Source organism: Sus scrofa, chromosome 10, assembly GCF_054392235.1.
Source record: "Sus scrofa isolate SSC_HxYL_T2T_F1_AM1 chromosome 10, Sscrofa_HxYL_maternal_Yorkshire_Landrace_v2.0, whole genome shotgun sequence".
NCBI lineage: Eukaryota > Metazoa > Chordata > Mammalia > Artiodactyla > Suidae > Sus > Sus scrofa.
This window is the reverse complement of record NC_139392.1, coordinates 93,691,515-93,802,832: the sequence shown is the minus strand read 5'-3', so window position 1 is coordinate 93,802,832 and position 111,318 is coordinate 93,691,515. Positions and strand designations below refer to the sequence as shown.

The following is a 111,318-nucleotide window of genomic DNA, read 5'->3' as shown; positions in this document are numbered from 1 at the left end:
CTTCCTGGGTCAAGCAAGTATGACAGATATTTAGGAAAGGATCCCAATTACTGCAGGTTCAGATGTATGAGGCATCTTCATTCAACAAAGTAGAAAAAACAAAGATACAGTAAAAAGTTGTAGCTGGAAGTTCCTTTTTGTTACTATGTCATTTTTAAATAGCTTTGTTTTAATAAGAGAATTTGAGGAATCTGGAGGCGTCAAGTGAGTCAAAATGACCCAGTTCCTTTGAGGTTTAGGAAAAATGGTGACACTCTGGCTTTCCTGTCCTTTCTGCGCAACTGTGAATATTCCCTCTCTTCACTGTGACTAAAATAGCTGAAGCTTCTCGTGAACTCAGCTCCAAAAGGCCTCGTCATGATTCAGCATCTTCTTAAAGAGGTTGTTCGGAGGACACGGAATCATCATTAATTCATATCTCTTGAACGTAAAATTGCCTTCATTGGAGCCAGAGAAACACTCAGGCCTGAGTCCTGATGGTTTGCAAAATAACGAAGTGTATTTATACAACCCGACATCCCTCCGTTAGGTCTCTTCCCTCTAAAGTCCAGATCCTTTAAGGGGATGTCACAAGGATGGTTTCTATTCCCTGGCGCCAGGCAACGTCAACTCAGGGCACCTAGAGCAACTCACTGAAGGGGAACTTGAAAACAAAAAGCAGTAAATCCCTCCTGGCATTCAATAGACCAGGCGCCGTAGAGAGAGTCAGTGGACTCACAACTTGTCGGGAACTGGTGATCACCTTTGATCTGTGTCACTCAGCCACAGCCCTTGCTGGTCCCACCTAGTTCTCAGACCCCAGGACCCCGAGACCTCTATTTCTCCACCCAAGGATGTTCTTGTTTGTTACAGCTGCACCTACCACATAGGGACGTTCCCAGGCCAGGGGGCGAATCAGAGCTGCAGCTGCTGTCCCACACCACAGCCACAGTCACGTGGGATCCGAGCCACATCTGTGATCTATGCCCCAGCTTGTGGCCACGCCAGATCCTTAATCCACGGATCGAGGTCAGGGATCGAACCCACATCCTCGTGGACACTAGTCGGGTTCTTAACCCGCTGAGCCACAATGGGAATGCCACCTCCCAAGGTTTTTATTCCATAATTTAGTCCCTGCCTCTAAACTTGGTCCAAGTCCAGTCTGTATGCAGAGTTGACTTATGCTAAACTGTGCTCCCTGACATGTCCTGGAAGATTGGGGAGGTGGGTTATAGGAATGACGCCTCTCTGATCGGAGCGGTATCTTCCGTTCCCCTTGGAGCGCTGGTTTTCTTCTTTCTGCCGTGACAAGGGTGGAGCTCTAAGCTCATTTTCACCAGGGAACCATTCTCCTCCTAGAAGAGGGACTGAGAATTCTTTGTTTGTGTTGCACTGTGACACGTCCTAAGGGGTAACTCTAGACGCACACCCCACACACACACATCAGGATTTCTCAAGTACAGTACTGCTTATTCAAGCTCAATGTCATGGGGGTTAAACACGATGATAAAACATCTGAGACCTGTTGACTATATGAACGTGGTGGCTGATCAGATGTACAATGAGAACAATTCACAAGAGGACTGTGGAACGTTACTGCTCGGATGCTATAAAGGAGAGTTTCAACCTATACCACGATGGATAACTTTTTTTTTTTTTTTTAAAGGACACTGCCATCTGTGCTGGGAAGCAGTCGCTTCTGAGGAAGGGCGCTATTGCAGCAAATTTGACATTTAAGATTCAAAGGAAAATATTGTGGTTCTGCATGTGCAAGGGATGGTGCCACGCATTTATTATAATCAATCCATGGCTGTGTGAGTTATTTCCCACTCAGGGAAACAATTTTGTGTGGATATATTATCTCATAAACACTTAAGCCATAATGAGCCATTTCATTCTCAAAGCAAATCTGCTGGTGCCTAAGATGCAGTTACATAGCTTCAGTCTTCATCGCTTCTGCTGGAATTTAACAGAATACCCATATTTGCACATCACGCAGAAGGCTCTGCTCACGTCCTTCTAGTCTAATTTGCACAGATTTCCCTTGTGAAGGAAGAAGTGCTTTCTGGAGAAGCATTTTAAAATGCAGGTTCTGGGGAGGTCCTGCTGTGGATTGACTTTGCCCCAGCTGTGGCGGAGGTCACAGCTGTGGCCTGGGTTCGATCCCTGGCCTGGGACCCTCCATATGCAATGGGCGTGGCCAAAAAATGGAGTAAAATGTAGGTTTCATTATTACTCAGGGATGGTGGGGTCAGCAGGTCAGGGTGGACTGCCATTGGCAACAGGAGGGGCTCACACACCACCCGGGTCCGAGGGGGCACCAGGGTCAGCGGGGAGCTAGGGAGGGGGCAGTGTGAGGGCAGAGCCCCTGTGGAAGGGCTGGTAGAGTTAGGAGTGGCCCCTTGGAATAATTTCAGTGAGTTCTGGACAGAAGGGGCCAGTTGTCAGGTGCCTGGCCCTGCTGAGGTGGGGTGGGGGCGAGGGGAGTGGCGGGGCCCACAAGAGCTGGGTGAAGGGGAGGTCTGAGGGTGGGCTCCGAGCTGGTTGCTTTGCATACAGAAGGTGCTCCCACAAAGCCCTAGGAATCAGCTACCCTGGTGGGGGGATCAGGTCTTCCAGGTGCCTAGGCAATAAAATGTGGGTCCTGAGAGCCCCGCTTTCTAAGCATCTAAATAAAATGATGCACTGAGGCTGCTCAGGCCAGCGTCTTGTGCACAGTGTGTGCTCGGTAAACCGTGGCTCCATTTATATCACGATAATGGGGTTAAAATCCCGGGGAGAGTGCCTGTGTGTTTTTAGCTGGGGTCTGGTCGTTCTGTCCTGTGATAAGCAGATTAGCCAACGAGGAGAGGGCACGATGAGGGTTAATGCACTGTCCCCAAGTCAGAGTGGTGGAATCCCCAACTGCACCGTTAGAACCCAGAAAGAGGAGGAGAGCAAAGCGGCAGACATGTGGCCACGAGCCCAGCGTTTCACACGCGACCTTGTCCCACAGCTTGGTTACTGGTGCTAACCCCCAAAGAGCTCCAAGAACCGAAACGAAACAGAAAGAGTGACAGCTGGCCCCGGGGCCCAGCAATGCATCTGGTGGCCTCTAGGTCAGGGCGCCTTTTCTGGGTTGTATAGAGAAGCAGAAGCAGTCCGTTTCAGGGGAAGGCAACCCGCCCATACATGAAGTCCAGAGAACTCTCCTTCTTTCTCGGGACTGTGCACCCACGGCACTTGTCCCTCTTTGTCACCACTTCCTAACAGCCCTTTCGAATGTGAAGGCAGACAGAGCCATTCGCAAATACTGAGCTCAGAGGCACTTCTCCAAGCCTTGGTGTCCTAAGTAAGAAAAGAATAAATTCTGCATTGGCTACTGCTGATGTCAAGTCCATGCTGTGTCTGAGGAAGCACTGGATGCTGACGGGAGAAAGGCCACGCTGTCGAGTGGGGACCCAATAACCCCTGGGCATGTGGGAAGCTTTCAAGTCTACTCTTTGGGGCAGTATTCACGCTCTCCTTTTTTTTTATTAAGGTATCACTGGCGCACAGCTCTAAGGTGTTTGCCTTCTGGGTGTCTAATGGACGGCCTGGCGACTGTAGTTAACACCTCACTTGCCCTTGAAATTTGCAGAGTGGAAACCAAGTTCATCTCATCGTCTCATCAAGAAACCTGTAAGGCTGCCTAAAGGGCTGTTTCTGTCTCCCTGCCGTGACTCTGGGGCCATCGTGTGGCCAGGAGAAAAAGCACCTGCGCCAGAGGCTGGGCGTGCCTGGTGGGGGAGGAAGAGACTAAGGATAGAAAGGAGGGTGGGTCTAGAGCTTGGGGGGGCTGCCGCCCGAGCTCCAATCACGTCCTCCTCCATCACGTACAGGCATGAAATCACCTGGAGGGTGAAGACCCTGTGTCTCTAACAGGCCCGAGGGATGTGGGTCCCAGAGGCAGAGGCCCCCCTGGGAGAGGCCAGGCAGTAAAGAGACATTTGCCAAGGCTCCTTTTCATTATCCTGAGCTACTCGGGGAGAATAACCTGGTGTCACATGACAGCTCTCCCTCTCTCTCCCTCTCCCTCGCTCCCCCTCTCTCCCTCCCTCTCTCCCCCTCTCTCCCTCCCTCTCTCTCCCTCTCCCTCGCTCCCTCTCTCTCCCTCCCTCTCTCCCCCTCTCTCCCTCCCTCTCTCTCCCTCCCTCTCTCCCCCTCTCTCCCTCCCTCTCTCTCCCTCCCTCTCTCTCCCTCTCTCTCTCTCTCTGTTCCTCTCTCTCGCTCTCTCTCTCCCTCCCTCCCTCCCTGTCTCTCCTTCCCTCTCTCTCCCTCTTTCTCTCTCCCTCTCTCTCTCTCTCTGTTCCTCTCTCTCTCTCTCCCTGTTCCTCTCCCTCCCTCTCCCTCTCCCTCTCTCCCTCCCTCTCTCTCTCCCTCTCCCTCTCCCTCCCCCCCCCTCACACACACACACACACACACACACACACACACACACACACACACACACACTTTCTCCCGCTGCAGTGGGAAGCTTTGGCGCGGCTTGGGTCTCTGTGTTCCAGCAGGAGCTGGGTCAGGAGGCGGAAGCCTGCCCCCTCCCCAAAAACGAGCGAACCCGTGTGCTGGGTCTGGATTTCCCTTTCTCAATATTCCAGCCATGGAAACGCTGATGAAACCTTGTTTACTTGCAACTGCTTTTCAGATCTGTGTCAGTTTCCTGAACTCCAGCTTGAGCCAGGGAACAGAGCGAAGGTGGCAGGCAGGCACGAGGCTGCACGTCCGACCATCAAGCGGGAAACAGGGCGCAGCGCTGTCACCCAGGCACCGCGGGGAGGCGGGGCAGGGCAGGCGCGCAGCGCGTGGAGCCTGGTTGAGGAAAGGGCCATCTCCCCTGTGGACACCGATGCCTGGTCGTCCTGCCTTTTGTGCTGCTGAGCATGGGGCCTGGTCCCAGCCTTGGAGGAGTAACAGGAAGACACTGAGCAGGAAGGAGGGAGGCGGATGGGGACGGAGAAACAGAACAGATGCGCCTTGTCCCAGAGCAGGGCAGGACTTTGCACGGTTTTTGCTTTTTTTTTTTTTTTTTTTTAACTGCTTTCCTGAAATATCCTTCGCAAACCATTTTTTACACCATGTATTTCACCAGGAAAGGAATCTTATTTGTCCCCCATGCCTCTGGAATAAGTTGCACAAAACAGCAGCTGCTCTCACGCAGCAGGATGCTGTCACACAGGCTCTAGCCTCTTCCTTTGCATTAAAGGAATCACTCCAATCTCCACCCCCGAGCTGATTCCACCCAAGACACGGGGGTTCCTACCCCGGCAGGGGCGAGCCAGCCCCTCCCGGCTGCCTGGAAAGATGCCCGAGTGTCCAGCCTTGTGACCACGGGACTGCAGCCCGGCGCTGGCATCCGCCCAGGCCGTCCCCAGACACGTTCCAGGGGTCCAGGGCTGGGCTCACAGCTCCAGGCTGGGCCATACAAGGAAGCCCTTGCCGCCAGGATGGCCACGGTCACTACCCCATGGGGTCGGAGGGCTGGGGATGATGGGATGGACACAGCCACGCTGCCCCCCCACACCATTGGGCTCTGGTATGGGTTTTGATGGAAAGCCACCGGCCCTCACCAAGCGACCCTTCCTGCTCTTCTCCCCAGAAAGGAGGGAAGTGAACCCCAGGGTCTGGAGGGAGGCCTGGTGGTGCATTTATTTCAGCCCCTCACCCCCACCCTGCACTGAAGACCTGGCAGCCCAGGTCTGTCCTGGCCCCCAGGACAGCCAGCAGGGGCATGGGGACAGCTCCGGTCTCATGGAGAAGCCTGACTCTCAGCGCCCAGCATGAGGACAGTCCCTCCTGGTTGCAGGCCCCAGCTGGCAGCTCCTGCAGTCCAAACTCCTAGCATCCTGGCAGCCTGCACCTGCCCAGCTGCTGGCCACTTCCCCCACCTGCTGTCCCTCTACCTGCTCTCCCCCCATTTGCTCTCCCCCCCACCTGCTGTCCTCACACCTGTTCCTACACCTGAGCTCTTCCCCACCTGCTGTCCCCCACCTGCTGTCCCCGCACCTGTTACCACACCTGAGCTCTTCCCCACCTGCTCTTCCCCAACCTGCTCTCACTCCACCTGCGGGCCCCCGCCTGCGCCCAGCCTCCCATCCAGGTCTCCAACACCCCACAGCCACTGCCCAGCAGAGCACCCACACAAAGCCCTGCTTTCTTCCCACTCACATCCCTCTTTCTTGAGACCTCCATCTAGAACATTCCCAGCCCTTACCTCTCCCCTAGTCGCAGGTCTCATCACCACTCCTGGAGGCAAGCTGTAAGCCCCTAAGGACTCAGCTGGACCCTCAAAGGCATCATGGTCATTCTCCAGAGCTGCAGACCCAGGGCTGGCCCAGTCACAGCTGGCAGAGACTGGGCAACTAAGATACAACAGGTGAGTAGGAGGTCGAGGAAGCCAAGGCTCAGGAAAGGGGTGAAGGCTTGAAGAACAGCCCTGAGCCTTGTAAACATGCTGGCGTGTGGCTGAGAGCCTGGAGTTCACCGGACAGAACACCCACTGAGAGCTCCCCGCTTCACCTCCTGAAAGCAGGGGACACAAAGGGAGCTGGCTTAATCTCCTGGGGGGATGTGTGTGTGCGTGTGTGTGTCCGCACACACATATATAGTCATGCGGAGAACAAGCACAGGCCAGGGAATGTTTGCCTCGGAGCAGCAGTCTAGAATGGGCCATCTCCAGGGAAGTCTTCCAGAAACATGTTTCATGGAAGAAAATCTTTGGACCTATTTGCTAATAAAATTTGGAGTCATTCCTGGAATGTCACCAAGATATAGCTAACAAGATATGAAAACAAGTTCCAATCATAGGGCCTCATTTTCCAAATGGAGAGTAAAGAACAGAACAAGAATAGCCTGAGGGCGGCCCGGTCTCGGAGAAGAGCTGCAGCACCAGCTGATGAGCCTCTCTGCAGGATGCTCCAGGACAATTGATCTGAGCAAGAGTTTCCTCTCTCCCCCCCGCCCCCCGCTCCTTCTACCATTTAACACCTTAGGGAGTTCCCACTGTGGTTTGTTGGGTTAAGAACCCGACTAGTATCCACGAGGATGTGGGTTCAATCCCTGGCCTTGCTCAGTAGGTTGGGATCCAGAGGAGTTGCCATGAGCTGTGGGGAGTCGCAGAAAGGGCTCAGATCCTGCGTTGCTGTGGCTGTGGTGTAGGCTGGCTGCCGCAGCTCCAATTTGACCCTAGCCTGGAACATCCATATGCCTCAGGTGTGGCCCTAAAAAGCAAAAAACAAACAAACAATGACAACAACGAAACCCACTTTGGTACAAAACTCCCTCCAGAGGTTTCTAATTCTTCTGCCCACCTGGGAAAGTCCACTCTGCTTGTAGGAGATCCTGCTGTATTATTTCTATGACTCCAAACCACTAGGAGTTAAGCAAAAGTCTGCAAAACCCATTAACCAAAAAGCAAGACTTTATAGAGAATCTTAGCATTTCCCCTTTTTAAAAATTTTTTTAATTTTACTTTCTGGGCTCCAGGTGCCAGAAAGCTCACAGCCCAGCTTGTCGCTGAAGGTGGATGCCATGCCAACTGTACGCATGGGTCTGTATTTTACTCCCTCACCTAAGCTTTCCACTGGCATCTGACTCACCTTACTGCAGGTCCTTTTGTTTTATTTTGTTTTGTTTTATCTTTTTTGGTTGCCTGACTTTAAAAAAAAAAAAATCTAGTAATAAGTTTAAAAAGAAGGTTCCTGAACCCTCCACTGAGGGCAGAATCTTGGAGCTGGAGAGGACAACCAGCAGCCAAGCAGCCCAAGACGGGCACCACCCATGCCAGAACGCGGTGGCCAGAGGGGGACAAAGGTTTCTATGTGCAGCTCCAGCGGCGAGAGCCTGGGAAGCAAATGCGTTCCAGCCAGAGGCCAAGGTCAGGTGAGGCGAGGACCAGACGGGCTCCTTCCTGCCGCCTGGGGACTGGGTCTGGGGCCCAGTTGGGGGCTGAGAGCTGAGGCCCATCAGACTGCCCCTCCTCTGTCAGAGACCCTGACCCACAGGGCAGGATGGGCCCTGCCGCCCTCCCCCTTTGCATCCATCCTCAAGGACCCAGCCCCGGGACCTACTGGGGTGGAAGCTGCTATTTAGAACGTGGGTCCTTAACCACACGTCCTCAATCCCCCTGTAGCTAGAGAACCAGCTTCCCGTCTCTAGGGGCTACAGTTACCTTGTCTCCTGAATCAGTCATCTTCCTTGCTAGTAGCAACGCTCCTTCAGGTTGTCTCCTGCCCTTGGGCTGGGTCTAAACTCCATGGCCACAGGTGTTCTGAGCAAATCAGAACTTGGCAGGGCGAGGTGCATGCTGGAGCCGCTGCAAGGCCTCTGAATCCGTAACTCCCACTCAGAATATGCCAAACACCACGGAACAGCCTGCATGGACTAAGCAGGGGTTCCCAAATGTTCTTTTTTTATGGTTTGGATTTTTTTAAAATTAGAACACAGTTGATTTACAGCGTTGTGTCAATTTCTGCTCTACAGCATCGTGACCCAGTCCTACGTATATGTATATATACCTTCTTTTTCTCACACTATCTCCCATCATGTTTTAACCCAAGAGCCGGAATACAGTTCCCTGAGCTGTACAGCAGGACCTCATTGCTTATCCATTCTGAATGTAATACTTTGCATCTACCAACCCCAAACTCCCAGTCCATCCCACTCCCTACTCCCTCCACCTTGGCAACCCCAAATCTGCCCTCCATGTCTGTGAGTCTGTTTCTGTTTTGTAAATAGGTTCATTTGTGCCATGTTTTAGATTCCACATAGAAGTGATATCATGTGGTATCTGTCTTTCTCTTAGGAGAATCTCTAGTTGCATCCATGTTGCTGCCAATGGCATTATTTTGTTCTTTTTTATGGCCGAGTAGTATTCCACTGTATATATGTGCCACATCTTCTTAATCCATTCATCTGTTCGTGGACATTTAAGCCCTTTCTTCCAGAATCTTTGGGATGCAGGACACAGGAGGCACCAGGGTAACCACAGTTTTTTAAAGAACAAACTTTTGGAGGCAAGGAGAAATCTTAGGACTGATGCTTATTATTTGGCATTTTACCTGCCGCAAAGCAAGACTCTATGCTAAGGTTCTCACGGAAACTGTGATGGGGGGACCCCAACACTTTCTAATGAGCAAGAACTGATAAACAGAAATCAGTTTTCCTCACATAACTCGTGTTCCTGCAAAATCACAACCCAAAACTCCAACCCGTCGGAGGGTTTGGGAGGAGGTATTAGAAAGTAACACCATATAGTTTAGAAAAACGGATCGACAAGAAACAGAGCCGAGAACTTGTTTTCAAAAGCTGTTTTATTTGCTAGTTGTTTGGACAGACCGTTGGTGACATTCGGAGAGACGTTCCAGAGAAGCTGTTGCGGAGGAGGCCAACTTCAGGGAGCCTGAGGGAGGGAAGAGTCGGGGAGTGGGGGTGCCGGGAGGTGGCAGCTTTAACCATTGCTGGTGGTTAACAGCAAGAGGGCCGGTAGCTTGAGCGAGGAGCAGAGTTAAGGAGTGCGAAGGTTTTGCTTTCTGTCTGTCTGTGTGTCTCTCTCTCTGTTTCTCTCTCTTTCCCTCTGTTTCCATCTCTCAGTCTGTTTCTCTGTCTGTCTCTCCCTCTGTCTCTCTGTCCCTCTGTCCCTGTGTCTGTGTGTTTCTGTCTCTCCGTCTGTCTCTGTCTCTCCTCCCATCTCTCAGCTCTGCTTGTATTTGTACAGCCTCTCTCCACCTGATACCCCGGCGACCCCCCAAACAGTCCTTCCCACGGGTTCTGGCAGCAGGGCCCGGGGTGTGGGGCCTGGAGGGCCAGCCTGCATCCTCTTCCCCTCGGGGAGTTGGACAGAGGAAAGGAGCGAGTCCGTAGGGACCTGGCGGGTCAAGTGCATGGAACACGGCTCCTGGGACTGGCTGCCCGCTGGGAGCCAAGGGAGGGGCAGGGACGTGGACCGCAGGGCAGGAGGGACTCAGAACACCTCATGTGACAAAATGACATGATCAGCCCTGTCTGCTGCAGAGTGCCTTAGAGGGGCAGAAATCGGCCCTAAATGAGTGGCCTATCCTGGTAAAAAGGCTTTATAGGCAAAAGACGAGTCTGTCCCCGAGGAGGTTCAAAGGACCACAGCATCCGGGACGAGGCAGCAGGGCCCGGAAGTGCCGCTTTACACAGCATCCTCGGAGGAAGAGGACCAAGCCTCAGACCAAGACCGTGGGACCCAAGACTTGGCCTGGGTTCCTGGTGCACTAGCTGGACGTAGGCTCTAAAATACGAGGGGGTCCCAACGGTGGGAAGCCACGGAAGCCACTGAGGAGGACTCAGCTTCCTGCCCCTTGGGCCTGTGACCAGGTGCCTCCCTCTGCCCTCAGCTGTGGCCTGGCCAGTTGCCAGGCTCACAGGCCCCCTAACTGCGCTCTGCACGCAGGGGTCGCGTGTGTACACGTGACTGGAGGGAGAGGTCCATGGCTTATATCAGCATCTCACAAATTTACACCCCTAAACGTTCAGAGCTCCTGCTGCCGGCTGGCACGTGCCCCTGGCACACGCCTGGTCCATGGGTGTTCGTCTGCAAAGTGAAACGCGTTACTGTTATAGCTTTCATCTCGGATATTCTAGCGTGTTGGCCCTTGAAAGCTGGCCATGAACCACCCCAATTCCGGTAAGGAAGCAAGGGAGCTCTAAGAACCTGTCATTACAAATTCAAACGTGTCAAAGTCAACAGAGAACCCAGGCCTCAGTGTAGACAACATGCAAATTAGCAGGCAGATCTAGTATTTCACAACTAAAACGCAGAGTGACCAGGTTAATCGGACCGTACATCCCGGGCAGGGTCTCCAAGAGGCAGAGCCAGTGGGCTACCCAGAGAGAGGTGGGGAGGGAGCCAGGGGGCACCAGGGGCCCTTCCTGGGCCCTGGGCGGCGGGGTGAGCGCCCGCGTGGGGGAGGGAACCTGCTTTACTCAGTGACTGACTCAAATGTTAATCTCATTGGAAACATCCTCACAGACACATCCAGAGACTGGGTTTTGCCAACTATCTGGGCACCCGTGATCCAGCCAAGTTGACGCATAACATTACCCATCACGTGGCAACACCGCTAAAACCATCCTGGTTTCTTTTCCTGACGGGGAAATTCCCAGAGACCTTCTTTCAGCAGCGGAGCCGTCTCCCCTTCCCTCTTTCTCCGAAGCAACCGAGCAATTGCTGGGGAAGCTCCTCAGAGAGGGGAGGTCTGCTTCTCCCACCTTCTCAACGCGTCCGCCCTCCTTCCGCTGAAGGTGCAGGAAGAAGAGGAGGGTCCCGTTACTCGGCTTCCACGCACACACCGAGAAGGAAGCGGTTTTTCTGTGAGAGGCTCTGGTTCGCATGGCTGACCACATTTCCTGGAGGGATTAAACCCTTAAGGACCACGTGCTTCGCAGAAACCAGGAGACTGTCTTTCCTTCCGTGTTTCCCAGGCCAGATGTGGGCTCTAGGTGGTTCAGGACAACACGACTCCGTGTCAAGGTCTTGGAGAGCATCCACTATTTTCTACCTCGTGCAGAGTCTAGCTGTTAGACAGAGAGCAGGATCACTTTAAAATGTGGACCAGGACACTGACCACAACTGGTGGGGGTGGGGAGCATGCATTGAAGGCAGCGTTTCCTTGTTTAGCAAGTGCTTTCATTTACTCGTGGACTTTGCAAAGTCTAGGGAAGGAGGAGCGGGGAGGCACCAGGAAAAGGGCAGATGGTTACAGAGCTGTGGTTGCAGATTAGCTCAAAGTCAGCTCAGGGGTGCGGGTGGAAGGAACCCGCCAAAGCTGAGGCATCAGAGGTAAAGGCTTCATCCCGCAGGGGGACAGAGGCCTCTCCAGTGAACCCCCCCAGCAGTGGGGCGTGTACAGAGCACACCCTCCCCTGCTGCACCTTCAGATGAGACTTCAGACCCCGGCTGGTTGCAGCCTCTGAGGCCCAGAGCAGAGAACCCAGCAAAGCCTGCCTGCAGCCCCGGCCCCTGGAATACTATTCCTGTGATGTAAGCGGGTGTGGGTATAAACCATCAAAGCTTGGCGTAATTTTTTAGGCAGCAAGAGAGAACTAGCACGTGGCATGGTCTGCTGGACATAAAGCTGGATGCTCGACAGGCGTGAATTCTCCCTCCTGGATCACCAAATTCTCTTCTAAGGCCAAAGTTTAAAAACCAAAAACACAGTACCTCCAGTCAAAGGGTTACTAAAACACATGTGCTGCAAGAGAAAAAGGGTGCAGCAGCTACGTATTTTCACAGTGGCCGTAGCCAGCTCTACTTTGTACCCTGCGAGACTGAGCAATGGGCCAAAGCTTAGGACCGTAGCCAGAATGAGGAATTCCTGTCTGAAACACAAGCCTGCTTAAGAGACCTAAGCTTTGCCAAACAGACATAACCTTTGGGGTCTGACAAGGCTGAACTTTCCTGTGTTTAGTGAACTGCAGTATTTTATTCCCAAAATGATACTTGTTTGTTGGAGGAAAACACAGCTATAAGAAGCAGAAGAAATTAAAATGTCCAGATTTATTTACATCTTTATGCACGTGCACACACACAGACACACACCCCTGCCTCCTCACTTATGAAGATATCCTGAATATATTTTCATGTAATGTACAGCTTATCTTCAAACCCTAACAGCAATAGAAAACAATGTGTATATTTGTATCATAATTTATTTAGCCCCATTGTTTGGATACTGAGCTTGTATCTATTGTTTTCTGCAGTACACACCATTTGCTGTCATGTGGCCAACCCTCTAAATTACAAAAACTCAGTTTTATAAGAAGGTAAAGGCCTTTTGGCTAAATTAAAATTCGGTGTGGAGCAACTTTTCAAAGGGTAGAATGCTCTAGAAAAGGATGGATGATTCTAGAGCACAAATCCTGGGTCGGGGTGCCCTGGGCAGAGCCTGGCTCCCGTCCCGCACTGGAGGAGTGAAGGGCACCCATGGGCCACCTTCAGATGTCCACTATCTGCGCAGCATCACTCACTCAGCTGAACTCATTAGCGCAGGCGCTCTCAGATTCTGCAGCCGTCAGAATGCGCTGGGACTTATTAAAAATGCTATTTCCTGACAGCATCTCTGAAACTGGACTTCGGCGGTACTGGTGGGGGGGCAGGGGGTAAGGCCAGGAGATTCGGATGACCGCAGGCGTTTAGAAGTTTCTCCATCCCTTCCGGCCCAGGGCAGAGATCAGACCTCTGGCCTTGTCCACAGCAGCAATTTGTTTCTCTTTTGCAATTCACTGCTGATGCTCAGACAGCGGAGCAGGAGGATAAGGCAAGCGCCCAGGGCAAGGACGCACTCCCCAGCCTCTCTCCAGGGCTGCCCGGTAGTAAACAGCTGTGCGTGCGCCTCTGCCTCAGGCTGCTCCAGGTGACAGGAGAGCCTTCATTTAACCTCTTTTCCCTTTGTGTCCGCTCGGTGCACGTTCGTGGTGCCTCTAGTAAGTGATACCGCCCCCCACCGGAATGGCTGATGGGGTCCTTTAAGAAACTCTTCCCTCCGTACCCCAAGCTCAATGCTCTGGGCAAGACTGCGCGCCCAGGCGCATCGGTCCGCGCGACCGCGGCGGGGAGCTGGCCCCTGTTAATTTCCCTGAAATGTCTGTCCCCGTTCATCCATCACCGGGCACATTGGACGTGAACGTCAGGGAGTTCCCAGTGCAGCTGCGGGAGCGTCTGGCTGGCCACGCAGGACACTGCGGTTTCCTTCGCAGGCGCTTGGGTCTTATCGCCCGGCCAAGACTTTCCTGCCCGTCTCCTGCCCCTTCCATTCCCAGCGTCAGGGTGTCCCCGGGGTCCCCGCGCGTCCTCTACGGCCCCGTCCCTTCTCCTCGTGTGCCAGGCCCCCTGTGGGGACCGAACCAGCGCTTCGTCACCGCCCGCCAGCGACGCCCACGGTCGCTCCGCGCCTGGAGGCTGGCGCGCGTCCTTCCTCCCCGACCTCAGACAGGAGGAAAAGCCGGGGCGCCCGCGGCTCCGAGCGCTGCCCCCGGAAGGAATCTAGCGGGAACCGGGGGTGCCGCTGTCACGACGGTTCGGTTCCCCCCCAGCCGCCGCGGGCCCCGCGCCCAGACCTGCCGCTGCCCGACCCGCGACGCCCCCACCGCGGCGGCGACCCCGCCCACCTGGAGTGCCCGGCCGCCGCCGCTGTCCCCCCACCTGCCGCGCTCCGCCCGGCTGAGGCCCCCCCACCTTCGGGGCCAGATCTCGGGCGGCGCTCCCCCCGCCCGCACCGGCGAGGCTCCGCCCACCTGCGGGAGCTCCCCACCCACCTGTGGTGCGCTCGCGTCCCCGGCCGGGCTTCCGGCCCGTCAAGCTCCTCCCACCTGCGAGGCGCTCCGCCCCCCCCGCCCCCCAGGCCTGCCGCGCTCCCCCGGGAGGTGCTCCCCGGAGCCCGGCTCGCGCCCGCCGAGCTCCCCGCCAGCCGGCGCCCCCGGCCCCGCCCCCCGTCCGCCCCCGCGCCCCCGCGCCCCCGCCCGCCCGTGGCTGCCCATTGGCGCGCGCCGCGCGGGCGGGGCCGGCGGTTCCAGAGGCGGCGGCGCGGGCGGGGCGCAGTGGCTGCTGAGCACCCGCCCGGCGCCGTCTCCGGCCTGCTCGCCATGGCCCACCACGACGACTCCCAGAACCCCAAGGGTTCCTTCCGAAAGTTCCTGGAGCACCTCTCCGGGGCCGGCAAAGCCATCGGCGTGCTGACCAGCGGCGGGGATGCCCAAGGTGCGCGACCGCCCGCGTGGCCCCGGGCGGGCGGCGAGTGGAGGGGACCGGGGAGCAGGGGTGGGAAAGGGGACCGGGGACAAAGGCTGAGGTTCCCGGGAAAAGCGAGGGGCAGTCAGGGAGAAACGAGGAAGAGAGGTGATCGACCAGGGGGAGAGAAGCCCCGCGCGCAGAAACCGCAGGGGTACCTTCCTGGAGCGGAAGCGGGCGCGGGCCCGGCAGCCTCAGGAGTCACTGCGGAGCCAGGGCAGGGAGGCATGTGGCAGTAGGATCCCTCGCCGGGAAAATCAGTTTTCCACCTCTACGCTTATTTTTAAAATTGCGGCTGGCGGTGGGGTCTCCGGGACCGTGCTCGAGGTCATTTCTCATCCGAGTGGTAGGATGAAGCCGGACGCCCCTCCAAAGCGTGGCGACGGCGCGACCACGTCCGAAGCCGCGGTTCCCATCCCAACTTCGTCGCCCACCCCCAATGTCGTGGAAATAACAGATCAGACCCCGTGGCGCGTCTGCAGCCTCGCAACCCCTGAGCGGCGCTGGCGGGGTCTAGGTTGCAGTCGGCGGGAAGCGGCTGGGGCGCACCGGGGTCCCCGCCTGAAGATGCCCTGGGGGCGGCACGGCCTTGCGTTTCCGCTGGGAGATTTTAAAAATGGTTTTCCGGCGCTCTAACCTCCTGTCCCCTTCCGGCTCGTCACCAAACCAAAAACTGAAATGGGTCACTAGGCCCTTCCCCCCTACCCCCCCCCCCTCCGCGCCCCAGCCTCCTCTGGATGGGAAGGACCAGGAAGCGGGGACTCCCAAGCGTCACAGCACCGGGAGTGCGGACTGCAGCTGCCGCCCTCCGCCCCCGAGGGTGGTAGCTGATTTCGAGAAGGGGACCCATGCTCCCGGGCCCGAGGCCTTACGAACAGAATATTTGGATTTAAAGCGGGGATGACACAGCCGCGCCACGGCCCCTTGCGCTGGGCGCACGTGGGGGCGCAGGGGTTCCCAGAAGGCTGGGGTTTCCTGATCCTGGTCCATCCCTGGGTGGGGCGAGCCAGCCTCTAGAAAGTAGCGCCGTGCTGCCCAGGCGCTGCCCCGGCGGGTGCATGCTTAGAGCCTGAAGGATCACAGGCCGGGGACGCCTCCTGAGCCCGGTTTTGGTTTTTATTTTACCCTCTTCCTCCTGTCCCGGATGAGCTGAAAGGCCCTGATGCCTCATCTTCCCCAGCTTCCAGGCCACGCTCCATGGAGGGATGCTTAAGTGATTGGTCCGGCGCCCTCGCCGGCCGCCCACCCTGCCCCGACCTTCCCTTCGCCCTTGAGTGGGGGCGGGGCCGGGCGGGTGCGGCAGGTGGGGCGCTGTGGCTGCAGCTCCGCCCGCCGCGGGCGCGTACGTGATGCCCGGCCCGTCACTGCCCGTGCGTCCTGCGCCCTCAGCTCTGGGCACCCCACCTGGGGCCGTGCGCTCCTTGGAACGTGGGTCCCCCGCGCGTGGGTCTGTTGGAAGCCCCTCCGTGTGCTATCGAAGGTGGCTTTCGCAGCATCAGTCGCCGCCCCCTGCCCCACAAGCCCGCCTTTGCGTCAGAACGAAGCTGGGCTGTTCTGATTTGGTCTTCTATTTGTTGTTCTAGTAAGGTGCCCCCGGTAAAAACAATGGAGAGAAAATGCTGTGACATAGCAAAGGCTGGAATTGGGGGAATAGCAAAGTGAAATAGATGACATCTCCAGCATTGCTTAAATGAACACCCCAAGACATGCCAGTGGGTGGCCTCGCTGTCAAGGGGCCTCAGAGGCAGGTGTGCTGGGAGGTTCGTCTTGCCCAAATTAGGAAGCATCTTGATGGACTCTTACCTCAGACTTGGAAACAGAATAAAACGTTGGCACAGAAAGAGGAACTGGTCTCTTAATCCTCCTGGCTTCAAGGTCAGAGTTTCAAGGTTATGTTAGACCTAAGGTACTACTGTCTGTTGGGAGGGAAAAAATGGGTCATTCTTTTGAGTCCTTGTCCAAAAGTTTGCTCAACTACCTGGTAGCTGGTGCTCAGGCAATTGAGATTGTGATGCAACAGGCAGAATCAGCCTTCTTGCTGTGATGCAGGCTTTGCCACTTGTGAGCAGTTATGAATAAGAGAGGCAGTGAGCCCACACCTCTTCTCGTCAGTGGAGAAGGGTCCTGGGAGACTGAACTATCCAAGAATGTGGCTTGGTCAGGGTCCTGTCAGGTTAACAGGAGATGGCACCACCCATGATGCCCTGGTCTGAGCTGGCGCATCTGGGCGGCCCCTGGCGAGCCCACCCTGGCCGGTCTGCTGGGCATTTTCCCTCTGGCAGAGCCGAGGCTGCTGTCTCCGTTTCTTCTTGGGCTTCATGCCGAGCGCCACCTCCCGTTTTGATCCTGTCTGGGACCTGATTGAATGTTTGGAGGCGTTTCTTTCCGAGAAGCGGCCCTTGGGATATGCTCCAGGGGTGGCTCTGGGCAGCTGCAGACTCCCGGACCCTCTCACTGTTTTACCATTTTATCTTTTACCCTTTTATCTTGATTCTAAGTAATATCGGTGCTTGATTTTCCCTTGGCAAGGAGAGTTTGGCTTACAGCTGAAGACCAAGGAGGATTATCACATGTTTTCATTTCAGGGTAGTTTTCTAATCAGATGCACAATTGTGGAAAATTCCACGTGGAGATGGCCAGAGCTGCCAATGGCCGGGGACACTCCTAAGTTCTAGGAGCTTTATGGGCCTTATCTCCAGGCCTCATTACATCGCTCCAGGACCCACAGGACTGCAGGTCTTGGTTTTGGAGGTGGGGAGAAGGACTCACAGAGAGAGAAGTAACCTCATTTAGACGACAGAGCTCCTAGGTGGGGCTTGGCTGGATGTAACCCAAGTTCTATGAGTCTCAACCCGAATGTTCCCCACTAATCCCCGCCCTTAAAGGGCTCTTCTCAGGTGAGGCTGTAACATCTAATTCCTACTCAAAAGGGAGCAAAGGCCAATTGGCTCGAAACTCTGCAGATGGTTTTTAAGCAGCTTTAAGAACAATGTGTTTGAGAGCATCAGCATGGCTAAGTCGATGTACCGCCCGCTGCTGAAGTGACAAAGTGCTTGTTTTCCGATTTATATTATTTTACATTATATGCTTATGGAATTATGATTATCCCCCCCAAATGAAAATCCCTCGGCTATATTCCTGACTGCCCCAGCCCTGGCCATTAAGGAAGGCAATTTCTAAGTCTAATTTTTTTTTTTCATTCTTTGGGTGACTTCCATTGTCACCAGGAATGTCTACAAATTTACACTGATTTTTACTTTAACCTAAAATAAGTTCCAGGTCGATGGACAGACTTCCTGTGACGAGGTTCCCACAGCCAAGCAAGAGTGTGTCACATATCAAAAGTGACTCATTGTCTCAGACACAAATTGAGGGCTTCGGGAGGGCCCGGTGCTGCCAAGCAGGCAGAGAAACGGCCCCAGAGGGTGGACTGAACAGGGAAGCTGTCCCTTTTGGCCCTTGGTAAAGTCAGCGTGAAGACAGTATTTACAGAACACTCACGCAGATGGGGTCTGGCTAAGCCTGTCCATTCATAGGAAGAGTCACTAGTGGCTCGGTGACCGTTTGCTCAGCAGAGGCCCTAACGCTTCCACCTGTGACTCACCCATTTCACACATGGGCAAGTGAGCTTTGAGCTGAACTGACTCCTGAGTTATAAGAGGTCGGCCTGGGCCACGTGGCCACCCAGCCGTGCGTTTCTGGCACCCAGCACAGTACGTGGCACTCAGCGGGTGCCCACAGGTTTGATGGTCTCCCCCCTGGAATCTCCCTGAGTGAGGACCACTTTCTTCTGCAGAATGGCAGGTGACAAAGAGATGATTGACCAAGCAATGTCTTCTTTGCTCATTAAGTCATTTTGGCGAATTAAGCCCTCACAAATCAAAAGCACTCTTTTAGGGAGTTCCTGTTGTGGCTCAGTGGGTTAAGAACGCAACAAATATCCGTGAGGATTCAGGTTCAATCCCTGACCTTGGTCAGTCGGTTAAGGATTCAGCATTGCTGCAAGCTGCATAGGTCGCAGACGCAGCTCAGATCCAGCATTGCTGATTCCACCCCTAGCCTGCAGTCTTCCATATGACACAGGTGCAGCCCTAAAAAAAAAAAAAGAGAGAGAGGAAAAAAAGAGGACTCTTTTATCTGCAGAGTCATATCTGGAAACAACACATGTCTGAAGATCAGAACTTAAAAACCATGATTCAAGGTACAGAGTTCCCATCATGGCTCAGCGGAAATGAATCTGATTAGTATCCATGAAGTTGCAAGTTTGATCCTTGGCCTCGTTCAGTGGGTTAAGGAGCTGATATTGCCATGAGCTGTGGTGTAGGTCACAGATGTGGCTCAGATCGGGCATCTCTTTGGCTGTGGTGTAGGTCAGTGGCTATGGCTCCAATTTGACCCCTAGCCTAGGAGTCTCCATATGCTGCAGGTACAGCCCTAAAAAAAACAAAAAAAAATTATTTAAAAAAGAAAGAAACTCGAGGTACTAGTCAACCCAGGTCGATGTAGGGGTTCCTCTCTGAACTTTTTGAGTGCTGCATCCAGGCCCTGCTGGCTTGTGTGGTCCTTGCATGCCCACCCAAGCCCTGCCCTCACACAGCCCAGTAAGGTGGGAACGGTGGGCATCTCACTTCACGCGCCCTGGGCCCTTACTGTCTGGCTCTGTGCATGTTTGTCTGTGAAGGGCTCTTTCTCACCGACAGTGTAATCATTATTTTAGCAAAAATTACTGGGTCTCAGAGGCGGCCCCTTAGACTGCTGGTGTTAACCCCATGAGTACCGTGGGAAATCCACGCAGTTGCCCTTTTCTAACGCAGACACCCTGGGTGACACATTTAAGTGGCCCTTGGAACCTAGACATCTTGTCATCTTTCCACAAAAGCAGGTTTTTCCCTGTAGTTCCAGAAAACGGAAAGCTTTGATACAGGATGCCTTTCACCCCGGAGAACTGGGGCTATTTGAACACCATCTGATGCGCTGCTGGAAGCGGTTACACTGGAAGGGTGGAGAGAGGGTGGCCTCATGTTAAAGGCAAACACAGGACACAGAATTGTACACCTGCTGCGAATGTGGTGATGCTGGGAAGGTGTGTTTGGTTAGAGAACAGATGGCTGAATGTTAGGAAAATAGCTGAGTCGCTTTCGAGGTATTCTCTCGATGAGCTCCGGGTGCTGTTTTATTTGTGAGAAAGCGGCTGCCAGGGCCTTCCTCCCACCCTCTCCCACTGCCAGCCCTGCCTGTTCGGGGCTCAGCTTTTGTGCTTCAGGATGAGAAGCAGCAAGGCTTGCGGCGGCGGCGCAGCAGTGACCTGAGCAGGAAGGGGCTTCCTGAAGGGGAGGCCTGCCCTCTAGTCTGGTGGGAGGGGAATTGTAGGTTTGCAGAAAGAGGTGGAAGCACCCAGCCCCCTCTCCTTCCCTCCCCTCCCCCTCCAGCCCCCTCCCGCCCCTCCCTCTCCTCTCCTCCCCTCCCCCTCTCCCCCAGCCACTCAGGCCCAGGGAGGCCCTGCTGCCCCCAGGGCTCTCGGCTTCCTTCTTTGTCCTGGGTGCAGACAGCCACAGGGGTCTGGCTGAGATGCAGGTTCTGGTTCCCTGGGTCCAGGGAAGGCCTGGTCGGCTGGATCCAGCAGGTGGTTCAGGCCATCTGATGTTTCCTATGATGGGATTCTGACCTTGACAAGGATTCTGATCCGGGAGATTGATGAGTGGGGGCCCTCGTGCAACGGCCTGAGTAGGTGTTCCTCTGAGTAGCAGGAGTGGAAGGGCAGCCAGGGGACAGAGGACCTCGTGCAGCTCTGGTGGAATATTCTCATTTCCCTTATCATTTAGTCATCCCACAGGCTGGGGACGCCTCCCCAGGTGCCCTAGGCTGGCGGTGGAGCCCCTTCTCCCAGGGGCCTGGGGGGTGAACATGTGCATTCGGTGCTGAGAAGGAAGCTGGACCTTTGGGCAGGAAGCCAGGATCCACGGACAGCCCCACCACGGGGGTGGGGGGCGGGAGGGGGCAGGGAGAGGGGCAGCAGGAAGCAGATGGGAGGCAGGTGTGGGGCCAGCAGGTGGGAGAAAGAGGGCAGGGCCAGTGGGGGTGAGGAGGACCACAGGGAGGACTTGGGATTACCCTCATGGGACCTGGAAGCCCCCTGGGGTCCAGCTGCCTCTGGTGAGGGAGGTTTTGGGGAGAGGGGAGGGGAGGGGACCCTCGTGTCCCCAGGACCAGCACTGGGCCGAGGGTGGCGGCTTGAGGGGTGGAGTAAGCACCCAGTGGGCCCCGTGGTGGGTTAGGGTTGGGCTGGGAGTAAGGGGTTCAGCTGCAGGTGGGAGCTGGACCTCTCGGCAGGAAGGCAGGCAGAGCGAGGGCCCAGGTGGAAGCAGGCAGGTGGGTAGAAGGATGCTCTTGAGGGCGGTGCTTATACCAGGGGTTTTGTGGACACCAAGGGAAACCTTTGCAGGAAAGTAGCCACTTTGGGATCTGGAATGAAACATTCATCACTTCCCGCTGGCGAGTGTGGCAAGACGTACACACTTTGCGGGTGTTGGGAACAGATTCAGGGCCCAGGGCTCCAGCAGAAACGCGGCCCCTTATACATGTGGCTTTAAACCCAGCACCACATTTAGAAATGCAACAGAAACAGGAAATGAGTTTTCAGCTTCTGTTTTATTCAGTCCAATTTTCAGTCCATCATCAGTACAAAAGGTTATTAATAAGATATTTCACATGTTTTCCATCCCGAGCCCTTGAATCCAGCGTGCATCTCACCCAGTGCGTGTTGGCATGGTTGGTGGCAGTGCCGGTGGCGGGGGTCTGGAGGGAGGGGTGTGCGATGCGGTCGGGGCCAGAGGGGCTGACCTGGTTGTTCATGTTGAAGTCTGGTGGCACGCAGGGGACTGCTGGCAGTGGTCTGGTGTTTGCCATGGACGTCGGGATGCAGCACGTGGCAGGCATGCTCCCACCGTGGCCCTGCCTGGAGTCCCTTCCCAGAGGTCCCCGTGTCCACCTGGCCAGGGTCCATCACCATCTCCCAGCCTCTCTCCAGGGGGCTGCCCCAGCCCCCCTGCCACCCCCATTCTCCCCCTTAGTCCTTGTCACCTCCGCCTCCCGGTGTGATGTGAGGGTTTGTCCTGTGTTGTTTACTGGCTGTGACAAGCCCCACCGGTGCCACCATCTTCCCATCTCATCATATGTCGCCCAGCACTGCGCGAAGAGGGAAGACACCCCGTGCATGTGTCCTGACGGCGGGGCGGCTGAATGAATGAATGACTGAAGCCCCCACGGGTCTATGCCCCGTGGTCCACAGCCGCTAAGGCAAGCTCGGTGATGGATGCTGCAGACTGCTGAGAAGCTTGTGAAGTGGTTCCCAGGGGAAGCAGGGTTGTGACATCTTCTCCCAGGGAATTTCCCTCCCACACCTGAATTATTAAACTGCAAGCTTCCTGGAGAACAGCAGCAGCAAGAATAAGACAAGGTGTGTTTTAAGTTTGCTTTCTGACATGTGCCAGCATCCTTGCTTTGGTACAAAGAGGAGAACACCAAGCGGGCGGGGAGAAACCGATAGGAGGTCTGGGCAACCAGACCTGACTTTTCAAAAGGGAATTTAAATGTTGAAATTACTAAAGAGTGATTATGAGCCTTGAGAAAAATGCAGGGGAAATGACCCAACACGCTCAGAAACGGCTGCGGAAAGAGGTTTATTATACGCTTCAGACCACAGAGGAAATAAAACCCCAATTATTTTATTAGAACCAACACACTCCTTGTTTTTTGCAAATTACTCGATGTTTGATTTTTATCAGAACAGCATCTCGGGGTGCTGGCGCACTGCCTCACGGAGCCCAAGGAAGAAATTACCTCCCTGACTGTTTGTGTTTCATGCAAGATGCCGCAGTGAGAAGCTAGTTGAGACCAGGGTGCAGCGAGAAAACAACAGTCTTCTCTTTCTATTACCCTAAGTTTTGCACCTAAGTTTCTCACATTTACCACTTGGCTGCTCCCTAGTTTTTTCAAGATTTGTTTATTTTTGGTTCTCCTTACAAGTCTGAACGTTCCCTGAGGACCCAGGGTTTTTCTTGCAAAAACCCTGGTTACTTTCCAAAGATTAGGATTCTTACTTATAGCAGGGTGAGAGTTTCCTGTGGAAATAACTGCAAAAGTTGTTTGAACTCCCCAGGCTGGCTGCTGAAACAAAACCAAAAGCTAGAGGAAGGACTCTGAATGTTTACTAAAAACAGCAGCTAGAGTGCCCTGCACCCCCCGGGAGGGCACCCTGCCCAGGACAGCGCCCAGCGGAACCCTCATCCCCGCCCTGCTCACCCGGGAGGCCGCCAGACCCCAGATCCAGAGGACCCGTGTCAGGACCCAGTCCGGATGTCAAAGAGTGAAAGAAAATCTGCTTTTCCTGCTGTCCTTGCTCTCTGTCCTCTGGACCCACCACGGGCCAGCCCTCAGTGGAGGGCTGACCCTCCCCAAATGATTAAACAGGAACTGGTGCCAGCAGGCATTTTTTTCTCAGTTTCCTCCAGGGAATTAGGAAGACTTTCAATTAAAAGGGGGAGTAGGGTTTCCACTCCAGCTTCTCGTTTTACTAGTTTCCTCCCCTTGGCTGTTAATTTGCCCACTAAGAGCCTGACTCCCTTGGGCTTCCTGGGAGCTGCAGCCTGATGCTCAGGTGCTCGGCCGGTTATCACTGGGCTGTGGGCGGATCACCTTCCCTCGGCCAATCAGAAGGCGGCAGCTCTGAGATGCGGAGGCAAGGCGGGCAGGTGTAGCAAGACACCCACGCCAACTGAAGTTGATAAAAGCAGCTCCATGCTGAGGCTCGCAGACGCGCGAGGCTTCATTCCCCGGGAAGGGGGCAGGAATGCTGTGCTCCCTGACCCGGGGCCCCCAAGACTCCCCTCCCTGCCAAGGGGTCTGATGCCGGCTGAGAGGGGAAGGGCACCCCAGGGGGCAGGCCGCTTTCCCACGTGAGTCTGGGTCAACAGCACGGGGCAGGGGAGGAATTCAGGATGCGGGGCTGCTGTGAAAGTGGCCAGGCCTTGTGGGCAGAGCTCACCCAGGCTTGTTTTCACCCCACGGCGTGTCCCCTGGGGTCACCTCTGGATTAGGCTCTGCTTGTCACAGTTTCTTTCCTTCGGTCATTTCCTTTCCCACTTGCACTTTCTAAAATCCTCCAGTGCGTGTTCTGTATTCACGTCTCTACGGAAGACGCCAGGAATACGGTCTTCAGACGTGGAGGGGTTGGAAAACCCCAGCCGGGAGCCGGCATTAACCTGCCTGCCGCCTCCCCAAAGCATCAGTGGGGCTCCAGCGTTTGGTGCTCATTCTCTTGATTACGGGGGCACGGAGTAGTTCAAGCATCACAGGGTCTGTGGGAAGGGGCTGGAGGAGCTGTGTTTATTCACTGGGTTAAGGCCTCAGGCCCAGGCCACAGGGCACACCTCAGTATGAGCAGGAGGGTGGGCGGGAGAAGGAAGCTCAGAAACTCCTGGAAGCTTTCCTGGAGGGGCCAAGCCCTGTCCTGGAGGTCAAGAGAGGGCAGCTCAGGGTCGCGGAGGCAGTTCTGGGGATGCTGCAGGTGGAGCTGTGTAGACTGGGCCTCCAGGTGGGACCAAGCAGGTAGGAAGAGCCCCCCTGGCTGGGTGGAGGTCTCACCTCAAGGGTTGGGTTTTACAGGCCCTGGGGAATTGGGGGAGAAACATGGGCATTTCTGAGTTTGGGAGATGAGTGTTAGCTGTTGCCAACACAGAGCACGTCTCAGAAAGTGTGACGCTGGGATAGGGACAGTGTGGCTGCAGGGTGTTTGTGTCATCGCCAAGGGGTGGCATGGGACAAGACATGGCATCTCCAACTTCATCTTTAGTGGTTTTTTACCCTTGCTTTTCAGAGTTTTAGATGTAGAGCAAAACTAAGGGTAAAGTACTGAGATTTACCTTCTACCCTGTGCCCCCCTCCACGTGCAAACCCTTGCTCACCATCAAAGTCCTCACCATCAGCATTCCCCACCACCAGCATCCCACCATCAGCATCCCCACCATCAGCATCCCTACCGTCAACATTCCCACCAGGTGGTGCATTGGTTACAGTTGATGCACCTGCACCGACATAGCATCATCACCCAGAGTCTGCAGTTAACACCGGGTTCACTCTTGGTGTCTCATGTTCTGTGAGGTTGGAAAATCCTCTGTGCTCTGCCTGTTCATCCCCCTCCTGCTCCCCCTCCAGCACTCCCTGGCAACCATATTGTTTTTTTAGGGCTGCACCTGCAGCATATGGAGGTTCCCAGGCTAGGGGGAGAATGAGAGCTACAGCTGCTGGCCTACACCACAGCCAAAACCTGTGTTCTCATGGATACTAGTCAGATTCATGATGGGAACTCCCGATTGTTCTTCGGGTTTTTTGTTTTTTGTCTTTTTGCTATTTCTTTGGGCCGCTCCCGCGGCATATGGAGGTTCCCAGGCTAGGGGTCGAATTGGAGCTGTAGCCCCCAGCCTATGCCAGAGCCACAGCAACGCGGGATCCGAACCACGTCTGCAACCTACACCACAGCTCACGGCAATGCTGGATCCTTAACCCACTGAGCAATGGCAGGGACCAAACCCGCAACCTCATGGTTCCTAGTCGGATTCGTTAACCACTGTGTCACAATGGGAACTCCCCAATTGTTTTTTTAGATATGTCCATAGTTTTGCCTTTTTCAGAATCTGTAATATTTTTTAAACAAGAAGAACGTAGTTATAAATTCCTTTTATATAATAACAGAGGAGAAAAAGCTACTTTAATCCTTTCAGCCATAGAGTGAATAATGTTAGAGGGAGACAGGATTCAGGGGAAATTTGAGAGAAAAATATCAGTTTTGTGGGCGGGGGCTGTCAGGGGTATCAGGGGTATCGGCTTGTGCAACACAGAAAAATTGTGCTGCTCTGAGGGAGGACACGGGACAAGGAGGAGATGAGGGTAAATGATTTGCTGCATTTTGAAATACTGAGTTTCAGGATATATGAGACAGCCACCAATGAACCAAAAGGTCACTCAAGTCTTTCATGCAAGAAACTAGGTTTGAACATGAAGTAGTGAGACTAAAATACATAATGTCTGCATGTACGTAGACGTTTGCTATGCATTTAACATGAATTTATTTCCAGCTTTTTCAGCTCCATGAACATGGTAGCCTTTCACAACTGTAGCCTTTCAGAGGCAGCAACCTTATTCTCTGGCTCCTCCTAGTTTGAAAATTTGTAACCATCTTCTGAGAGGGTTTGCCATACAAATAGATACAAATTGAGCTTCTTTGTCTGTTGAGTGTCTTTCTGGGCCCCACAGTGCCTTCATTTGTTTCTTAGTTACCAAAAGTACCTCTTACTTTGTGGTCCGCCTTCTCTAAGATCTCTGACATTTGTTCCTGAAAGTTAAATGTACGCAGGAGGTGGATGGGAGCTATTGTGGGTCCAGGAGCAGCTAGGTACCCAGGTGCGGCCTATTCTGGTGCTCAGGGCTGCATCCTCTTCAAGAGGGATGGGGTTCCCTTTTCGCTACTCTCCAGATAGCCTCACCCATCAGCTGAGACGATGGTACAGGGTTTTGCAGGTGTGAAATCCAGACCTGTTCACATAGGTCCAAGCTGCGGTTCCATTGCACAGATGGCTGCCCCAAAGGAGGGCTTCAGTGGCAAAGCCAGTTGGGGTGCAGCCGATTTATAAAAGTATATATTGCACTTTTAATTTTCTCTAAGGCCCTCTGAGGAAACGTGGGAAGTGGCCTAGATTTACCTTGATTAGGTAGTATTTATAGTATATTGGCTTGATTTGACTTTTCTTTTAATAAAATTGCATGACTTGTTTTGTGCTTAAGGCCACTGTCGAAATTTTTCTTTTCCACCGGTAGTGGGTAATAATTTTTCATCTCCTCTGCAGACCAGTGGGCTTCTCAGCACTGCTTTCTTTGAATTTGGCTGCCTGTAAACAAACCTCTCTCCTCTCTGTTGTTTTGAAATTGAATGGAATCCTGTACAAATTCAGCCCAAGGGGAGGTGGCTCGTATGCCAAGTGTGTTTGCGGGGATGTTCTGAACGCACAGCACTGAATGGGGATTTCTGTCTGCAAGACGGGGCCTCAGGACGCGGGTCTCTGCCACATACTTGTTTCTCTTCCTCCCGGCACTGGTCCCCGGGGTGAGTGTCCTGACTTTTCACCTGAGGAGCCTTCTGCGAGGGGACACGTTTCCCCCACTGTCACAGATAGCAGTGCCAGCCTCGCCCAGTCTGGTCAGTAACTCCTGCCCCTCTCTCTTTGCAGGGATGAACGCTGCTGTCCGAGCCGTCGTCCGCATGGGCATATACGTGGGGGCCAAGGTGTACTTTATCTACGAGGTCAGTGTCACCCCCTCCTGCTTTCTCTGACTCTCAGGAACCCATGCCTCCTCCTCCTCCTTGGGGGGCGGTGGGGGGAGTCACACCTGCCTGGGGCTGCTGACCACAGGTGGAAGGTGGCCAGTGATGGTACACTCAGGCGGCCTGCAGGGAAGCCCAGCTTTCATGGGGGCCTCACGGGCGGGGGGCGGGGGGGGGTTACTCTCCCTGGTCTAGAGGCACATCTGTGAGGTTTGTGTGAAGGAGCATTTTGCTGTCCACCTGGTGTTCCTCTAGGATTAATGACCTCAAGCTGGTATTATTTCCGTGTAGCTCTCGTTCCTTATAGAAGTGATAGAGTCACTAAAAAGGCAGGATGAGTTTCAGTAAACATGAAAAACCAGGAAAAGTGGCCGCTTTTAGCTTTTCATCATTAATGTAAAACCCAGACCACCTGCCCTGCATCTGTTTATGCCTTAATTTCAAAATGAAGCATCTGAAATCAGACACCAGGGAGAAGGCCCATCATCTCCCGCTTTTGAGACCCTCGCAGCTCAGGACTTAGCTGTGTTTAGAGGGAAGGCAACCCTAAAGCTTCGACCACATGGTCTATTTTCAAAATCTAGTAGGAAAACAAACAAACAAACAAAACCTTATATTTAGTTTTTAGGGAAAAACCCTTATCTTTAGTTTTTAAGTTTGTAAAACATAACAAAGCTTTAAAAAATGGAAATAAGACCATAGGTTTTGTGGGGGTTTTTTGTTTGTTTGTTTTAGTTGCTTCATTCTTCCAAGATCACTGCCAACATTTCATTCTGATTCCTGCCGGTACTACATACATTAAAAGACTGAAAGAAAGTATGTTAACATTACAGCAAATGTGTTTTGTTGACTAAGATTTTTAGCCACCACTGAGTTAGGACAATTTTCTGTGTGTCGCATACATTCTATGACTATCGCTTAAATATCTGGGTAAAATTCCATCGAATTGATGTCTCACTCACCTGACTCTGTACCTGCTTGATCCCTGCACTCTCGCATCACTGGAAATATTTAGTTCACCACCCATTTTTCAACTATCCTAACACAGCAGGCTCGAGACGAATATTTGAAGCCGTTCTGTGCATTGTGTCCTTACGGTGAGCCCAGGATACGCACCCATGGAGTTAAAATGGATGGTTCTTGTAACGGGTCTGTGGTCTCGCCAAAGGGACCTCTTTGTTCCATCCCACGCTGGGCACAAGGTGGCCCCAGACCCCGCCAGTTCTGCGTGTGGCCTCACCTCCCAAGAACCCACTTGGGCTCCCATGTCTGTTTACTAAGTCATTTTCTCCACTTGTGAAGATGCTGCTCAGTTGTTGCTCTTTGGTCTGAATGACCATTTGTTCGCTGGAAAGATGCTTTTTCCTGGGCTTAGGTTTGCCTTTGAAAACGGTGGTTCTATGGGTTGGGGGTTCGTATTTACCTGATTTGGGCCAATGTTAGCGTGGTGGGTTTCATCAAAGTCTCTCCAGAGCTGTAGTTTTGTTATTCTCTATTCGGGTGTGTTTAGGGTCAAATGGCCCTCGTGACTGTCCTGAGCCTCGCCTGGTGACCGATGGCCCCACCATGGACGTGGCGTGAGCATGTGGCCGCCGTGCTGCGCTTGCCAACCTGGCTTCTCCCCCTTCAAGCTGATTTTTCCTGGTGCTGCTGCTGTGCACGCTTTCCTCTGCCGCCTTCTTTTATTGTACCTTGGGGAGGGGGTTGCTCTGCCCTAGAACTTGAGAGAAGATGCCACCACCTGATATCTTTTCCCAATGAGAGAGAGAGAGTGGTGTTAAAAGTTGTCTGGGGGTCCCCCGCCCCATCCTGGTATCAAGCGTCTCTGTTACAAGTAACAAAATGTTTCACATTCTGGTCAGGCTTTTCTGTTACAAGTAACAAAATGTTTCTGTCTCTGAAGACCAGTTTCCTTCTGCTTCCAGTTTCCAGCGTGTTCCCTAGGAAACCTTTGATCTCCTGGCACACTGCCCTTCTTGTCACCTCCCTGGTGGCAGTGCAGGTCCGTCCCTACAGTGAGTCACCTGATCTTCAAGATGACCCTGAGTCGGGAGGGAAGGAAGGCGGTTCAGTTATTTCATGGAAGAAACGGACCAGCCGTGGGCAATTCACTTTCTCTTTGTCACTTCTTGTCACCAGCGGGGCTGGGACGAGAGCTCAAACCCTATCAGAGCAGCGGAGGGGGCGTGTTTCACCTCCGGACGTTGCCGCCTCGGAGACCTCTTCTGCCACCCCGTTACCAGGGGGCTAGAGGGCCTTGGCATGGCAGGGAGGCGTGTGCGCGATGCTCTGCTTAAACCAAGGGCGCAGTCTGAGTCTGTGGTGATTGTCGCTGGTGGGAAGGGGTGGGGGAGGGGCTGGCGTGCCTGTAGGCTCTGGGGGTCTTAGAACCGGCGGAGTAACTGGTCACCTTTAAGGCGTCCTCCTCAGATTGAAGGGTTCTCCTGTGTGGTTCTGCTTGTTTATTGGCACTGCGACCCGCGGGCGTCTGTCTGTATTCTGGAGATGCTTTGACTCATCCGACCTCTACCTCAGACTTCGCACATTTAAAAGCGAAGGAGGTGGCTGCATCGCATAAGCCCATCACTGGGGCTTCCTTTGAAGAATGTTCAGGGTCTCTTTGGTGGCATCTCAACATAGAAGAGCTAAGTTTATACCTGCCTGGTTATCAGCCAGGAAAGGGCACAGGCCCACTTTCCTCATAGGTGATGGGGGTCTCAGTCCTGGTGTTCTGGGGCCAAGGCACTCACGTCCCCCTGGGTGGGAGTGGGGACAGTTGCCCAAGGGAGCCCCTCTGCCCGCCCTCCTGTGTGGCAACAGACCCACCCCTGCAGGGGCACCAGGGGCACCAGGGGTTTCTGCACCTCCTCCATCAGGCAGATGCTGAAGGACCTGGTGTGGGTCAGCGCAGGCGCAATCTCACGTTCACGGTCACTGCTCTATGGGCCTCTTGGGGCATCCAACAGAGCACAGCTTCTGTGGGTCGGCACTGGGGGTGACCAGATCTTTGGAGTTCTTACGTTCTGGAGGGAAATAGAAACATCCTGGAGGCGGCCGCATCTGAATCCACATGGCCTGATGGAGGTGGCACACTGCTCCCCCGACACCCCTCCTCCACCCCAGGGAGGGCAGCTTAGTGACGCAAAGGTGCTCCTCGGTGCCAGCCTCACCTTGGGGCTCGCTGGAAGTGCGGCTCTCAGCCGGCCTGGGCGGGGGCTGGGCACTGGTGCTGATCAGGGCAGGCAGAGCGCAGCCATGCCTTCGCTGCAGGTGTGACTCCACTGGGTCTGGTTCCAAAATCCAAACATCCCGAAAATCTGCCAGTGTGTCCCCAGCTCATTTGGGCACAGTCCTCAGTAAGGCTGCATGTAACCCTTCATCACCACTTTGCGTGACCATCCCCGGGAGGGGATGAGGTCTGTTCACTCTGCTGCCAGTGGCAGGTGACACGGAATGTCCACCCAGCTCCCTAAAACCCCAGCCTCCAGGATCCTGGCACATCTCTCCTCTGAGGGTCTGGGAACGACTGTGGACCCACATTCGTAGCTGAGTGACTCTAGGCATCAACACCTTAACCTTCCAGCCTCTCTGCGCCCTCATCCGTCCCGTGAAAACCCTCTCCACCCTTCCTGCCCTTGGGAAAACTGCGCACCAGGCGAGGGGGCCGTGAGGCCGTGCGGGCCTTTGACTTTGCTGCTTGTTGCCAGGGTTCAAGGGACCCGCTTCCCTGTGGCTGTTTCCGGACTATGCATGGCCACACGTGCCTGTCTGCTGCCCACATCATGTCCTGATGGACTCGGCTTCCTTCCTTGCTGCAGTGCTGTAGGCATCTGCAGCCACCAGATTGTCCCATCGGGAGCCAGGACTACTCCCGAGCCCATAGCAATGACAGCCAGAAATGTCCCCAGACATCAGCAGAGGTCTCCTCATTGGGGACAACCATCCTACACCCACTGGGGCAGAAATTTAGAAGATGTTTGGTTTTATTTTATTTTATTTTTTTTGTCTTTTTTTTTTTTTTGCCATTTCTTGGGCCACTCTTGCGGCATATGGAGGTTCCCAGGCTAGGGGTCTAATCGGAGCCGTAGCCACCAGCCTACACCAGAGCCATAGCAACTCGGGATCCGAGCCGCGTCTGCGACCTACACCACAGCTCACGGCAACGCCGGATCTTTAACCCACTGAGCAAGGGCGGGGATCGAACCCGCAGCCTCATGGTTCCTAGTCGGATTCGTTAACCACTGCGCCACCACGGGAACTCCTGGTTTTATTTTTTAAAGCATCATTCAGCGATTTATCCAACAGTTTGTCTCTGTCTAGTTTCTAAGTTCACCTAGAGCTTTTGAGGTTACCAACACTCCGAAACAGTGGAGCAGGTCCATAGCCATCCTTTAAATGGAGCATTTGGGGTTTTTTTCTTGAGCGGAAAGCATGCAGGAAGTGCCCTGGCTGGAAAACACTAGCATTTCTGCTGGGGTTTGGGCTGGCAGTGTGATCTGTCCAACTGCCACGGGCCTGCTGCAGATCTGGGGCGAGTCCAGCCATGGTGTGGGCCCAGCCCTTGGGCGCCGTCCCGGGAGGGATGGGCCCGGGTGTGGAGGAGCCATTCTCCCCCCCAGTGAGCCATGGCTTTTTCCTTTGCAGATAGTGTTTCTCCTTAGAAACGTACAAGTGCCCCCAGCTCCTTGGAGACGGTGGGGGTGAGTCTTTCATTTGCCTTTCGCCACAGACTCTGCTCAGGGTGGACCATCAGGTTTGGTGGATCAGAAGCAGGATGGGGAGAGTCCTGAAGTGACCGGCTGCTGTCAGCAGGGCCGCAGAGATGGCCTCGCTGTGTTTAGTTTAATATACAGGTTCAAAATCCTATTAGCTGCAAGGTTTCCTGCAAATTAAAAAAAAAAAAAAAAAAGTTGTTATTCTTATTACAGCTCTTTAACTGACCAACTTAAAAGTTTTCCTCCTTAAATGAACTTGGGCCCAGCCTCTGTAGATGGCAGGGCTCGGCTGGCCGTTGTCTTCCGCACACTGAAGAGAATCTGAGAGCACAGCCCATCAGATTCAGCAGCTAATCTTTTTATTATTAAAAACACCGCATTTAAATGGGTGAGAGGGAGTTCCTGCTGTGGCACAGTGGCTTAAGGATCCAGTGCTGCTGCAGCCGAAGCGTAGGTGGCAGCTGTGGCTCGGATTCAATCCCTGGCCCTGGAACTTCCATATGCTGTGGGTATGGCCAGAAAAAGGGAGAGAGAGAGAGAAAATAAAAATCAGTGGGTCGGAGGTGTCAGGACTTCTGTAAAAGAACAGGAGCCTCAGAACAAGATCGGGAACTATTTTTTGGTCCAGGGAGAGGCTTTCTCGCCAGAGCCCCGGGTCCCTTTTGGACCCATCTAGAGTCCGGGCTGCACTTGGGTGAGGCCCTGACACCCCAGCCTGATGTCTAGCAGTGATGCATGAGCTCTAGGTATCAGTTAATAGACTGGCATCCTGTTTCCCTTCCTTGCAGAAGCCCCCTATTCACCGTGAAGCGTGTCATTTTTCTTCGTGGACATGGTGACCTGCCTGCTGCTTTCACAGGTTTTCACATGAGAGATAGCGTGTTGTGACCCAACAGCAATGAAACCCCACTCTCCCAGTGAGGGCAGCGGCTGTCCAGCCCAGAAGCCAAGGCTGGCCTGAGTGGTGGATTCGAGCTGGAGGGAGGGGAGAGGCAGGTGCTTTGCTGGGTGCTCTGCGGTCCTGGGCCGTGTGGGTGGGAGGGCTGGTGAGGCCACTGCCGCGCACCGAGAGCTGGTTAGAATGCCGACCTTGGAGGCATCTGGCTTTGTCACCCCCGCCTCTCCCCCGCAACACCCCCCCACCTTGTCCCCCACACTTTCTTGAAGAACAAGGAGGTGACCAGAATGGTGTTGTCACCTCTTCATGAGGTTTGACACATCCACCTGCATTTTAACTTCCTCAAAGACAAAGCTCCTTAGCACAGAGTGCCCGACTGAACAGCGATGCTGGAGGGTACAGGCGGGCACGTCACCGTGGCTGAGAGGGAGCATTACTGCCTGGCCCTTCGGCTGGTGTGCCTCTAACTGTGTTGGTCGAGGTCCCTAAGTTAATGAAGGCAGGTGACTGCAGGGGGAGACCTAGCTTCTCCGTGGAGGGCTGGCTCATGCACACCTGCAATAATGAACAATTACAGCCATGGGCACCTCTTTTATTTTGTGCCTGCTCCGTGCCAGGTCCAAGCTAAATCCTTCCTGTGTGGCCTGGCTTGAACCCCATGCCATCAGCGTCATGCCCATGGCCTTAGACCACGGACTCCCAGTCATCATTTTAGCGATCGAACTGCAAAAATAATCATCTCCTCCCTGCCTCTGCCTCACCCACAGATATCACCGGGGAGTTAAGTTAAGTAAGTCACGGTGAGATAAGAGGCCTGGCTCATGTGACTGGCTTTGTCCTGCTGTGACTTTTCAGTTTACAACTACCAGGAACTGTGTATTTTGAGCTTTGGCTTAAAGAAATCTAATAACCCCCGAGGGCTAAATAAATCACGTCGCTTTTGAGTGGGTTTGCAAAAGTACAAAGTGCAGGCTGCACAGTGACGCGTCTCAGAATTTCGGAGTTGGCCAAGGCTCGCCAGGGGCAAATCCAAAGGCATTGTCCCCAAAGCCATGAAATCCATGAGCAGGGGTGACGGTGGGTTCCCTGGATTGGAGGGGTCCCCATGTTTAGAAGACGGAGGGGCCAAGCAGGCTCTGGGGCTCTGGAAAGACGTATACCATGAAGATCTGGGGGCTGAAGAACCCATGATTCCTCAGCCTTGGAAGCCATTGACATGGCGCGCCCTCGCCCAGCAGCCTCTGCTGCGCCCACACCTGGGTCTGCACGGTGATGCTTACGAAGCCTTGAGCAGTTCAGAGCCGACACCTCTCTGTGTGCTGGCTCTTAAATACACAAAAAGCTTCATTTACTGAGGAGTTAACTTGGACATTCTTCATCCCATAGGCAACAAAAAAAGTATTTCCTCGGAAGCAGGACAACCCTGGAGAAGTCTCTAAATGCTGCTGATGACACACTTCCGAAGTATTTTCTAGAAATTGATATCTTTTTTAGCAGATTATCCACTCTGGTCCTTGGACCGCTTGCCATTCAGAGCTGTTGATGGAAGGATCTGGGAAATCAGATGTGGGAGAAGCATCACCAAGTTGAGAAGACATGTGACTCATCAACTTCTCTTTTCCAAAAGACAAGCCTAGAGTGAATGGCACAGAAGCACCTTGCCTCATTTTGGTGCAGGAACTGGCCTTAAAGCTTCCGTGTAAAAAATCAACAAACTCAGGGGCTTATTTGCAGAAAGGGCTAGAGGTGGACTGGGAGTGCTTCTCTGTAAAAGTAATCCGAAAAATGAAAGCAAAGTTGTCATCAGGCAGAGTTACCCTTCCAGAAACTTTCTTTTCACACTCGTCTTTCTCTTCATCCATATGTAATTATTGCAAATATGTCTTTTTTAAGTTTTAAGGTACAATCAATATACTAAGAACTGAACATTTAAATAGGTACAATTTGAGTCTGAACATATGCAAACCCTGGTGACACCATCATCACAACCAAAGAAATTATATGTATGTAGAATCTCTTTAGTGTATATATAGAATCTCCAACACCTCCCAGAAAAAATGAAAATAAGATAAATTAGGAATTAATTTTTTTGGTCTTTTTTTTTTTTTGCCATTTCTTGGGCTGCTTCCATGGCATACGGAGGTTCCCAGGCTAGGGGTCGAATCGGAGCTGTAGCTGCCAGCCTACGCCAGAGCCACAGCAACGCGGGATCCGAGCCTCATCTGCAACCTACACCACAGCTCACGGCAACACCGGATCCTTCACCCACTGAGCAAGAGCAGGGATCGAACCCACAACCTCATGGTTCCTAGTCGGATTTGTTGACCACTGCACCATGATGGGAACTCCCTAGAAATCAATTTTAAAGTTTGCTATAGCACAAGACTGAAATTTCAAGACTACTTTCCCTGTGGTTCTTTAATTTTAAGCAATGCATGTGAGATTTCTTATAAGAAAGAGCAGTCTGCAGGTGAACCAGCTCTTCCCTTCTTAGAACAGATTTAGCAGATGCCTTAAAACCACTCCTACATGTGGCGGTGTCTCCTATGTTATCAGCTAGGGACTGTGCTTACTTTGCTCAAAACAATCCTAAACAGATGAGGGTGCTTTCGGGGGCTCCGGGGTGATCTTAGATGTGACCACTGCTGGAGCTGACGCCATCAGCTGAGTGTTGCCACGGTTCATCTTATGAACCGGGACCAATGTGACAATGCTACTTTGGGTCACAAACTAAGCATGGCTTCAATGGTTTTATGATTTGTTTTTCTTGGGTGAGTCACAGAACTGGCTCTGGAGGCAGGTTCTGAAAGAGAATTCTAGAGACTGTTTTGGGCTCAGGCTACCCTAGAATAAGTATGCAACCTTGTAAGGGGCTTACCTCGAAAAGGCTCACCTGAAATTCCCCATCACAGTACGTTTGCGTCCGACTCGTCTTCCTCACTTAGCAGCATCTTCTGTGTTAGCCGAAGACAGTTTGAATCGGTGGTTGGTAATTATTCCTCAGATGTTCTATGGCCAGAGCGAGTTTGCAAATTAAAGACTGAGTCATTTCCTCTGACCCAGCCCATGTGCGCAGCCCAGATGCCCTGAGCACAACACTGGCTAAACCGCCCCTTTCCCCCTTAGTCACTTTCTTTGTTGTATGTTTCTAGGTGACACAAAGAAACCACGTGATTTCTGGAGAACATTTAACTTCTCAAAATAAGTGTTATGGTTTGCAGAGCAGTTTTCCATGTTCTGGCTCCAGGAGCAGTGGGCTTGGCAAATGTTTTGATTAAATCCGTGTTTAGGTTCTCAGAGATAAGGGGGGGGTGGTGAGGACGTGTTTCTCTTCCCAGTATGGTGCGTACTGAGCAGCAGATCGTCTGTGGGGTTTGGCTGGGGAGCAGGGGGCACGGGAACGGGTTGCCTGAGGCTGAGACAGCCCCACGGCAGCCTCTGACCCTCCAGCTGTCCCGTGTCACCCTTGTAAGCAGTGCAGGGGCAGTTGCAGGGGCAGTGACTCTCTTTACCCAGCTGTTGCGTGTGCAGAGTCGTCCCCAGTGGCTGTTGCCATGGGGCTCTACACAATTTTAGCAGAAATTTGTCCCAGCCTCGGGTCAGCCCAGGGGTCCGTCCTGCTCTGTCTAGGACAGTCTGGGTTTGTGCGGCTGCTCTGGCCTAATTACAGTCCTGTTCACACTCACTCCCAGCAGTGCTGGGGTCTGGATGACCGAACACCACCCCTCCCCTCGGGGTCCACGGCGGCACAGTGGGCAGGGTCGGAAACCCGGCCCGGGGCCCGCTCACCTGCTCACTCCCAGGCTCCATGGAAGGGAGTGTCCACAGCCTGCGGTTTGTGGAGCAGGGCCCCGAGCAGGCCCTGCTGTGCTGCCCTCCAGGGCGAGGGTGCTTCTCAGCAGGGCCCTGGGCGTCTTGAGAGAGAGGTCACTGAGGGCGACCCTAAAGCTGGACTCTTTCTCGCTTCTGTAATCTGTCACCTGTCACTTATTCATCATCTGTCTCACCTGTCATCCATCACCTGCCCACCGTCCATCCAGATGCCTGTCTGTTGTCTGTCCATCTGTGTTCAACATCCTGTTGAAGTAAGCTCCCTGGGGTCACTTGGCAGAGGAGAGGCCTGGTTGTGCCTTTGCTCCTGGGCAGCAGGGGGTCTGCGGGGTCGGCCCCCATCTACGCAGCTCACATACCAGGACGCGACTCGAATAGCCCCTGTGATAAGCGCTCCCTGCCAGAGGGGGGCCTGGGTCCCATCTCAGCCCAGCTTGTCACCCCTCTCCTCCACAGTGACAACCACACCAGGCTCTATAAATGGAAGAGGCTAAGGATGCACAGCCTCTGCCACTTTCAGGAGGAAGGGGATGGGGACACAAAGATAAAAGGGGCCTCAAAGGTGGAGGTGAAGTGTGTGTGTGGTGGGAAACCCACTGCTTCTGCATGAGGGCAGAGCCCAGCCTGTTCTGAGGCCGAGGAAAGCACTTGTCACGTGAGCGACACAGGCCATCACGTAATCCAGGTATCTGGGTGTGGATATAAGTACTGACATAAGATTACACCCAGTGTATCATAACAATGTGTGATTTAACAGTTCTGCTACATAGCATGTAATATATATCAATACATACATACGTGCATTGCGTATCATCTGGTGTTATCTATGTGACAACCAGGAAAAGAGAAAAGCATGGAGTCGAGCCAAACAGGGAGAAGCTGAGACAGGAGCATTTTCTACTATGCATACAAGTTTATGGTATGTGCGTATTACATATAAAATATACAAATATGGGTAAGTCTGATGTTAGGTTATATGTAATTATAGTGTTTCACATGTTAGCACATAATGTGTTAGATATCACACATAGTGTACGTTACATTTTGATGGACATCTCACACTTATGAGTGTACAAATCCATGCCCATGTCTGCACTGTTGATTAATTTCTGCACAAGCCTCCAGAGTCAGTGAGCTGTTTCATTTTTTTAAATCTGCATTCCTTTTATCCTTTCTTCTTGACCTTCTTGCAGCTCGGAGCAGGAATCCGCGAAGACGATCTATTATGATCAACTTCCCCAGGCTGCTAATGCCTGTTCCCTCTTAGGGGCAGATGCCCTGGAAAGTGAGCTGCGTAGATAGAGCTGCACATGCACCTCGCTCTCATTCCTGATCTGGTACAATCTGCGGGGCAGTCGAGATGCATCTGGCGTTGAAAATCGTTGTCTTTGGTCTTCTAGGCGTCGCTGTGCAGGTTCACCCAGGGACCCTCTGTGTCCCTGAACTGTCACCAATGGGGAGGTGAGGCAGGTGGTGATTGGGGTGACATCCAGCTGTGCTTTGGGCCCTTTCGCGTGTGTGGAGAGTCGCCTGGATCACCCGGCAGGTGGGGGACCTCACGGGCTGCTTTCTGGGGTGCAGTGCAATGGACACCACTGTCCTCAGTGAGTTTGCACTGAAATCCCGACGGTGTTGGGGTCCCTTTTCAATCGCTCAGGATCTGGGGGACAACAGGCAAGCCGTCTTACTCCCTCGAGGACTCTGGCTGAGTCTGGGTGGAAATTCCCATGCCCGGAGAATGAGTGGGAGGCTCCCCTGTCCCCCACTCTGACAGAGCAGAGGTGTTGCGCTGTGTCTTCTAACCCTCAGGCTCTCAGGAACCCAGATTCCTTGTCATCGGCGTCTCCACTTCCCATCACTTACAGACCACGTGAGGGCTCCACCGAGTCGTAACAAGCTGTCCTTCTCTCCGCCAGGGTTACCAGGGCATGGTGGATGGCGGCAGCAACATCGTCGAGGCGGACTGGGAGAGCGTGTCCAGTATCCTGCAAGTGGTAGGTGCCAGTTTGTTTCTCCAAGTAACTGCAGCCTGAGACCTTCTGTGCTTATGCTCAGTACTAGTTCAAACAGACTAAAGCACTCCCTGGTATCCCTCTCACCTTGCATGAAACTTTCTTACTTTGCCACTGAATTCAGTTTTTACAAAGCCTTACCCCATGCACACTGCGAAGTGACCCCTCAATAAAAAGTGACACGGGATGGCGAGTGGTACGTGTCGGGGATTTGGTATTTTTCAGAGCAGGTTAGCTCTGGCGCAGCTTTGATTCATCAGTGCCTTGTGTTTGGTGATGAATCTCCTTGCCTGTTGGGTTTGGGAGGTCATTTGGCATCCGTGCAACAAAGCCTAGGAGGATCCTGACTGGCTGCCTCGAGGGAGTCATTTGGGAACAGGGCATCTTTGTCCTGCCCTGACCCGGGCGGGGCTGGTCTCCTTGGGGCATGAACTGATGAGGTCATGACCGCTTCAGGCGAAACACTTGCTTACTTGGCATTTAAAAGAAACCCGCCTGAATATTTTATGCCTAATAAATTCCTGGAACCATGTAGCTTAGCGAGGGCTCCAAACCAGTTGAGAAATAGAGATTAAGTAGAAAGAAGGGACTTCGTGGAAACCTCTTTACTTACAGTTTGAATTTTTGAAACATACCTATTATTCTGTGACTCGGGTTGAGTGTTTTTTTAACTGAAGGAAACCAAATTGGTCCATTCCCTCTGAAGGTGCTAGGCAATGGAAGAAGGTACGAAAAAATGTGGTATGGACTCATACATGGAATATTATTCGGCCATAAAAAAGAAAATCCTGCAATGTAGGTCAACACTGGGGACAAGCCCAACACAGAAAGACAAACGCCGCAGGATCTTCCCGAGCTGCGGAATTTAACAAGCCAGACTCACAGACATGGAGGAGAATGGTGGTTCCCACCGTGTCATCTAATGTGAGGGTCTCTATAAGGGGGGCTGCAGCAATGGGAGCTGCTGGTCAAAGAACACAAGCTTCCAGCCACAAGATGAGGAAAGGTTTGGGCCTCACACACAGCGTGGTGACGCCGTTAGCTATTCTGTGGACTTGAAAGTGGCCAAGAGAGTCAGTCTTCAGTGTTCTCACCACACACGCACACCCAAAAGGTAACCGTGTGAGGGGCCAGAGGAGCTAACTTGACTGTGGTGTGCCTTCCGCCGTGTGTACCGGCGTGAAGTCACCGTGTTACACACCTTAGAAACATCCTCATTGTATATTTCGCTGCATTACCTACTGGAAAGTGGCTAAGAGAGTAGATCTTGAAAGTTCTCACCACAGACAGGTAGCCGTGTGGATTGATACATACATTAACTCACCCTCTGGGCGCTCAGTGCACAGGGTAACATGTACCAAGTCATCTCAGCGTGTGCACCTTAAACACACAAGGTCATGTGCCACCTGCCTCGCAGTAAAGAAGGCAGATGTGCCTTTTAGTGCCCATTGCAGCCTCGGAAGTCTGCACTTGAACCCTTTTGCTCTACTGCCCCGGGAAGAGGCGGAAGGAACGTCGGACAGCCGTGGATCCCTAGGTAACTGACACTCGCAAAACATCAGGACAGGGTCATCCGAATTCCAGGCAGTCAACCTGGGTGGGAGGAGAGCACGTCCCTTCTGCTGTGCTGGGTGTGCAGAAAGGTAGGACGCACACGTGTGGGTGGTGCAAGTGTGGGGGGGCACGTGTTTATAGGTGGGCGTGTATGAGTGAGTGTGTGTGCCTGTGTGGCGTGAGGTCCACTTTGCAACTTCTGGTTTCGTCCCGGGGTCCTGTCTGTGTTACTTCCTCAGTGTTGAGGAGTTGCTGACGTAACTTCCTGGTGTTGGAGCTCGCATGACCCTCTGATCGCTCTCGGTCACATCCAAGCCCAGAGGTGGTGCCCTCCGGCCAGGCTCTGCTGTGCCAGGTCCTGATGTTGCCCCCATCACACTGGCCGTGAGCATTAACCACGGTCTCGGCTGCTCGTGGGCGTCTTGCTCGACAAGGTGGACAGGCACTTGGGGGGCACAGATGAAGTTTAAAAGTGCGTGTGATTTGTGTCAAGGCATCCTGCATTTTTCTAAATGCAACCGGGGTCCTTTGCTTTTGAAGAACCAAGTATGAAAAGTGGTGATTTGTCTCTCCCAGAAATCTGAATACTCCAGCTAAAGTTTTCTTAAGATTTTGCCTTTGAAAGTGGTGGTCGGGGGGAGGAGGGAATCGGGCAAGAAGCAACCCCCTGGGCTCACAGGTTCCACTCTGCCTGCACCTGTGCTGAGCCCTGACCAACAGAAGGGGCGTCTTGTGGCCTGGGGCCGCTGGACACAGTGCTTCTCTGGCCATGGCTGATGACCGGGGCCGGGCCACCTTAGGCTGAGAGAGGGTGTGGGGTCCAGAAGCCCCCACAGGATGGCTCTCATCATCCTGCAGACTCATGCTCCGCACGTCTAGCTGGCGGCGGCTGCTCATCCTCATGGCCGCACGCGGCCCCCTTTGGGAGGGACACAGCATCTTTATCCACTAAATTCTGGGATGGCGCTAAAAATGGGAAAACTCCAAACTTTCACAGCTGACCATCTCAAAAGAACAAGAGGATGGAAACCCACACTTTGAAAGTCCTGTGTTCGTACCACACTCTCGGGTGCCCAGCTGTCCAGCTTTCTGTCCAGTCAGAGCAGACACACAAACACAGTTCTCTTGCTTTTTCAGGGAGGGACGATCATTGGCAGCGCCCGCTGCAAAGACTTCCGCTCTCGGGAAGGCCGCCTGAAAGCTGCTGCTAACCTGATCCAGCTGGGCATCACCAACCTGTGTGTCATCGGTGGGGACGGCAGCCTCACGGGGGCCAATATCTTCCGGAGAGAGTGGAGCGGGCTGCTGGAGGAGCTGGCCAAGGATGGTAGGCTGGGCTTCCTCACGCTTGCTCCCCGGAGTCTCTGCCACCCACGCCTCTGCCCTTCCCTTCGGAGAGCAGGACTTCCTGCATTCTGCCCTTCTTTTTCTTTCTTTCTTTTATTTTATTTCATTTTTTTTGGTCTATTTAGGGCCACATCCATGGCACATGGAAGTTCCCAGGCTAGGAGTCGATCAGAGCTCCAGCTGCCAGCCATGGCCACGGCCACGGCCACGGCCACAGCCATGCTGGATCTGGGCCATGTCTGCAACCTACACCACAGCTCACGGCAATGCTGGATCCTTAACCCACGAACAGGGCCGGGGATCAATCCCGCATCCTCCTGGACACTAGTCCACTTGTTACCCCTAAGCCACAACAGGAACTCCCCGTTCCACCCTTTTAACTATCCCAGAGGTGTTTGTGCCGGTGGTGACATAGATCTAACAGCTGCCACCTCGGGACTTAATTTGTGCCTCGAATCATAGTGATAACTCTCATAAGAATAGCGTTATTCTGCCATCCCACGTGCCAGACCCTGCCCCACCTTGATGGAGACGGTTCTGTGTTGTGCTCATGGCAACATCTCAGAGGGTGTGTATTGGTCCCCACTTCACAGGTGGGGGCCGGGCCTCCAGGTGAAGCCACATGGCTATGAGGGGAGCCTAGCTCCCGCCCGCCCCCACACACCACGGCCGCCCTCACCGTCAGCCCCCCTGGGGTCTTTGGTGTTGCAGGACGTGGTCTAGACATGACCACCTGCAGCTAGATGGTCCTGAGCTCGATGGGAGAGGACGTCTGGGAATCTCCCATATTCCGGGCTTTTTATCTTTGAAGCCCGTTGTTCCCTAACTCTAATTCAACATGAAATATGACCAGCGGAAGCAAACGGGACTAATAGCATAAACTGGAGCTAAAGCAATTACCGCAAGTTCTGCACGTCTGTTTGGGGACGAAGAGCAGCTGTCAGACGCCAGCAGCCAGAGCCTGAGGGCACCTCTGTCCACCATGTCTGGCGTAAGGCAGGCGTGAGAGGCGGTGACACGGGAGAGGAATGGCTGTCCCCACCCCGACCCTGGCACTGGATCGTTTCCAGCAGGGCTGCCAGCCCCGTCGGTCTTCCCTGAGAGCAATTAGTAGATCTTCACTAACTAACAAGCCCCCACGGGCCATAAGGGGTCAGTGTAGCCATCACACAGAATTCTGAAGGGCCTGATTCTGGGATGGTGATGGGGCTTCATCAGAGCAGATGGAAGCTGGATCTTTTGCACCATTGGGAACCTGCAATCCTTCTTTTCCTGAATTTTTCTCCCTGGGTCAGCAACCTTGTCTGGTGTCCGATGTCACGCCACCTTTGTCGCCAGCTCCACGTCTGTGTGCTTTGCCCTCCGTGAGCAGGGTTAGGCACTCAGGGGCAGAGACAACAGAGCAACAAGCAGGAGATGCCTTTAGAAGCGTGCATGTGCTCCCGTGTCACCCCAGGCATCTGGCTTGTTCCTCCCCAGGCAAGATCGACAAGGAGGCAGTGCAGAGACACGGGCACCTCAACGTGGTGGGGATGGTGGGCTCCATCGACAACGACTTCTGTGGCACCGACATGACCATCGGCACCGACTCGGCCCTGCACCGCATCATGGAGGTGGTAGATGCCATCATGACCACCGCCCAGAGGTAGGGGCGCGGGACGTGGCGGGCGGGGCCGGGGAGACCTCTGTGCGGCCCCGGGAGCTTTCCGAGATGGCCCTTCTGCTGCACGCCTTGTCACTCAATATCAGAAACAACTTAGTATTGGTTGCCTGGTTTGCCTTTTTGTTTGGTTTTGTCTTTTAGGGCCACACCCACAGCATACGGAGGTTCCCAGGCAAGGGGTCTAATTGGAGCAGCAGCTGCCAGCCTGCACCAGAGCCACAGCAACATGGGATCCAAGCCACGTCTGTGACCCACACCACAGCTCATGGCAACACTGGATCCTTAACCCACTGAGCAAGGCCAGGGATTGAGCCTGAGTCTTCATGGATACTAGTTGGGTTGGTAACTGCTGAGTCACTATGGGAAATCCAGGTTTGCTTTTTATTTTCAATTTTAAAAAGTCACTCCCTCCCGACTATAAAAGAAAAATGTGTTCACTGGGAGAATTTAGAGAATAGGACGAATTGATCACGACCAGCAGGCCTGCCCAGGGGTCCCCGGAAGGAATCATGGGCAGTAAAATGACATCTTGTCCACGTGACGCAGACTGAGGGCACAGCCTTGACCAGTGTCACCTCCGTGGCTCCGGGGTTTCCTGGGCAGGGTCACAAAAGCCAAGGGGGTGAACAGGGCAGGGGCCTCTCTTTCCTGGGTGAGGCACGGGCCCCTGCCCAGGGCCACAGCTGAGGGATCTGCGCAGTGGCAGACCATGCCCGGCCTTCCCAGGGTGGCCGAGGCAGTCGGAGCTTCCCATTCGCAGAAGGGCTGAGGTCACCGGGTATGGACCTGACTCTGACTCGGTCTCCTGCGTTGGCTGAGCCGCGTCCAGCCCCCAGTTCTGGCAGGAGCAGCGGTCTCTGCCAGCAGAGCCCTTACTGGGGACAGTGTGTCTGGGCACAGGCAGCCCTGCTGTAAAACCCAACAGGGCCCTGTGCCCGCTGCCCCTCGGCTCCAAAGAGCAAGAGACACACTCGCAACGGCATCTGCTTTGGTAGAAAGTGGGTCGTTGGCGGGCAGCTCAGGCACCTGCCGTCTGAGGAAGCGGCCTTCCTGCCTAAACTTCCTGCTGAGCCACGTCTCCTTCGTCTCTTTCCAGCCACCAGAGGACCTTCGTTCTGGAGGTCATGGGCCGGCACTGCGGGTACGTACGGGCGGGCACGGCTGGGGGAGAGAGGAGCCCACGCGTGGACCCTGGGCACTCCGTGCCCCAGCGCCCCTGCCCCAGGAAGGGTCCCCGGGGCCGGCCCTCAAGGTCACTGCTGTGTCTGTGCAGGTACCTGGCCCTGGTGAGCGCCTTGGCCTGCGGGGCCGACTGGGTGTTCCTTCCAGAGTCGCCGCCAGAGGAAGGCTGGCAGGAGGACATGTGCATCAAGCTCTCAGAGGTAACAGCCCCGCCCGCAGCTCTGCCCTTGCTGCCCTGGCCGGGCTGTGCGGCGGCTCTCAGCACCCTCGGTTTGGACGGGGTTTTAAGCAGGCTGACGCTTTCTGATCCGAGGGACTTCAAGCTGGTTGCCGGGGTCTGGGCGGGTTGGCCACTCATGGGTCTGTCCCCTCCCACGGCCGCAGAGCCACGTGGCGCGAGAGACCGCTGCAGCTTTTGCATGTCTCACCCCGAGCAACAGTTTCAGTGGTCGGTGGAGGAGGCCAAGGGAGACCTCGGCCTCGGGGATGTCAGGCTACCCTGTCCCCATGTAGGGGTGGCAGGAGGTCTGCAGGTTGACTCCCTGTCTTGCACATGGCTCAGCTCACAGCCTGGTCACACACGGCCTGGTCAGTGTGGAGCAGATCCCTCTGCAAGGCTTCTAACTCAGGCCTGCAGGTCCTTGTATAAAACACGGTCAGCTCTCAGGACGGGATCCCAGCACGTGGGGAACTTCCCTTTCGTCATAGCCGTCTCATCACTGTGCTGTTGGCAAAAACGCAATCACGCGGCTGAGCGCAGTTACGGTCGTGGTCGGCAAACGCAGAAGCGTTGCGTGCGGCCAGGACCCTTGTCCCGTAAGACACGGCTGTCACCTTCAAGGTCCAAGAAAGGAGTTCCAGCAACATGTCGCATGAGCTCTGCGGACCCAAAGCCTGTGTATGAAATGATTGGTTAAAGCTGTCCCTTTTCTCAGGAGACTCTGCCCATTTTGAGGCTGCAGCTCTGGGCTCTCACCAGCCAGGGAACACGGCCCATTCGTTGAAGCCACAAACACTTTCACTGCCTCCTGGTTCTGACCTGGGGATGTGGGCGTTGTCCCCTGTTGGCCAGGGGGTGTGGCAGGAGCGGCTGGTGCGGGAGGCGAGCCCTGGCCCTCCTGTTGGACAGGCGCCTCTTTGTGACACTGAGAACGTCCACTAACTACCTGCCCAGGGCATCACCTGGGGGCTGCCCGTCCCTGCCCACCGTCCTTCCTGCTCCCGAGTCCCTGGCCTGCCCTCAAGCCCAGACACAGCCTGGAGGGAAGCTCAGAAGGTCACAGCGAGGCTGTGGCGCAGCAGGTCCTGGGCGTTGGTGCTGGATTTCCTGCTGTCGTTGCTGTGACCTTGTGGTCTCGCCTGCAGGCTCCGTGGGTTGCGGGCATTCCAGGTGCCCCGTGAGCAAGGACAAGAACAAGCAGGAGTCTGGCTCCCCTTCAGAACCTGTGGGCAGAGTCAGAACCAGTGGCTTAAACTCACTGGGGTGGAGACACTCGATGGTGCTGTGCCTATAATTCCTTTGTCTTGGTTTTCCATGTAGCTCTGCAAGGATTTTTCTAAATATCTTGAGAATAGTCAGCCAGGAAGCGAGCCATGAGTGTGCCCTGGTCACGGGCACCTCAGCACAAGGCTGAAAGGACTTGGAGGCATTGGAGGTCCCATTGCTGGACCGTGGCCGTGCCACCTGCAGGGCAGACCACGTCCCCCTCACATGCCCCGAGTCCCTCAGAGGTAACGTGGTGCTGTGAGGATCCAGTGACTCGTCCAGGAGGCAGTCGGTGGACTGGCCACCTTCCCGCCTAAGTGGGCAGATGACCCTGTTGTGGTTGAACCGCATGGGAACGTTCCATCCTACGGGGAAGCGTGGCCGTCGGGCCGACCCACACTTGTGGTCGAGGCATCACTTCCGCGTTTGCTCTTTCACGTTGACGCTAAAATAGGCATCCTTGCAGCCAGATCTTGACACCTTGTAGAAAACGGTTCTGATTAAGTGTGGCACGTTTCACACCCATCACTAAACAACCAGCTAGCAGCCCGCGTGTCTGTGACGCAGGACAGGCCGAGCCCCTCCCCGCCCCCGCCCGCCCAGGCTCACGGTCCCACCAGCTCACAGCCCCTGCAGGAGGGTCCTCAACTCGGGACGTTAGAGAACAGACTTGCTGAGACAGGTGGGGCATCGCTGGATGGGGCTGTGAGGACGGCGGCCCCAGGGGTGGACGGCACCACCCGGGCTCTGCTTTCTCCTCGGTACCTCTGCCCAGGCCAGGGCGGCCCTGCCCATCACGGGGGCGGAGAATCCTCGGCCCTCCCTAGGGCTGGGCTGGGTCCAGGGGGAGGTGGCTGGAAGTGCTGGCTTCCAGATGCAGGCCCGCTCCATGGTGGAGGCTGGCCTGGGAGCCCGGCCCCTGTGCTCATCACCTCGGGTCCAGGTCACGGCACCAGCTGCGGCCGCCTCGCCTGCGGGGCCGTCACAGCTGCTGCGGCGCCTCCAGGCCTGCCCGTGTCATTAGGAAACACGGCCCGTGAAGCCGGTGCCCTGTCCTCCCCGGGGCGAGGCCAGCCGGGTGGGGCAGAGGCCCCGTCTTGTCATGAGGGACGGTTTAGGCGCATCTGAGGGTCTTATTTTCTGTTCCTCAGAACCGCGCCCGGAAAAAACGGCTGAACATCATCATTGTGGCCGAGGGAGCCATCGACACTCAGAACAAACCCATCACCTCGGAGCAGATCAAGGAGGTGGGTGTCCACCCCTCACCCGGCACCTGCCTGGAAAGAGGCTGTGTCAATGCCCCAGGCGGCGGGGGGGCTGGAACGGCGTGCTACTGGATTTTTTGTTCTTCTTGATAGTTCAAAGCATTTCATAATGACTCACAGCCTTAGTGGCATGAGAATCACCCAGCTCCTGACCTCAGGAGAGCCCGAGCCTCTGGAATACGGTCGGGAGCTTCCCGACAGGCAGAGGAAATGAGGCAGGTGAGTGGGCTTAGAAGGCTTCAGCTCCCAGGGGTGCCAGCTTGTCTGGCCCAGGAGAGATCAGCCGGGCTGCCCGCTTACCAAGGTAACCACACCGGAGAGACCCATTGGTTCTGGTTGAAGCCGCCCACCGGGGCAAATGCGGAATCAGCTTGGCTTTGCCCCTTGGCTTCTCTGATGCCTTGCATGTGTCCGGGACCAGCTGTTCCCCTAACTATTAAGCTATCGAGAGAGACCTACGCAAGTCTGCCAGGGTTTGTGGATGGAATCGACGTGATCAGAGCAGAGATTTTCTCCCCGCTTGAAGCTGAAGACTGGTTGTGTAATATTAGAGCCAGAGGGGGCCATGGGGTTCCTACCACCCAGCCCTTCATTTTTATAGAGTAAGTGAAGTCCAGTGAAGACAGGTAGCCTGCGCCCAGCTGGGTTCATGTGGGCCCTGGATGAAGGGACACCTGGATTTTATTGTGTTGTGCTTTTCCAGTGCAGCCTTACACGTTTAAGGAGATGTTTACACTTCATGCAGTAGCAATGCTTTAAATAGCTGCAGCGATAGGGCTTCTTAATCATGTTACTTATGTTCATTTGCAAGGGAGGAGAGACAGATTTTATTTGCTCATAAAAGCACTCGTTAGAAAAGAAATTTCAGCAGTTCCCCTCATGGCTCGGTGGTTAATGAGTCTGACTAGCATCCATGAGGACGCAGGTTCGGTCCCTGGCCTTGCTCAGTGGGTTAAGGATCCAGCGTTGCTGTGAGCTGTGGTGTAGCTCCAATTTGACCCCTAGCCTGGGAATCTCCATATGCTTGGGTGCAGCCCTAACAACAAAAAAATAAGAAGAAATAAAGGAAGGAAGTGAAATTTAAGAGTTCCTGTTGTGGCTCAGAGGGTTAAGAACCCTACTGGTCTCCGTGAGGACATGGGTTGGATCCCTGGCCTTGCTCAGCGGGTTAAGGATCTGGCACTGCCGTGAGCTGGGGTGTAGGTCGCAGACGTAACTTCAGTCAGACCCCTAGCCCAGAACTTCCATATGTCACAGTCTCGGCCCCAAAAAGGGAAGAGTGAAACTTAGAAACTAGAATGTTCTTCCATGCAGCCCTGCAGGAAGAGTGGGACGCTCTGCGCCCAGTTCCCAGCCGCCGGCCCTGAGGACGAGCTGATGTTCTGGGCTGTTTGTTTCCCCGCAGCTCGTGGTCACGCAGCTGGGTTACGACACGCGGGTAACCATCCTTGGACACGTGCAGAGGGGCGGGACGCCTTCAGCCTTTGACAGGATCTTGGTGAGTGGGGGAGCAAACGTCAGCATCTTCACAAGCAGAGGCGCGCTTCTGGGATCGCCAGGGGGCCCGTCTGCCACCGAGACTGGGTGACCCTGAGCAGGGCCATCGGTAAAACGCATCTCTGCCCACAGTGTGAGATGCTGCAGCTTGTGGTCTCGCTGGGAGGCTTGCTGCCCAGAGAGTTCCTGGGCCCTGGCTACCCAGACCCTGGGAGACCCTGGGGAGTGCTGGGGGACAGCAGAGACCCGGAGCCCAATTCTGTCTCCTGCTCTCCCCACCCCGACCTGCCCACCCGCACCCTGCCGGTCCCTAGCCGAGTCCCTCTCGTCGGTGGAGGGCTCCATGCAGGGGGTGCAAAGGGGGCGGGGGATGGAGGAGCCGAGAACCAGCCAGTCCCCCTGAACCAAGCAGGGTCTCCACCCAGGGCACTGCGCTGGTCTCCCAGTGGGCAGAGGGCCCCTCTGACCATCTCAGTGTCATTTCCAGGCCAGCCGCATGGGTGTGGAGGCCGTGGTCGCCCTCCTCCAGGCCACCCCGGAGACCCCAGCCTGCGTGGTGTCGCTGAGCGGGAACCAGGCGGTACGGCTGCCGCTGATGGAGTGCGTGCAGATGGTGAGGCCGGGGGCCCCTCCCGGGGTGGGGGCAGCTCCCCTCCATTCTGGGACACCGGGCACAGCCGCCCTAACAGTGACCGGCCTGTCAGAAAGGAGGTCCGAGGGCCGCCCTGAGCGCCCGTGTATGGGCCCGAGAGGCCGGAGCCGGCTCTGCAGGGACCTGGGGCCTCCCAGGGGAAGAGGGCCACCGTCCAGCCACTCCTGCCCTCCCGCCCCCAAGCCTCTCACATCTGTGATGTGACAGCCGGACAGGCACCACCTCCTCAGGCCCGGGCGATAGGCACCCGAGGCTCGCTCTTGAATGCCAGTCCATCCTGGTGCCTCCGGCAGGCGGGCCACAGAGCACAGCTGGCCACTCACTGACCCGGCTGCTGTCTGGTGCTTTCCTAGGGGTCAGGCGTGTGTTTATCTCCGCAGATGACATCAGGAGTAGGGGCGGGTTTCTCACTCTGCCCATGAGCACGCTGAGGTCCAGAAAGACGGATGGCTTGTCTGGGGTCCTGGGGCTGAAAGGGGTGGCTCCTTGTGCTGGTCCCCAGGGGCTCTGACCCCGGAGTGCCCCTCCTCTAGTCCCCGGGAGGGGGCCCCTTCTGCTGTTCTGTTGTCACCAGAGTCAAATGGGGACTCTCGAGAGCCTGGCCTGGGAGATCCACTTACTTTCGGCCTTTCTCTCCCGGGACGGACCCCCTGTGATTTCAGGACCCGCTCACCCCGGCCAGCAGTGCCACTGGTCTTTCTGTACCGAGCTGCCAGGGCGGACAGCCTGGGCCCCCTCCTGGCTGGGCGGTGCGGGCCGACCCCTCCTGCCGGCCGCAAGGTCTCTGTGCAGGGATGAGACGGAAAGACGGGGCCGGTGCCATGTCCCCAGCCCAGATCCCAGGGCTCACGGGGCCTTGACCTGTTCCTTCTTCCTTTCATCGTCTCCGTAAAGACCCAGGATGTCCAAAAGGCGATGGACGAGGGGAGATTTAAGGAGGCCGTGAAGCTCCGAGGAAGGTGACTGTTCTCAGAAAACCGTTTCACTGGGAGTCTCTGTCCCTCAGGCCTAGAATGTGCTTCCAGGTTGCGCTTGCAGCTCAACGGGAGAGAATTAAGACAGGTCCCATGCAAAGCCCTGTCTCTGCAGGTCGATGGTCCTGATGACTGGAGGGGAATGCGTTCATTTATTTCCTGGTGGGGGGGGTCACTCAGAAGCTGATGGGATTGGGACAGAAAGTGCTAGCATTTGGGGGAAGAGACCGGTTGCTCCCTAATCGCCCCGCCCCCAGCCCCTTGGACAGCGTCCCTCTAGTCCCTGCAGACACACAAAGCCTTGCCAGGCGAGGCGGGCATGGGTCCCGGGGATCCCAGAGAGAAGCCCCTGCACAGAGGGGGCTCATGTGGCCCCTCTCCCCACGTGAGCCCCTCCAGCTCCGTCCACAATCTGCCCTTTGGTCCGACATGCCCTTTTCTCCCAGGAGCTTCGAGAGCAACCTGAACACCTACAAGCGGCTGGCCATGAAGCTGCCTGACTCCCAGATCCCAAAGGTAGGGGATGCTGCCGGTGAGGCACCCCGCCCCTTCTCCCCAGCTCCGGCGACACCTGGGTCCTGCCCCGGCCTGAGTGTCCTTCTGCCCGGGTCTCGGCTCCCAGGGGCCACCCCGTCCCCGCTGACCCTCTCCGGCTCCTTCCCACCTGGACATCCGCCCTCGAGTCCCAGCCCCTGGGCCCGCGCTCCCCCGTGCGCTCCGGCTGCGTGGGCCGCGGTGCTAGCCGGATGCGCCGTGACGCTGACCGGCCCCTTCACCTGCACGCACCCACACGGCTCCCTCCCCGACTCGCAGACCAACTGCAACGTGGGCGTCGTGAACGTGGGCGCGCCCGCAGCCGGCATGAACGCGGCAGTGCGCGCTGCCGTGCGCGTGGGCATCTCCGACGGACACAAGATGTTCGCCGTGTACGACGGCTTCGAGGGCTTCGCCAAAGGCAACGTGAGTCCCGGGGCCCTGGCCAGGGAGGCCCCTGAAGGGAACATGGATTCTGGCTTCCTCGAAGGCGGGCGGGAAGGCCTCTCAGGCGTCCAGGACTGGGCGTTAGGTGGGAAGCGCATCGGGCGCGCCCCGTGGGCGGTGAGGTGCGACCGGTGTGGTGGGTGATGCCCGAGGCAGGTAGGCAGAGCATCTGCTTCAGCAAAAGCCTGATGAAAAGAGGAAGTGCTTGAGCGCCTACTGAGTACACTTGCTGCTCCTCCAAGACCTCTAACTCTCCCGGTAAAGCTGAGATCCCCCCCCCCCCAACATACCACCCCCAGTTTCCTTGAGTGATAGCTGGGGCCAGGAGACAGATTACCTTGGCAAAGGCCAGGATATGGGGGCCTTAGACCCCCTGAGGCTGCAGATGCTCCCTCTCAGCCAAGCGTGCCCCCCCTGCCCCCATCCAGGTTTCAGTTACCTGCATCCAGCCACCGTCCACAAATACTGAATGGAAAATTCCAGAATAGATAGTTCATACGTTTTAAACTGCACATCCTTCAGAGCAGCGTCGTGAAATCTCCCCACCCTCAGCTGACTTGAATCGCCCTTTTGTCCAGCATGTCCCCCCGTTGGTCACTTGGTAGGCACTTGGTGATCAGACTGACTGTCACATATGGCCATGCTTGTGTTCAGGTGACTCTTATTTAATAATGTCCCCAAGGTGCAAGCGGGGTGATGCTGACAATTCGGATCTTTTCTTACTGTGCCTAATGTATCCACTAAACCCAGTCCCAGCTATGCATATGCAGGAACAGACACACACCCTGCAGATAAGATATATATTTTTTACTTCCTTTTGGTAGGATTTAGCCAACTAAAGCATCCACACCATAGGCATGACGGCAACGAGGTGAAGGGCCCTTCCTGTAGGCAGGAGGGCCCGGTCCTTGGGTGCACCTCACTCGGGAACCTTGGCATCCTTAGAACCTTAATCATTGAATCATCAGCCTCGGCTGTTTCAGCCTCGCAAGGAGAGCCGTTTCCTAACGTTTCTCAAATCCTTCAGACATGCAGCCTGTCAAAGGTGCAGACCTGAGCTGTCTTAAAGCTCTCCAATTCCCTTTGGCTGTTCTCTGAAGCTGTTTCTTTTCTCTGTTTGCACCCAGATAAAGGAAATCGGCTGGGCCGATGTTGGAGGCTGGACCGGCCAAGGAGGCTCCATTCTTGGGACAAAACGGTAATCTCCCCACATGGATTCTGAGCTGCTCTTTGCAGGCAGGAAGCCGCCTTCCCGGGGAGCAGCTGGTGCGCACACTGCTGCTTTCATGCCCCAGAAAGGAGCCTGGAAGGATGTTGGCACTGGGTGCCCCCGCCCTGCTCCAGGGGGCCCCAGGCCGTGTTGTAGGAGGTGACGAGATAGGCCCCTGAAAGGAGGCAGAGCAGAGAACCCGGGACCGGTTCCTCCCTCGACCCTTGCTTCCACTGATTGGAAGAACCGAATAGTTGCAGCAGCCCCACATCTGACGGAGGGTGACACGGACAAGGGATGACAGGACTGATGGTGGCTCTATGCCCTGGGGACCACAGGCCCCAAGCCTCTGGGTCCCCACTGGGGCTCGGGGGGCCACTCCACACAAAACCACAGTTTCCAAACTGTTTCCTTCTTGGGCTCAGTGGGGGCAGGACGTGTCTCCAGGTGCTCAGCTATTTCCTGTGACCCCGGGGGTGCAGCTGTTAAAAGGTCACCTTTTAATGCAAGAGGAAAGCAGCTGGCTGGTACTCAGGTCTAAGGGTTGGATTCCGTAAGGGTGTCAGCTTCTGTCCATGGGAACCACCCCTCCCCTGCTCTGCTGTGAAGCCGGCGCCGTGTCGCCCTGGGTTCCGTGGGGCTGGGCCGTCCCCCAAAGTGCTCGCTGTCCTGTCCCCCTCCCCTGCTCTGCTGTGAAGCCAGCGCCGTGTCGCCCTGGGTTCCGTGGGGCTGGGCCGTCCCGCAAAGTGCTCGCTGTCCTGTCCCCCCCACGCCTTTGGGGGATTAGTTTCTGACGGTCCAGCTCCACTTAGAAGCTGGGGTTCTATCAGTTGCCTCCGGGCGGGGCTGACTGCCATTTGTCCCTGCCCTTCGCTGGCCACGTCGGAGCAGGTGGTGAAACAGGAGAGGAGGAGCAGGTGTGCGTGGGGGGGACCGGGGTGGGGTTAGATGGGATGCCAGGTCCGCAGGGGTGAGGAAAACACTGGACGTTTCCATCCGAGCAATGGCAGCTGTGAATATCCAGAAGCTCCTGTGCCTCGCGTTTCTGCTAATGAGGCAGCAGGACTCTGAGCTCAGGCTGCAGCACAGTTGAAAAGTTTCTTCCTGTTTCCTTTTGAAAACACCCTCTTTAAAAAAAATTTTTTTTTTTGGCCATGCCCTTGGCACATGGAAGTTCCCAGGCATGGATCAAACCCACGCCACAGCAGTGACAAAGATAGATCCTCGACCTGCTGAGCCACCAGGGAACTCTGAAAAAACCCTCTTTTGAGACCTGGCTCCTGGCCACTCCTGCCTTGCCCAGCTCCCCCACCCCCCAGCCCTGCTGTCCCCCCAGGAAGCCACACGTGGCTCGGAGAGTGGGGCGGGGGGTCCTGCCTGACCTCGCCTCCCGCACCGTTTCAGCACGCTTCCTGGGAAGTACCTGGAGGACATTGCGGCGCAGATGCGTGCCCACCGCATCAACGCCCTCCTGATCATCGGTGGGTTCGAGGTATGTCGGCCCCAGCATCGTGCCATCCGCCCTCGTCATGGACCAGGGATAGGGAGCCGCAGGCCCAGCTGCTGCTGAGAAGCTGTGATGCAGAGAAGGGCAGGTGCGGCACACGGGGCAGAAAGCGCCTTGACGGGGCAGCGAGAACTCCCCGCCTAGGCTGGGCTTGTCATGCACAGGAGCCCCTCTCAAATGGGAAGCCTGTTGGCTGTTCGGCAGCGAGGAAGGCAGTTCTGGGGCCAGACGATTATTTCCTAAGGACAGGTTGGACCGTCAACCTTCATTTTTTATTTATATTCGGCCCCAACCAGCCCCAGTCCCCTTTCCATCTCCCTTAAAGGCAGCGTGAGAACCTCAGACAGGGACCCGGACCCGCCAGCGCCAGGCCCCTCTCCATCCCCCCCGGTGCAGGGTCCCTGCGTTTCCGGGGTTCCCGTGCCCCCTCCCCACGAGCGCACACTCACCCGCAGGCCTACCTGGGGCTGCTGGAGCTGTCGGCCGCCCGGGAGAAGCACGAGGAGTTCTGCGTCCCCATGGTCATGGTTCCGGCCACCGTGTCCAACAACGTCCCGGGCTCCGACTTCAGCATCGGGGCCGACACCGCCCTCAACACTATCACCGACGTGAGTGCTGCGGGCGGGCGGGCGGGCGCGGGGCCGGGCACCAACCCAGGGCGCCGCCAACCCAGGGCACCGCCAGCTTTTATCTACCACGCTGGAGGCTGAGCCAGGCTTCTGGAGGTTCCCTTTTTTTCCCCTTGGAATAGTGGGGAAAAAAAGAAAAAATGTCTGACAGTCTGTGATTTGGCTCCTGAAGATTTCCCCACTGTTTCCTTTGCTGCGGCCAGACCTGCACACCTGTTGTCCTTGGCGCAGAGCGCAGTGGATCACAGCGAATATTTATTTAATCACTTTTTGTGTGTGTGTGTGGCTGAGCCAAGTTTACCCCAAGCCCGTAACACCCTGTTGCGAGAAAGCCTGGACCCAGGAGCCCAGCTTTGATGTTTGAGGGTAGAGCCTGGGCGAATTATTTTATAGTTTTGCTCACTCACCTGAATCCACCTTGGAGTAGTTGTCATACCTTTGGCGGCAGCTGTAGCAACACCCCCGTCCTCTGCTTGCGGACCGAGGAGGTTCACCCACGTCTGACATGGTGTTGACGCTGTTTGAGTGGGCCTTTTTTTTCCCCAAAGGGCAGTAACGACATAGAAACACTTTAATTCCTATTTTGGGGAATCACCTGGACATTGGATGAACAGTATCTGATGCAGAATACGCGTCTCTCCCTTTAAAAAAATCAGTCCCTCAAATTTTTCAGTAAATTTTCAAGTTTTATGTTGCTTTTGAGGCACAGATCTCGTGAATATTTTCCTAAGATTTTTTCCTTAAACCCACACGGCATCAGTCTGCCTCCAGCGCTGGTAATCAAAGCAACACCCTCGCAGCTCTCACAGTAGAATGGAGGGGGGCCCGTGCTTAGTGCTCGTTTCTCGCTTTCCTGAGCCTCTTCACCTTCTGGTGGTCTCTGGACTCAAAAGCCCTCCCGGTGTCCCCCGTGCCCCGCTGGACGTCCTCACTGTCCCCGCCCTCCTGTCCTGTCCACTGTGGCTTGCCCCTCCTGGTGACACCGTGCTTTCGCTGCTGGCACACCAGTCAGCTCCAGATGGCTCTTTGGCTCTGGCTGGAAAGGGCACGTCTGTCTCTGAACGAATGGCACCGCTGTCCTACCACTCCTCCCACGTAGCTGGAGTTGGGTCTGTTCACACACGCTTGCCGTGGTCGTTGGTGTCCTGTCACCCGGCTAGACCCCCTGGGGGGCGGGGGCTCTGGGCGGTCTGTGGGTCCTGCCCACGGTCCATGCTTGTCCCCTGCACTGTTCCACACGTGCCCCCAGGCGGGAGGGTGGCGTGTCCCACGGCTCCTCGGCCGCAGAGAGCCTCCATCCAAATGACAAACATATATCGCGTGTGTGTGGTTGGAAATGGAAACCAGAACAAGTCTGGGGAGGCTCCAGCTGATCCCTCCTGCTTCCCAAAGAGGGACTCGGATTTGTCATCAAGCCTGTAATTGAGGTTTCTAGCTGCTTGAGTTTCACGGAGCCTTGGGCGCAGTCGTGAAGCGGTGGATTCCGTGGGTGGGTGGACGTGCTCTGAGGGCCGAAGCTGGGGGCGTGTCCTGGTGGTGACAGGGGTCGGGGGCTGGCCAGGGTGACCCTCCCCTGACCCTCAGTGGACCTGAAGCCAAGGGGACGGAAGGCTGGCTGGCGTGTTGAAATCCTGCTTTCTCTGGGCGGGGGCGGGGGGCAGTGTGAGCCCTGGTGGAGTGAGTCCCTTGGACACCTGGACCAGCCTGGAGCCTGGCGGGGGTCACACGCAGAGACGGGGCAGCTCGCAGGCTGCGCTGAGTGGGGACCACTCGGGAGGCCTCGGGGATGCGCCTGAGCGGCCAGCATTGGCTCACCCGTGGGTCCGTCGCACGCTCCCAGACAGGCTCCCCCGTGGCCCCAGGCTGGTGTCCAGGCCCTGATGGGGGAGGAGCCGCCTCCTGGCCCCAGAAGCACTAAGGACAGGCCTGGACGTCTCCTATCCCAGCGGTTCCTTCTGTTCAGAAAGCAGGTGGTCCTGGCCCAGACTTTGCCCCCCCCCGGGGGGGGGGGCATCTGCAGGCTTGAGGGGCATCTGGGTCATCGGGACTGGGGCCGTTCCCCTGGCGCGTGGTGAGGGGGGGCCCTGGATGCAGCTGACCCCCGCGATGTCAGGGTGGCCCCACAGCAGGGCGCCCTTGGCCAGAACGTCCCCCGGGACGAGGGCGAGACCCCGAGGTGGCTCTGTGTCACAGCCGTCACGTCCTCTGGCTATTTGACCACTGTCCTCCTGTCCCCCCTCCTGTGCGCTCCGCCTGCGGACCCGTTGCCCAGAACATCCCGGTGGGCTTAACGCGTCGCGAGGTCCTGGTGTCCAGGCTGTAAGTTAATCAGGCTGAGCTGGGGGCTGCGAATCACCCCTCACTCCCCCCGGATTGTTCTGGAACCACAGCTGAGTGAGCTTTGTACTGCTGGGGTGCGGGGCCAGGGACGTGAGGCAGGGGCGCAGCCCTGCAGGGGGCCTGTGTTACACCGACCAGAGGCTGGCAGCCAGGCGTGTTTCCTGGAGGCGCTCTCTGGTCGGCGTCTTCTCTCGGGGTGGACAGCTCTGCATCCCAGGGCCTTGCGGCATGTCCTGGGCGGGGTTCCTGGCTTGTCTTGGCGATCGAGGGAAAGGAAGGGGTGACGGGGACCCGGGGTGGAGCGTACATGCAGGTGCAGCACCCCTGCGCACCCCGCACAGGCACCCCGCCATCCAGAGTGTCCCCGGGGGTGGGGGTGCACACAGCCCCGGAGCCTGTCCACCTGGTGCTGATGCCCCACCCCCATCACCCTGGCGGGGTCTGGGCGGCCCCCCAGCGGTCCTGAGCTGCACTAGGGAGGAAGGAGGGTCCCTGCAGGCCCCAGGGGCTGGCAGGGGAGGGGGCGCAAAGCAGATAAGTGACCTCTCTTCCTCCAGCCACTCCCTTAACCCATCCTGGGTCCACCACCCATGCGTCCTCTGCTGCAGCCCCCAGCCGGGTCTGTTCTGGACTCGGGATGGGGTGGGGGGCAGCCGAGGGCACCTTCCTTCCTCTGGGGGGCCCAGCTCCCTTCTGTGAACTTTCCTGCAGCAGGTGCCCCCAGGAGGTTGGGACAAAGGCCCACCAGCCAAACCTCCTGCTCTAGAGCCACGTTGGTTTCAGAGTTCTGGCTTCAGGGAGGTGGCTGGGGGCCCACGTCCACTAACGAGCCCTTTTGATGAATGCTCGGCACTGCACTCTGACGTCAGAGCCGGACAGCATTACCCAGGCCCCCGAGCTGCTGAGTGAGGGTCCCAGGGCTGCATGGGGAGGGGGTCCTTGCAGGGCACAGGGGGGTCCCCAGGCTCCAACACTGCATCTGGTCCCAGCCACTGGCCAGGCCCCAAACTCACCTCCAGACGGCTGTGCTCACCTCTTCCCAGATGCCGGGGGGGTGGGCTGTTCCTCCCCTACTAACCCAGCACCTCCCCAGCCCTGCTCTGCTGCCTACTACCCCCAGCTTGTGCACCAGGCAGGGAGCCCTCCCTGGGGCTGCACTCCTGCCCACTGCTGGGTCTCCCCTGCACCCCAATTTCCCCACTGCTGGGTCTCCCCTGCACCCCAATTTCCCCACTGCTGGGTCTCCCTGCACCCCGATTTCCCCGCTGCTGGGTCTCCCTGCACCCCGATTTCCCCGCTGCTGGCTCTCCCCTGAATCCCGATTTCCCCGCTGCTGGCTCTCCCCTGAACCCCGATTTCCCCGCTGCTGGCTCTCCCTGCACCCCGATTTCCCCGCTGCTGGCTCTCCCCTGAACCCCGATTTCCCCGCTGCTGGCTCTCCCCTGCACCCCAATTTCCCCACTGCTGGGTCTCCCTGCACCCCAATTTCCCCACTGCTGGGTCTCCCTGCACCCCAATTTCCCCACTGCTGGGTCTCCCCTGCACCCCAATTTCCCCACTGCTGGGTCTCCCCTGCACCCCAATTTCCCCACTGCTGGGTCTCCCTGCACCCCGATTTCCCCGCTGCTGGGTCTCCCTGCACCCCGATTTCCCCACTGCTGGCTCTCCCCTGCACCCCGATTTCCCCGCTGCTGGCTCTCCCCTGAACCCCGATTTCCCCGCTGCTGGCTCTCCCTGCACCCCGATTTCCCCGCTGCTGGCTCTCCCCTGAACCCCGATTTCCCCGCTGCTGGCTCTCCCCTGCACCCCAATTTCCCCACTGCTGGCTCTCCCCTGCACCCCAATTTCCCCACTGCTGGCTCTCCCTGCACCCCAATTTCCCCACTGCTGGGTCTCCCCTGAACCCCGATTTCCCCGCTGATGGGTCTCCCTGCACCCCGATTTCCCCGCTGCTGGCTCTCCCCTGAACCCTGATTTCCCTCCTGCTGGGTCTCCCTTTGTACTCTGAGTCCCTTGCACCCCTTTCCTCCCAATGCTGGGTCGCCCCTGCTGCATCCTTCACCCCCACTGCTGGGTCTCCTCCTAAACCCTGAGCTCCCCTGCACTCCACCCCTCCCACCGCTGCTTCCCCTGCACCCCGAGCCCCCCTCACTGCTGGGTCTCCCCCTGCACCCGAGCACCTCCCCACCCCAGCTCCTTCCTCCCTGGGGACCCGCATGGCTGCAGGGTCCCTGCCGACCCCGCCCCCACCCCGCTTCAGGCTTCTCAGAGCTCCGTCCCTGGGGCCACCCAGAGTTTTGTGTCCCCATTTGCGTGGTGCCCGCCACCATCAGCAACACCGTCCAGACGCAGAGCTGAGCGTGGGCTCTGACACGAGCCTGAACGTGATTGTGGAGGTAAGACTTGTGTTTGCTCTGTCGGTCGGCTTCTCGCCCCGACAAGACGACCCTTCATGTGGAGCCACCCAGAGGGTCCGTCTGTCCCTCGAGCAGAAACGGAGGGACCCATCCCACCTCCAGCGTGAATGAGCCCAGCTTGCTATCAGCTCCAGTTCTCGTCTCACCCACCACCACCCAGCCTGCATGTCAGGGGGAGCCCACCTGGACAGGGTGAAGTTGGGGGGCCCAGGGCCCTGGGGCCACCCGGTCTGATGAGGCTGTGTTGGGGCCCTGGTGCCCAGCCCGCGGCCTGTCTGTGGGCAGCATGTGGAGGTGGAGCGAGTGGGGGCGGGAGACGGGTCAGGTGCCTGGGGCGGGAGGAAACCCTGGCCGCCCCCACGCCCCGGCCCACGGGCGGCTTCCTTCTCCTGCGGCTCTGAGCGCCTTTTCACCTTAAAGCCTCTTACTGAGCAGTTCCCGACAGTAAGTGAGAAATCCCTGCTCCCGGCGGGTGGGGTTCTCGGAGGATCCCCTGTCCCCCCACGAGAGGGCGCCAGCGTCCGGCGGGAGGGCCGGTCGCAGGGGCGCTGCCGGCGGGGCTGGTCCAGCCGCAGGGGATCAGCCGGCCTGGGTCCCATCCTCTGGCTCGAGTCAGAGGACCCCGCCCCATGTGCCGCCCCCTCCCCCCCAACCCCAAGCGCCAGCAGCCGGGTCCTGAGGCCTCTTACTTGTCAGCCCGCTGAGTAATTGGATGAGGCCGGGCGGAAGGACCTGCTATTTTTAGAGCAGATGCGTTTGGGCCTCAGACACAAGCTGGTCAGGGAGAGAGCCTTTGGAAAGGGCCTTGACACCCAAGCACCACCCAGGAGCCCTCGCACCCGGGCCGCTTGCCGTCATCCCCGCGGTGGAGCAGGTCTTCCTGCCCGTGGTCTGGGTCCGGGCAGCTCTGGGCCGGTGCCGAGACGCAGGCGCCTGGCCTCACGGGAGCGGCTTTGCTGGCAGGTGATGACAGGCTCATCTCTGCCTTCGTGGCGGTGACTCTCCACCTTGGGTGTCAGGCTGGGTCAGGAGAGGAACGTGTGTGACTGGACAGCTGGGTCAGGAAAGGAAGGAACCTGCGCGCCCTGTGACCTGCAGCTGGGGTGGGCTGCACTACCCCCCCCAGTTCCTCTGGGACAGAGGCCATGTGGGGATGGGGGTTAAGTGTTTGAATGCCGTGTACAGGGCCCTGTGAAGACCCCCAGTTCTGTCCCCTGGCCCTGGGGGTCTCCCCTCTGCACCTGATGCCCCCCGCACTGCTAAGCCCCCTAGGCGTCCAGGACTTCCCAGCCTAAGCCCCAGGAGGATGGCAGGAGTCGCGTTGGCGTGACTTCTTCCTGCCTCCGCTCCCAGGGCTCAGAGCTGCTCGGCAGCTGAATTTTGATTAAGTCGGTCTGATTACTCGGGTGGGGGGTCCGTCAAAGGGAGCGGAGAGTCAGGAGTGGCCAAGCTGAGCTTGTTTGCTCATCAGGATGCTCTTTGAGGGGGAGCGCAGGGCTCTGGGTTAAAGTCCCAGAGTTGGGGTGTCACACGGTCGGCACACGAGCCCACCTTCCCCAGAGACACGAGCCTGGGCCTCGAGCCCACCCCCTCCCCACCCAGGATTCCACACCGGACTCAGAGCTGTGGGCAGCCCCACCACCGCCCTCGACGGGCCGACTGTGGGGAAGGGCGACTCCCGCTTTTCTTTCCTTCCTCGTCACCTACTGAGCGCTGCCGCCGCCAGGCGTGGCCCGTAGGAGCCCAGCCCGCAGGTCCCGTCCTCAGGGAACTTTCCATCTAGTGAGAAGCCCCTCCCCCATCACGGTCACTCGGACGGTGGCAGAAACACATGCTGTGTTGATTCCTGTGGAGCGAGGCCGCTGGGTGTCACCAGAGCTCCTGGCGGGGGACTGTGTGGTCCTTGAGACCAGGTGGTTCCCAAGGAAGTGACCCAGACTGGGCTGGCACCACCAGTGACCGCCAACAACACACGTGCCCTCTCGGTTCTGGAGGCCTGAGCCCGAGGCCAGCCTCATGGGGCGAACCGAGGTGCCGACTGGGCCCCGGGTCCCACTCCCACGGCTTCAGCAGCTGCCCGGCCCCCGGCCACATCCTCGTCTGCAGGACCCACAGCACAGCGTCCTGCTCCAGTGTCCCCTGGCCTCCACCCCACCCCTTTGTACAAGGACACTTGTGATGGCATGTTAGACAGCTGGGTGACCCAGGATAATCCCCCATCTCAGAGTCCTGGATGTCACCCCCCCAAGGGGACAGTCGCAGGCTCCAGGGACTAGGACCTGGGCGACCTCCATTCAGCCCCAGGAGTGGGCGGGGGAGGGGAGGCTCCTGTGGGCCCAGCACCCGTGGTGGAAGGACCAGGCCTTGCGGGTCCCCAGGGCGGGGACAGCGGCTGCGTGGGTCTGTGTGCCCCTGTGGGCGCTTACTGGGTAAGCGCCGTCCGTGTCAGCAGGACGCCTGGGGCCGTCGGTTGTGGGTACAGTGAGCACCACCAGGCCCAAGCGACCTGGGGCTTTTCGGAAGAAAACCAGGGGCCGTCCCACTGACCGGCTGACGAGCTGGGCAGCGCCCCGCCCGAGGTCAGGGCCGGGCGGCGTGGCCGCGTCCCGCGCCCCCTGACGGCGCCCCTCTGTGCAGACGTGCGACCGCATCAAGCAGTCGGCGAGCGGGACCAAGCGCCGCGTGTTCATCATCGAGACCATGGGCGGCTTCTGCGGCTACCTGGCCAACATGGGGGCGCTGGCGGCCGGCGCCGACGCCGCCTACATCTTCGAGGAGCCCTTCGACATCCGGGACCTGCAGGTGCGCCGCCGACTCCCGGGGGTCCCCAGGCCGCTGCTGTGAGGGGGTGGCGGGGGCACTGGTGACGCACCAGGACTCGGGCGCCCCCCACCCCGCGTCGTCGAGGCCAGCGACAGGTGTCAGAGCTCTCTCCTCAGTGACAGGGTGACAGCCGGACAGACTCAGTCCAGGGCACCTGCTGCTCCTAAACCCGAGGGTGTAGGCTTTCTGTCGGGGGGCGGGGGGCAGTCAGCGCCCTCTGCCGAGGCCCTGCACCCCTGGGGACACGGCCAGGTCTCTTCCGGCAGCGTGCTTCCTTAAAAACTATGTGACTCCCTGCCGTTTTGCACACCCCCTCTCTCAAGGCACACGTGTGCCCCGCTTGGGCCTGGGAGTTTCCATGTGCAGTGGTTATCCTCCTCTGAGATGGAACATCCCCCTGGAGACCAGGAGCAGTGGCGGGAGGGATGGGCCTTAGGGACGCGCAGCGCACACACCCCATGTGCGCAAGGGGAGCCTGCCTCCTGGGCAGCATCCCGGGGACGCTGTGTGTGGCACTGACCGTGACCAGCCCCCGGCAACATGGCTGTGGCCTCCGTGGGCTGCTGGGTTATTTTTCCGTGGCCTCTGCCACGGGCTGATGTGTCCCCTGTCTGCTGTCCCCTCCGCCACCTGGGGAGCTCTGGCCACCACATGCACACCTGGGGTCGGAGGGCACCCAGCGCAGCGGTTCCCTAACGGACACTCTCTCCTAGTCCAACGTGGAGCACCTGACGGAGAAGATGAAAACCACCATCCAGAGGGGGCTCGTGCTCAGGTGAGGGGGGGCTCATGCTCGGGTGAGGGGGGGCTCGTGCTCGGGTGGGGGGGGCTCGTGCTCGGGTGGGGGGGGCTCGTGCTCGGGTGAGGGGGGGCTCGTGCTCGGGTGGGGGGGGCTCGTGCTCGGGTGAGGGGGGGCTCGTGCTCGGGTGAGGGCAGGGCCTGGCTTCTCGGAAACAGCATCTCCTCAGGCCTCGCGAGCCACACCTCTCGGCACCGCCCCAGCCCCCGACGCCAGGGAGCAGGCTCTGTGCCTCGTGTTCAGACTCGCAGGCGTTGAAGTAATTCCGGGAGAGTTTTATAAATTCGCCTTTGCTTCGTCGTCGGTTGTCTTGAAGGCGCTGCGGGTGGTTCTTTAAGGAGGGCCGCGGGCAGGGCCGACGGGCGCGTGCGCTCCGTGTGTTTCAGGAACGAGAGCTGCAGCGAGAACTACACCACCGACTTCATCTACCAGCTCTACTCGGAGGAGGGCAGGGGGGTGTTCGACTGCAGGAAGAACGTGCTGGGCCACATGCAGCAGGTGGGCGCGGAGCGCGGGCAGCCGGGCCGCGGAGCTGTTCAGCGGCGGGTCTTGTTTTAGCCACTTTGGAAGAAAGGGTGCTCGAGAGTGAGCGCCAGGATGACTGAAATCAACATCTGAACTGTGTCTCGGTTACACCAGCATCACCCGCTTCGGGGATTCTTTCCATTGTTGGCGATGTTTGGGCAAAGGCTTTTCAAGGAAAATCGTCAACTTTCACGTAAATAGTGACGCGGTTAAGTGGACCCTGGCCCGGGATCTTCTGAATGTGGTGGGCGACGGGGGCGGGGGGCGGATATCAGACAAATGATATGTATTTGAGAGGTGCACAAAATCAGGGTGACTTGAAGGGTAGGATGTGAGCAGGCCACGTGCGTGGAGTCAGGGACAGTCTCCTTCCCGCAGGCCTGGCCTCGGCCCATCACCTCCTCTCAGTCCCGGGGTCTCAGGAATGTGTGGCCGGGGCCCATCGATTCACTCAGTCTCCTGAAATCACACATGTACATTTTTGTGAAGCCCACAGAGTTGATCATTTGTTTTTTTTTTTTTGTTTTTTTTTTGTCCTTGTCTTTTTAGGGCCGCACCCACAGCATATGGAAGTTCCCAGGCCAGGGGTCCAGTTGGAGCTGTAGCTGCCAACCTACACCAGAGCCACAGCAACGCCAGATCCGAGCTGTGGCTGCGAGCTACACCACAGCTCAGGGCAATGCCGGATCTTTAACCCACTGAGCGAGGCCAGGAATTGAACCTGCGTCCTTGCAGATGCTAATCAGATTCGTTTCCTTGATCAGATTCTTAAAGGAGCTGTGACACTCCCCTCCCACCTCCCCGGAAACAAGGTTAAGGAATCCTGATGAAGATTCTGAAATAACGAAGATGCTACTTGAGCAGCCGCTTGATTAAAAGCCTCATCTGGGGGGCGGGGAGCACTGCTGTGTCTGATGGGCGGAGCTTCGGCCGCAGGCGTTACAGGCTGTGTTTTGGTTTGCCTGGGTCCAACTGTACACAGGGAGACAGAAACAGGCAAAACCAAAACCAAAACCAAACAAAACCGAAAGCCATACTTACGCACTGGAGTCTCTCAGAAATACCGTGTAACTTTTGTTCAATAGTGACTTTAATTTCTATTCCATTTTAAAAGCTAGAGCCAGGAAGGTTTTGCAGGTAACTAACAGTCATGTCACTCTCGCCACCAACAGGGCGGGGCGCCTTCTCCGTTTGATAGAAACTTCGGAACCAAAATTTCGGCCAGAGCCATGCAGTGGATCAGCTCGAAGCTGAAGGAGTCTCTGGGGAAAGGTACGGAGCGGGGGTGGGCGGCCTCGCGCCGGGAGAGCCTGTGCTGGGGTGGGCGGGGGCTGCCGACCTCCTAGATGCTGCTCGGGTTGGAAGCAGGAACAAACGCGACTCCTTCCTTTAAGGGAAGCGCCCGCGTGGGAGGCTCCATTAGCACGACCCCGGCGCGCTCTTCCCTTGGTTAATGCTTTGCTTCAAGGATGCTCTGAACTGGCTCACAACACTTGGCGTCTCCACGGATCCCCTCGCGACCTGTCTGTGGAGAAAATGACAAGGGGGGTGGCGCCGAGACCATCTCCTCCGGGCCTCGCTGCCCCGCAGCCACACGGGTTTGGTGACGTCACAGCCTAGCTTTGCTTTAGGGTTTTGCTCTGTAGGGTTAAACCTTCCAAAGCTTGGGAGTTCCCGTCGTGGCTCAGCAGCTTAAGAACCCGACTAGAATCCAGGAGGATGCAGGTTTGATCCCCGGCCTCACTCAGAAGGTTAAGGATCCCGCGTTGCGTGGCTGTGGCGTAGACCGGCAGCTGCAGCTCCGATTAGATCCCTAACCCGGGAACCTTCATATGCCGCAGGTGCGGCCCTAAAGAGACCTAGAAATCGGAAAACCTTCCAACCTTCCTGCATTTTGGTTCCTGTGAATGGAGGCACGGTGCGTGTTTCCCTGGGACCTGCTTCGGGTTTGGCCTTGGCGCAGGTTTCTGGGAGGCGCGTCGCCGGGACCCCCCCAACCCTCGGCCTGCCCGGCTCCCACTCTCAGGCGCACGCCGTCGGGGGGAGTCCAGGCTGATGCACAGGCCCAGTGGGGCCGGTTCTCCAATCCAGTCTCCAGCCCACGCTCCCCCGTGGGCCCCAAGATCTCCCACCCTGGGCACCACCCGGCCCGTGCCCTTTGACCTCTGCTGTGATGGCCCATGAGCCAGGCTGGCTGTGGCTTTAAGAGCTTTAGGCTCTAAGTGAAGAAGGAAATGCAGGGCCCTTGGTGCATATGGAATATTCCTGTTTCTTCTGCCACCTCTTCCGGTTTATTTTATGATTTTTTGTTTATATCATTTCTTAGGTTTAAAAATGTTTTGGTTATCTTATAAGATTTTAAAATTTATTTATTTAGCTTGTCCTTTGGTCTTTTTAGGGCCGCACCCGCGGCATGTGGAGGTTCCCAGGCTAGGGGTCAAGTCAGAGCTGGAACTGTCAGCCTACACCACAGCCACAGCAACGTGGGATCCGAGCCACATCTTCGACCTACACCACAGCTCACAGCAATGCAGGATCCTTAACCCACTGAGCGAGGTCAGGGATCAAACCCACATCCTCAAGGATGCTAGTCGGGTTCATTAACTGCTGAGCCACGATGGGAACTCCAGGATTTTTAAATTTAAAAAAAAAAAAACAAAACTTTTTTTTTCTGATGGTCACACCCACGGCAGAGGGAAGTTCCCAGGCCACGGACTGAATCTGCGCCACAGCTGAAACCTAGGCTTTGGAAACACTGGCTCCTTTAACCCACTGCCCCGGGCCGGGGATTGAATCCTCAGGTCTGCAGCAAGCTGAGTTGCTGCAGTCAGGTTCTTAACCCACCGTACCACAGTGGGAACTCCAATACTTTATGTTCTAGGAAATTTGTATTTTATATCGTCAGTCACGTGACACAGACATCTCACACTTGGGACAAAGCTTGTCATTTTCTGCAAGGAGTCTTTCAACCTGGAACTCTTAACTGTACTAGCAGACTCACGACCTTGTCCTTGAGTTTGCGCTTTTGCCTTACCCAGATAGTTGCCTTTTAGCTTTAGTTCTTTAATCCACTTGAAGTCATGAGAAGTTCAAGGTCTAACTTTCTTCCATGCGGATAACTATTTGGGTGCCATTCGTGGAAAAACCCCTTTTTTCCTACTCTGCAGTATAATCTCCCTCGTGGATCAGTGTCCCAACCTAGGGACTGTTTCTGGATTGTTGGTTCATTTCTTGGCGTTCAGTTATGGATGCTTGCCAATATTCCGGTTCTGTGAACAGTTACTGGTAGGCATGTCCCTCCTGGGCTTCTTCCAGGTCTGGCTTTTCTTGGCCCTTCGTGTCAAGATCCATCAGCTATGCTGTTTAATTGGGCTGGAGGGAAAGGAAGATGACACTTAGCAAATCATTCAGAGGAAGAACTGGCCACTAAACAACACTGCGTTTCAACTCATGAACATTTTCTCCTTCCACATAGTCAGACCTTTTTATCTTATTAAAATATTATTTTACATAGTCTTTTCATAAGTTTATTTCTGACAGTGATCTTAAAATATATTATTGTAAATGGTATTAAAATTTTTCACTTTTTTTTTGGCGGCTTAGTTGATTTACAGTATTCTGTCAATTTCGACTGTACAGGAGAGCGACCCAGTCATACATACACGTACATTCTTTGTCTTATATCATCTTCCATCATGTTCTATCATAGCTGACTGGACATAATTCCACGTGCTGTACGGCAGGCAGGGCCTCGTTGCCTACCCATTCTCAATGGAATTGTTTGCACCTCCACCCCAAACTCCCCGTCCATCCCACTCCCTCCCTCGCCCTCTCCCTTGGCAACTGCGAGTCCGGAGTCCGTTGTCCTCATCTGTGAGTCTGTCTGTGCTGTAGATGGGTTCATCTGTGCCACTGTTTTACAAAGTGATGTATGGTATTTGTCTTTCTCTTTCTGGCTTCACTTGGTGTGAGAATCTCTAGTTCCATCCATGTTGATGCAAATGGCATTATTTTGTTCTTTTTATGGCTGAGTAGTATTCCACTGTGTATCTGTACCACATCTTCCTAATCCATTCATCTGTCAATGGACACTTGCCTGTGAAGCCATCTGGTTCTGGCCTTTTGTTGGTAGGGAGTGTTTGGGGGGTTTTGTTTGTTTGGTTGGTATTTTTAGGACTGCGCCTGTGACATACGGAGGTTCCCAGGCTAAGGTTCCCAGCTGCCAGCCTACACCACAGCTCCAGCAACGCAGGGTCTGAGCCATGTCTGTGACCTACGCCACAGCTCATGGCAATGCCGCATCCTTAACCTACTGAGCAAGGCCAGGGATCGAACCCTCATCCTTATGGATAACTAGATGGGTTCGTTACCACTGAGCCAGTACAGGAACTCCTGTAGGGAGTGTTTTGTTTTGTTTTTTTTAAATTTTTAAAATATAAGTGATTTACATTGTTCTGTCAATTTCTGCTCTACAGGGAATGTTTTTATTACATATTCAATTTCATTTCTAGTGCTTGGTCTGTTCAAATTCTTTCTTTTTGATTCCGTTTTGGTGGGCTGTGTGTCTCTAGAAAGTTGTCCATTTCTTCTACATTGTCAGGGTTTTAGGCATATAATTTTGCATAGAATTCTCTTGTGTGTGTGTATTTTGGCAGTGTCCACTGCTTCCTCCTTGTTAATTTATTTTGTTTCTTCGGGTTCTCTCTCCTTGGTAAGTGTGACCAGAGGCTGGTCAGTTTCGTTTACCCTTTCAACAAACCAGCTCTTGGTTTTATTGATTTTTTTCTATTGATCTTTTAATTTCCATTTTATTGATTTCCTCTCAGATCTATTTCCTTCCGTCTGCTGACTTTAGGTTTTGTTTGTTCTTTTTCTACTTCTTTTAGGCAGCAGGTTAGGTTACTGATTTGAGATTTTTCTTTTATAAGGAAGGTCTGTATCACTGTCAACTCCCTGCGAAGAGCCGAAGAGCCGCTTTCGCAGCTCCCTATCGATGTTGAATGTCGTGTTTTCATTGCCGTCTGTCTCAAGGTGTTTTTTAATTTCCTTTTTGAGTTCCTTACTGACCTGTTTTTTGTTTTGTTTTGTTTTTTAGTAGCATGTTGTTTCATCTCCATGTGGTCAGTTTTTCACATTTTTCCTGTGGTTGATTTCTAGTTTCATGCCATTTTGATCAGAGAAAATGCTTGAAATAATTTCTACACCCTTAAATTGGCTGAGGCTGTTCCACGCCCCGGTATGTGGTCCGTCCTAGAGAACGTTCGTGTGAACTTGAAGAGAATACATAGTCTGGGGTTTTTGGATGTCATGCCCTGAAAAATCAATGAACTCTAGCTGCTCTATTGGCATAATTTAGGATCTTGTGTTGCCGTACGGACTTTCTGTCCAGAGGCTCTGTCCATCGATGTGAGAGGGTGTTGGTTCGTCTCCTGCTATGATCGTATTCCCGCCAATTTCTCCTGTTCTGTCTGTTAGTATTTGCTGTGTGTATTTGGGAGCTGCTGTATTAGGGGCATATGTATTGACGAATATAACGTCCTCTTCTGAACTGATCCTTTCATCATTAAAGAGGGTCCTTCTTTGTCATTCTTTATGGGCTGTGTTTTACAGTCTATTTTGGCTGATGTGAGTATTGCAGCTGCTGCTTTCCTGCCATTTCCATTCGCATGAAATAGCGTTTCCATTCCCCCTTCTATTTTTATGTGTCCTAAGGTGTGTTCTAAGGTGAGTCTCCTGCAGACAGCAGATGGCAGGCTCTTGTTTTTTCGTCCAGTCTTCCATTCCATGTCTTTTGATGGAGCCTTCGGTTCATTGACATTTAAGGTGGTTCGTGATAAATATTAATTGCCCTTTTAAACGGTATTTTCCAGTTGATTCTGTTTCTTCTTTGTTCCTTTCTTTTGTTGGTTGGATGATTTTCTCACGCCTGTGTCCCCTTCTTTTTTTGTTTTGGTGAATATTGTTTGGTTTGGGTTTGTCGTTGCCCCGTTTTCTCAAGTGTTTTAACCCCTTCCTTTATCTGCTTGCTTAGCCCGATGGTCACACAGGCTCAAACATACTCTTAGAAAGTGTCCATGTTCTCACTCTCCCTGCCCACGTTTTATGATTTGATGGCCTTTGGTGCCTCTTCGCCTTCATCTTCTTGCTGTTCCTTATGTTTATTCTTGCCTTTACATGCAGGGTTTTGTTTTCCTTCCTTTCAGTTCTGTGTACCAGCTTATGTAAGTGATTGCTTTCCAGCTGTGATTTCCTCCATCCTCTGTCTTCTTACTTCTTTCCTGTTGAGAGGAGACCTTTCAGTATTTCTTTTAGAATGGGTTCAGTATTTTAGTTTTTGATTATTGGCGAAATAAAGACTTTCTTTCTGTTTTAAATGATACTCTTGCTGGGTAGAGTATTCTAAGGTGCAATTTTTCCCTTTCAGAACTTTAAATCTATCTTGTCACTCTCTTCTGGCCTGTAGTGTTTCTGTAGTGAAATCAGCCGATAGCCTTATGGGGGTTCCCGTATAATTAAGTCTTTGTTTTCCTATTGCTGCCTTTAGAATCCTCTCTTTAGCTTTAACTTTTTCTGTCTTTATTACAATATGTTTTTGTGTGGGTATGTTTGGGTTCCACTTGTTTGTGCTTCCTGTATCTTGGTATCTGCTTCCTTTAGATTTTGGAAAGTTTTCAGCCATAATTTCTTCAAATATATTTTCTTTTCTTTCTCCTTTTTTTTGCTTTTTAGGGCCACATGTGCGGCGTATGGAAATTACGAGTCTGGGGTTCAAATCAGAGCTGCAGCTACTGGCCTACGCCACAGGAACGTGGGACCCAAGTCACAGCTGTGAACTACACCTCAGCGTATGACAACACCTGGCCTAAGCCACTGAGCAAGGCCAGGGATCAAACCTGCATTCTCACAGATATCAGTCAGGTTCACTTCCACCGAGGCACAATGGGAACTCCTTTCCAAATGCATTTTCAATACCCTTTTCCTTGTCCTTCTGGAATCCCTGTTATGCATGGATTGGCCCACTTTATATTATCCCATCGATCTCTTATATTGCTTTCCTGTTTTCTCTTTTGGTTTTCGACCTGCCGCCCTGACTGGGCGAGTTCCATTATTCTATCTTCCAAGTCATTTGTTCATTCCTCTGCATTATTCATTCTGCTCTTTAGTGCCTTTAACTCAGCTCGAGTCTCTGCAAATGAATTTTCTAACTTCCCTTGGCTCGTCCCTGCAGTTTCCAGTTCTTTCTAAAGGAATCTGCATTACTGCTCACATCTGCTCTTAACTCCTTCAGGGTTTTCACTGTCTCGTTTTTGAACTTGGGGTCTGTTAGACCGCAGAGGTCTGATTCATTGTTTGCTCCTTGAGGGGAATTCTCCTGGTCTTTTAACCAGGAATGGTTCCTAAGCATCTTCATTTTGCTTACACTGTTCTTCTGTGAGTTTAGGGAAAAAGTTATGGACTGCGGTTTGGGAGGGCTGTTTATATGGAGGGGCGCCCCAGGTGGCTTGTGAAGGCTGACTGGTTTTTTGATGTGGGGGCTGCTTTTGGTTTGACGTGTGCCATCTCTCCTCAGCGGATGCAGGCTCTTGGCCTTCGATGGGGTCCAGTGTACAGCCTACTGCCAGGAAGACGGGGGCACTGGGCAGGGCCTGGAGCTGGTGCCTGGTTGCTGGGCCCTTGACACGGTGTTGGCAAGGACCCTTGGGGAGGTGGAGGCAGTGCCCAGAGCCTTTGGCAGTGGCAACAGCAGGACGTGTGTGTCTCCCAGGGACTGAGGGCAACGGGTGGCCTTCGGTTGCCGTGACCTCCTGGCGGCGACCCCCGAGGTGGCTGGGGCTGCAGGTAATGTCTGTTCAGGTGACAGTGAGTGGTGGTGGGGGGCACGGCCACCCCAGGAGTCCAAGATGGCTGTGGTGGCTTGCACCCACCCCCTCAGCCCTGTGAGAGGCACCCTGCCACCCTGGGAGCTGGCGCGTGCAGAGAAGGCCATTCCTGTGTGGTCCAGCTGCCTCCTCAGCTGCTCTGCTCCCCAGCGCCCCCGGGCTGTCTCCACACAGCCCACCCTGGAAACGAGCTCTGAAGCCTGAATCTCAGCACCCAGCCCCCACACGAGGGTCTCAGGCTGTGGTGTCCGGGGTGGTGGCAGCAACGGTCAGGGCGGCTCTGAGGTTCCCCTTCCATCCCGGCTGCTCTCCTATCAGTTACGTGGCCTCCCAGGCCGTGGGCTCCTTCCCTCTTTCACGGCTCCCGCTCAGGACTGCCCATCCCGTCCGATTCCTTTATTTTCCTTTTTTCCACCACATCATATGGAGTGTTGCTTGGCCGTTGGAGGTCTGAGGTCTTCTGTGCGCGTTCAGTAGACGTTTGTGTCACCCACTGTCGTACACGTGGGGGGTTTTATGTGTTGGTGGTGGAAGCTGAGTGCCCTGTCCTGCTCCTCCTCCGTCCGGACCCTGGTTCCAGCGTTAACAGTTCTGGCTGCTGATGGACGGATACACCTCACTCGTGCTCGCTGACTTCGCCGTCGGTGACGCTACACGCTGCTTGTAGATCCGGTTTTGCTTCCACTCGTGAAGCCTGTCTGCAGCCTTTGGTCTTTTCCTTGATACTTTTGGGCAGGTGTCTGTGTTCAGTCCAGGGGGGTCCGACAGACGCGGGGACAGAAGTCCTGTCTGGTCCCCACCTTGGTGGGAATGTGTCACCTTCAGTGCTTCGTGACTGGGAATTCTTACTGATATGCGACTGAAGTCGGTCTGCCATTTACTGTTTGCCGCTGGTCTCTGAGAGACCCTGGATACTGAGATGTTCGCGAGCTATTTTTTCAGTCGTCAAGTTTTACACACTTCGGCATCGAATGAGACGGTCCCGCCCTAGTGCTGAGCCCACCTTGCCTTCCTGGCGTGCACTTGCCATGAGCATGCCAGCTCTGTGACTTGCCCACCCGTCCTCACGTGGGGGCAGGTGTGTTCGAGCTTTCTAAGAGGTCTGGGGATTCCCTGGGGCAGCGGGGTCATTCCTAAGATGGGATCTTGTTTAAGGATGTTGGATAAACTTCCCTGTGACACCTCATCAGAGCTCTGCTTTCTCTGCAGGGAGAGCTGCTGAATTTCTGAACTTCTGTTTTTAGACCTACTTGTGGGTTTTTATTTTGTTTTTTAGGGCCACACCGGCAGCATATTAAAGTTCCCAGGCTAGGGGTCGAATCAGAGCTACAGCTGCCAGACACAGCCGCAGCAATGTGAGACCCAAGCCACATCTGGGACCTACACCACAGCCACAGCAACGCTGGATCCTTAACCCCTGAGCAAGGCCAGGAATCGAACCTGCATCCTCATGGATACTAGTCAAGGTCATGTCTGCTGAGCCACGACGGGAACGCCCTGTTTCTTCAATCTTTCTTACTGTAATTTCTAGACATTTTCCTATTCCTCTAAATTTTCAGAAAATTCGGAAAATGGAAATACCCTCTTTTCAACACCGGCAGCACGTCTCACCCTCTTCACCCCGGACCTTGGCTACTTGTGCCCCTATCCTATTTCACCCCTTCATTTCCTCACCTGGAGCTTCCGTCTTTTTCAGGAAAAAGATTCGTGAGCGATGATTCCATCTGCGTGCTGGGAATCAGCAAACGAAACCTTGTCTTCCAACCCGTGGCGGAGCTGAAGAAGGAGACGGACTTCGAGTGAGTACAGGGGGCCCGGCTGCCTTGGGGGGGCGGGGGGGCCCCTGCCCCGGCTCACCCACGCCCTTCTCTGCAGGCACAGGATCCCCAAGGAGCAGTGGTGGCTCAAGCTGCGGCCCCTCATGAAGATCCTGGCCAAGTACAAGGCCAGCTTCGAGGTGTCGGAGGCTGGCCAGCTGGAGCCCGTGCAGCACCGCGGCCCCGAGGAGCCCGCCGCCATCTAGCCGCCCGCCTCCCGTTTTGTAAGGTTTAAGTTATTTATCAGCACTTGGTGCCAGTACTGTTGACGCTAATCCGTAACCCCAGGGCTCGGCCTGTGTCCTTCCCCGTCCGCCAGGTCCCAGCCCCCGCACGGGGCATTTGCTGCGTCTCGCTCTGTGTTGCCTGCTTCAGAAGCCACGCAGAATTAAACACTTGCTGAAACTCCAACCACAGTGCACAGTTTACTTTTAAGTGGGAGTTGAACATCTCGGGGGCTGGAGTTCCCGTTGTGGCTCAGCAGGTCAAGGACCAGACGTTGTCTCTGTGAGGACGCGGGTTCAATCCCTGGCCTGGGTCGGTGGGTTGAGGGTCCAGGGTTGCCGTGGCCATGGTGTAGGTCACAGATGCGGCCCAGGAACTTGCCTGAGCTGCTGGCCTCACAGAAACCAGAAGATGAGAGCAAACCTCGGGGTCGGGGGCAGCTGTTGAGGGTCTGTCAGCAGCGCTGGGGGCGCATCAGGCAAGCGTCTTGTAGGACCTGTGAGAGGCCACGGGCACGGACGAGAGCACACGGAGGAAAGCGGGGCCTCCTCTGGTGACACAAGGCGAGTGAGAACGGACCCTGCCGGGCAGGAGCGCAGGACTGCCCCCTGCTGTGCGTGACGCCACTTGGGGGGCACGTGTCAGGGAGACGGCTACCCAGAGTCTGCAGAGAAAAGCGGGGGCAGAAGCAGAGGCCACGAGTTCAGTTCTGCTCAAGACCCCTCTGTCTGAAACCGCCCCATGGGTGGCGGGTCACAGCCCCAGGCAGACGTCCCCCAGGCCCGGTGTGACCACGCCGCTGGGGAAGTGGAGGCGGAAGGTGGGGCACCTCTGTCTTCTCACTTCCCTTGTGCGTTTTCCCAGGAACTGCTCCAGCAAACTCATTTACAATAATGACTAGGAGTTCCCATTGTGGCTCCGCAGCTTAAGGACCTGACTAGTATCCACGAGGATGCGGGTTCGATCCTGGCCTTGCTCAGTGGGTTAAGGATCTGAGAGCTGTGGTGTAGGTACTAATATAATATGGCTTGGAACTGGCGTGGCTGTGGTGTAGGCTGGCAGCTATAGTTCTGATTGCACCTCTAGCCTGGGAACTTCTGCATGCCGTGGGTTAGGCCCTACAAAAGAAAGAAAATTATGAGCACAGGTAGGCCAGAGTCAGCTTTTATTTTTAAAATACATATTCTAGGATTAATAAAGTAAAATAAGCATTTATGTAATTAAAAAACCTTAAATTATAATTTGTGCATCTCCAGCAATCAGTGCGAGACTATTTCTTCAAGACCCTGACCTGCCAGGGCAGACCTTAGGCAAATTCTAAGATACACACATGATCAAGACTTGTCTAAGCAGAAATAACTTAAAGGCTGGATGGAGTTCCCGCTGTGGTGTGGTGGGTTAAGAACCCGACTGCAGGGGCTCGGGCAGCTGCAGACACAGGTGTGAGCCCCGGCCTGGGCGCTGTCGCGGTTACAGCTCAGACGCGATCCCCGGCCTGAGGACACCTGCTATCGTATGATCCAGGACGGGTCCTTCGCGATCCCCGAGTTTTCTGGTCCCAGCAGCGCCACGCCGCGTGTGCTCCTCCCGGTGCCCAGGTACCTAGGGGCGGGCGGGGTCACTGAGGCGCCCGCAGGGGTCGCAGGGTCTCCACCCAAGTCCCCGGTCCAACTCACCTGTTGCTCACGTCCACCAGCCCCTCGCGGCAGACGGCAAAGAGCTGCTCGCGGTGCACCTGCTTCATCTCATCCGAGAGGCCGTACAGGAAGTGGTCCAGCCCTGAGGGCGAGCGGAGGGGAGGGGTGGCAGGTGGCGGCCTCGTGGGTGGCCCTGTTTCTGCCCAAGGTCACACCGCTGACCTTCCCCTCCCGCCTCGGGCAGTCTCCTCCTGGCTGGCCGGAGACAGGGCCAAGGCGGACCCTGGACCTGCCCAGGACGGGGGAGGGAGGCCAGCGGGGGGCTGACTTCGGTCAAGGGGCCAGGTGTGTCCAGTACCTCTGTCTGAAGGAGCCACGGGAGCGTCCACGCTGGCGAAGACGGAGAGCTTGGCCTCGTCAATGTCCTGCTGCGTGAAGCGCCCGGACCGGGCCCAGTCCACGGCCTCCGCAAAGGACTGCAGCGTCTCCATGGAGCGCGGGTCCCTGGGGACCGAGGAGTCATTTGCACACTCACTAAGGAGCCAACGGGCCAGGCAGAGCCAGGAAGTCGGTGTGGAGACCCAGCCTGTCGCCCCGCTTCACCGCCACACGGAACCCGCCTCGGACCCAGGAGTGGGCCGGGCAGCGACCAGGAGGGAAGAGGACACGCAGCCGGGCGCACGTGTCCTGAGGTCTCAGGCGGCAAGCGCCTCGTCTTCCGCGTCCAGTCTGCATCTGGGCGAGGCCTCGGCGCGGAGAAGAGCCGCCCTTTCCCCGAGGCCCCAGGCCCGGGACGCAGACGCCTGGGGAGCCAGGGCTGTGGAGCTTCCAGGTCAACCTCTGACACAGCCTGGTCCCCAAGCTCCAGGTCCATCTAAGGTCCAGGTTTTCTGTCCCCTCCCGCTGTCCCTAAGACCTGGGAACTGAAAGGACCCTGCTGGGGGTGGGCACATGCTGACGCGGTGACATCAGTGAAAGCGACTTTTCTGGAGTTTGCTCTGCATGAAATGACCCTGGAGACGGAGGGGCCAGTGACCCAGTGACAGACGCCCCCTCCCCACGGGCGCCGGCAGCCAGAGCCCCACCTGTAGGAGAAGAGCGTGAATATCCCACCGTGGCTGAGCCGAGCGCCTCCGCCGTAAGCACCGCCTTTCTCTCGAATTTCCACGTGCAAGAACTTGGCAGTCATCAAGCGGGCCAGGACCTGAAGGCTGAAACGACGAACGCAACGCAAATGAAGAGGAACACGCCGTCGGCGAAGCACAGGCGCCGGAAACTCGGGAGGTCGGCTGCTTAAGGGACACCCAAGTGAAAACCAGACCAGACCCTCGCGACGTTGTATTTCACATAAAAACCAGGAGAGACACGTGGGGAGGATGCCCTCTGAACCCAGCCTGGATGCCAGGGCCGAGGTGGGGCCGCGGGACGGCCCTCCGAGCCGCCGCCTCCCTCCGCAGCCTCACGGCGCGGGGCTGTCAGCGCCGCAGGTGCATCGCGCAGCAAACAGGCGTCACCGTTATTCAGACCCGCCGCCAGCCCCTGGGCACGTGTGTGCACACGCGTGTGTGCGCATGAGGCCTCCCTGCCTCAGAGAACACCCTCCAACGGCGACTTTCTTTCGATGGGCCCTGTGTCCCCCACTGCTGCCCTGGACGCTCAAGGATGGTTCCAGAAGCGCCTTCACAGGGCAGCCCCGGGGACCCAGGAGGTGACCGGGCAGAGGGCAGGAGCGTGGGGGGGGCCCCCACCCTGGGGGCACCGAGAGGTGGGCCAGGCCTGCTGGGACGGGCTCTGCTTCACACATCTTTCTTTAGAAATTTCTATCGTTCCTGTTCCATAAGGAACCGGCTGGGAAACTATAAAACAGTCGGCAAGAAGCCTACGACCCTGCCTCCCGGGGGCGGGGACCCCTTGTTAGGTTACCTTCTGAACCTCCACCCTCCCGTCCATCAGCACAAACGCTCACCACCACCACCACCCCCCGCCCCCCGCCGGCCCAGAGCCAGGGGACCAGCGGACAGGACAGCAGTGTGGGTGGTGACCCTCAGCAGGCGGCCGCCCGGCCTGTACCTGGCGTGGTCGGGGTCCGTGTACGGGGCGGTCCTCACACACTCGGCCACGTAGTTCACGGGGAACGGGAGCAGGAAGTGCGTCTTCATCTGGCAGGGCTTGAAGGTGGGGTCCTGGGGGCAGAGGCCAGGCCGCGTCACCACGGGGCCCCCGCCAGCCGGGCAGGTGCCTGGCCACCCGCCTGGGATGTGCACACAGTAACAGCCGGGCTGCCAGCCCGCACACGTCCTCCTTCAAACCACGACGACCCAGACTCCACAGGGTCACGCGCTCAGGGACAGGCCACTGCACAGGGCTCGCGGTGTGGCGGAGCGTGACCTCGTCTGCTCGCCTTCCCAGGAAGGGGCTGACCCACCACCACGACCCAAGGCTGGGGGGGGGGGGACGTGACACCACACGGCCATGAAGTCAGGTGGACTGAGCAGCACAAGGCTGAGTCACAGGTCGGGACCCGAGGTGTGTACCCGCCGGGGCGAGGGGCCCGCCCAGAAGCCTGGGGACGCGGCAGAAGGGTCCTCACCGTCACCAGCTTCCTCAGGACTGGGGCGCTCCCGCCGGCTGCGCCAGGGGCGGGTTTCTGAAAGTAAAACGTTTCCACGAGAAATGAGGCGCGTCCCCGCCCCCAGGCAGGCTTTGAGGTTCCCTCGGGACAAGCGTCAGGGCGCGTCCGCTTAAGTGCACAAACGGGGGGCACTTCCTGGCAGCCTCTCGGGGCCGGGGAGCAGCAGGGGGAGGCCAGGGCCTGGGACGGGCCCGAACGACCCAGCGGTCACGGCGCAGGACGGAGGCCCAGCTGCTCTGAGGCTGGCCTGTCCCGCGCCCGGAGGAAGGGACCAGCGAGCGCAGGGTCCCCTCTCTGCAGGGGACGCCCTGCCGGGGTGGGAGACGCCAGGCCTCACCTCCACCACCTGCGGGCGCACCGGCTTCCTCTCCTTCTGGCTCCGGCTCAGGCTCCGGACGAAGCCGTCCACGGCCCTCTGGGCCTGAGGCATCTGCTGGGGTGTGGCGTTCACCGCACATCTGTACAAACAAGCGCACACAGAAAGCCACTGCTGTGAGAGGTGAACCAGCACCTTCTGTATAAAGAACACAAAAATAAGCAGACCAAAAAAAAAAAAAAAAAAAAAAAAATTAAAAGGAATGCCCGTCATGGCGCAGTGGTTAACGAATCCGACTAGGAACCATGAGGTTGCGGGTTCGGTCCCTGGCCTTGCTCAGTGGGTTAAGGATCCGGCGTTGCCGTGAGCTGTGGTGTAGGTTGCAGACGCGGCTCGGATCCCGCGTTGCTGTGGCTCTGGCGTAGGCCGGTGGCTACAGCTCCGATTGGACCCCTAGCCTGGGAGCCTCCATATGCTGTGGGAGCGGCCCAAGAAATAGCAAAAAGACAAAAAAAAAAAAAAAAAAAAAAGCAGACAGTGCTTAAAACAACACTCAGATGTGAAATGGTTACATGGAAACCTGAAAACAAAACCTGCCCGGAGCGAGAGCAAATCGAGGCCACGTCCTCGCCAGGAAGCTGTCAGGGCAGAAACAAGCCTTTCCCTGTCAGCGTCTCACAGCCCATCAAGGGCTGCTTCTGACTAAGCTGCGCTCTCCTGAGGACACGGGGAAGCCTGGGAACAGAATCACTGCCGAGAGGGCTAGGAACCAACCGGTCACTACAGGAGAAAACTGTAAGCAGCCAAAGGACCACCAAGCCCTCAGAAACATCTTACGTGGCTCTTGCCAGTTCCAAAAGGTTCGGCAGGTTAAGAACCCGACTAGTATCCATGAGGACGCGGGTTCGACTCCTGGCCTCACTCAGTGGGTTAAGGATCCAGCATTGCCGTGGCTGTGACACAGGCCGGCAGCTGCAGCTCCGATTCAACCCCTAGCCTGGGAACCTCCATGTGTTTTGGGTGCAGCCCTAAAAAGAGAAAAAAATTCCAGAGTCACAGATCCTGTCACAAGAAAGTTAGCTGAACCACACGGATGCTCACAAGCTGGATCGTTTCTCTTTTGGGCCAGAAGCGCCAGGTCTGCTCTGGCGGAAGCACCAGCAGGTACCCACACAGCAATGGGTCCCCTAGGCCTAGACCGACTGCTATGCACACTGCTCTCACCCTAAACCTGCAAGGCACTGTTCAGTGCAGGGAACAGAAGGCCCATGTGGTAAGCGGGTTCCCCTGGCTGGGCAGAAGGGCTGGCAGAGCCCATGGTGCCTCGGAGAACTGCCAGGAAAAAACCCCGGGCGCCCTCTGCCGAGACCCGCAGGCCAGCCCCAGTCTGCGCTGCTGGTGAGGCGGGGTCGCAAACTCACCGGCTGCTGGCCTTCCAGTCTCGCCCGCGCTGCGGAGGCTGACCCCACACTGGCGCGAAACAGTCCCAAGAGGAACCTCTGCGCCTTGGGGGGGGCGCAGTGAGACGGGGCAGCGCCGCGCTCGTTGACGGAGCACCTGCCGTTTGCCTGGAGCAGCGAGCCCCCCGCAGGCTCCAGGGCCTGAGCAGCTGCGCGCCTCGCACGGCCCAGAGCACGACGCCTTCCCGGGCGCGACACCCGCGTGCAGGATCGACCCTGACCGCCAGCAGACCGTCTGCGTCACCAAGACCGCGGGTGGAAGGCTCGCCAACCCCCCGCAGCAGCAGCGGGGGGCGAGGGTCCGACCTCTGCGGCCCCTACCTCAAGCTGTCCCGGTTCAGTAAGTGCTTTTTGATGCGCGGCAGCTTCTTCAGGACGGGCGTGAGGTCAGCCGTCTCCGCGATCCTCTTCATGAGCCTCACCTGAGCCGGGACGGACGGATGAGACCGCGGCCCAGGCAGAGGGGGTCCCCGATGCGGGGCCGCGGGGGCCCGGCCTGGAGAGGGCAGGGGTGGGCCCTGGGCTGGGAAGAGGCGCACGCGCCAGCAGGGCTTTCCCTGGGAGGTGCGGCCCGTCACCTGGTCCATGCCCCCGAAGGCCTCCTGCAGGTCCCCTGCGGACGCCAGGGTCCTGCCCGCCCTGATGGACGCGTACAGGTGGCCCGAGTCGGGGACGCCGTTGGCCAGCTCCTGGGCCGTCATCTTCACCAGCACGCGGAAGCGCTCCTCCTCCTCCAAGCGGGGGCTGCGGAGACGGAAGCTGGGAAGCGCCTGGGCCGCCCGCGCCCCCTTCAGCACGGGGGCGGTCCCAGGACTGTCCTCGGACAGTCCAGCCACAGGCGTCAGTGGTACATTAGCTTAGAGACCAAACACACGGGGAAGCCTGCGCCCGGAGGCCCATCGGACCCGGGCCTCTGCCGCCAGTTACCTGTTAAAGATCTCACTCCACAGACGCATCATGTCGGGGAGGTTTCTGTCGAGGCAGAGAGACGAGAAGAGCACACCCTAAACCAGGGAAGGAGGAGGACGGCAATCAATCACGACGCGACTTCACGGGAAGAAGACCCGGGAGGGACACGGCCCGGCCCTGCTACCTGCTCGTAGGTGTCGAGGTGCGTGTCGTCGGGAAGCACCTGCGGGCTGGCGGCCAGGCCCCCCGTCTTCAGCTCCACCTGCTGCGCCTGCTCCCTGTAGTCGAGGCTGCCGCAGCCCAGCCTGCGCGGGCAGACGCCGGGTCACCGGCGGGCTCTGCACGCCCAGCACACGCGTGCCCGTCCCGCACTGAGCCTCACACAGCCCTGCTCGCCCTCCCACGGCAGCCCCTCCATTACTTGCTGGGGAACCTGCAGGATAAGCCTTTCTGTGTTTTTCAGCAAAGCGGAAGCCACCTCAACACTGACGATGCTTTAGAAGAAACAATCTAATCCCTGCTCCTGAGGCAGGAGACAATTCACACCGTAGTGACTGAGGCCCAAAAGGGCAGGCGGTGGGAGTCATGTCCGCAGAAGGTCCAGGCACCTCCCCGGCACCCGACACAGCAGGTGCAGGGGCCTGTCCCTTCCCCGTGTGCCCGGAGGCAGGAAAGGAACCCAGCCTGCGGCTCTCAGGACGGAGCAGAGGGACGAGGACACGCAGTGGGTGCCCGCCCCAGTCCACGGGCCGAGGCCGGCAAGGCCAGGATCACAGGGTCACGACCCCAGCTCAGCGGGCAGGCCACGCGACGCGGCCTCCCAGGGCGACCCCAGGCCCACATGTCACATTTAGTGACTGGCCTTTCCTGATGAAAATAATGATTCTTTGTAATCCTAAGGCTCGGTGGGTGGGAGCTGCATCCGCGTGACTACGTTTATAAATAGACTCACGTTCCAAATCTTAGTTGGAAAGCGGGATTTTCATCAGGAAAATCCTCACGAATACCCAGCCGAGCTTCCAAACACACCGCGGCACCCCCACGGGATGTGAGACCGAGAGGGGTTCAGTGGGAAGCGCGGAACGGTGCCCGGGGACGACGCGCGAGGAGAGCCGCTCGCAGCGAGGACGCGGGGCCGAGGGCACCTCGGCCGGGCTCTTACTTGGTGAGGACGCTGCAGAAGAGCGGCACGTACGGCCGCAGCTCCTCGGGCACCGTGTTGAGGCTCGCGAAGGCCCTGAAGTAGACCAGGCCGTTGGTGGGCTGGGCGCAGCACTGCACGGGCACGTCCCCAGCTGCGGCACGAAAGGACTTGCTGAATTGTGGCCACGTGACCAACGTTCAATGGTTTTAAAATACTAATGCTTTTCAAGAGTGGAGGTTTCAATTTCGTGTTAGAAAAAACCAATAGCCACTGACTTGCTGTAATTCAGACGCATTTCCCTACTGTGCTTCGATTAGGGCAAACCTCCAAGGCTTCAACGCGGCGACCCGAGCTTCTGGACGCACAAAAGAGCAAGGTCGTCCTGGGCTTTATACCGCCCTGCGTCCCGGCTGCCCCCGCCCCGCCGACACTCAGACCCTCCCTCGTGTCAGCGGGGACCCTGGCAGGTCACGTCCACTACAAGTGACCTCACGTGACCCACCCCGAATGCGCCTCATGGCCCCTAACGAGTCGCATCCCCACCCCAAGAGGACCCGATGGCCACCGCACTCGGAATCCGTCCTGCTCAGCAGGCCTGGCCTCTGGGCCCCGGGGCCCCCGGGCCGCTGTGGGTGCTACTTCTACGTCCCAGCAGCAAGCCCCAGACCACCGCAGAACGAGGCACCGACCAGTGACCGATTCTGTCATGAGCTTCTCGGAGAAACCAAACTGCGGAGGTTAAAGGGTGAGCGGGAGGAGTTCCCGTCATGGCGCAGGGGTTAACGAATCTGACTAGGAACCATGAGGTTGCGGGTTCTATCCCTGCCCTTGCTCAGTGGGTTAGGGATCCGGCGTTGCCGTGAGCCGTGGTGTAGGTTGCAGACGCGGCTCGGATCCCGCGTTGCTGTGGCTCTGGCGTAGGCTGGCGGCTACAGCTCCGATTGGACCCCTAGCCTGGGAGCCTCCATATGCCGCGGGAGCGGCCCAAGAAATGGCAAAAAGCCAAAAAAAAAAAAAAAAAAAAAAAAAAAAGGTGAGTGGGAAGCGAACCCGCAGCCCAGAAGCCTGGCCCACAAGAGGCTTCATGGGCGTGGCCACGGGCACACGACTAACTCAGGAGTAGCGAGGAGGTTGGGCCCCGTTACAACAGGCAGGCGGAGACACGTCCCAGAGGGCAAAGGGCATCCTGGGCACAGCCTGAGACCCTCCCTGGACGTGGGACCACGGTGCAAGGCCACCTCCAAACTCCCTGAAAGAGCAGCAGCCGTGTCAGGGCCACAGGGCGTGTCCCCGCGTCCAGCAGAAGCCAGTGACAGGAATGACGCGGGAGGACCCTGGGACAGAGTGACCCCTGTACCCCCTGCAGCAGCCCCGCCTACAGCTGGCGCCCCCCTCCCCCCGCCCCCAAAGGGACACACAGGTCCCGAGTCGCCACCTGCCGTCCATGGAATGTGGACGGCAGGGCTAGACACAGGCTTAGGGCCCCGGAAGTCCTCCCCTTCCCCCAAGGACGCTGCGGTGCAACTGACCGCCAGCCAGGGCGTAGGACCCGCTGTCGCCACTGACCTGCCGTTGCCACCTCCAAGTCCGTGGCCGGGATGCGGGGCTCGATGTCAGACACCTTCAAGGCGGGCAGACAGGACGCGTCCTGCGGCTGACTCTGCTGCGCCTGCAATTCTAAACCTAGACGGGGACACGCGGGTCTCACGGCACCATCCCCTATTTCCCACGGCCTCCGAGGACGTGGGTCCCCAGCGCTGCGGGTTAGGGGCCGCGGGTCCCAGGGAACCAGAGCCCAGCACAGGGGGCCACGCGGCCGGTAGCGCTTCTCCTGCTTGTCACGCTCTGCTCGAGCAGGTTCCCCTCCAGCCCCCACTGCACAGAGACGGACCCTGGGACCGAAACTCGCGGGTCCCGTGGACCCACATCTAGGTCACAGATCACGACAATGTGTGGAACACACTTCTGGGCCCAATCTGATCTCGCACAGACCGGGGCGGGGGGGAGGGTCTCAGGGGCATCCGAGGGCCCCACACCCGCCTCTGAGTTCCCGGCACCAGGTCCCCAGGCCCGCAGAGGGTTGGGGCAGCGGCTCGCGGGCACCCCACCAGGCCCTGTGGAGGCCGCAGGGGCCAGCGCCCCACGCAGCACTCCCCACGACTGTCACCCGGACCAGCCGTCGTTGCCCCCCCACCGTCACCCCGAGTGCCCTGGCCCCTCAGATCTCCCCCTGCCCCCCCCCCCCCCCCGCTCTGGTCCTGAGCACTCCTCCCCAAGACTCCCACCCGCCCCCAGGAAACATCAGGCATCAGAGGCCACAAGAGAGCACCCCCCCCACTAGATCACAAGCCGCCCCCTCCCCCGCAAAACTGTGAGCCCGATGTTTCCACCACATCAGTTTCCCATCTCCCTCTGCGTCCGTCTCCGGGCTGGGCTCCGGCTCACAGGTGCCCACACAGCAGACCCACCGACTCGAGGCGACACAAGCATCTGTGAACTGCCCAAGGGCCCTGCACAGGTCCCTGTGGGACACACTTTTAGTGAGGGCCCCGGCCCCCCACGTGCTGGTGCGGACGGAAACACACTGGTTTTCCTAAGACAACACACCTCCGCAGCCAGGCCAGAACCTGCTGACTCAGGGAACGCGGGCCCGCTGCTTAGGCGTGGATCGACCTTCTGTGCTCCAAAGGCTTTAACCACAGACGCAAGACGGCTGGGACCACATCAAACTAAAAAGCTTCCGACAGCAAACGAAACCATCGGCAACGTGAAAAGGTCTGCTACGCAGCCGGAGACAGTATTTGCAAATCAAATGTTATCTGGCAAGGGGCTAATATCCAAAAGAGCTACAGAAATCACTAACAAAAACCAGGGAGTTCCCACTGGGGCTCAGTGGTTTCAAACCCAACTAGTATCCATGAGGACGTGGGTTCGATCCCTGGCCTCGCTCGGTGGGGTCAAGGATCCGGCGTTGCTGTGGCTCTGGTGCAGAGCAGCAGCTGTAGCTGAGATTCGACCCCCAGCCTGGGAGCTTGCATATGCCGAGGGTGTGGTCCTAAAAAGCAACAACGAACAAAATACAAAAAACAATTCAATTTAAAAAGGGGCTGAGGACCTAAACAGGCGTTTTTCCAAAGAGGACGTGCGGGAGGCCCACAGACAGATCAGGAAAAGCTGCTCAACATCACTGGCCCTCAGGGAAACGCAGACCGGAACCCATGAGCTGTCCCCGCGCACCTGTCGGAACAGCCGGGATAGAGACAAGAGGTCACCCGTGTTGGTGACGAGGTGGAGAAACTGAAACCCTGGCGGTGGGAACGCAAATGGTGCAGCCACGATGGAAAAGAGCACGCAGATTCCTCAGGAAACTCCAAGTGGTGGTGGCACAAGCACACACGGGTAAATGGAGCAGGAGGGAACCAGAGACACAGCCACACGCCTACGGCCAGTTACTCTCAGACCCAGGCGAGACCATCCCTGGAGGAAAGACAGTGTCTTCACCAAGCGGCGCTGGGGAGGCCGAGAGCCCCACGGAAGTCAATGACGCCGGAACACACCCACACGCTGCGCACAAAACAAACTCAGGATGGCCCGAAAGCCTCCCGTACAAGACAAGACATCACGGAAGAGACGAGGACAAAGGCCAACACCCTGACACAAATCACGCCAGTGTTTTCTCAGCTCAGTCTCCCAAGCAACAGAAATACAAGCAAACATAAACAAACGGGACTTGACCAAACGTACAAGCTTTGGCACAGCAAAGGAGACCACAAAGAAAATGAAAAACAACCTACAGACGGGGGGGAAGTATCTGCAAATGATGCAACCGATAAGGGATTAATTTCCAAAGTATACAAACAGCTCATACAACTCAATAACAAAAAAAGCAACCCAATCGAAAAGTGGCCAGAAGACCTAAACAGACGTTTCTCCAAAAAGACCCACAGACGGCAAACAAGCACATGAAAAAATGCTCAACATCCCTGATTATTAGAGAACTGCAAATCAAAACTACTCACACCTGTCAGAATGGCCATCGTTAGAAGGTCTACAAATGACGAGTGCTGGAGGGGGTGTGGAGAAAAGAGAACCTTCCTGCACTGTTGGTGGGAGTGTAAATCGGTACAACCACTATGGAAAAGAGTATGGAAGTTCCTCAGAAAACTAAATACAGAACCACCACATGACCCAGCAATCCCATTCCCGGGCACATATCCAGACAAAACCACAATTCAAAAAGATACCTGCACCTGTACGTTCACAGCAGCACTGTTCACAATCGCCAGGACGTGGCAACAGCCTAAATGTCCATCCACAGAGGAACAGACTAAGAAGATGCAGTACACACACACACGCAGGGGAGTATTACTCGGCCACGAGAAGGAAGGAAATCCTGCCACCTGCAACAGCACAGATGAACCTCAGGGGCATTTTCTCAGTGAAATAAGTCACAACAGAATAAATACCTATGGTCTCACGTACACATGGAATTTAAAAACAAAAACACAAAAAAGCAAGCTCACAGATACAGAGAACAGACTGGTACCTGTGGGGGGAGGGCAACGGATGAAGGGGGTCAAAGGGGCACCTCCCAGCTATAAAACGAGCAAGTCCTGGGGACGGGAGGGACCGCACCGTTACCGCACTGTGTCTGAAAATCGCTCAAAGAATAAACTGTAACCTTCTCTTCACGAGGCAAAACTCCACGCGTGGTGACGAACGTCTCCCAGACGGGCCGTCCCGCAACCTAGACACGTGCAATCTTTACACGTCCGCCTGCACCTCACGGGCCGCTCCTCGGCTACAGTCTTTTAAGAAGGCACGACGGAGCGTGGAGCGTGTCAGCAGGGACGCGTATCGACGGCATCTGCAGCAACAGGGAGGGACCTGGAGACGATCGCGCCGAGGGAAGTCAGACCAAGACGGACACCGGGTGACGTCACCTACATGCAGAGCTAAAAAGATGATACAAGTGCCCTTCTTCACAAGACAGAACCAGACTCCAGGACACTGGAAACAAACCTGCAGTCACCAAGGGGAAGGGGAGGGCTAATGAGGAGCTTGGGGTTACCAGAGACGCACCCTATGCCTCAAACAGACCAACAAGGACCTACCGCCCAGCACAGGGAAGCACAATCACCATCCTGCAAGGAAGTGCAACGGAAAAGAACACGAGAAAAGACACACATGCACAACTGGACCGCTTCACTGCACGCGAGAAACTACTCCGCACTGGCAACCACCCGCACTGCAATTCAAACAAATTTTTATGAGGGCGCTTAAAGTAACTGCATGTCTAAAGGAGAATTCAGAGAATACAGAACAGGTTAAGCGGAGCTCCCTGGTGGCCGAGTTAGGACCAGCACGTTCAACACGTGGCCTGGGTTCAAGCTGTGGTCTGAGACCTGAGATCACATATCAAGTCGCTACATGCCGTGGCCAAAAAAAAAGAAAGAAAAAGAAAAGAAACAAACCACGGTCACATGCGGACATTAATTTTGTCTCTACGAAATTCAGTCACCTCAAAGTGAGCATGAGCAGAACGGACTGTTTACCCGAAGTCCACACCACCTCCCGGCGAGCCTGACAGATGCTCTGTGCACCCCGTCAGCCTTTTCTCTGTTTCTGTGGGAGTGGAGCGCACGTGCGGTTGTGTGCGCTGCAGGTGTGTGTGCACGGATCTCAGCAGTATGTAAATCACACACAGGAAAATCTGCGAGTTCAAAGGTATAATCGAACGAGCTCTGACAAACGGACAGATGTGCTGCCACCCCAGCCGGCTCCCTGCCCAGCCCCGGCCTCCGGCCTTCTGTCACCGGAGCTCCACCACCAGGGTCGCAGGTGTTCCTTTGTGCCTGCTGACGTCAGCTGGCCTAAAGCTTTGTGCCTCATCGACTGCGAGCATCAGAAGCCGGTGCCCCCCGGGGGGCAGAGGCTGGGCGCGCCCCAGCGCGTGGACCCCGTGTTGGTGGAAATGAGCTGTTTCAAGTTCCACGTGGATGATGCTTCCTGTCTCCCGAGCAAACACTCAGGCCTGGGACTGCTGGGCTGTACAGGAGGTACCTGCTTCCATGAGCACGTGCCTGCACCACACGGGGCTTCGTGGGCAGCTCCGGGCCCGGGCCCCTGCCTGGAATGGCACGGCTGACCCTGCCCACCGGGCCCGTTCCAAGTTAACCACACACTGCCACCCGACACACGCTCAGGGGCCTGTTCCCGCAGCCCCTGCTCAGAGGAGGCATTTGCAAAATCTGTCAAATGAATAAACCTCACAAAGCCGCCGCCTTTCCAGTTCTCCTGCCTTCGGCCGGACCACGGGGTGGACGTGCCGAGAACTGTGGCCATCCTGCTGGGCCTGAACCCTGCACCACCACAGAACTCTGTAGATGTCCACTCACTGGCCGCAGCGAGCCCTGCCCCCGACTCTCGGCTCTGGACAGTGCAGCCTGGGTGAGGACAAGGGGTCACCAAGCCTGACCTTTCTCGTGGAGCCGCTGCTTGTCCTCCGGCGAAAGAGAGCTGACCTTTTGCTTCAGTTTTTCCGCTTCCATCTGCATTTGCTTCTCGGAATACTTGTCATCAGGCGTCATTGATAAAGTCAACTTGTGCTGATTATTCTGCAACAACGAGAGCAACAGAAAAGCCAAATGACACCCAGACTTTAGCAATAAGCCCCACACGCCGCCACCAGGGCGCTCTTGGCCCCACGATTCCGTCTTTCTGTTCACGGCGAAGGTGACAGAACCCGCCCCGAAGGGCTGCGTGCGCGCAGCAAGTCTCACAGTCCAGCTGCTGCGTGGTGACCGCAGGGTCCACGCCGGTACCACCGCCGTCAGAAGCACGGCCACCCTGGCTACTGTGTCTTAACCACACCCAACGCTCCCGTCACACCTTGGTGGCACAAAGAAACTGCTGCACTTTTTAATACCATAAACCCCTGGCTTTGGTCTAATTGAAGATAAAATAATTCAACTTCTATCTAGTCTTCGCCATACTATTCACTTCTCAAAGGCGAGAATTCTCCACTCAGTATTTTATAAATCATGAGCACAAGACGCTGGCCTAACGCACAAAGAAGCATCAGGCGGCTTGGTGTGCCTCCTTGTTTGTTCCAGCAACTGCTGCCACACGCGCGCGACAGCTCACCTGTGACCCCGCGCAGACTGAGGGCTCTGCAGCACGAAGATGCCACACAAAGTGACTGGTAACCCGGGGACCGAGGCCGAGGGCACAGAGCACAGCACTGCTCCTCTAGGCAAGGTCTCAGCACCCCAACCCCACCAGGGACCATCCCCCCGGGAACACACACCAAGTACAAAATCCCACAAATCCGGGCAAGCGACCAGAACGTTCACCCACAGAGGCAAGCCTCTCGTGTCCCACACACTCCTACTGACAAACAACAGAAAGAAACACAGGCCGGGTTTGTCACACGTGTGCCTGCACGTACATATACGGACAGAAAACACACAGGCGTGTGTTCAGACAAAAACCAACTTGCATCAGAATCTGGAAAACAGAATTGCTAAAGTTGATATGACCATTTATGTCTGTAATTAATAATCAATAAATTGGTACCTATTTATTATCAGAAATTGACTTACACAACGTCGATTAATATTCCTAACTTCATTACTACAAAATTCAACATCGAAATGAGAGACTTAAGTTCTCCAACTTTCTTACCTTAAAATACTGTTGCACTTTTTCTTGCAAAAACTTTGGATTGTCCTCCAGGCACTTCCTGAACTGCGCCACCTGAGCGCCCAGCTTTAGGAGCTCCACGGGGTCCCCGTCGTGGTTCCAGCAGGAAGCTATGTGCTGCGATGGGGGGCAGGGGGCGCTCAGCACCACGCAGGTGACCCGGGCTGTGTCAGCCCCAAGCACCCGCGGCCCGACACGTCATTCAGACCTGTTTCTACACTTTGAACCGCCAGAGACTAGGGTTCACAAAGTCACGCCCTTCTTCCTCCAGAAGAAGAAAAGCTAAACTCATTTCATACACATTTTTCCCCTAATAAAAAGCTTCGGTAAGCTGTAAAAACTATGTTCTGGAAAATACAATCACCCTCAGATCAACCGTTAGCAGAAATCCCCGTCCATCTAAAGCACTCTGTGTAGGAGTTCCTGCTGTGGCACAGCAGGTTAAGGACCCGGCACTGCCACAGCTGCAGCTCAGATTTGATCCCTGGCCTGGGCACGTCCACATGCGGCAGGAGTGGCCAAAAAAGTCAAAAACTAAGAAGTACTCTGTGTAAATCAATTAGAAAATAAGACACTAAAGAGCTAGCAAGAGACGACGTGTGAAATCGACGTGAATTAACTTTCTAGGGACTCCAAGCCCCAGAACTTCCAAGATGCAAATGAAAGGCTCCGGGAATGAAGAACAATCTATATTTTCAAGAACCACGAATTCCAAAAGTAACCAAGCAAGAGAAACGAGGCGTGACAGCCATCACCCACCAGCGTCAGGGCGAGTCCGAAGCTGACCGACTGGTGCTTCATCTGTATCTCAATCTTATGGAGCAAAGCTTCGATCCGATCAGCTTCAAATCCTTTCCTACAGAAACATCGAGCGCTCAGATGTGAACAGAAATCAGGGTTTCTGAACAACAGGGCAGCAGAGATACTATTCCAACAGCCCGCGTGGACGAACGCGCTGCGCTCTGCCAAGAGCCGCCAGCGGGATCCCCACCCCAGGCCTGAGGACGGGCAGCCCCGAAGAGGACACGCACTCGATGACGCCATCCAGCGTCCTGTCCACGAGGTCGCGGACTGCCCCGACGTCCTCTTCCGCGACCCCCTGCAGGCCCACGCTGAAGTAGGCCTCCCGCGTGCAGCCGTTGTACCTGGAACGCAAACACGGGGACGCGTGAGGTCCCCGCAAGTCTCCGTGGGCCCACAAGACGCTCTCCTGCGAAGCCAAACGCGCCGCAGGGCAGGGCACAGCCCGCCACACCCCCAGGGCCTCCCGCGACAGCAGGGACAGCAACGGCCCGAGTATTCGCCCCTCAGACAGGTCGCGGCCACACTCCCGCCCTTTACACGTTTCTAAGAATCCCCACAGTATAAGCTTGAGCCTTACGGCAGAGCGAACCCACAAAGGGCGAACTGCTGAGGTTTACAAACTCTTAAGCTATCAAAGAACATTGAACGACCTGATTCTCAAATCAGGCGGCAAAATGCTGTTCGGAGCTGCCCGAAGGGCTGTCTCGCTGGGTTTGTCTGTTTTGCCAAATGTCCCCTGCAAGGGACGCTACCAGCCTGTCCTGGATCCACAGCCGGGCAGCAAGGGAGCCGCCCTGCGCTACGGGACGTGAGCTCCCACGGCCCTACCCCCTCCCCGCCGTGACAGCCCCAAATGTGCCCAGACTTTGCCGACTGTCACAACGGCCCCCGACGGGGCCCAACGCCTGCCCCGCGCCCGGCATACCCGGCGTCGGGAGAGAAGCCCGTGCCGAGCCCAGACTCGATGAGGGACTGATAGAAGGGGGCGCTGGGGCCGCTGACCAGGAGCGAAGACAGGAGGCTCAGCGTGAAGGCTTCAAACGTGTCGGTGATGCTTCATGTGCGGGGAGGGAGACAAAAAGGGACAGCGGTCGGCCCTTTCAAACGCTTCCAAAAGCATTCAAATCACCGTCGAATCAACGCTTTCGTTGCCCCCCAACTGAAGTTCTAGAAATGCCTGCATTTCAACTTCTATTTTTAACAGCTACGTGGACCAAAAGACCCCCCCAAACCAAAAGCCGTCTTTTTGTTGGCAGAGCGCCGACCCACTGGGATGTGGGGCGGGCTGCTGACCGCAGGCGCCAGGCACTCGGCGTGTGGTCACAACCGCACGTCCCCACGGAGACGAGAACCCCGAGGAGACGGGCCACGCGGCCCAGCCAAGCAGCTGCCGAGGCGGGACGGCCACGGCGCCAGGACAGGGCGCCTTCCCGCCCGCTGGGACTCGAGCCCCGTGTGTCCGGGGCGCTTCCGAGGCCGGAGCCCACGGGGTGGTCCCAGCTCAGCGGCCTCAGGAGCCATCCGCCCCCTGCGCGGGGCTCGGACACTCACTGTGGCAGGAGGAAGCTGACGCTGACGGTGGTCTGTCCCGAGGAGCCGGCGGCCAGCGAGTCCGGGGCGCACGAGATCTGGAACTCTCTCTGGGAGGGACGGGGCGTGGGCGGGGCGGGCCGCGTGAGCAGGTCCAAACGCCCCCCCGGGGGGGACAACCGCCCAAGGGCCCCCAGACGAGCTTCCCTTCCCGAGCCTGGAGACACTCACCGGCTGGTCCCAGGGCTTCTGGGCCGGCACCGCCGTCCGGGGCTCGATTTTCTGAAACTTACTCAGCGCTTCTTCATGAATTTGTCTCAGATGCTGTTCCAGCGGAAAGTTCCCGTACGTGAAGAACCTGAAATTTCGAGAGAACAGCGTACTTCATCTGAGGTCAGACTAGACAGACATCAACACTGGCGCGTGGGCTGCAGCAGACCGAGTGCAGGTCCCCAAGCCCAGTGCCCTCACACGCGCTGCTGCTTCCCCCAAACGCCAGAGAGGCTTCTGCTCTTCTTATAAGATGTGCTTTAAACACACACACACTGCACAAAAGGCCGTTAATGAAATGTAAGTCTGGCCAAAACTGCTCTTCATCTTCAATCCCTGCTACACAGGCGCTACAGGAACCAAGTGAGTTACATATTAAAATGCTTAGACCTTGGAGTTCCCATCGTGGCAGCGGAAATGAGTCCGACTAGGAACCTCATGAGGTTGCAGGTTCGATCCCTGGCCTCGCTCAGTGGGTTAAGGATCCGGTGCTGCCGTGACCTGTAGTGCAGGTTGCAGACACGGCTCGGACCCCGAGTTGCTGTGGCACTGGCGTAGGCGGTGGCTGTAGCTCCGATTCACCCCCTAGCCTGGGAACCTCCATATGCTGCAGGTACAGCCCTAGGGGGAAAAAAAAAAGGTACTATTTTCCCCCTTGAAATAACCTCACGAACGTGGCTTTCCAGGAGTGTTTGATGTATCTGCAAATGTAACCATCAGCATTCCATGAACGATATCTGAAACAAGCTATGGATCAAAAGGTCAGTAGCCAGGGTTCAAGGGTGGCAGCCGCCACTTCTGGGCACCTGTGCAGGGGAGGACCTGCCACCCAGCACAAGGCTGAGAGCAGGGGGGAGGGGGCGGGAGCTGTCAGTGTGGACACGAGGGCGCGCCCAGGAAACGAGGACCTTATCCAAGCGTACAGAGTTAACGGAACCCCTGACCGGGACACAAGGGACGCGGGGCACTCAGCGCAGGGAGCACAAACCCCTCTACAGGCAGCCCACCTGGCGTTGCTGGGGTGGTAGTGGGTGGCGTGGAAGCGCCTCAGCTGCTCCCACGTGAGGTCCGGGATGCACAGGGGGTCCCCTCCAGAGACCACCGCGTACGTGTGGTCGGGAAGCAGTCGGTTCTGAAGGTGCTGCGAGAATATCCTCTCGTTATCCGCCTTCAAGTGAAAAACACACACACGTGAACACCAGTGCCACGTGCTGTCTCCCTGCAATCTAGCCACTTGGCTGTGTCCCAGGCGTGCGCCCACAGCACCCGGCAGGTGGCCTGGCCCTCATGGCACACAGGGACGTCAGCCACGTGTCCTTTTCGGCAGAAAGGTGTGTACGTGGGGTTTTTGGACGCGACGCTGCTGCGCACTAAGAGCCCCCAGGATGCAGCTTTTCCTTTGCGCCACTGGCGGGTTCCTGGGACGCGCCCCCGGCAGGTTCGCCTCGTAGGGGCGGCTCATCTGGAGACGTGAGCCGGAATTAGGCTCTGCAGGCCCCCCAGAGGCTCGGGCCTGAAAGGTGGAAGGGCCAGGCCTCACTCAGGGTGGTCAGGAACAGGTTCGGCCGGCACAGCGGCGGCAGGTTGCGGGCCATGGGGCCCGGCACAGTGGGGGGCTGCTGTCCGGTTCGCTGTCTTGTGGTCCTGCTCAGAGCACTGTCCCCGCTAAGCCAAGTTCTCACAAAGACAATCTAACGACGGCTGGGGACCCAACGGTCCCCAAGCCCACCTGTATGTCACCGTTTACACAGCAGGACAACGTCAACGCCACACAGAAACGAGAACACTCACAAACACGCCCTTCATCTCGTTGAAGACGACTCCTTTGAAGACCAAGGGCGTCTGCGGGTCGCTGGGGTCCTCGTGCTCCAGCCGCCATCCTTCCTGCCTGGAGAGCGACAGTGACCACGAGCCGACAGTGACCTCTGCTCAGGTCCAGATCGCCCCCCGACCACTACGCACCAGAAATCCAGCTCCCGCAAGCAGGGGAAAAAGGCCGCGTCCAGATACACAGACAGGAGGTTCTGGAAGTCCTTGGGGTTTTGTGTGGAGAACGGGTACAGCGTGTAGTCACTAGCTGGACACAAACAAAGAGGCTGTAAAAGACAGCAGTTCCCACACGACCCATGGAGGCAGCTCGATTCGCCCTCACAGCAGGCCCACGCTGGGGCCCCAGCTCGGGACACCTGCGGGCCCAGGGGGACAGCCGGCCGCGAGCGCCCACTGCCCGTGCTCAGCTGCGCTCGGGGCCCACGGCCATGCCCAGCGCCAGCCCCCCACTGCCCCGTGCCCTGCGTCAACACCCAGACGCCAGCGCCAGAGGCTGAGCTTCACGGCAGTGTCCCCCAAGAAAACGGCTGTCCCCCTGTCCAGAAAAACTCAGATGCCTTTCTCCCAAACTCCAGGTTTTATAATCAGCCACCACGTGGCCTTCCTGAGGCGTTACAGACAGAGAAGGGCAGGTCAACCCACAGCCCGCGGGTGCCCGCCCCCCAACCCGAGAGCGGGAGCGGGGGTGGTCCTCGAACCCTCGGCAGCCCCGCAGGGCCGAGCGTCTCACCCGTGAAGGCGTTCATGAACGTGCACAGCGACCTGTTCAGCATCTTGAAGAAGGGGTCCCTGCAGGGGTACCTCTGGGAGCCGCACAGGACCGTGTGCTCCAGGATGTGGGGTGCGCCGCTGCTGTCCGCAGGGGTCGTGCGGAACTGCACGCTGCGGGGGGAAGGCCGGCCTGCGGTCACGGTCACGGGCCTGCTCTGCGGCAGGCGGGGGGTCAGCCCCTGCGCGTCCCCCCAACTTCAAAGCCCCGAGGCGAGGCAGGAGCTGCCGCCCGCACCTGAAGGTGTTGTTTCTGTCCTCCCTGGCCAGGTGCAGGTACTGCGCGCCCGTGCCATCGTGGCTGAGCCTCACGGCCGTCAGGGACAGCTCGGGGACGGCCGTTACCTGAACCAACGGGGGAAAGAGCGGCCGCTGACGCAGCTGGGAAGGTGGCCGGCAGGCCCGGGGCCAGCTCGCTGCGGGAAGCCGGCGGCCCTGCCGGGGGCTGGGGACCGGGGACCAGGCGCCCCACTCCTTCCCAAAGGCTCCCGGCTGCCTGCCCCATCTGCCCCGGTGCCCTGGAGGGAGGAGCCTCCCACTTGAGGCTGCACGCCCAAGGCCCGGGGCCACGAAGTCTGCGGAGACCTCGGAGCCTGGACGCAGACCCTTCTGCCCCCAGGCTGCCGGGGCGCTGGCCTGGAACCTCTGCCCCGAGGGAACTTGGCGAGGGCCGGGGACAGGAGATAAACACGGGACAGACGGGCCTGGGCGCTGAGGGCGGCTCCTGGGACTCGGAGGCTTCCTTTGGGTGACGAGTCCCTGGCGGTGAGCGGGGACTGTCCCCAGCTCCCAGCGGGAGGGCCTGGGGGGCACCAATCATTCCCCATGAAGCCAACCCATCCTCTCTCCACCGAGGAGTGTTGGGGGGGGGGGGGCGAGACCTTCATGTAAGTTCCACTGTCCTTGCACTGAAGCGACTGTGTCAAGCCCCGCTCCAGCCACCGGCCTTGCTGATGCGACTGGCTGGCAGAGTGAGAGCAGCACCCTGGAGGCCCTGCCACAAAATGCTCCGCGAGCAGCCTGGCGAGGCCCACCTGATCCAGAGCTGAGATTTCTGGGTACCTCAGTGTGCTGCTGTGCTTGCTAAGACGTGATTCATGTATTTAAAACTGGCTGCCCCATAACAGGGAGCTCCTGCTGCAGCTCAGCAGGTTAAGAACCCGTCTCTGTTAAGGACGTGGGTTCGATCCCTGGCCTCGCTCAGAGGGTTAAGGATCTGGCACTGCCGCAAGTTGTGGAGAAGGTCGCAGGTGCAGCTGGGATCTGGCGCAGCTGGGGCTGTGGCCTGAAGCTGCAGCTCAGATTTGACCCTTAGCCTGGGAACATCCATATGTCACAGGTGGGGCCCTAAAAATAAAAATAAATAAAAACAAGTCTGTCCCATAACAGCTTTCACAGTGACTATCTTGCCAAAAGGATCATGGCTTATCCTCAATTAAGTTTCCATAAAACCTGAGACATAAAGGAAAAGAACTAAAGCCTCTGAACGAGGTCTTATTAACCCTGACGCTATCAGAAACCCGACATCTTCTGAGCGCCTTTAGGCGCCTCACAAACGCTCTCGCCCGTGACCACAAACTCAAACGGCTCTCCTGGACCCTGCTGTGCCCCCTGCCCCTCACTGGCCCTGCTCCTGGCACACCCCACCCATGCCCACCCCACCCGGCAGACCCCTCTCCTGCGTCTTCCTCATACCCCCTGCCCTCCTTGCCCTGTTCCTCCTGCCGTAGCCGCACACGCGTCCTGGGCTATGGGCTGCTTTCCTCTGTAGGTTAGAGAGGCAGGCACAGCGTGCAGCCCACAGCCAGTCACTCACGTGATGTACATCGCTTTCAATTACTGCGTTAGAGAAACTACGCCAAAGTTTAAATGCAACAAAACAAGGACCAAATGAAACCCGCTTGAACACCAACTTCAGCAACCACAGGCCCGTCATCTCTTTTCTGTTTCTGAAACCTCATGGCTCAAAACCAGAAAAATTTTGCCTACGTTTGGAGCAAACTCAGCTCAGCTGATGGCAAAACCTGACCTGAACAGATGTGGGGCCTTCTGTCTTTCTTGCAGCAGCCAGTGTGAGCCATCCTGTCTGATGCAGAAACTTTCCAAGAACAGAAAAGGGGTCAGGGATGGGTACTCACTCAAGAGTGAGGCAGTCCTTTCCTCTGCAAACTCTGCTCCTTTGAGGGCCTGCTGTGAAGCGGGGGAGCCAGGGCCTGGGGACGCGGAGGAAAACCAAAACCCGGGAAGCCTGGGCTCTGGGGCCTCACCGGTTACCTACCTGGCTGACAGTGAACCCGTGGAGCTTCTCTCCGACCTGGTACCGCAGCGCCCTCTCACAGGCCGCGCTGCTCTCCCACCTCCATGCTCTGAGGTCCGCGCTGCTGCGTTTAAGGAAAGTTATCAAAGTGAGACTGATTTGCAGGAAGACTGGCTACACAACTCAGCAACATGGCAAAGATGTTGCCGTGTGAGAAAGAATTCAAAGAAAAACTTAAAACTTGCATCTTCCAAACACTTCCCTAAAAATTTCCACTGAAGTTCTTTCAACTTTATCTCAATTCAGCTAAAGGCTCATCAGATCAACTAATTAAATATTGAGAACCTTTAATTTGCATATATCATGTATAACTGGAATACAGTATGACACCCATTTTTCCCTTACGTATTTAAAAAAACGACTCGCACACCTGCACTCACACACCAGTACACATGCCTAACAACGTGAACACCACTCGTGAGCGCCCCAAGCCCCTCGCCCAGAAGGACAACAGAGAAACCAGAAATTAGGGACTATTCAGTTGAGAAACTCAGTCCTAAGAATGATGTGGGCACGTGATGCTGAACCCCCAAAACACAAAAGACACGGTATGCCTCTGAGTAGGTACTAAGAGGTAACACAATAGGAATGTGTACGGGTGGTAAAAATACTAAGAAAAGCAAGGAAATGGTTTCTGTAAACCAGAAGAGAGATTTCATTTAAGAGAGGAAGAGTTGGGGTAATCTTAAACTGGGTAATGGCGACACAATTTATTTTTAAGGAATTTTTCTCTCAACTGTATTATGCATTTCATGGAATATTCTACACTGAGAAAATATTCCACTTACAGAAAATATGCACAGAAAACACCGATTCATTCGAAAACAAGCAATATTATGGCGATATTCTATAAAAACACAATATTTCACTCACTGATTTAGCAAACTCTAGAATTACGGGAAAGAGGATTTTAACCCAAAGACACCAAAAGGGCACCCCCAAACCTGACCCCCTCCCCCATCACTTCTTTCCCTGGTCTAACACCAGATAAACTCCACCATGAAATAAACAATTAGCATGAAACTAAACAATTTATCTTTCCTTTTTTTTTTCCTCTTTAAGGCTGCATCCACACATGTGGAAGTTCCCAGGCCAGGGATTGAATCCAAGCTGCAGCTGTGGCCACATCGGATCCTTTAACCCACCACACCGAGCCAGGGTCAAACTAGAACCTCCACAGCAACAAGCTGCTACAGTCAGATTCTTCACCCACTGCGCCACAGTGGAAACTCCAGCAATTCATCTTTCTTTAAAAAGTGAAATGTGGGAGTTCCCGTCGTGGCTCAGAGGGTTAAGGCCCCAAAACTGTCTCCATGGGGATGTGGGTTCCATCCCTGGCCTCACTCAGTGGGTTAAGGATCCGGCGTTGCCATGAGCTGTGGCGTAGATCACAGCTACATCTCTGATTCGGCCTGCCTGTGGCTGTGGTGTAGGCCCTCAGCTGTGGCTCCAATTTGACCCCCCGCCTAGGAACTTCCATAAGCCTCAGGTGCCATTAAAAAGAAAAAAAACAAAAGTAAAATGTCACGACTTTTTACAAACTCAAAGGGAAGGACGCTCATTCATAGTTCGAAATTAAGTGCATTCTTTTCCCATAGACCTAGTCATTAAACGAGAAGTTCCATTCCCAGAGGCTCCACTCCCACCAAAAATGCAGGTTAAGTGCAGGTGCAGAAGCCTCAGGCCTCCTCGCCCCCGCCCCCCAACTACAGGGAAATGGGAGCAAACGACTCTTCAGACCCAAAACTACCGGTTCCTTTTACTCCTCGCATTAAAATCCTCATCAATGACAGTCCCTCAAAAGCCCCGACAACCTGCGGGCAGGGCCACCCGCTCTGGGGTCGCCTGAGGACCTGGAGGCAGAGGGGGTCAGGCCAGGTCTTCTAGGGCTTTACCCCAGGGTTCCCTGGCTGCACCACCCAACCCTAAGCCGACAGGGCACCCTTCCCTTTGGGGGAGCTACCGGGACTGGGCTGGGGCGGCCGCGGCAGAGGGGCCGCTCTGCCACCCTGAGGGGCTAAAGGAGCCCCCCACCCAGGCCCTGCTGGGGGGCTCCGGGGCAGGAGCCCCCCACCCAGGCCCTGCTGGGGGGCTCCGGGGCAGGAGCCCCCCACCCAGGCCCTGCTGGGGGGCTCCGGGGCAGGAGCCCCCCACCCAGGCCCTGCTGGGGGGCTCCGGGGCAGGAGCCCCCCACCCAGGCCCTGCTGGGGGGCTCCGGGGCAGGAGCCCCCAGGGGAGGGGTTTCAGGGGGCAGGAGACCCAGAACAGGGCCCTAACCCAGGAGCCTCCGCCGCCCGCCCGCCGGCGTCCCTCCCTCCGGGCGACTTCCTGCGCCTCCCCACACCCCCGCCGCCACCGCCACCGCGTCGCACCGGCCGCCGAGGCCCCGCAGCGCGCCCCTCGCCCTCCAGCCGCTGCGCCACATGGCCGAGGACCAGCACGGCGGCCGCCGCGACCCCGCTGATCCCGACGCACGGCCTGGGGCGGGACGCGCCGGCCGCCACCCCATTGGTCCGTGCTCAGGGGGACGCCCTCTCCAATAGGCTGGCGAGGAAAGGGGCGGGCCCCCGCGGCGGCGGGGCGGGACCCTGGGGGCCGGCCGGCGACAGAGGGGCGGGGCCCAGGGCCCGGCGGAGAGGGGCGGGGCCTAGGGGGGGGCGGGCCTGCTCAGGGAAGAGACAGCCCCGCACGGCGAGGGCCGGGGCTGCGCGGGGAGAGGTGGGCCTGTGAAGACGAGGGCCGGGCCTGCCCAGGTGAGGGCGGGCAGCTGCAGGGGAGGGGCGGACTTAAGCTGAGCCAGGTGAGTTGTGTGGTCCTATGGCCACGGGTAGGCACTGGTCTCCAGGATGGAGGTTGTGTGCCTACACCTCTGCGTGCTCACGCTTCCGTCGGCGGGTTCCTGCAGTGACTTGAGAAGGACGTCCAGCTTCAGGCTCCAGCCAGGTGCTTTAGCCCTGGGCTGTGTGGCTTCTTGGATAAGGTCCGACGACTGCATCGCATGGCTTTAGAATCACGATTCCATGATGCCATGCTCTCATGAATGGTCCCAAACAGAACGTCCCCAGTAAACGGCAGGACAGGTCTCGTGCCCCGCACAGTTGTGCGGGCCCACTGAGCCACCCACCCCCACCTGCATTTCGTGTCTGTAAGGACTACACGCCATGCCCTTCTTAAACCTCAGGGAATGGTTCAGGTGGACAGAACTTGAGCAGGTGGGCCTGCAGGGGCATTTGGGATTAAACACACCTGGGCCCGGCATCCGAGGGACTTGGGAGAAGGCAAGACACAAGTTTGCCCTCAGTTTCTCAGAGCCTTCACCTCCTCCCTTCTCTCATCTCCCTCCTTTCTCCCCACCCCGAGGTCTGTAAAGGGACTCAAGGCTTCCTGCCCCTTCTTCCAGGCTCTAAAGAAAAAGCAGTAAGTAGACAGGTGCAATCCATCTGAGCGCAGAAACGCTTTGGCAGCAATGCAGAGCGTAATCCTGCAGGGAAAAGCCACCATATCTACAAAAGCTCTCCAGAATGAAGAGGATTCTGCAGTTAACCACGTACCTCTTTATTGAGAGAACCCGGATGAACCAGGACGAGGTAATGAAAAGAAGCTATGGACACAAACATACCTTTCCTCCAGTAAGAATTTGGGTGATAAATGTTACTGAGTCACCACAATAGCTCTGTGATCTTGATGTTATTAACCCTGCTTGATTGCGCAGGAAGCGGAGGCAGGGGAGGTTATAACATTTTGCTCTCTGAAGAGTAAATGCTATATACATCCGGTAATTGCCACTTGGTAGAATGTTCCCACAGGATAAACCTCATTGACGGCTGACCTACACACAGACACACACAGAATTCATAAATAATTATTTTGAGCAACTGACATAATACTAATGTTCATATGTGACCTGAATTTATATGAACACAGATCACTGCAATGTAGAAAAGAAACATCAAAAGTCCTCTATGCAATAGCCTATGTTGCAAAAACCTCTCCGGTGTTATCCTGAAGCCGTAGGAGTAAAATCAGCAAGTGCACGTTGTCAGAAGAGTCAGAATAGACTCTGGCGGGGACTGAGGGAGGCAGTGGGGTGAATGGGGAGTGCCATGTGTAGCACTGTGTCTCCCCAAAAAGATGCAGGGGCCCTAAGCCCCAGAACCACAGATGTGACCTCACTCAGTCTTGACCGAGGCAATCAAGTAAAAACGAGGTCACAGGATGGGCCCCTAATCCCGTAGGACTGCTGTCCTTATAAAAGGGGGTAGTGGGTCCATTGACACACACACACAGGAGAAGGAGGCCTGAAAGGGGCCGTGCTCCCAGAAGCCAAGGTGCCCAAGGGTGGCCGGCAACACCAGAAGCGGGGAGGAAGTAACACTTTCTCCTTCGCAGCCTCCGGATGAACCAGTCTGCCGAACCTGTGCGTCAGCTCTGACTTCTGGCCTCCAGAACCGTGAGACAGTACGGTCCTGTGTGCCCCCCATTTGTGGTACTTTGTTATGAAGCCCTTGAAAACGAATGCTGAGATGTCAAGGTTCGTTGACCTCTGCAGGAAAAACATGACGTGGTTTAGCTGAATATGCTGTTTTCCAGGATTGCATGTCACTGACAAAATACATGCTGCAAATTTTGCAAACCCCTTATTTCTGAATCCACCATGAAGCGCAAGTGATGACTGTTGGAACTGCAAAGTGAGTGTCTCCAAAGTTAACATGATAGAAAGTATCAAGTGTCAGGGCTAAGGACGAGGCAGGAGGGCAAGCGCCGCAGGCTGGGAACCCTAATGCTCATTCCTGCAGATTCCTTCTTCCCTCAGTAAAGCTTTATTCTGTGTCACATGTTTGCCAACCACCGAACAGTTCTACTGATAAGTCTGCAGAAGGCATTTCATCTTTCTGTGGAGCCTGTAAAAGAGAAGAGGCCCGATTTCCCCCCAGTTGTCTCTCAACCCTCAAGCTTCCATAGTTTTATCGTCTTGGGTCTTAACTGCGACCTTGGCCTCAGCACTGGCTTGAGCCTTCCGTTTTGTTTTCTGTTTAAAATGACCCACTCAGAAATTCGTGTTGATTTGGCAGATTTTAGTTCCATTTCTGCCTCTGGCTGTTCCCTGATACCCACCTCTGACACATCACGTCTCCCCTGAACTCTGTTTAACTTCAGGAGTTTTGAGTGGTTGTTCCAGAAAACCTAAGATGATGCCGAGATTCCTCTTGGCTAATACCTTTAATAAAAACAGGTTAAACTTTTTTTTTTTTTTTTTACAAATTTATATATAACTATGGGGAAAAAAGTTAAGAAGAGGTACATTAAAATAACAGTGGGATCTTATCCTATGTTTCAGATGTAGCAGTTTGACTCAAGGTTAGTGAGGAGTGTGAGGTTACAGGGATGGGTTTCCTCCTTGCTCTACGTCCCACGTGGCAGATCCCTCGGCTCCAGGTGCCACGTGGCAGATCCCTCAGCTCTACGTGCCATGTGGTATATTTCTATGTCTATGTACCATGTGGTACTATATATAATTTTTCCCTTTGGGAAAGCACTTAGGCATCATTTACACAAATTTTGTTTACTTATTTATTTATTTTTTTGGCCACGCACGCGGCATGCGGAAGTTCCCCAGCCAGGCATCAAAGCCACGCCAGAGCAGTGACAATGCTGAATCCTTAACCCACCAAGCCACCGGGGAACTCCATTGATAGAAATTTTACATGCATGTACTCTTTCGCCAGAAATCTCACTTCATGAAAATTACCCTGTAGCCACATTCTCGCAAGGGCACAATAATGTATAAATAAAGATGTGCCTGCAGCCCTTTTAACTATAACTAGCACTGAACAACGTACCAGTCTACCATGAAGAATTTTCTTTTGCTTTTTGCTTTTTCAGGGCCACACCTGGGGCATATGGAGGTTCCCACGCTAGGGGTCCAATCGGAGCTACAGCTGCCAGCCTACGCCACAGGCACAGCAACAGGGGGTCTGAGCCATGTCTGCGACCTACACCACAGCTCACAGCGACGCCGGATCCCCTACCCACTTAACGAGGCCAGGGATCCAACCTGCAACCTCATGGATACTAGTCGGATTAGTTTCCACTGCACCACAATGGGAACTCCAAGAAGAATTTTCTTAAGTAAAATATAACATGTTTATATAATTAAATACTACGCAGAAATAAAAAAAGTGACATGTATCACTTTCCTATACCTCTCTCTGTTTCTAACTATCTAGCACAACTCAGTAAGGGGAAAACCAGCCAGATGCCAGCTGGAGCTCTCACCTGCCTGGGCAAATACACTCCGATTTGAGTGGGGGTCAAAAAGGAGATTTTAGTTGTGAACCTCATATAACATTTTAACAAAAGACGTTTACGAAAAGCTCAGGAAAGGGCAAGCCGTTCTCTGTTCAGAGATAGGGACTCAGTGTAAGAATGCCATTTCTCACCAAAAATGCGACGCAATCCTAACAAAGTCACGACGTGATCCTAAAACGGAGCTGAAGGAGCAAAGAGTCAGGAAGCGGCAACGCAGTTTTGAAGGACAGTGTGGGAAACTTATTTTAGAGAGTTAAGAAAACTCTTATTAGGGACGTTTAGACCTATGACGTCTACGAAGCTACAGCAAACAAGACAGTGTGTCTTAGCACAGAGGAAGAGGCAGGCACAGAGGCCAAAGGAAGCTGGAAACAGCCAGGAATAGACACCCAGAAGTAGGTCACTGGAGAACAGATTCGATAAATTTTGTAATTTATATGGAGAAAAGGGCTGAATTGCTGCTTCAAACCACACTGCACCTACCCCGGGGACACAGTGATACTAAACTTCTTCTAAGGGCCTGAAAGCTTTACTTTTCTCATTTATACTTTTAAAACACGCCGTTTGAACCTTGTCTCTGCTTCCTGTCATAGGAAACGCCTGAAGATTAAAACGCCCCAAGAACCAGCTATCAGGCTGGGCCTCTGACTCCCGCGCAAGGTCACCTCCTTGCTGAGGCAGAAAGGCGCCCCCACCGCGGCGGCAGCCTCCGTGTGGAGTCGCGGCTGCCCGAAGCCCTTCAACAGGACACAAAGCGACGTCCTGAATGTTGGAAGGAAAACTACCGACAGGGAAGGCGACGCATCGGAGGCTGCGCGCCAAGGGTCATTGCCGGGTGGAAATGATCAAACGAGGAGAAGGAAGGAAAACTTGGCACCTGCCAAAGACGGGTACGCTCTTGGGGTGTTCCTCTTCCCAGGGCAGCCATTCCTCGATGTCTGGTTGTTTTATACGTTTCACATGTTTTAACAGCAACTCAAGCTCCCGTTCCCTTGTGAGTGATTTGGTAGCTTGCATAACGAAGCCACCACCAGGCAGAACCATCCAGCTCAAGGCTCCGCGTTTGACCTTGGATCTGCTCCGTGGTCCTGGATTACAGGCTCTACATGAGAAGGCACTTTGTAATACTTCTGGAATTGGCTTCAAGGTCGGGGTGCCCCGTGTTCATTGTCATTCTTTCGTTCGTATGTTTTTTTGAGCGCCTAGGATAGGCTATGCACTTGGCTGTGGCTAAATTTTGGGTGAAGATTTAGAAGTTAGCTCTTTGGGCAGAGATGAAAGGCAGGGCCCTGCAGTTATGGACGCTCTGGCCCAGTTAAAATTAAGGTGTCCGCGGGGTGTGCCTCCAGGGCAGGCTTGGGGAGAACCCTTTGTCTTGCCTTTTCCAGCCGCTAGAGGACGCTCCTGGGTCTCCCTCCATCTTCAAAGGCAGGAGTGGCTGGTCCAAGCCTTTCCTCTGATGCCATTTCCCTGCATCTGATGCCTCTGCCTCTGCTTCCCTGACTAAAGACCCTGGTAATTACACTGGGCCCTCCCTTAGGTCAAGGCCATCTGCCTGGCAACCCTAATTCTTCCCTGACACAAACCACAACAGACTCCCAGGCTCCGGAGACCAGGAAGTGGCACGTTTGGGGCCATTATGCTGCTTAAGGCAATGCTAGAATCAGTCACTTCCTGAATTATGCGATGCCAGGGGTCTTCACAAAGAAAACATTCAGTTGTTAAAATTCACGTCTTTCGAATCTGTTGTTGAGGGTTTAGAATAAAATTGTCTGGTTTCTATTCCTAAAAAGAAGCAGTTTGTTGCTATCCATTCACTTTTTCCCCCTCCTCTTACCCCCCAAGCTTCTTTCTTGACTTTTATTTACTGGTAAAATCATTGCATGGAACGAAGGTGAAGTTTGTTCCAGATTGTTGGTTTTTTCCAGGAAACATTCTACAATGGTCTAGCGTATTTGTACAAAGGAGGAGTTTTAACATCCAGAGAGGAAAAAAATGATCGTGATTGAATTTGCACCGATCACTTTTTGGAGCTTTGAAACAGATACGTGTCCTTTGGAGAAAGAATAAACAGGAACATATAGAAGCAGACGGGGGTAGAAATACCCCTGACGCCATTTACACGGCTCTTTTATGTATTCTTCTTCCGGCAGTGAAATAAATATCCATTAGTGAAATGGCCTTTTAGTGGAAACAAGCCAGAGGCAATAGCATATTTATACAATAAAAAGCTCAATGGGGGAAAAGCCACTTTTAATTCCTTCTCCGTTGGTCCTGTTTTAAATTCAGAGGCCAATCGATGGACTGATTTCAACATATCTCAACATACTGATCATTAAGATTACTTTTGTATCAATACTATCAATAACGTCATCAATACTACCAATCCGGGCAGCGATGTGACCAAATGTCAAGTAATACATCACGTTTGGGGAATATTGACACTATTCCCGAAATGGGAAGCACGGGGCTGGTTCTACGCCTCCTTGCCTCTCTCTGCCTTTCTTTCCTCTTTTTTTCCCTCCCTCCTTCCTTCCTTCCTTCCTTCCCTCCCTCCCTTCTTTCTCTGCCTCCCCCGAGGCAGGAAGAGGTTCCAGGGACAGGGACCAAACCTGCACCCCAGCAGTGACAATACTGAATCCTTAACTACTAGGCCACCAGGGCAACCCACCTGGTCCTGTTTCTACTGTAAGGGTCTTTAGGGACCAGAGTTTGAAAGTATAAAGTTGGGGAGACTCTGTTCCCATGTGAAATCCAGATCCCAGGAGAGAGAGAACTAAGATTCAGCAGCTGGTCAGGGCAGCTGGTCTGGGAGTTCCCTTGTGGTGCAGCGGGTTAAGGGTCCAGCTTTGTCACTGCAGCGACTTGGGTCACTCCTGTGGCACAGGTTCGATCCCTGGCGCAGGAACTTTCACATGCTATGGGCTGAGCCTCAAACTAACACACACCAACCAAACACCAAGGGCAGCTGGTCAGAGGCAAAGCCCAGGGTCCCGAAGGATGTTTGCCCACCACCCTCTGAGGGGCTGTTCCCCGGTGCGTGTGCGGGGGTGGGTCTGGAGCTAACGGACAAGCTGGAAGCAGATTTGTCTGCTTTGACTCACAGCCCCTTTCTACACCTGTGTCCTTGTCTGTGTTTCCGGAGCAACCCCACGCCGAGCTGTCCACTGGGATTGCTGGCTGTGCTTTGAAAGTGGACAATGACCTGAGCCGTCACGGGTCAGACAGACAGGAGCACATTTTCTCACTGCTGTGAGCGCGCCACCATCTTTCGCTTCTGGTTTTGAGACGGTGTCATGAGCTTCGGCACACGTGTCCCCACCACATTCATGCGTCAGAGCCCCAGCGGGGCCTCAGTGGGGGACTCTGTTAGGAGCTGCGGTCTTTAAAGAGGTGACTAAGGTAAATGCAGTTAGGGCGGAGCCCCGACCCAAGTTGACAGCCGTCCTTCAAAGAAGACATGAGGACACACACACACAGGGACAATCACGCAGGACGTGGGGAGGAGGCGGCGTCCACACGCCAGGAGAATCCAGTCCTGTGATCTCAGGCCCCAGGCTCCACGGGGAGACGGTGAATGCTGGTGTCGAAGCCCCCAGCGTGTGGCATCTCCCCTCCCGCCCCGGCCCTAGAAAACCAGCTCAGACGGCTACTGCTCAAGGGGGAGGAGATGGATGGATCGCAGGGACTCAGAACACTGTGTCCGGAAATAGACTCAGAACGTGTGGCATTTGCATATATGATAAAGGAAGCACGTTAAACCACTGAGGAAACAAATGATCATTTAAGAAATCATGCTGAGGGCGTTCCCGTCGTGGCGCAGTGGTTAGTGAATCCGACTGGGAACCATGAGGTTGCGGGTTCCATCCCTGGCCATTGGGTTAAGGATCTGGCGTTGCCATGAGCTGTGGTGTAGGTTGCAGACGTGGCTCAGATCCCGAGCTGCTGTGGCTGTGGTATAGGCCTGCAGCTACAGCTCCAATTAGACCCCTAGCCTGGGAACCTCCATATGCCTCAGATGGAAAAAAGACAAAAAAAAAAACAAGAAAAAAAAGAACCATGTTGAGATAAATCAGTTCAATATCGACCTATTTCTTTATACCAAAAGAGGTTTCTGGAGTTCCCTAGTGGCTCAGTGGGTTAAGGAACTTCCACATGCTGTGGGTGTAGCCAAAAAAAAAGATTCCAGATAGCTCAGTAAGTTTAAAATAAAATGGTCTTAGAAAAACATAAAAAAATGAGTAAATGTAAAACAAAATTTGGGAATTATTTGTAAGTATGGTATAAAAATCCGGAATCCACAAAGGATAAAACTGGTACATTTGTCAGTAGAATTTTTTTTTTTTGTCTTTTTGCCTTTTCTAGGGCAGCTCCCATGGCACATGGAGGTTCCCAGGCTAGGACTCTAATGGGAGCTGTAGCTGCTGGCCTACACCACAGCCACAGCAACATGAGATCCGAGCCGTGTCTGCAACCTACACATGGCAACGCTGGATCCTTAACCCACTGAGCAAGGCCAGGGATCGAACCTGCAACCTCATGGTTCCTAGTCGGCTTTGTTAACCACTGCGCCACAACAGGAAGTCCTATAGAAAATCTTAAGATGTGTGTACAACAAAAGTATCATTACAAAGTCAAAAGACCAACCAATAATAAAAAATTTTGCAACTCTCATAACAGAAAATGGCCTTGTTATAGAAATAATTCTTACAAATTTCTTAGAAAAATACCAAAACCCAAAAAATTGGTAAAGTTGGTTCAAAAACAGAATTACAAATGACCAATAAAAAAAGACCCTTGGAGTTCCCTTGTGGTGCAGTGGCTAAAGGATCCAGTGTCATCCCTGCAGTGACCTGGGTCACAGCTGTGGCGTAGGTTCGATCCTTCGCCGGGGAACTTCCACATGCTACAGGCTCAGTCAAAACAAAAAACTCACCTCAGTCCTTAGATGTTGAGTTTGAGTTTTTTCCTCAAACTCCTATCTGCAGACATTGAAATGTGAAACCATTTTTCGCCAATCCGGTTGGCAGAGATTTACCTGTTTGAAACTGATCGGTGCCTCTGTAAGTCCGCCCACATAACCTGGTGGGAATATTAACTGCTGGGAACACTTTAGAGCACGACTTGGCTCATCAACTGGTAAAATAATACCTGTTTCGGAAAGTGGCGGTTCTCTCTGCCTCAGCTTCCTGTGGGCACGTGTGCACGCGGACAGCCGGCAACCTGCGTGCACGGCAGCTGCACGTTGGACACCCACGTCCCGGGCAGGTGACGGCTCGCTCTGACTCGCTCTGTCGGAGCCTCCAGCCCGCTCTCCGGGGGCAGGGCCTCCGCTCCCCCCGCCCCCGGAAGACAGGGACCCTTCACCACCCTCTCACCGTCACGGGGGTGGGGCTGCCCAAACGCTGCAAACTGTGAAAAGTAGGGTCTCTGTTTTGTTTTGTTTTGAATTAACTTTTGTGTCAAAATACGCGTCAGCTGAAACGGCCATTGTGACCCTTCTCAGTGCACGTCCTGTGGCACCACGTCCACTCACACGGTGTGGCCGCCGCCTTCCCGTCTCCAGGGCCTGTCCATCTGCCGCGACGGGAGGCTGTCCCACCGAGCAGCAGCTCCCGCTCCCTCCCCCGGCCCCGGGTTCCCGCCGTCCCACCCGTGTCCGTGACTCTGAAGTCGCCAAGCCTCTCCTCCGAGTGCGATCACACAGGACTCGGCCCTTTGCGTCTGGTGTGTTGTAATCAGCACAGTGTCCTCGGGGCTCATCCGTGTTGCGGAATAGTCACAATTCCCTCTCTTAAAGGCTGAATAATATTACGTGGTCTGTACTCAGCTTATTTTGTTGATCCAGGCATCTATCCATGGACACCTGGGCTGCCTCCACCTTCAGCGGTTGTGAAGAAGGCTGCTGTGAACATGGGTGCGCCGGCATCTGTTTGCGCCTCTGCTTTCAATCCTTTGGGGTATACGCTCAGAAGTGGGATTGCTGGATCAGATGGTAATTCTATTTTTAATTTCTGAGAAACCACCAGTGTAATCTATTTTTAAAAATAAAAATGTTCCCGAGTTCCCTGGTGGCCTCGTGGATTAAGGATCCGGCATTGTCATCGCCGTGGCGCGTATTCAAATTCCTGGCTTGGGAACTTCTTCATGCTGCAGGCACAGCCCAAAAGAATGTTTAAACTAAAAATGTAGAAACAGATGTCACAGCAAAATCAAAACCATCTGGAAGCATAAAAACCCATGCTCATCTCTAGGGGGTGGTCATGAAAGGGGGATGAAGCATGTTTTCCTTTCACTTTACCCCTTCCCGAAACGGCTCTTTTTCAGGCGTGTACGTGGCTTCGGTAAGAACAGTGAATAAGAATGGGTACAGTTCCCATCGACATGCTTTCCAACAGGTCAGCAGAAAACATCACACAGGAAGCCTCGGGCTTCCACCCAGCACCTTCCTCGGGTGAAGGTAAGGGGGGCTGCTGCCAGCCTCTGGTTTTCTGCGTTCATTGTCCTGGGAAAAACCCACATTCATTCATTCATCTGGGGCTCCTTGAAGACAGAGGCCGTGTGTAGGTTACATTAAAGCCACTGGTTCCTCGTGCCACTTGCAGCACGTGGAGGGCGCTCAGCGTTTCTGCGCTTAGCGGCAGTTCGCGTTAATCCCTGAGAACAGGCCCTGGAGCTGGGGGTCATCCCGCCTCGGCAGCCTTTGCTCTGCAGAGACCTCGCTTCCCTCTCTCCTGCTTCCTCTCAGCCAAGAGGGGCATCTCCGTGTCTCGATTCTTCCACGTGGCCTTGACGCCCATGAATTTCTTCATCGGACCGGAAATGTGTAAACTGTAATTTCCAGGGCGTGGCTGAGGAGCACGTGGAGGGGACACCGCGGTGGAAACGTCAGGATTCAGATCTCCGATCTGCGGCTCAGGAGCCACGCGACCTTCAGCACGTGACCTCAATGCTTTGTGTTTCGCTTTCCGTATTGGAGGGATGGTATTACCCACCCCACAGACGGTACAAAGTATTCGGCAGAGTGTCTTCTTCACGTGAGGGGCTGAGGGAATGGAACTTCAGAGCTTTGAAGTTGACAGTTCCAGTTACCACCCACTGTGATGAAACCTGTCGCTCTAATAATCGAATACCATCTTAAGGGGTCTCCTTGGTAAAGAAATGTCACTTTAAAACACAAACACAGAACACAAGAGTTTGCGACCTGTTGTTTCTTTACAAATGACAAACAGATTTCTTCACCTGGAAATAGCTCAATTTGAAACTGATACTTTAGAAATTGTTTCAATTAACCCGAAGGAATAAATACCGCGGGCTTGTCAGGATTTATGACTAGACTTCGTAAAATGAAAGGGGGCCGACAGAACGAAATCTATTTCGTGGGATTTAGCTGAATTTAAGGAGGTAGCGTATCCGAGGTTCTAACCCAAGGCCCACACACAGCTCGTGATAGCATTTAATTGGCACCCTGATAAGAAGAGGAAGGCTGTTCCATTGTTTTCAGACTTTCCCTTGGCCTTTTTTTTGGTTTCCGAGGAATTTATCACTCAGTAAGTACCTTTACCAGGTTTCTCAATTACTCTCCGACCCTTTTGTTACGAGGGGAACTGGGGGATAAAGCCGCCCTCACGGAAGGGTACGTTTAGAAAGCTCTCCGGAGTCCATACCTTTATGACACTAGGAGTAAAAACGGAGCCGCTGCAAACGCTCGTCACTAAGTCCATGCCCACATGAGTCATCCCACCAAGTCTGTGTTCATTATTCATCCCATCAGATAACCTAACCACTGAATTAAAGCATTTCATTTAGACTTCTCAATATAAATTATATATATAAGCTACTTAAACACCGATTCTGGCATTTAAAAGACACTGAATATTCAAATTCTTAGACTATAATAAGGGCAACATTAAAGCTAATATTCAGAGGAAATATGTTATCGGTGAAGCAGGTGGGCTGCCTTGGTTGTCACTATGCAGGATTTGGATTAAAGAATCGGTGATCTGATTAACTGCCTCACTTACGGTCTTCTAAATGAATCCCAACAGAGTCCATGCATTGCTGTGGAAACACTTAGCCTCCAAATCAATGTTCAGTGGTTTTAGACATAAATTTACCTAATTGCGAGACCTGCTTAGGATTCAACATCTTGTCCACGATCCATCATTATGTGAAATAAAAATGGGTTTTGAATCTTTAGCTTGTTCTTTTTCTGTAGGCCTGGTCTCTAATGATATGAAACATCATTGTGTAACTTTCATGAAATCGACACCACAGGGTCAGGCAGGGCACCTCCCCCTGCAGAGAAGCTCCTGGGCTGTGCCACTCAGCCTG

At 55.7% G+C, this 111,318-nt stretch overlaps 2 protein-coding genes and 3 long non-coding RNA genes across 27 annotated transcripts; 2 read left to right on the top strand and 3 right to left on the bottom strand.

The window, feature by feature from the left end:
• Positions 1-9,290: 9,290 nt before the first annotated feature.
• Positions 9,291-16,212, bottom strand: LOC146399621 (uncharacterized). 2 transcript variants are annotated; one of them, XR_014818182.1, is made up of 2 exons: positions 15,875-16,212; positions 9,291-11,538 (listed from the first exon to the last, which is right to left on the bottom strand). It is a non-coding gene; the product is annotated as an uncharacterized LOC146399621 (long non-coding RNA). The 2 variants fall into 2 exon arrangements; XR_014818181.1 differs by lacking the exon at positions 15,875-16,212 and adding an exon at positions 14,278-14,440.
• On the top strand, positions 14,056-73,540 carry PFKP (phosphofructokinase, platelet). 2 transcript variants are annotated; one of them, XM_021065066.2, is made up of 22 exons: positions 14,521-14,719; positions 27,031-27,104; positions 38,486-38,563; positions 41,273-41,462; positions 42,962-43,127; positions 44,242-44,286; positions 44,419-44,527; positions 46,965-47,060; positions 48,484-48,576; positions 49,063-49,188; positions 50,122-50,186; positions 50,648-50,717; positions 51,015-51,161; positions 52,310-52,380; positions 53,797-53,884; positions 54,355-54,507; positions 61,923-62,087; positions 62,822-62,883; positions 63,294-63,405; positions 64,605-64,704; positions 73,009-73,111; positions 73,188-73,540. In XM_021065066.2, exons 1-22 carry the CDS (start codon positions 14,605-14,607, stop codon positions 73,333-73,335), a joined length of 2,376 nt encoding a protein of 791 aa, XP_020920725.1. In that variant the 5' UTR covers positions 14,521-14,604; the 3' UTR covers positions 73,336-73,540. The 2 variants fall into 2 exon arrangements, with proteins under 2 accessions (XP_084836739.1, XP_020920725.1); XM_084980613.1 differs by lacking the exons at positions 14,521-14,719; positions 27,031-27,104 and adding an exon at positions 14,056-14,204 and having other exon boundaries at positions 38,435-38,563.
• LOC146399620 (uncharacterized) lies at positions 66,660-73,121 on the bottom strand. The gene is made up of 2 exons (XR_014818180.1): positions 72,987-73,121; positions 66,660-66,804 (listed from the first exon to the last, which is right to left on the bottom strand). It is a non-coding gene; the product is annotated as an uncharacterized LOC146399620 (long non-coding RNA).
• Positions 73,541-74,502: 962 nt separating the features above from the next.
• Positions 74,503-99,141, bottom strand: PITRM1 (pitrilysin metallopeptidase 1). Of its 16 annotated transcripts, none has more exons than XR_014818177.1 (27): positions 99,048-99,141; positions 96,637-96,739; positions 94,597-94,703; positions 94,321-94,491; positions 93,723-93,837; positions 93,552-93,648; positions 92,768-92,928; positions 91,722-91,848; positions 91,512-91,600; positions 90,886-91,014; positions 90,188-90,301; positions 89,916-90,012; positions 89,139-89,273; positions 87,931-88,069; positions 83,019-83,135; positions 81,471-81,603; positions 80,493-80,613; positions 80,327-80,371; positions 79,978-80,143; positions 79,721-79,821; positions 77,961-78,081; positions 77,582-77,638; positions 77,062-77,174; positions 76,077-76,202; positions 75,350-75,495; positions 75,031-75,133; positions 74,503-74,956 (listed from the first exon to the last, which is right to left on the bottom strand). XR_014818177.1 is itself a non-coding variant. In XM_084980608.1 (27 exons), the coding sequence occupies exons 3-27, from the start codon at positions 94,652-94,654 to the stop codon at positions 74,863-74,865; spliced, it is 2,907 nt and encodes a 968-aa protein (XP_084836734.1). In that variant the 5' UTR covers positions 94,655-94,703; positions 96,637-96,739; positions 99,048-99,141; the 3' UTR covers positions 74,503-74,862. The 16 variants fall into 16 exon arrangements, 8 of the variants coding, with proteins under 8 accessions (XP_084836734.1, XP_084836732.1, XP_020920720.2 ...); XR_014818179.1 differs by having other exon boundaries at positions 80,327-80,403; positions 81,471-81,545; XR_014818172.1 differs by having other exon boundaries at positions 94,321-94,472.
• A 189-nt stretch (positions 99,142-99,330) lies between these two features.
• On the top strand, positions 99,331-104,776 carry LOC102159626 (uncharacterized). Of its 6 annotated transcripts, none has more exons than XR_014818168.1 (5): positions 99,335-99,428; positions 100,076-100,262; positions 101,065-101,206; positions 103,578-103,874; positions 103,957-104,776. It is a non-coding gene; the product is annotated as an uncharacterized LOC102159626 (long non-coding RNA). The 6 variants fall into 6 exon arrangements; XR_014818169.1 differs by having other exon boundaries at positions 99,348-99,475; XR_002336447.2 differs by having other exon boundaries at positions 99,353-99,428; positions 100,036-100,262.
• Positions 104,777-111,318: the final 6,542 nt, after the last annotated feature.

Excerpts from the sequence above, each read along its gene's own strand:
- PFKP (XM_021065066.2), top strand. The coding sequence starts at position 14,605 with ATGGCCCACCACGACGACTCCCAGAACCCCAAGGGTTCCTTCCGAAAG. Across the intron at positions 49,189-50,121 it reads TGATGGAGTGCGTGCAGATG|ACCCAGGATGTCCAAAAGGC; the intron begins GTGAGGCCGGGG and ends GTCTCCGTAAAG. Across the intron at positions 63,406-64,604 it reads TGCTGGGCCACATGCAGCAG|GGCGGGGCGCCTTCTCCGTT; the intron begins GTGGGCGCGGAG and ends CGCCACCAACAG.
- PITRM1 (XM_084980606.1), bottom strand. The coding sequence starts at position 99,100 with ATGTGGCGCAGCGGCTGGAGGGCGAGGGGCGCGCTGCGGGGCCTCGGC. Across the intron at positions 92,929-93,551 it reads ACGAGATGAAGGGCGTGTTT|GCGGATAACGAGAGGATATT; the intron begins GTGAGTGTTCTC and ends TTTCACTTGAAG. Across the intron at positions 78,082-79,720 it reads CTGAACCGGGACAGCTTGAG|ATGTGCGGTGAACGCCACAC; the intron begins GTAGGGGCCGCA and ends TTGTTTGTACAG.